Source organism: Rutidosis leptorrhynchoides, chromosome 5, assembly GCF_046630445.1.
Source record: "Rutidosis leptorrhynchoides isolate AG116_Rl617_1_P2 chromosome 5, CSIRO_AGI_Rlap_v1, whole genome shotgun sequence".
NCBI lineage: Eukaryota > Viridiplantae > Streptophyta > Magnoliopsida > Asterales > Asteraceae > Rutidosis > Rutidosis leptorrhynchoides.
This window is the reverse complement of record NC_092337.1, coordinates 430,166,780-430,310,958: the sequence shown is the minus strand read 5'-3', so window position 1 is coordinate 430,310,958 and position 144,179 is coordinate 430,166,780. Positions and strand designations below refer to the sequence as shown.

Sequence of the window (144,179 nt, the reverse complement as noted above, 5' to 3'; positions counted from 1 at the left end):
ATAAGTTTGATATAAATTGGACGTGTCATTGTAATTATTTTGATTGATGATTTTGCTGACACTAATGCATATTTGGATGCACAAAAATTGTGTTTGATGTGTTTTGCAGACTGAAAGGGGTGAATCTTCATCCCAAGCTCGCAATGCTCCTCCTGAGAATGCGGAACAACAGGATGTTGATAGCTATTACAAACAAGATATACCTCACCCAGTTATGACATTTTCAGATATGCACGTGGAAAATTTGCACCCAAACTTGAGAATAGACAGACGTTGGATAGATTATCCAAAATACCAAAGGGCCTTGCATTCTCTTCATTCTTAAGCTGTTGAAGTACCTAGGGTAATAGAATGGGCACCGTTAGAAGCTGTAGAATTGGCCGAGCCAATTAGGAAATTATTTGCACAGAGGTATGATAATTCTACTTTTAACGATTGGGTACGATTATTCAACATGCGTAGACCTATATATAAAGTATGGTGTGAAGAATTATTGTGTAGTATAGAAATAAATGATCGGGTAGCTAGTTTAACCGATCGATCTTTTATTAAATTTTTGTTAGGAGGTTCGATGCGCCACATGTCTCTACTAGACATGGCTCAGGCCTTACGTATATATACGCCTGAGGAGCTAGCATCTGCCGATTGTCGAGGGTTAATATTGAACGGTAGAAAGATTGATGAAAATTTTGATACACATGGTGTATGGAGTCAAATGACTAGCCATCACCGATTTAAAGGGGGAAATTACTCTTATTTGAATATAGATAGAGCTGAGTTAAGAGTAATTCATAGGTTTTTAGCCAATTCGATTACACAACGAGGTAAGAATAAGGAAAAGGTAAATGAACAGGATTTGTTTTACCACATGTGTATTCGAGACCCACAAAGCGCTGTAAGTATACCTTATTGTGTGGGTTATTATTTATCAGCTATGGTTAGAGGGATGAGACCGCACAGTATAATAGGAGGTGGTATATTTATTACTTTGATTGCTGAATATCTCAATGTGGATATAAGTCGGGGGGGATTATTAATCGAAGAACCAGAATCGCACGATATAATTGGTTTAAATGTATATCATGGTGCAAAGGTTTTGAAAAGGCGAAATAACGCCGCAGTAAGATATAATGGAAGACATCAACAGGTTGAGAGAAATCAACAGCCAGGTAATGTGGGAGGAGGAAATGAAATGACAGAAATGCAAAGGTTTATAACTTCACAAGAGTATAAAAATGCTAGACATCGAGCATTTGAAGATTGGCAAGTTCATCAAAACCAAATCATAGCTCATTGCCAACATGTAGGTAGAAACTATATTCCTACTCCTTCGCCCATATTTCCTCCCTGGTCTATAGAGATGCAACCACCGTATCCTACTTATAACCCAGCTGAAGCATTTTATAACACATACGGTTATGCATGGAACCCCTACTGGTATCAGTAACAACCCTAGTCTACTTAGTTTTATTTATTTTATTATTTGTAATGTTGATACATTTAATACTTATGTTAATATTGTAATAGTTTTTATAATTTTCTAACTTTTATTATTAGATTTTAATAATTTTTGAATGTGGGGTAATATACCAAACTTCAAAAATATGTATATATGTTTGCAGTTTATCTTATGTACACAACAGGGTAAAACAACGCATTTTCAAAGACTGACATTAAGTTCAGCAAAAGCAACTAATTTTGACGACAAGATGAAAAATAAATGTGATGTAACAACAAGACGGAATGAACAAATGATATGCACCATTTATCATTCAGCAAACAAACGCCAATATGTTTGGAAACTTTGGTAAAATTTAATCATTTTTCTACGCTAATCACCCTCAATAATTTAAATTGTTACTGATTTCTTGCAAATGAGGGCATTGCAAGATCTTAAGTGTGGGAAGAGATAAAATTCTTTCGAAATTTTAAATTTTTTTACTTTATACACTTGGTTACCATTAGAAATACTAGTAAAGCAGTAGTTGTATTAGAATCTAGTGCTCTCTGATAATAAAGAACAGCCCTAGTCTTATATACTGACTACCCAATTCTAGTAAAATTTTTCAAAATTTTCAATTAAATGAACTCAAAATCATGTTTATACATATTTATGAACGATAAAACTAGGTGTTAACACCGAAATTATTGTTACCTCGGAAAGGACATAAATTGAGAAACAAACCAAAATGTTAGAATTCATTTAAGAATGGAATAGAGGAAAATAAAAAGGCAAAGAAAAGAAAATAAAGGCCAAGTGTGGGAAATTTTTACCAAGTTATTCAAAATATATATCACATATTTCTGTAACAAATAATTGAAAATACTTTTGTTTTGAACGATAATTAACTATTTTACCCGATTTACTGTAAGAAAGATGGATCTACACGATGAATCAATTCCATCATTAAAAGGAAGTAAAGTCTTCCGAAAAAGACACGCGCTTCTTGATTTAGGTCAAGAAGTTGTCGTCCAGACCAGCTGTAGGTTGACGAAAAATCTAGAAAAGTCATCACTAAAATCAGCAGGAAATCCACGGACCTCAGCATCAAATAAGGTCGCCAAGTGGTCAGATTTATCCTAACCATGAGAAGGATTTATCTCGTAAAATGGGGAGGACACCGTGCAAATTAGCTGGATAAGACTAATGAATCAGATCCCCAGAAAGGATAATCTCCTTAAAGATTAAAAATCAGCTTTTAAGACTGATATTACTCAATCCTTGAGATTGACCTTAAAGATTGAGAATTCAAACTCATGAAATTCAATGATATCTAAACTCGAGCTTGAACAAGAAAATATTTTGATCAAAAATTACAAACCGATTTGTTTTCTGAAAACCTATTTTTAATGCGTTCATTACCATTGAACGTAAAATCCTAGGAATTCACCTGGAATTCATTAGGTCACCTGAACCAAATCGGGTGTCAACCGTAAGAACGGTGGTTACATAGCATGGTCAAAGACAGGACCTTGTGCCAGACCGACAAATTATAAGGGTGAGCTTTACTATTGCTCCTACAAAGGATAGTAATTGCGTCCGACACGTTATAGACCATAATCAAAAGCATGTCAGGGGACATTGCCTTAACAGTTGCTTGTTCAACGCTTTCCTTTACAACCGAACGGTAGTTTACCGAAAGGTAATATACGGAGCAAGTATACTGGACGTGTTGCTTTCCTAATACAAGGTTAGCAAGTGGGTGACACAAAATCATAAGTTTTGAGCCAAAATTTTCAAATCTAAAACCCACCAAACCCACAAAAAGAATTTGCAAACACCGTGAAGGATTATTCCGGAAAACTTATCTAGGGTAAAAGCTAGATTTAATTTTCAAAAGATCAAATGTTTTCATAAAGATCCAATTTCTTAATGGATCTAAATTTTTATAGTCATGTGAGACTGTAAACCACATCGTTACTACCATTGTTTATACCACCGTAAAGAAATCACTGATGTACAAAGTGTGAAAAATAAAGAAGTGATTCTAATATTTCAAGACTATATTGCTTGAGGACAAGCAACGCTTAAGTGTGAGAATATTTGATAATGCTAAAAACGAACATATATTTCATAGAATTATTCCTCAAGAAAGACAAGCTTGTAGTTGCAATTGTTCTATTTACAAGTGATATTCGTTTAAATAATAAAAGGTGAAGACAAAAGACAGATTCGACGAATTGAAGACGCAAATGACCAAAAAGCTCAAAAGTACAAAATACAATCAAAGAGGTTCCAATTATTGATAAGAAACATCTCGAAATTACAAGAGTATAAGATTCGAAACGCAAAATACAAGATATTAATTTGTACGCAAGGACGTTCGAAAATCCGGAACCGGGACCAGAGTCAACTCTCAACGCTCGACGCAACGGACTAAAAATTACAAGTCAACTATGCACATGAATATAATATAATATATAATTAATTCTTAAAATTAATATATATATATTATAATATATTTAAAAATCATCGGCAAGAAAGGTTCCAAATTAGTGTGAGCTGGAAAAACGAACTCCGCGAGTTGCGGAGTTTACAGTGCAAAAATTACGCGAGTCGCGGAGCTTCCCTGGACTCAAATCCCTATAAAAGGCAACGCAGTTTGATCGTTTTAAATATTCTATAATCTATCTCTCTCTCAATATATACGTAAATATATATATATATATATATATATATATATATATATATATATAATTTATATTTTAATTTTAATTTTAATTTTAAATCCTAATAATAAGGGTATGTTAGCGAATGTTGTAAGGGTGTAAGTCGAAATTCTGTCCGTGTAACGCTACGCTATTTTTAATCATTGTAAGTTATGTTTATATTATTTTCATTAATGTCTCGTAGCTAAGTTATTATTATGCTTATTTAAGACGAAGTAATCATGATGTTGGGCTAATTACTAAAATTGGGTAATTGGGCTTTGTACCATAATTGGGGTTTGGATAAAAGAACGACACTTGTGGAAATTAGACTATGGGCTATTAATGGGTTTTATATTAACTAAACAATACCTTGTTAATTTAATATACAAACTTATAATTCGACGTATTTATATATAACCACGTACGCTTGACTGGGTACGGTGGGCGGGTTATCTATAAATACCAATAATTATTCATTTTACCGGACACGGAACTGGATTAATAGTTAATAGACTTGTTGAAATAGGGGTGAATTACATTCAAGGGTAATTGGTGTAATTGTTAACAAAGTAGTAAAACCTTGGTTTACACGCAGTCAATAACCTGGTGTATTCATTAAACAAAGTATTAAAACCTTGTTACAATTCGAATCCCCAATTAGTTGGAATATTTGACTTCGGGAATAAGAATAATTTGACGAAGGCTTTCGCTCTTTATATTTATGACTGATGGACTATTATGGACAAATCCGTATGGACATATTAAATAATCCAGGACAAAGAACAATTAACCCATGGGCATAAAAATAAAATCAACACGTCAAACATCATGATTACGGAAGTTTAAATAAGCATAATTCTTTTACTTCATATTTAATTTCCTTTATTTTATATTTAATTGCACTTCTAATTATCGCACTTTTATTTATTGTTATTGTATTTAATTGCACTTTTAATTATCGTACTTTTTAATTATCGCAATTTTATTTTATCGCACTTTTATTTATCGCAATTTCTTTATCGTTATTTATTTTACGCTTTAAATTAAGTCTTTTATTTATTTAATATTTTACATTAGGTTTTAACTGCGACTAAAGTTTTAAAAATCGACAAACCGGTCATTAAACGGTAAAAACCCCCTTTATAATAATAATATTACTTATATATATTTGTATTTTTATAAAATAAAACTAATATAGCGTTAAGCTTTGTTTAAAATATTCCCTGTGGACGAACCGGACTTACTAAAAACTACACTACTGTACGATTAGGTACACTGCCTATAAGTGTTGTAGCAAGGTTTAAGTATATCCATTCTATAAATAAATAAATATCTTGTGTAAAAATTGTATCATATTTAATAGTATTTCGTTGTAAAAATAAAGCTATTTTATATACACCTCGCAGAACGTCAGTACCTTTTAAGTACCTAAAAATTCTTTTCACAGCTTTATAATGAGACTCCCTAGGATCAGATTGGTAACGTGCACAAAGACATGTAGCAAACATTATATCAGGTCTACTTGCAGTTAAATATAGCAAAGATCCAATCATACCTCTATAGGTTGATTGACAAGTGAGTTTTCCAGATTCATCTTTATCAAGCTTTTCAGAAATACTCATTGGAGTTCTTAAAGAAGAACATTTTTTAAAACCATATTTAGTTAACATGTCAGAAATGTAGTTACTTTGGTTAATAAAAATGCCCTCAGAACTCTGTTTTATTTGCAACCCAAGAAAATAGTTTAAAGTACATAAATTACTCATTCTATACTCTTCAGACATAATGTCAGAAAACCATTTTCTTAAGTCTGGATTTGTAGACCCAAAAATAATGTCATCAACATAACTTTGAACAAGTAACACATCACCTTTGTCCTTTTTGATAAACAAAGTCTTGTCAATGGCTCCTCTTGAAAAATTCTTTTCTAGAAGAAATGTTGACAAAGTATCATACCAGGCTCTGGGAGCTTGCTTCAGACCATACAATGCTTTCTTCAGTTTGTAGACATGCTTAGAAAATTTCTTATTTACAAAACTAGGAGGTTGTTTCACATAAACCTCTTCTTGCAATTTACCATTCAGGAAAGCACTCTTCACATCCATTTGAAATACCTTGAAATCTTTGTGAGCAGCATATGCCAGAAACAGTCTAATAGCTTCAATTCTAGCAACAGGAGCAAAAGTCTCATCATAGTCTATTCCTTCTTCTTGTCTGTACCCTTGAGCAACCAATCTTGCTTTATTTCTGATGACAATACCATCTTTATCAACCTTGTTTCTAAAAACCCATTTTGTGCCTATTGCAGTTTTATCAGCAGGCTTTGGAACCAAATCTCAAACATCATTCCTTTCAAATTCTGTCAATTCTTCAGTCATAGCCTCAACCCAATCATTGTCAGCCAATGCTTCATCTAATTCTTTAGGCTCAATTAGTGAAAGAAAACAAGAAAAGAAGCAGTAATTTGCTATAGCAAAATCAGACACAGGTGTCTGAGAAGAAGAACTAGGTTTAGGCAGACCTGTAGGATCTACAACATAATCCTCAAGATGCTTTGGAGGAACTATGTTTCTAGATGATTTTCTAGTAGGAACAATGAGATCCAAAGTGGTATTTGATGACTGATCACCACTTTCTTGATTGACAACAGATTCTTCTTCCTGTGAAGGTTCTTCTGTGTGAGTATTATCTGCAACTTCATTTCTCAATCCAGACAAATTTGGTTCATCTGACTCAGAATCTGAATCCAGAGTCTAAACACTATTCTCTGAAATTAAATTAGATAATTCACTAAGTGCAGATAGCTCAGTACTACATGACTGATCCATTTCTAAAGAACTTTCATCAAAGAAAACATTAATGGATTCTTCAATCTTCATTCTCCTCTGATTATATGCTCTATAAGCTTTGGATACAGAAGAATATCCCATAAATATACCTTCATCAGACTTTGGCCTCATCTTATCAAGCTGATCTCTTTGATTTAAAATATAGCATTTACACCTAAATACATGGAAGTAATGAATAGTAGGCACCTTTTTATGATATAACTCATAAGGAGTTTTACAATGTTTCTTCACAATCAAGGACCTATTTTGAGTGTAACATGCTGTATTGACAGCTTCAGCCCAGAACCTTAGGGCAACATTTGATTGGCATAGCATGGTTCTGGCTGCTTCAATGAGTGTCCTATTTCTTCTTTCAGCAACTCCATTTTGTTGTGGAGTTCTAACAGCAGAGAAATTTTGACCAACTCCAGACTCTACACAAAAATCAATTAATGTGATATTTTTGAACTCAGTACCATGATCACTTCTCAACTGTTTGACAAGAACACCCTTCTGCACCTGCTCTTTCTTGATTTAGTTAATGATTTCTTCAGGAGCATCACTCTTTGCAGCTAAAAAAATAACCCATGTAAATCTGGAATACTCATCAACAATTACCAAAGTATATCTTTTTCCACTCAGACTACTAGTGTTCATTGGACCAAACAGATCCATGTGAAGCATGTGAAGTGGAACACTAATGGTAGCTAGGGTTTTTGAGGGAAACTTTGTTTTGGTCTGTTTACCCATAATACAAGCAGAACAAGGTTTATCTTTCTTGAAAGGTTGTTGTGGAAGACCTCTTACAAGCTTCTTTTTGAAAAGCTCATTTATATTTTTGAAATTAAGATGAGAAAGCCTTTTGTGCCAAAGCCAATTGAGTTCTGGGACAGTCTGAGAGTACAGACATGTCTCAATTCCAGCATCAACAGATTCTAGATCCAACATATACACATTTTGAAATCTCCAGGCCACAAGTGTTGGCCTTCCTTTAGGATCATAAATAATACCAGCTTTCTCCATAATTCTGATTTCACAGTCTTCATCAGCAATTTGGCTCACACTCAGCAGATTATGTTTCAGCCCTTCAACTTAGGGATGGCAATGGATACTCGATCCAGTGGATATCCATCCGATTCACCCGATTATTCGTGGATATGGATGATCTAAATTGTAACGACCCGACCAAACCGTTATTGACGGCGCCGTTAACTTAGGTCCCGTTGCGTGGTCGTAGTCCCTATATGAGACTCGTTTGACCAAAATTATGTCGCATTCATTTGAAAGGTACAAGACTTGCAAAGTTTAGTTTACAAACAATTCGACAACAAGTTTAAGATTACAAAAATTGTAAAGTATAAACGAAATAACTTGCGACATAATATAAGTTGAAAATCACAGTTGCTATAAATAGCGTAAGTATGTAAACAAAAGTTTGAATCCGAAAGTGCTATCCCTAGCGTATGTATGTATGCTTGACCTCAAGCAAGTAATCAAAGTGTGCGGAAGCATGTATCAAGTAGCCGAGTATGAACCTGAGAAACATATAGAAAACTGTCAACGAAAAACGTTGGTGAAATCATAGGTGTATTTGTAAACGTTGTTTTTGAACCACAAGATTTAGTATTCCCATAGTTGATTATCAAAATCGTTTGCATTCCAAAAGTATTGTTCGCGAGCACCCAATTATCAAGACTTAACGTTTCCTTCCATAGAACCCCATCACAATAGTGTTAGAACATACACTGTTTCTCGAAAATATATTTCATCCGTAGACGGTAGCGAACCGTCCGTAATGAGGGTTTGTCAAACCCGTATGGCCACACAATATAAGTTCTCGCTTACACCCTGCAAGTGTAACTAATGATAATCGAATTGAGGATTTTTGTTCTAACTCGCTGTGGAATGTTTGTTTTCCTTGTACTTGTGTTCAAAGTATAAAAGTAAGTAGTACAAAATGTAACAAAGTATATTTCTCAGCCCACAATTTAAAAGTATAAAAAGTTGTTGAAAAGGTGGGACTATGATCTCACCTCGAGTGCACGAGTATAAATGTACTTCACAAAGTAAACGTGTGCATGAAAGTTGCTTAGCCTTGACCTAAACAAATAAGTTATATCAATTAACCGGTTACGACACAAGGTCGGGTGAAATGTGTTCAATTAGTCCTATGGCTCGTTACGACTCGAATAGTATAGCATGTGAATCACGTTGTCAAGTTTCATGCAAGAAACAAGTATAAAAGCATGTTAGAACGATTGTATAAAAGTTTGGTTAAGTTTGACTAAAAGTCAAACTTGGTCAAAGTCAACGAAAAAGTCAACACGTTCGGGTTCGGTCCCGAACTATTTTTCTGAGGTTTTTATTCATATATAAGCATATTAGAACAAGTTTCATGTGAATCGAAGGTCGATAGCTAGTCAAACATTTCGCGTGAAATGGGACAAAGTGGGCAGAATCTGGCCAGGCGATTCTGCGCGCCGCGCGGGGATGTGGCGCGCCGCGCCACTACCTGGCCAGAGAATTCTGGTCAGTTTTCAAAGTATGCACGAACCAAAACACAAACAATCACATTTTATGATCCGCAAACAATTAGAACATGTATTTTATATCATCGGAAAGCTATTTCGACAAGGAATACAACTAACCACATATCATTAATCAAAAACATCATTTACAATAACCGAAAACTCGTCAATTGATCAAGAAGGGTTTATTTTCAAAGTTTCAAGTTCGTAAAACGTATTTTATGATTCGTGAATCCAATTTACACATACGATATGCCGTTTTGAAGGTAATGAAGCATACATTACAACTAAACACTTACTAATAACATTTCATGGCATTCGAAACATCAAAAGCTCGTTTTAAGTCTATCAAACCCTAACCAAAATCCGCCAAAATCAATATTCATGTTTTTGAAGTTTCCTTAATCAACCTACGCATCAAAACAAAGCTAGTGATACAAGTAACACAATTAAAACATGCACTTTAACAATCTAACAACATTAACTCATCCAAAATCAAGGATTAAGCTAACCCATTTCAAATGTTCAAACTAGTTACTCAAAACAACGAATCGAGCAAACAAAACATATATTCATGTTATACACGAGCCATAGACACTAACTAACACAATTTCAAGTCAAAAACACGAATTTAGAGAAATCTAGAGTTTTAGAAATGTTACCCAAAATGGATGAAATTGGTACCAAATCGAAGAGGATGATGAGAGGATCACGAATATGTAATTTGTTTTGAAGTTTGCTTCCCGATCCGAATTTAGATGATGAATTATGTTTGTGTTCTTGAGAGAAAAAGAAAGAAAGAGAGAGAGAGAGGGAGGGATTGAATGGTGGAAAAATGGGTTGACTAGTTGACCTAGTCAACTAGTTTGCCCATTTGGCAACTCCGGTCCCTCGAGTTTAGAAGCGGGTGCGGGATTTAGCCAAACGAATATTTTTAAAACGCTCGAGTAAACGGGTGATGTCAAAATTAAATAGCGGGAATATAATGAACGTTACTCACGGAAACTATTAATTTAAATACGAAAAATATTATTTTAAAAAAAAAAGACGGTGTTAAAAATAAATTTAACGGAAAAACGCGGGATGTTACATTATCCACACCTCAAAAGAAATTTCGTCCCGAAATTTAGTTGGAAGTAGTAGTTGTTGAATCTTACTCGAGACCTTGCGTTGTAAATTCTACGAATAAGTGAAGGTACGTCCTTGAGTATTTCAACGAATTTTGACGGTCGGGATCATATGTTGTTTTAAGGTTTGGCTTCACGATTTATGGTTTCAACCGGTCCTCCTAGGAAGTGAGGGTTATCGTCGATAGTGAGTTCATCAAAGGAGATAACAAGTTCTCGTTTCGTAAAACACGTCTTTGAGTTGATACATCGAATGTAGGATAACGGAGACCCAAAATGAGTCGGAAAAGTCTAAACGGCTAGCGACGGGTCCAAAACACCCCAAGAATTTAAAGGATCAAAATATCGCGGATTTAGCTTCCTACGTTTCCCGAAACGGATTGCACCTTTCCAAGGTGCGACTCTTAACGTGACGCGGTTTCCCACGTGGAATTTGAAATGTTTACGTCTAACATCGGCGTAGCTCTTGGTGATTACGAGTCGCGTAGGGTTTTACCTGAATATGAATAAATTTTCTCGGTTGCTCATGAATAACCTCGGCCCCGGTGAATTGATCATCGTTTACTTGGTTCGACAAAGGAGAATGACGTTTCCGGTCACATGTGGTTTCAAAAGGAGTGACGTTAAAACTCGAATGAAAATCATTGTAGTACGAGGATCCGGTTAAAGGAAAATACTTTTCTCAAGTAAATTTAAAGTTGGTAATACAAACTTGTATTATGGTTTCCAAGGTTTAAATCGCATGTTTGTTCGGTCCGTCGGGTTGTGGATGGTACGCGGTACTCATGTCTAAACGCGGTCTCGAGACTTTTTGTAAGGTACTCCAAAATCTAGAAGTGAAACGAGGATCTCGATCCGAAACGGGGTACATTTCCCTAAGGCATATTGAACAAGTTTGCTAGGAATTGAAAACGTTAGCTAGGACAAGTTTCTCAAGAAAATTCGCGTCGCGGAAGATTTATCGGTTTTCAAATACGTTCGTCGAGACTATTCACCCTCGAGGCGAATACTAGTATAACGTGGAGAGTCTCTCCCCCCATTGAGAGTTTAGAGTAAAGATTTCCTGAACCGGAAGTACGAGTGTGATGAGAGGGAAGTTTCCGCCTCGGTGCGAGCATAATGAGTAAATCGTAATTAGTCAATAAGACTGTGCGAGGACGAGATGGTATACACGTGTAACATACGGTTGAAGTCGAGAGGAATCGGTAATTCATTCGGAAGCATAAGTATAGTTCGACAAAAATCGAAGGGGTGTCCCCGGTATGGTTGTTATCAATATTCTCGGAGTTTTCGGATGTCCAAACATGAAAGGATGAAGTCATGTACATGGCACATGGTGGTGTTTAGGTTGATCGAGTCTAACCACCATCACGCGTCACTAGAACTTTGGTATGTCTTACCGTAATATAACTACGTTGATCGAGTGTCGTTATATTACGCTAACTCATACCTCCATTCCCACATCACTCCATAGATTCAAGTTCGTGTCATCGTGAAGACCTAAAATGAACAAAATGTAACGACGTCTCAAACGTGACTCATATTAAATCGAAAGAATTTCTGCAAATCTAAGGAAGCGTTCCCCGAGGGAAGTGTATAAATGATTGTTCACGTCAATGTGGTTCGAGTCAGACAATAAGGTATTCAGGTATGAAAAGAGTAACGAGTCATGATAACGAGTAGCACGCAACCGTAGTGATAAATGTTGATGACGATACTCACCTAGAGTAGTGATGGTAGTAACACCAAAAAGTAGATAGTAAGAAACACCAGTGGGAAACCGATAGTAAGTTGAAACGGTGGCAAATAACAATCCGGGAGACAGAGTTCCCGAACAAGTGTGACTAATGAAGTCGTCGTCATCCATACGTGTATGAATCATGAATTTACGTGTGTTACCAAAAAGTGGCGGAATACGAGTTCGTATGATGAAGGTTGGGTACCATTAAAAAGTTTGCCTAAGAATGACTCAAGTATAATGCACAGTAGTCAAGTAAGTGCTATCTATAGCAAATGTATGTCAGAATGCAATGGCTAACTATCCGGTTGTAGTCTAGATTCACTAATGCGTCCCAACGACTCTGTCAGACACACTAATGCACATCATACTTCCCTACAACCAACGCTCTGATACCACTTGTAACGACCCGACCAAACCGTTATTGACGGCGCCGTTAACTTAGGTCCCGTTGCGTGGTCGTAGTCCCTATATGAGACTCGTTTGACCAAAATTATGTCGCATTCATTTGAAAGGTACAAGACTTGCAAAGTTTAGTTTACAAACAATTCGACAACAAGTTTAAGATTACAAAAATTGTAAAGTATAAACGAAATAACTTGCGACATAATATAAGTTGAAAATCACAGTTGCTATAAATAGCGTAAGTATGTAAACAAAAGTTTGAATCCGAAAGTGCTATCCCTAGCGTATGTATGTATGCTTGACCTCAAGCAAGTAATCAAAGTGTGCGGAAGCATGTATCAAGTAGCCGAGTATGAACCTGAGAAACATATAGAAAACTGTCAACGAAAAACGTTGGTGAAATCATAGGTGTATTTGTAAACGTTGTTTTTGAACCACAAGATTTAGTATTCCCATAGTTGATTATCAAAATCGTTTGCATTCCAAAAGTATTGTTCGCGAGCACCCAATTATCAAGACTTAACGTTTCCTTCCATAGAACCCCATCACAATAGTGTTAGAACATACACTGTTTCTCGAAAATATATTTCATCCGTAGACGGTAGCGAACCGTCCGTAATGAGGGTTTGTCAAACCCGTATGGCCACACAATATAAGTTCTCGCTTACACCCTGCAAGTGTAACTAATGATAATCGAATTGAGGATTTTTGTTCTAACTCGCTGTGGAATGTTTGTTTTCCTTGTACTTGTGTTCAAAGTATAAAAGTAAGTAGTACAAAATGTAACAAAGTATATTTCTCAGCCCACAATTTAAAAGTATAAAAAGTTGTTGAAAAGGTGGGACTATGATCTCACCTCGAGTGCACGAGTATAAATGTACTTCACAAAGTAAACGTGTGCATGAAAGTTGCTTAGCCTTGACCTAAACAAATAAGTTATATCAATTAACCGGTTACGACACAAGGTCGGGTGAAATGTGTTCAATTAGTCCTATGGCTCGTTACGACTCGAATAGTATAGCATGTGAATCACGTTGTCAAGTTTCATGCAAGAAACAAGTATAAAAGCATGTTAGAACGATTGTATAAAAGTTTGGTTAAGTTTGACTAAAAGTCAAACTTGGTCAAAGTCAACGAAAAAGTCAACACGTTCGGGTTCGGTCCCGAACTATTTTTCTGAGGTTTTTATTCATATATAAGCATATTAGAACAAGTTTCATGTGAATCGAAGGTCGATAGCTAGTCAAACATTTCGCGTGAAATGGGACAAAGTGGGCAGAATCTGGCCAGGCGATTCTGCGCGCCGCGCGGGGATGTGGCGCGCCGCGCCACTACCTGGCCAGAGAATTCTGGTCAGTTTTCAAAGTATGCACGAACCAAAACACAAACAATCACATTTTATGATCCGCAAACAATTAGAACATGTATTTTATATCATCGGAAAGCTATTTCGACAAGGAATACAACTAACCACATATCATTAATCAAAAACATCATTTACAATAACCGAAAACTCGTCAATTGATCAAGAAGGGTTTATTTTCAAAGTTTCAAGTTCGTAAAACGTATTTTATGATTCGTGAATCCAATTTACACATACGATATGCCGTTTTGAAGGTAATGAAGCATACATTACAACTAAACACTTACTAATAACATTTCATGGCATTCGAAACATCAAAAGCTCGTTTTAAGTCTATCAAACCCTAACCAAAATCCGCCAAAATCAATATTCATGTTTTTGAAGTTTCCTTAATCAACCTACGCATCAAAACAAAGCTAGTGATACAAGTAACACAATTAAAACATGCACTTTAACAATCTAACAACATTAACTCATCCAAAATCAAGGATTAAGCTAACCCATTTCAAATGTTCAAACTAGTTACTCAAAACAACGAATCGAGCAAACAAAACATATATTCATGTTATACACGAGCCATAGACACTAACTAACACAATTTCAAGTCAAAAACACGAATTTAGAGAAATCTAGAGTTTTAGAAATGTTACCCAAAATGGATGAAATTGGTACCAAATCGAAGAGGATGATGAGAGGATCACGAATATGTAATTTGTTTTGAAGTTTGCTTCTCGATCCGAATTTAGATGATGAATTATGTTTGTGTTCTTGAGAGAAAAAGAAAGAAAGAGAGAGAGAGAGGGAGGGATTGAATGGTGGAAAAATGGGTTGACTAGTTGACCTAGTCAACTAGTTTGCCCATTTGGCAACTCCGGTCCCTCGAGTTTAGAAGCGGGTGCGGGATTTAGCCAAACGAATATTTTTAAAACGCTCGAGTAAACGGGTGATGTCAAAATTAAATAGCGGGAATATAATGAACGTTACTCACGGAAACTATTAATTTAAATACGAAAAATATTATTTTAAAAAAAAAAGACGGTGTTAAAAATAAATTTAACGGAAAAACGCGGGATGTTACATAAATGGATATGGATATGGATGTGGATGAACAAATTTCATCCATGGATGAACCCGCTTTCACCCGAAATAACTAAATATATAAATTTATCACTCAAATTAGTATCATTTATGTAGTGATATTTCATTAATTATATTCATATTCATCTTTCTTTATATTTTCTCTAAAAATATAACTTTCTTCTTATATTTTGTTTTGTTTAAATAATCAAATGTATTTATCATACTTTGGTGGTTCAAATGTGATTCCATGTAACTAAAAGTAAGTAACTTACATGTCGATATCTTTACACGTTTAATAGGTTATCTATTGAATATTTGTTATATAGATTAGTTAAATGTGACTTTCGGTCGCATAAACTATTAAAAATATTACTTTTGATCGTATATAGTGAACCACCGCTTATAATTATTAAAAATAAAATAAATTTAAATGGATATGGATAATTATCCATTAACCCGCTTCACCCGACGGATATGGATATGGATGGATGAAAAGTAAAATAAATAAATGGATATGGATATGGATACGGCCTCACCCGATCCATATCCGATCCATTGCCATCCCTACTTCAACTAAAGCAACTTTCTTAAATGTAACACTTCCAGCTTTAACAGTACCATAACCAATAGTCTTTGCAACAGAATTATCTCCATATCTTACAGAGGGACCCTTTTCTTCAACAAACCCTACTAGATGCTCTTTGCATCCAGTCATGTGTCTTGAGCAACCACTATCCAGATACCACATATTACCCTGCTACAGAAGACACAAACAAAAGAGAATGATTAGTTTTTAAGGGGAACCCACTTTTCAGTGGGTTCAATTGGAGTGCTCTTCACTCTCCAAACAAAAGCATTGTTTCCAATCCAGATCAACTTGTCCTTAACAGATTTTAAGACACTTTTATTTTCACAAACTTTGAGTTTCCATACCTTCTTAATTTCCTTAGGAAAACAAGATGTTCTTTTAACTGAAGGTTTTTCTTGACTCTTATTTTTTCATTGAGCTTAGAAATTTCTTTTTTGAGTTTTTGAATAGTCTTAACTTGTTTTGACTTTGACCTTCTTTTAGTTAACCATTTTGGATCTGGACAAGTGTCAGTGTCAGAGGATGATTCAGAGTTGTTCTTGCAACTTGACTCTTGGGTGTCAGACTCTAGGTCAGAACATACACTATTATTTTGAGAGACTAAAATGCTAGAGTCTGAAGGTTTCAAAAGTTCAGACTCTAATGGATTTTTACTTTCAAGTATTATAGTCTCAAAAGGTTCAACAGGATCTAATGACCTTACAAAAGCATTGGTTAAAATCTTTTTGTCACCATCAAATTTTACAAATGTGTTTGGTAGAATGTCAGGTTTGAATACACTTGGATCAACTTCCATATTATTATTTAATATGTAGTTTTTACCTAGTATAGCTTTGACATCATTTGAAATTTATTTGGCAATAACATCAGAATTCTTTTTGGAAGATACACACCAAGATTTACAAATTGATCATAATGTTTTGACCTTTTAATTGATCTTTCTAATTCAATATTTAACCTTTTAGTTTCTTCTGTGTATGTCATTTTATATGTGTCAAGTTCTACCTCACATTTTTTCAAGACTTTAATTTCAGCATCTTTGTCTTTGATAGTGTTTTTAAGATCAAAAATTTGTGTTCTTAACCTATCAATATCATCTAAACACCATTGAAAGTCAAGCAGCAAGTACTGAAACATTATCACTTTTTCATTATCAAGATAGTTCACAAAGTTTTGTACCTTATAAGTAGAAACTTTATTACAAGTAGAGTCTTTATCCATCTTCTCAATAGCTTTCAGATCTTCCTCAAACTTGCTAGAACCACCATCAATTATAGCCATAAGACACTTATCCTCCTCCTCATCAGATGATGAGTCTTCATCTTCCCATGCTTCTGTGTACAAAGCTTTCTCTTGTTCTTTGTTCTTAGATCTTTCTGCTTCACTCTTTAACTTCATGTACTTAAGTTTGTACTTTCTTGCTTTGTCAACAGACTTGTTGGAGTTAGCACCTCCTTCACCCTTAGACCAGCAGTCAGCAGCTATGTGTCCTAACTTGCCATACTTAAAGCATTTAGCTTTCTTTGGATCAAAAGTACCCTTGCCTTTACCCTTCTTATAATCAAACTTTTTCTGCTCAATCCTTTGAGTCAAAAGAGCCATCTGGACTTCCAGATCTTTAATCTCCTCATCGTCATCAGATTCACTATCATTATCAGAAGTTTCATCACTCTCAGATTCAACCTTGCTAGAGTAACTTGAGAATAACTGCTTATTCTTCTTTGTGGTAGCTACCAATGCAGCTTATGGATCTTTAGCAGTTTTCTTAGCATCGATCTTGTTCTTCAGTTGTGTTTCCTCAAAGTTTGATAGTATACCAAACAATTCACTCAACTCATAGTCATCTATCTTTTCACTAATTATCATAGAGGTAATTACAGATTCAAAATTTGAAGGTAGTAGTTCAATGAACTTTTGACACAACACTTGTCGTGTTTTCTCTACACCAACACTTTCAAGATCATTTATCAGAACCTGAAATCTTGAATGAAGATCACTTAAAGATTCTTTAGGCTCAGCAGCAAAATTTTCATAGCATCTAATCAGATTCTTCTTCTTCTGAGTCTTAACAACAGTGACTCCTTCATAGTCATTAAGCAGCAGATCCCACATAGCTTTAGCAGTCTTGGCATGACTGATCTTTCTGAGAATTGGAACAGTAACAGCATTTTCAATAATACTCCTTATCTTGCTATCCATTTTGAACTTTATGGATTCTGCTTCGGTCCACCTTTCTCTTGGTGTTTCACGAAAATAGGCAGGTTGTGCAACAACAGTATCTGTGGCAGGAACAACAGCTATCATTGAACCAGGAATAATGGGTCCTGTTGTAAGAACATGCTCAGCTTCTTCATGAATAGATCCTAAAAACCATAGGACTTTCAATTTCCAAGTTGCAAAGTCCGTGCCATCGAATATTGGCACACCTTTTCCAGCCATAACTGGGGTAGGAATGGTACTGGTAGACATTTTGATAAAAATATGGATCGTTTGTAAAGATCACCGTAATAGGATTTACACCTTACCCGCTCTGATACCAGTTTTTAGTTCACAGTAATTGAACTATGAACACCAGACTCTCACTTAAACAATAAATAAGAATTATTAGTGCAGAAATTGTGAGAACACGATAATAGAATAGAAGACTAATGATATTGATCGTGTGAAAGTACATCTTCAAACTGAACCATACGTCCCTATTTATACAGATAAACACCAAATCTGGAGATTTGGTTTCCAAAACTACTTCGCTATAAATAAGGAAAAGATAAACTAAAAATCAAACAAATTAGCTATTAATTCAAAAGTCAATTCTGGAGATAAAACTGAATCTTCAAAACATATCTTCTTAAACTTTAAGCATATTTTCAGAATAATCTTTAGCTTTGGCTTAAAGAAAACTTCAACCGTTGACTTCAGCAAATTCTAGAGTCTGCAACTTCAGACTTTAAACCTCAAGATTCTAAAATCTGCAAAATACTTTTGACTCATCAGATTATTATTCGCAACAGAGGTAAATGAGGAGGATATGGCTTTGGTAACTTTGGCCGTTGTTAAATCGTATGATGATCTGATTGCTGGTAGTCTGGGGAATAGTCATCTCACCGCTGAAGACTATGATAAGATACACAAGGATAAGCATAATCGTCATAGTACTTTGAGAAAAAGAGTAGTTTATATAATTTATTCCTCAAAAATAAAATTCATGAAAATAAAAATGAAAATGAAAATGAAAATAAACATCAAAATCCTCCCACAATTACCAGCCATAAACAAAAACCAACAACAATGTCTCTCATCTTCTCTTCTCACAACCCGTCACTCCTCTACGACACCCCCACCACCACCACCGCCGCCGCCTCCTCCGCCGTATTCCGCCACCCTATATCATCTCTATCATTCCCTCTTAATCCCAAACCAATCAAAAAATCAAGTCTCACATCCATTATTCGTTTCTGTTCAAACAAACCCCCATCTTCCTCATCCGATTGGAACCCATCTGACCAAACCCTAAACGACGACGAAGAATCCGACGGATCTCAACCGCCCACAGTCACCGACGAATGGGGAGAAAAAGCCGAACCGGAAAACGAACCGTTAACCAAATTGTCTACCTCAGATCCCCCAAAAGATGATGACGAGTGGGGTCCACCTGAACCGAAAATTGAGTACTCCGGTAACGGAACTCCGGTTATTAAGGATGTTAGTGTGGAGGGTGATGATAAAGTTGAAGACTTGAAGAGGTGTTTGGTTGATAGTGTTTATGGAACTGGGCTCGGATTCAGTGCTTCGCAAGAAGAAAGGGCTGAAATCTTGGAGCTTGTGAATCAGTTAGAAGCCGTTAATCCGACAAATGCGCCAACGGACTCTGTTGAGCTTCTTGATGGGAATTGGGTCCTTTTGTAAGTACACACATTTGATGTTTATTTCAGCCCTTTTGAGATATTGTGTTTTTTATATAAAGTTATGCAAGTAATGTTGTTATGTAGGTAGTTGAAATGTGTATCAGTTGGGTTTTGAGTGTCGTTTTGAGCGTTGGTGCGTTGGTTCTGGGCAGGCTCGGGTTTAGTTAGCTTTAGTTCAGGTTGAATTGTAAGGTTTAGTTTTCTAGTTTTCGAGCCATGTCTGCGTTTGCTTCGTGTCTCTTGTTTTTCTTTTATCTTTTCTAGAAAAACGATGTGTTATAAAGTTTTTGTTTTTCGCCAAAAAAAAAAAAAAAAAGTTGGGTTTTAAGTGATTTTTAGTGGAATTTGATGCAAGGGGTGTTTGGTTTAGTTTAGTTTTAGGCTTTACGGGCTTATTTGGTTATCGAAAGGTTAATAAAATCGTTGTAAGCTCATAAGCTCAATTTGATAAGCTTGAAATGAAATGTCCCGTTCTTATTGATTAAAAACGTTCCATATTAATTGATTTCGTTGCGAGGTTTTGACCTCTATATGAGACGTTTTTCAAAGACTGCATTCATTTTAAAACAAACCATAACCTTTATTTCATCAATAAAGGTTTAAAAAGCTTTACGTAGATTATCAAATAATGATAATCTAAAATATCATGTTTACACACGACCATTACATAATGGTTTACAATACAAATATGTTACAACAAAATAAGTTTCTTGAATGCAGTTTTTACACAATATCATAAAAGCATGGACTCCAAATCTCGTCCTTATTTAAGTATGCGACAGCGGAAGCTCTTAATAATCACCTGAGAATAAACATGCTTAAAACGTCAACAAAAATGTTGGTGAGTTATAGGTTTAACCTATATATATCAAATCATAATAATAGACCACAAGATTTCATATTTCAATACATATCCCATACATAGAGATAAAAATCATTCATATGGTGAACACCTGGTAACCGACATTAACAAGATGCATATATAAGAATATCCCCATCATTCCGGGACACCCTTCGGATATGATATAAATTTCGAAGTACTAAAGCATCCGGTACTTTGGACGGGGTTTGTTAAGCCCAATAGATCTATCTTTAGGATTCGCGTCAATTAGGGTGTCTGTTCCCTAATTCTTAGATTACCAGACTTAATAAAAAGGGGCATATTCGATTTCGATAATTCAACCATAGAATGTAGTTTCACGTACTTGTGTCTATTTTGTAAATCATTTATAAAACCTGCATGTATTCTCATCCCAAAAATATTAGATTTTAAAAGTGGGACTATAACTCACTTTCACAGATTTTTACTTCGTCGAGAAGTAAGACTTGGCCACTGTTGATTCACGAACCTATAACAATATATACATATATATTAAAGTATGTTCAAAATATATTTACAACACTTTTAATATATTTTGATGTTTTAAGTTTATTAAGTCAGCTGTCCTCGTTAGTAACCTACAACTAGTTGTCCACAGTTAGATGTACAGAAATAAATCGATAAATATTATCTTGAATCAATCCACGACCCAGTGTATACGTATCTCAGTATTGATCACAACTCAAACTACATATATTTTGGAATCAACCTCAACCCTGTATAGCTAACTCCAACATTCACATATAGAGTGTCTATGGTTGTTCCGAAATATATATAGATGTGTCGACATGATAGGTCGAAACATTGTATACGTGTCTATGGTATCTCAAGATTACATAATATACAATACAAGTTGATTAAGTTATGGTTGGAATGGATTTGTTACCAATTTTCACGTAGCTAAAATGAGAAAAATTATCCAATCTTGTTTTACCCATAACTTCTTCATTTTAAATCCGTTTTGAGTGAATCAAATTGCTATGGTTTCATATTGAACTGTATTTTATGAATCTAAACAGAAAAAGTATAGGTTTATAGTCGGAAAAATAAGTTACAAGTCGTTTTTGTAAAGGTAGTCATTTCAGTCGAAAGAACGACGTCTAGATGACCATTTTAGAAAACATACTTCCACTTTGAGTTTAACCATAATTTTTGGATATAGTTTCATGTTCATAATAAAAATCATTTTCTCAGAATAACAACTTTTAAATCAAAGTTTATCATAGTTTTTAATTAACTAACCCAAAACAGCCCGCGGTGTTACTACGACGGCGTAAATCCGGTTTTACGGTGTTTTTCGTGTTTCCAGGTTTTAAATCATTAAGTTAGCATATCATATAGATATAGAACATGTGTTTAGTTAATTTTAAAAGTCAAGTTAGAAGGATTAACTTTTGTTTGCGAACAAGTTTAGAATTAACTAAACTATGTTCTAGTGATTACGAGTTTAAACCTTCGAATAAGATAGTTTTATATATATGAATCGAATGATGTTATGAACATCATTACTACCTCAAGTTTAGTAGGTAAACCTACTGGAAGTGACAAGAAATGATCTAGCTTCAAAGGATCTTGGATGGCTTGAAAGTTCTTGAAGTAGGATCATGACACAAAAACAAGTTCAAGTAAGATTTTTGCTCGAATTAAGATAGTTTATAGTTATAGAAATTGAATCAAAGTTTGAATATGAATATTACCTTGAATAAGAAAGATAACCTACTGTATATAACAAAGGTTTCTTGATCTTAGATGATTACTTGGAATGGATTAGAAAGCTTGGAAGTAAATTAGTAAACTTGAAGGGATTTTTGAAGTATTCTTGAAGTGTTCTTCCTATGATGATTATAGCTTGATTCTTGAAGTGATTTTTGATGAAGATGATGATTAACTACTGGAAAAATACGTTCATAATAGTGTGGGTGTGTTGAGAGAGAATTAGAAAGAGATTTGGAAGTGAAATGGAGTGAATGATGAGTGTTAATTGGTGAGTGGTGAGTGGGGTTAAAAGGAGTTCTAGTTAGTTGACTAGCTCATGGTAGAAGTTAAAATTGATTATTCATACATGACATAATCAAGAGTGGAAATCCCATGCTAGTTCCTATTGGTATATACCCATAGTAAGTACGTTTTGAAGCTGTGTATAATACGGGTAAGAATACGACTAGAATTCTTGATGAAAGAAAAGAATGGGAAAGTAACTGTAACCATTTTCGTTAAGTATGAGTGTTTTGATATATGTCTTTAAGTCTTCCAAAAGTATTTTAATACATCTAAATACACTACATGTATATACATTTTAACGGAGTCGTTAAGTCATCGTTAGTCGTTACATGTAAGTGTTGTTTTGAAACCTTTAAGTTAACGATCTCAATTAATGTTGTTAACCCATTGTTTATTATATCTAATGAGATGTTAAATTATTATATTATCATGATATTATGATATATTAATATATCTTAATATGATATATATACATTTAAATGTCGTTACAACGATAATCGTTACATATATGTCTCGTTTCGAAATCCTTAAGTTAGTAGTCTTGTTTATATGTATATAACTCATTGTTAATATACTTATGGAGATACTTACTTATCATAATCTCATGTTAACCATATGTATATCCATATATATATCGTCATGTCGTTTTTACAATTTTTAACGTTCGTGAATCGCCGGTCAACTTGGGTGGTCAATTGTCTATATGAAACATATTTCAATTAATCAAGTCTTAACAAGTTTGATTGCTTAACATGTTGGAAACATTTAATCATGTAAATATCAATCTCAATTAATATATATAAACATGGAAAAGTTCGGGTCACTACAGTACCTACCCGTTAAATAAATTTCGTCCCGAAATTTTAAGCTGTTGAAGGTGTTGACGAATCTTCTGGAAATAGATGCGGGTATTTCTTCTTCATCTGATCTTCACGCTCCCAGGTGAACTCGGGTCCTCTACGAGCGTTCCATCGAACCTTAACAATTGGTATCTTGTTTTGCTTAAGTCTTTTAACCTCACGATCCATTATTTCGACGGGTTCTTCGATGAATTGAAGTTTTTCGTTGATTTGGATTTCATCTAACGGAATAGTGAGATCTTCTTTAGCAAAACATTTCTTCAAATTCGAGACGTGGAAAGTGTTATGTACAGCCGCGAGTTGTTGAGGTAACTCAAGTCGGTAAGCTACTGGTCCGACACGATCAATAATCTTGAATGGTCCAATATACCTTGGATTTAATTTCCCTCGTTTACCAAATCGAACAACGCCTTTCCAAGGTGCAACTTTAAGCATGACCATCTCTCCAATTTCAAATTCTATATCTTTTCTTTTAATGTCAGCGTAGCTCTTTTGTCGACTTTGGGCGGTTTTCAACCGTTGTTGAATTTGGATGATCTTCTCGGTAGTTTCTTGTATAATCTCCGGACCCGTAATCTGTCTATCCCCCACTTCACTCCAACAAATCGGAGACCTGCACTTTCTACCATAAAGTGCTTCAAACGGCGCCATCTCAATGCTTGAATGGTAGCTGTTGTTGTAGGAAAATTCTGCTAACGGTAGATGTCGATCCCAACTGTTTCCGAAATCAATAACACATGCTCGTAGCATGTCTTCAAGCGTTTGTATCGTCCTTTCGCTCTGCCCATCAGTTTGTGGATGATAGGCAGTACTCATGTCTAGACGAGTTCCTAATGCTTGCTGTAATGTCTGCCAGAATCTTGAAATAAATCTGCCATCCCTATCAGAGATAATAGAGATTGGTATTCCATGTCTGGAGACGACTTCCTTCAAATACAGTCGTGCTAACTTCTCCATCTTGTCATCTTCTCTTATTGGCAGAAAGTGTGCTGATTTGGTGAGACGATCAACTATTACCCAAATAGTATCAAAACCACTTGCAGTCCTTGGCAATTTAGTGATGAAATCCATGGTAATGCTTTCCCATTTCCATTCTGGGATTTCGGATTGTTGAAGTAGACCTGATGGTTTCTGATGCTCAGCTTTGACCTTAGAACACGTCAAACATTCTCCTACATATTTAGCAACATCGGCTTTCATACCCGGCCACCAAAAATGTTTCTTGAGATCCTTGTACATCTTCCCCGTTCCAGGATGTATTGAGTATCTGGTTTTATGAGCTTCTCTAAGTACCATTTCTCTCATATCTCCAAATCTTGGTACCCAAATCCTTTCAGCCCTATACCGGGTTCCGTCTTCCCGAATATTAAGATGCTTCTCCGATCCTTTGGGTATTTCATCCTTTAAATTTCCTTCTTTTAAAACTCCTTGTTGCGCCTCCTTTATTTGAGTAGTAAGGTTATTATGAATCATTATATTCATAGATTTTACTCGAATGGGTTCTCTGTCCTTCCTGCTCAAGGCATCGGCTACCACATTTGCCTTTCCCGGGTGGTAACGAATCTCAAAGTCGTAATCATTCAATAATTCAATCCACCTACGCTGCCTCATATTCAGTTGTTTCTGATTAAATATGTGTTGAAGACTTTTGTGGTCGGTATATATAATACTTTTGACCCCATATAAGTAGTGCCTCCAAGTCTTTAATGCAAAAACAACCGCGCCTAATTCCAAATCATGCGTCGTATAATTTTGTTCGTGAATCTTCAATTGTCTAGACGCATAAGCAATCACCTTCGTTCGTTGCATTAATACACAACCGAGACCTTGCTTTGATGCGTCACAATAAATCACAAAATCATCATTCCCTTCAGGCAATGACAATATAGGTGCCGTAGTTAGCTTTTTCTTCAATAACTGAAACGCTTTCTCTTGTTCATCATTCCATTCAAATTTCTTCCCTTTATGCGTTAATGCAGTCAAGGGTTTTGCTATTCTGGAAAAGTCTTGGATGAACCTTCTGTAGTAACCAGCTAGTCCTAAAAACTGGCGTATGTGTTTCGGAGTTTTCGGGGTTTCCCACTTTTCAACAGTTTCTATCTTTGCCGGATCCACCTTAATACCTTCTTTGTTCACTATGTGACCGAGGAATTGAACTTCTTCCAACCAAAATGCACACTTTGAAAACTTAGCGTACAATTCTTCCTTCCTCAATACTTCTAACACCTTTCTCAAATGTTCACCGTGTTCTTGGTCATTCTTTGAGTAAATAAGTATGTCATCAATGAAAACAATGACAAACTTGTCAAGGTATGGTCCACACACTCGGTTCATAAGGTCCATGAATACAGCTGGTGCATTAGTTAAACCAAATGGCATGACCATAAACTCGTAATGACCGTAACGTGTTCTGAAAGCAGTCTTTGGAATATCATCTTCTTTCACCCGCATTTGATGATACCCGGAACGTAAGTCAATCTTTGAATAAACAGACGAGCCTTGTAGTTGATCAAATAAGTCGTCGATTCTCGGTAGTGGGTAGCGGTTCTTGATGGTAAGTTTGTTCAACTCTCGGTAGTCGATACACAACCTGAATGTACCATCTTTCTTCTTGACAAACAAAACAGGAGCTCCCCACGGTGATGTGCTTGGTCGAATGAAACCACGCTCTAAAAGTTCTTGTAATTGGCTTTGCAGTTCTTTCATCTCACTGGGTGCGAGTCTATAAGGAGCACGAGCTATTGGTGCAGCTCCTGGTACAAGATCTATTTGAAATTCAACGGATCGATGTGGGGGTAATCCCGGTAATTCTTTCGGAAATACATCGGGAAATTCTTTTGCGACGGGAACATCATTGATGCTCTTTTCTTCAGTTTGTACTTTCTCGACGTGTGCTAGAACAGCATAGCAACCTTTTCTTATTAGTTTTTGTGCCTTCAAATTACTAATAAGATGTAGCTTCGTGTTGCCCTTTTCTCCGTACACCATTAAGGGTTTTCCCTTTTCTCGTATAATGCGAATTGCATTTTTGTAACAAACGATCTCTGCTTTCACTTCTTTCAACCAGTCCATACCGATTATCACATCAAAACTCCCTAACTCTACTGGTATCAAATCAATCTTAAATGTTTCGCTAACCAGTTTAATTTCTCGATTCCGACATATATTATCTGCTGAAATTAATTTACCATTTGCTAATTCGAGTAAAAATTTACTATCCAAAGGTGTCAATGGACAACTTAATTTAGCACAAAAATCTCTACTCATATAGCTTCTATCCGCACCCGAATCAAATAAAACGTAAGCAGATTTATTGTCAATAAGAAACGTACCCGTAACAAGCTCCGGGTCTTCTTGTGCCTCTGCCGCATTAATATTGAAAACTCTTCCGCGGCCTTGTCCATTCGTGTTCTCCTGGTTCGGGCAATTTCTAATAATGTGGCCCGGTTTTCCACATTTATAACAAACTACATTGGCATAACTTGCTCCGACACTACTTGCTCCGCCATTACTCGTTCCGACACCATTTGTTCCTTTCGTTCTATTAACCCCTGGTCCGTAGACCTCACACTTCGCTGCGCTATGACCATTTCTTTTACACTTGTTGCAAAATTTGGTGCAGAACCCCGAGTGATACTTTTCACACCTTTGGCATAGCTGCTTCTGATTGTTGTTGTTGTTGCGGTTATTATTGTTGTTTGGATGATTGTTGTAGTTGCTATTGTTGTTGTTGTTGTTGTTGTTGTTGTTGTTGTTGGGCCGTTTGTTGTAGTTGCGATTGATGTTGCGATTGTTGGGATAATTGTTGCGATTATTGTTGTTGTTGTATTGGTGATTCTTATCACCGTTTTCCTCCCACTTTCTTTTGACTTGCTTCACATTGGCCTCTTCAGCAGTCTGTTCTTTAATTCTTTCTTCAATCTGGTTCACTAGTTTGTGAGCCATTCTACATGCCTGTTGTATGGAGGCGGGCTCGTGTGAACTTATATCTTCTTGGATTCTTTCCGGTAATCCTTTCACAAACGCGTCGATCTTCTCTTCCTCATCTTCGAATGCTCCCGGACACAATAGGCACAATTCTGTGAATCGTCTTTCATACGTGGTAATATCAAATCCTTGGGTTCGTAACCCTCTAACTTCTGTCTTGAGCTTATTGACCTCGGTTCTGGGACGGTACTTCTCGTTCATCAAGTGCTTGAATGCTGACCACGGTAGTGCGTACGCATCATCTTGTCCCACTTGCTCTAGATAGGTATTCCACCATGTTAACGCAGAACCTGTAAAGGTATGCGTAGCGTACTTCACTTTGTCCTCTTCAGTACACTTACTTATGGCAAACACCGATTCGACCTTCTCGGTCCATCGTTTCAATCCGATCGGTCCTTCGGTTCCATCAAATTCCAAAGGTTTGCAGGCAGTGAATTCTTTGTAGGTGCATCCTACACGATTTCCTGTACTGCCAGATCCAAGGTTATTGTTGGTATATAGCGCAGCCTGTACTGCGGCTATGTTTGAAGCTAGAAAAGTACGGAATTCCTCTTCATTCATATTCACGGTGTGTCGAGTAGTCGGTGCCATTTCCTTCAAAATAGTTAAATGTAACAAGTTAATCATACAGAATATTAAGAGTAGTTAATAGTATTTCGTAGCATAATATGAACTCATTTATAAAAGCTTTTTCTTCATATCAGCGTTTTATAAGTTTAAATTCGGGTAGTACCTACCCGTTAAGTTCATACTTAGTAGCTAATATACAATTCAACTACTACAATTCTATATGAAAAACTGATTATAATAATATTTCGCGTTCAAACTTTTACACAATATTTTACAAACTTACAATACCGCTTATTTTACATATAGCATGAAATATAGCACACAATAAATTTGATACAAGATGGTTGTGAAGATAATTCTAGCTAGTACACAAGTCGTTCAGCAAAGGCAATAAAGACACGTAATTCATACGTCCAGAAACAAGTCATGCATTCTGGTTTTACTAGGATTACTTCCCATCCTTGGTCTTGTGGAACATAACCGTTATGGCCGTTGATAAGACAGCGTGTTGTAACGTCGTCAAAGGGACGAGGGTTACGTAATGACCAACAGTCTCGTAATAACCTAAAAACCTCATTTCTTACCCCAATTACCGACTCCGTCACTTGAGGGAACGTTTTGTTTAATAGTTGTAGCCCGATGTTCTTGTTCTCACTTTGGTGAGAAGCGAACATTACTAACCCGTAAGCATAACATGCTTCTTTATGTTGCATGTTAGCCGCTTTTTCTAAATCACGAAGTCCTATATTTGGATATACTGAGTCAAAATAATTTCTTAACCCGTTGCGTAAAATAGCATTTGGGTTCCCCGCAATATATGCGTCAAAGTAAACACATCGTAACTTATGGATTTCCCAATGTGATATCCCCCATCTTCCGAACGAAAGCCTTTTATAAACCAAATCATTCTTGGAACGTTCTTCGAATGTCTTACAAACTGATCTCGCCTTAAATAGTTGTGCCGAGGAATTCTGACCGACTCTAGACAAGATTTCATCAATCATGTCTCCGGGTAGGTCTCTTAAAATATTGGGTTGTCTATCCATTTTGTGTTTTTATACTGTAAAATAGACAAGAGTTAGATTCATAAAAAAAAATACTTATTAATACAAGCAATTTTTACATATATCATAAAGCATAAGCACACTATATTACATATATTACACCACACGAATACAACTATCTTATTCTGACTCGCTTGTTTCTTCTTCTTTGGTTTTGGTTCGTTTTGCCAAGTTTCTAGGGATATATGATGTTCCCCTAATACGAGCCGTAATTTTCCACATTGGTTTAGAAAAACCTGGTGGTTTAGAGGTTCCCGGGTCATTGTTACAACTTAAGGACTTCGGGGGTTGACGATACATATAAAGTTCATCGGGGTTGGAATTAGATTTCTCTATTTTTATGCCCTTTCTCTTATTATTTTCTTTTGCCTTTTTAAATTCAGTTGGGGTAATTTCTATAACATCATCGGAATTCTCGTCGGAATCCGATTCATCGGAGAATTGGTAATCCTCCCAATATTTTGCTTCCTTGGCGGAAACACCATTGACCATAATTAACCTTGGTCGGTTGGTTGAGGATTTTCTTTTACTTAACCGTTTTATTATTTCCCCCACCGGTTCTATTTCTTCATCCGGTTCCTCATCTTCCGGTTCTGATTCTTCTTCCGGTTCCTCTTCGGGAACTTGTGAATCAGTCCACGAATCATTCCAATTTACATTTGACTCTTCATTATTATTAGGTGAGTCAATGGGACTTGTTCTAGAGGTAGACATCTATCACATAATATCAAACGCGTTAAGAGATTAATATATCACATAATATTCACATGTTAAAAATATATAGTTTCCAACAAAATTTGTTAAGCAATCATTTTTCAAGTAAACACGGTCGAAGTCCAGACTCACTAATGCATCCTAACAAACTCGATAAGACACACTAATGCAAAATTCTGGTTCTCTAAGACCAACGCTCTGATACCAACTGAAATGTCCCGTTCTTATTGATTAAAAACGTTCCATATTAATTGATTTCGTTGCGAGGTTTTGACCTCTATATGAGACGTTTTTCAAAGACTGCATTCATTTTAAAACAAACCATAACCTTTATTTCATCAATAAAGGTTTAAAAAGCTTTACGTAGATTATCAAATAATGATAATCTAAAATATCATGTTTACACACGACCATTACATAATGGTTTACAATACAAATATGTTACAACAAAATAAGTTTCTTGAATGCAGTTTTTACACAATATCATAAAAGCATGGACTCCAAATCTCGTCCTTATTTAAGTATGCGACAGCGGAAGCTCTTAATAATCACCTGAGAATAAACATGCTTAAAACGTCAACAAAAATGTTGGTGAGTTATAGGTTTAACCTATATATATCAAATCATAATAATAGACCACAAGATTTCATATTTCAATACATATCCCATACATAGAGATAAAAATCATTCATATGGTGAACACCTGGTATCCGACATTAACAAGATGCATATATAAGAATATCCCCATCATTCCGGGACACCCTTCGGATATGATATAAATTTCGAAGTACTAAAGCATCCGGTACTTTGGACGGGGTTTGTTAAGCCCAATAGATCTATCTTTAGGATTCGCGTCAATTAGGGTGTCTGTTCCCTAATTCTTAGATTACCAGACTTAATAAAAAGGGGCATATTCGATTTCGATAATTCAACCATAGAATGTAGTTTCACGTACTTGTGTCTATTTTGTAAATCATTTATAAAACCTGCATGTATTCTCATCCCAAAAATATTAGATTTTAAAAGTGGGACTATAACTCACTTTCACAGATTTTTACTTCGTCGAGAAGTAAGACTTGGCCACTGTTGATTCACGAACCTATAACAATATATACATATATATTAAAGTATGTTCAAAATATATTTACAACACTTTTAATATATTTTGATGTTTTAAGTTTATTAAGTCAGCTGTCCTCGTTAGTAACCTACAACTAGTTGTCCACAGTTAGATGTACAGAAATAAATCGATAAATATTATCTTGAATCAATCCACGACCCAGTGTATACGTATCTCAGTATTGATCACAACTCAAACTACATATATTTTGGAATCAACCTCAACCCTGTATAGCTAACTCCAACATTCACATATAGAGTGTCTATGGTTGTTCCGAAATATATATAGATGTGTCGACATGATAGGTCGAAACATTGTATACGTGTCTATGGTATCTCAAGATTACATAATATACAATACAAGTTGATTAAGTTATGGTTGGAATGGATTTGTTACCAATTTTCACGTAGCTAAAATGAGAAAAATTATCCAATCTTGTTTTACCCATAACTTCTTCATTTTAAATCCGTTTTGAGTGAATCAAATTGCTATGGTTTCATATTGAACTGTATTTTATGAATCTAAACAGAAAAAGTATAGGTTTATAGTCGGAAAAATAAGTTACAAGTCGTTTTTGTAAAGGTAGTCATTTCAGTCGAAAGAACGACGTCTAGATGACCATTTTAGAAAACATACTTCCACTTTGAGTTTAACCATAATTTTTGGATATAGTTTCATGTTCATAATAAAAATCATTTTCTCAGAATAACAACTTTTAAATCAAAGTTTATCATAGTTTTTAATTAACTAACCCAAAACAGCCCGCGGTGTTACTACGACGGCGTAAATCCGGTTTTACGGTGTTTTTCGTGTTTCCAGGTTTTAAATCATTAAGTTAGCATATCATATAGATATAGAACATGTGTTTAGTTAATTTTAAAAGTCAAGTTAGAAGGATTAACTTTTGTTTGCGAACAAGTTTAGAATTAACTAAACTATGTTCTAGTGATTACGAGTTTAAACCTTCGAATAAGATAGTTTTATATATATGAATCGAATGATGTTATGAACATCATTACTACCTCAAGTTTAGTAGGTAAACCTACTGGAAGTGACAAGAAATGATCTAGCTTCAAAGGATCTTGGATGGCTTGAAAGTTCTTGAAGTAGGATCATGACACAAAAACAAGTTCAAGTAAGATTTTTGCTCGAATTAAGATAGTTTATAGTTATAGAAATTGAATCAAAGTTTGAATATGAATATTACCTTGAATAAGAAAGATAACCTACTGTATATAACAAAGGTTTCTTGATCTTAGATGATTACTTGGAATGGATTAGAAAGCTTGGAAGTAAATTAGTAAACTTGAAGGGATTTTTGAAGTATTCTTGAAGTGTTCTTCCTATGATGATTATAGCTTGATTCTTGAAGTGATTTTTGATGAAGATGATGATTAACTACTGGAAAAATACGTTCATAATAGTGTGGGTGTGTTGAGAGAGAATTAGAAAGAGATTTGGAAGTGAAATGGAGTGAATGATGAGTGTTAATTGGTGAGTGGTGAGTGGGGTTAAAAGGAGTTCTAGTTAGTTGACTAGCTCATGGTAGAAGTTAAAATTGATTATTCATACATGACATAATCAAGAGTGGAATCCCATGCTAGTTCCTATTGGTATATACCCATAGTAAGTACGTTTTGAAGCTGTGTATAATACGGGTAAGAATACGACTAGAATTCTTGATGAAAGAAAAGAATGGGAAAGTAACTGTAACCATTTTCGTTAAGTATGAGTGTTTTGATATATGTCTTTAAGTCTTCCAAAAGTATTTTAATACATCTAAATACACTACATGTATATACATTTTAACGGAGTCGTTAAGTCATCGTTAGTCGTTACATGTAAGTGTTGTTTTGAAACCTTTAAGTTAACGATCTCAATTAATGTTGTTAACCCATTGTTTATTATATCTAATGAGATGTTAAATTATTATATTATCATGATATTATGATATATTAATATATCTTAATATGATATATATACATTTAAATGTCGTTACAACGATAATCGTTACATATATGTCTCGTTTCGAAATCCTTAAGTTAGTAGTCTTGTTTATATGTATATAACTCATTGTTAATATACTTATGGAGATACTTACTTATCATAATCTCATGTTAACCATATGTATATCCATATATATATCGTCATGTCGTTTTTACAATTTTTAACGTTCGTGAATCGCCGGTCAACTTGGGTGGTCAATTGTCTATATGAAACATATTTCAATTAATCAAGTCTTAACAAGTTTGATTGCTTAACATGTTGGAAACATTTAATCATGTAAATATCAATCTCAATTAATATATATAAACATGGAAAAGTTCGGGTCACTACATGAAAGCTGATAAAATGAGTTTATTGGTTTATCAAAGTTCTATAAGCAAATAAGCACAAAAACTAAGAAATCTATAGGGTCGGATTTGTAATGCGCTTTCGGTTGTAATTTACTTGTTGCTATACGTGATGAGTTTGTTCCAACTTTTACTTTACAAAGAATGATTGAGGATTGAGATGTTGGTATATATGGAGATACTTGTAAAGTCTCGATTTTCGCTTGTTATTTGTTTATGTAGTTTTTCGTATTTGCTCCATATGGCCTATATTGGTGGATGGGTTCAATGAAACACGGACTTCATAAGGGACCAAGTTAATGTCGTTAATCTTCAAAATGTTACCAATTGGCAAATTAGTAATTTCGTGAGAAATTAGCCCTCAACGTAACCGGAAAATATAACATGTTCCATATGTATTAGGAGTTGTGATAGAGGGTGTATAAAGCTAATTAGTAACACCTTTTCTCAGAAGGCTCAACGTACGTAAATTTCCAGAGACAACTCTTTTTTTGAATCACTTTGAAGCACTTTTTACATTCTTTTATTTTTCCATTAGTCTTTTGTAAGGAATACTAAGAGTAATGATATACGTTAATATGAGTGGTAGATGTAGAAAGATGTATCACGTTTTACTGAACATAATTCTATCTCTAGATTACAAATGGATTTTAAGTGAATACTTTGCATTAGAGGTGGCAATTTTGTTCTGTGGTTCGCTGTGGCCAGTGGTTTAGGTTTCCCTAACAGGTCAAATGGGTCAAATCAGAAAATCTTAAAGGGAACAGGTCAACTTGCTAAATGAGTGGTTAGATGCTGATCATAATAACATAGTTTTCGTAATCCCATTCAATCCATTAATTTCAGTAAAAAATGAACAAAGGTTTGTAGGTCAACCTGACCCATTTATCCACGTTCTGAAAACAACCGCACCTCAACCCATCTAACCCACCCACATTGCCACATGTACTTTGTGTGATTGGTCAACAGCAAACCATGTTTTATATGTAACAAGGTGTTTGGTTTGTCACTGATAAAACATCTCAAATTGGTTTTCAGATATTGAATATTCTTAACTTTTTCAGTTTCTCGTACATTTCCTTTTCTGAAATATGTATTACTAACTCAATAACGCGCTAACTAGGAGTGTGAATATATCAGGTACACTGCATTTTCGGAGCTATTACCACTTCTAGCAGTGGGCACAACTCCATTGTTGAAGGTTGACAAGATTTCACAAAATATATTTACTAGCAGCCTAACGATTGATAATTCCATTACCTTTTCTACTCCTTTTGCTACTTTCACGTCCACTGCATCTGCAAGCTTTGAAGTGCGAAGTCCTTCAAGGATACAGGTACCCTTTTTTCTATGGTGATTAATAACTACTCGTTGCATATAAAAAGAAGTTCAATACTAAACAGCATAGGTGACCTTTATATTTTTTTTTTTTGAACTTGTTGACCTTGAACCTTTAAGATATTCCACGGATGACCCTGGATTTAACGAGTGTTAAATTTAGTCCGTTAAGTGAGGTCACGTGAACAACACCTGAGGGTATCTTGGTCAGCTTCTGTTTGTTGTGTTCCCTAATAAACGAACACGTGAGGGTTTTTTTGTTAACAAACTTTGTTAAGAAAAAGCATTCGCTAGTGCTAATTTTTTATTTTTCCCATTTCTTCTGTTTTTAATCAAGCTGATCTGGACAAGGATATATTTAATTATTACCAGAGTACAATTGTTATTCATATATGAAGACACAATTAAGTATGGAGTACCTAATAGGATGATAATATTCCAACCATATAAAGCTGTATACATACAACACATTATACCCAAATAAAGAAGAAAAAAAGTTTAAACAGTTTGAGATTTACGTTGCAAGTTGCTGGAATAGATAATGTAAACCCAATTTATATATGTATCACATTCGAATAGGCTGTGCTGGATTGTGTCTGATTTACCATAAACAATAAACGAACACGTGAAAGTTAAAGAAATTGACCAAAATACCCTCACGTGTTGTTCACGTGGCCTTATTTAATGGACTAAATATTTGCCTACCCAAGCAAATCTAAGAAGGTTTACTGCAGCCATTTATCCGATTCTAATGAATAAATATAACATTAAATTTCTTTAGACTTTGCTATTATCATGAAGTTTTATTTCTACGTTTGCTAATTTGGCGTGCGTATCAGGTGCAATTTAAGGAAGGGAGTTTTCAGCCTCCAAAGATCAAGTCAAATGTAAGCCTTCCAGAGAATGTTGACCTTTTTGGTCAAAATATAAATTTGTCAGTTGTACAGCAGTCTCTCAACCCGGTGCAAGAGGCTGTGGCTAATCTCGCCGGTGTGATCTCGGGTCAACCTCCTCTTAAGGTTCCGATTCCGGGTGAACGGTCAAGTTCTTGGCTTTTAATCACATACCTTGATAAGGATTTGAGGATATCAAGAGGTGATGGTGGTCTCTTTGTTCTCGCTAAGGAAGGCAGTCCGTTTTTGGATCAATGATCAGGTAATAATGTATATCAATTTTGTTACATGAAATTAGAGTTCTTATAAAGGGACTGTTCCAAAAGTCGGCCGACGTGTTGGATCAGGGACTAACCTAACCTGTCCCATTTTGCCCAAAAATGCCTAAAAGTCGTCAAAATTTTTTAATATTTTTAAAATTAGATTTTGTGCCCTATGTCTGTATTAAAAATACTTATGTTTTACGTTTGATATATTTATGTGTGACACACACACACACACACACACTTTATTGATTACTGCAAGTCAATGTTGGTCAACGCCCGACTTGTCTCCTACTCGACCTTCCAAGTTCCCGACCAACTCATCCCGATGCACGACTTTTACAACCTTGCATAAGGGTCAACTGTATAAAATATAAACTTAAAACTTCGGCTAAAATGAAGATGTGTTGGTGAGTCTAAAAGCTCTCATTGGTGATGCATGGGTCATTATGGAAATCTTTTATTGACCTTTATAGAGCTAACCGGTTGAATGTCACATACTGAGTAGTACTTTCAAAAATATATACAAGACCTAATAAATTTTTTTTTTTTTCATGTATAACATTTGTTATTAATTAGTTCCGTCAAGCTGTTCAAAAAACTTAATTAGTTCCGTCATGATAATCAGCATTTTAATTATTATTATTAGTATAGTATAAAGAGAAAAAAGAGTGGTGAAAAGCCTCAGTTGGTTCTGGGCCCGTATCCTCGAAAAAATCGGTGCGAGTTCGAATCCTGGGGGAGGTTTTCTCCAAGGTTGTGCTTCTGGTATCCTTCACATGGCCATGCAGTTAATCTAAAGCACACCGGGTACCCTTTGGGCGATGATTGCGATGAGTTTTCTTCTAACGTGTGGCAAATGAGAGTGCCAAAAAAACTGTTTTTTTTTAAAAAAAAAGAAAAAGAGTGGTTGTGGGTCATCCAATCCAACATGGCCCATTTCAACCGGTAAGAAAATATCCTTTTACATACTGTCCTTGGGGTAGTGTGTGTGTGGAGTCTAATAATTAAGCCCATATAACTTGTGCCGCGAAGTGTGCAATGTTACTGTTTTGGAAATAAACTAAGTTCATATTATTTGTTGTTAGTTTGTTGATAACATATGATAATGTTGTTTGCTGTGAACAGATTCATGTGTCATTGATGCAGGATAGCGGATTCAAGGAGATATCCAGGCTTATAAATGCATATTATACACACATTATTGGATAGAGGTTGAAAATAATAAAGCAGTTGGTGAGAGATTCAATTTCTCTCATAGAAAGGAAAGGTCTGCTAATATTTTTAAGGGCTTAATTATGTAAATTCTATTCTATGTTACTGATATTGCTATTCACAAACTCATTGTTTACTTTTTTATGTATCAAGTCCTGTTTTCATTTGCCTTTTAAGTCTCCTAGAAACAAATTAATTCCAAGATTAAGTTGACAAAGATACAAATAATTTTAGTTACTGAATTAAATTAAGAGCTACACATAATCAGGTTATTAAGTGGAAAGTAAACAAACTAAACATGTTACTATTAAAGAGGCTATTTTTTTAAATGTAACAGTCGGCATCGAATGCTCTCATTTGCTACAAGTGCACGCACTTTCGTGGAGACACTCGAATCGCATTGAAGGAATCTGATTCTTAAATCATCCCGAAGGGCAGACATGATGGGTTTGAATCCTGAATGGATCCGGGAGAAAACCCCCTGAGGTCAATCTGAAGCTTCATATTTCAGGCAGATTGATTAATAGGATGGGCCAAGCGAGACTTGAACCCATGACCTAACCCTCACCCAAACACACAAAGTGTTGAAGATATCCTTTAAGCGAAACGTCGTTGGTGTTAAAGAGGCCATTACTGGACGTACTCAGATATAAGTTAAAGAAAGTGATAATTTTGGACTACTTTCATTCAACCTTATCTAATAACAAGTTCAACAGATTTATACGAAATTTATGTTAGATCACTAATACGATTTTCTTCTCTCATTTAATACTAGAGGTGAGTTGATAAATACAACATTAAAATTGATTTTTACACCGCAATGTACAACAAATAAAGCTCACAGTACAAATCTATAATACAGTAACATAACTTTTGGTGCATAAATCAAATTATTTGTTGTATATGTCACCCGCTTTGATATTCGTTAATTTTTTTTTTTTTTTTTTTTTTTTTTTTTTTTACAAAAATAATGATTTCTATTAAAATTAAGAAATTTTGATTAATAAATGAATTATCCACAAAACCAGTACATTCAAAACCATCTAAATGGCTCGCTAAAAGCAAACTTGCTAAAACAATCAACATAAAGACCTAACTAACTCTAACCGAGCTACAACTGAATCACAAAACCTTAACCCAAAAGGTAAACTAAACGATCGTGACCCTAAAGGGACACGAACAATAAATGCACAAACTAAACAAACACCAACACGTAAACAAACAAAGAAGCCGGATTAACCTGCTTTGCAGGCCCCTTTGTAATTCATTTCATCCGAACGTGACGTTATCTAGTCAATCTTATCAATACGACCACCTTTACCAAATTCGATATGTGTCAATCTTATCAATACGTACTCAGAGTATTATTTATTACTATATTAAACATCAAACTCGATTATGTGTCATAAAAACCCGTCAACGGTCCTCTCCTCAATTTGATCGATCCAATAACTGTGGAGAGTGTTACCCACCTCTTCCAAAATCCACATTTCAGACTAACAATTTCATTTTCATCTATCTATATTTCTCACTAATTTAAATAAATCAATTTCATCTTATTCATCTCTGTCTCTTAACATATTGATCGAACCCACTATGAGCCGAGACAAACAACCAACAACCGTCAAACTCGACGACGAACACCTCTCCGAACTCCGAGAAATCGTCCGATCATTCGACCGAAACAACGACGGCAGCCTAACACAGCTCGAACTCGGGTCCTTATTACGATCATTAGGTCTTATCCCAAGCCCTGATCAACTTGATGCATTAATGCAAAAGGCTGATACAAATAATAATGGTCTGATTGAATTTTCAGAGTTTGTTGCACTCGTTGCACCTGAACTTTTACCTGCGAAATCACCGTATACAGATGATCAAATGGAACAGTTGTTTAAGATGTTTGATAGAGATGGGAATGGGTATATAACTGCTGCTGAGCTGGCACATTCTATGGCTAAACTTGGTCATGCATTGACTGCTGAAGAGCTGACTGGTATGATCAAGGAAGCTGATACTGATGGTGACGGTCGGATTAATTTTCAGGAGTTTTGTTGCGCGATTACTTCGGCTGCTTTTGATAATTCTTTTTCTTAAATTCAATCCTTTTTTGTTTTTGTTTTGTTTTTAGGTATATGTTTTGATCTTATTGCAACTGTTTCGAAGTTGTGAGTTAACTGTTTGTAAAACGATATAAACTTTATCTGTAACTTGAATGGCATATGTTAACAATCTTATTAAATCTTCTATGAATGAAAGATGCTAATCTTGTAAAAAGATGTAAACTTTATGTATTTTTATGCAAAATAGTATTATTAGTTAGTACAACTAACTAAACTACTTGAAATGGAAGGTGTATAATTTGGTTAAGTAACATAAGTATGTCTTTCATGGTGTTGATTGAACCAGATGTATTTTGTATCTTGCAATGGTTTGATGTATTTTATATCAAATTTATCTGATTTTCACTTGAAGATTTATCTTGTTTGTTCTGAATCTTGAAAAATACACTAGTTAAGTTAGTTAAACAAGCTATGATTCCTTTTGTCTCATATGCTCTTTGTGTGCGATAAATATTGTTATTTGAATGGTACTTTTACTTGATAAGATCATCTTTTTGTGTAACAAAATTGTAAGACCACAAAGAGTTTTCTAGGTTCACATATGTTCCTGTTAGGTGGTCTTGTCGATATAGAGGCCAGCTTGAATGTGCCCAAAACTAGCTTGCACAACTGAAGGCTCGTCGAACGTTTATACATGAAAAAAGGCCGTTTGTTTCATTAGGTAACCATTTGGGGATAAATTTGCCAAGAGGTAATGATATATATGGTGAAATTGATGATGGAATTCAGATAATTTGTGTTACTTAGGCTCACATTTTGTGCCTAATAAGCACATTCATGAAACCAAATGATTTGATACAGAATTTCCCCATTCCTGATTTTTCTTTAAAGTCTTGTCTGTTTTGATTTAGAAAACTCATATATTTGTTTACTATGATGTTCACTTTTCTAGTAATGATTCACAAGTGTAATTAAAACATGCAATTATGATCCAACCAGTAGTAGTCAAAGTATCAAGAAAAGAGTTAATAGACTATTTACTTCTTATAAATGAGATGTTGATAAGTGCTGTTATGGTTTAGGTTAGGTGAGGCTCGGTAGATAGTTCGTTGGTAGCCGCTTTATAGTTTCGAGCCTCGCCGAGGTTCCTCTTTTGTAGTTCTCGTTGAATTCGTTTTCTTTTCGAATACGTTTTCTGTTTTAAAAGTTCTCGTTATTTTCGCTAAAAAAAGTGCCTGTTATTGATAATTTGAGAATTGCAAGTGATCTAAGGCTGTATTAATGAATAAAGGTTGTCAATCCATATCAAGTATACATAATATGGACATATGACAATATCAGTAGTGCCAACACCACAAGCCTAAATTCATTAACATACAAATCTATCCAAAGTGGTTCTTGATCCGAAACCATTAAATGGGTCAAGAAACCAATAAATGGGTCAACAATAGACCCCTACAGTTAAACAAATGGGTCGAGAAACCATAAGGGAAACTCTTGTGCTAAATAATGTTGTTTTGAAGAGATAATTAACACATTGATTATAAACAGTGTTGTGATTTCGATTCAGTCTGAAACTCAGTTGCTTTTGGTGGTTTAAATTTGCTTTCACAATTCAGGTCATATTTGATTTCGTATATTCCTTTTTACCCATCCGTGTCTTAGTTAAACCACAAAAGTATATTATTGTCCACGTTTGAAGCAATTTTTTTTCCATACGCCATATCTTTGCATCTGCATTTCACATAAATGCTAAAAACTGGTAGGTATATAGTAATCAGAAGGACTAAAAGCCATAAACAATCATAAAACTGACACCCTGCAAAATAAAACAAGTAAACAAAACTACAAAAAAGCAAGTGTCGACCCCTTTTCTTGATTAAATCAAATTTATGTTTATATCTACGCTCAAAAGAAAGTATTTATATAGTATTGCATAAGTATAACGGACTGGCAAAGCTGTATATTGGAACATCTAATACAAGACTATCAGATCAAAACTTGTTACTTAATAACATGACTATTTTTTTTTTTTTTTTTTTCACCAGGAGGCTAAGAGAACAATTTGTAAGGGGACTAGTCTACAAGACATACATATACGATACTCAAACCAACAACTTCCAACTTAACCTGTTACGTTTCGACCAAATAACTCAAGTTCACATATGTATCATAATAGGTCAGTTGCAACTTGTTTTGCTCAATAATACATTGTCCAAGTTTATAAAGGCAGTTCTCTTAGTGTAGCCTTTGTAGAATGATTTGGAGATGATGCTTATAATGTAATGCAGATGATATGCAAGTAGAATTGTATAACAATGGCCAAACATGCTGCTAACTCTTTCAGAATTCAAAAGTAATGAAATTACACCATAAACGTAGATGCCAAAGATAATTGTTAAAGCGCATAACACTAGTTGATACAATTAGGTTTCTAAACACAAGACGCCTAAAAATTTGAAAATTGAAACGAATGAGAAAGATATCCTAAGATACCTAAAAAAATGCAGTGCATATCTTGATTTAAGCTTTCTTCTTCTTCTTGGATTTAAGCATCACATATCCAATAAAGACCGATAAGAAGCTAATGAGAGAGACGCCTGCGTAAACAGGAAGCAGGATTGCATATTCTTGGGGTAAAAAATAATTGTGTACAAAATGTTCCTTGTCAACAAAGGGCTGAAAAAAAGAATCATAAAACTTAATGAACAAGTAGCTTAACTTCGAAGATAAAAATGAAGTGAAAAAAAATTGAAAAATGGGATATCAATGAATAAACACAACTAACCAATATAATAACCCAAAAGGTGTAATATGTGAAAACGATCACACTGATACTTGCTAAAACGAATCCAATCGCTCTGTCTGCCAATTCCATTGCTTTTAGTTAACTCTGTAAATGTTTCGAAACGAAAACATTAATGATTCCTAGAAGAAGAAGAATGTAAAATGGTGTGCAGGTCAAACGCACAGTCATCCACCAGATTAGTACAAGTTCTAAGCGGAAATCATCAAATTTACGCTGATATATGTTTCTATTTATTTGTATCTGCGATCAGTGATCGGAACCTAAATTGTAAACTCAAAGATAAATCCCCAAATATACATCATCAATTCAAATTCGAGAAACAGAAATATGTCGACGGTAGAAATTCAATTATAAAACCCTAATTTGGAAGTCATTAGATAGGATAGTAAGCTATCGCATATGCCAAATTCGATCCTACATATATAAAAAGATCGAGACAATATGACACTGGAAATTAACGAGATCGCAAAAAAAAAAAAAAAAAAAAAAAAAAAAAAAAAAAAACTTACTCGATTGCTGATAAATTGGATTGGGGTTTTTGTTGCAGGCTCAGATCACAGCCTTCTCTTGTATTTTTGAAAAGTTAGTCAATAAATTTGACCCGACCCGTATTCACAGCGACGTTGGAAAGAAAATACACAATTCAAAACAATATTCCAACACTAATTTTACTATCTCCATTTAAATTTACTATACTGCCCTTAAATTATGTGTACACAAATTTCTTATTTGATTTTTTTGAAAGACATGTTTGGAAACGAGCATGAAATGATTGTGCATTTATCAAATTGAGTGTTGAAAGTATCATCTCCTAAGTTACACATATCTTTATGACGTTCAACACATAAAAAACATGCAAGCAAAAATTTACAAATAATCAAAACAAATTATTTCATAATATAAAATATTATAATAAAATGACTAACAACATGACAATGAGGTGGGATCTTTCAAAGCGGCCCTCACGACTCGACTTAACCAACAACACGTGCCTTTGGGAACTCGTGCTTTCCGTTTTAGCACACAAGGAGTTTTGTAATATTTAAGATAAATAGATATGAAGAATTTCTAGCATTTGGTTTGGTTGTCACTTAATTGAATGGTTCAAAATTGAATGTTGAATTATTAATTGTTCGGTGCGCATGTTTGTGATATTTGAATGACTAATGATATTGAATCGTTTAACAATATGTATTGAACCATTCATAGTCGAGATAATCCTTTTAACTATTCAACACATCCATTTTCTTTAATATCTTCTTTAAATTATACGGAGTGGTATTTTATTTATTCATGTATAAAGTTAATACACATTAATTTTACATTATTCATAAAGTTCATTTAAAATAATTATCACACAAACGATTGTCATTCCAAAATCAAGTTCAATCAAAACTTTTGATTTATTCAACGCTTAGTCATTCAGTTTGATCAAACGCTCCCAACTTTGTTTACTGTTAGCTTCGGAAAAAAAAATTGAACCGTCTTAAAGCTACACAACTTATGTCCGTGAAAGCCCAAAAAGTCTAATGATCAAACATATTCGTGCTGTCAGGGCAAAGATATGTTTAAGTGTCAAAGAGGGGTTCTAAAGATCAACAACGTTAACTCTCCGGTCCGATTACCGTGATGAACCTTAGTCGAGATGATCTCGATAGATAGGGTGGTTATGGTTGATGGCCCTAGTCCGATCTTCGACGAGGGAAAAACTCTACACGAAGTGTAATTAAAACCCTAGATGATAGTGATGGGAGGCTAAGGCCGTATCTCATAATCCGTAGAAGGATATCCCGTTCGTAGGGTTTACCCCTCTTTAAATAAGAGAGTATTAGAGTTTAGGAGGAAAGAGTATAGACGCCCACAGGCCAGGTCCAAGTGTGAGCCCGATGAATTTGGCACGTAACCTTTAGGTAATTCCCAAACAAAACGTTTGATCTTTATCGAACAGGTTTTGATATTTGGCCTTGTATCTAAATGAAATCCGATATATGTATACATTCCTACAAGTACTACTTCAACTCAACCAACTAGATTGAAATACTTAAAAAAAGATACGGAGTATCAAGTATACATTCCAGCAACATCACTTGATATAAATTAATAAGATATAGAATCAATAGTTGCACATACCCCAAATTCATCACAATGTAGACCGAAAAAACAAGTCGCAATACAAAAGTGCTATAATCACCACTTCTTGAATGGTTTACAAAATCCAACTTTTCAATAAAATGTATATATAGAATATATAGACTTGTGAATTGTGATCTAAAGAACTAAACCTGTCACTGGAGCAGGTTTCGAAGGATGACGCTGATCATTCGATTCATGATCAGTAGGAGACTCAGACAAATGAACTTCAGCAAAATCGGCAACCATTTTTCGTCTTTTCTCATCTTCCGCCTTTTCTACTTTCTCTTTCGTTTGTTGCCCAACTTCACCAGCTGCTTTCGCCACTTTATTAAACGCGCCCGTTACCCACGACGCACTCGTAAACACATACCTATTCTTCATGATAGCGTACCCCGCACTAGCAACAGTATTCTCAGCAGCTGTGAACGCAGATTTGGCTTTCTCGGAAACCTGAAGTTTCTGGTCAACTTCTTTGACTTTGTCACTCACGATTGATGTACCAACGTTGACTTTTTCCGTGAACCCAATCTTCTTGTCTATTGAAGCAACTTTAGCTGATGCTGTGGAAGTCAAACCATGCTTTTCGTCAAAGGTTTTTGCTTTGCTAACGGCATCTTTACCCAAAACGAAACCTTTAGCGAACATGCTGGTTACGACGTCCTCGGCTTTACGCAGAGCGGAGTCGTTTCCAGCAGGAACATTGCTTCCATAAGGCTACAAAATAATACATGAACTTCTAAGGGAAAGATTATTAGAGAGTAAAGAAAGATATTTATTAGAAATATCTTACGAGAGAGGCAGCTATTGCAGCTGGTGGAAGGTGGTAATCTGGGTCTAGGGTTACTGTGACAGTCGTATCAACTATCGTTGCACCCTGATATAACACAAAATTGTGAGAAATCCATCTAGAAATTTTATTTTTCAATAAAAAACTTATCAATTTCTAGAAAGTATAAAAACTGAAAACTATAAAACGTGTTCTTCAAAAGTGCAGTAACAAATTAAAAAGGTTGAATTTTCCCCTTTCATTGATTATTTTCTATAGAATTCATATTTGAGCACCTGTTTTTATTTTACTAAAGACGTCCTTAATATTTGGTGTATAACAGAAAATTTTAGATACATTCTGGATTTATCTTATGAATCAAAATATACCTTCAAGGACCAACAAATTTAAAGCCATAAAGTATCATTTATGAATCAAAATAGCAAATTATACCTTCAATAGAAAAGAACAACTTTTATTCAGTTAGGCTAAAAGTACCATCACTTTCCTTTGTCGATTTATTTTGAACTAATAAAATTCATTCACCCTGTACCTTTACATAATTCACCTAAATCACATGGCTTCACACTTTCATGTAATACATGTGACAACATCACCATCCATACTTAACTTTAGATCCATAAAGATAAATAAAAATTACCGAAAGAAGAACAGCAGTCTCAGCTCCTTGACAATCTGTGAACGTAACAAAAGCAATTTGGCTACGCTCATTATAACTGCAATCATAGCATTACATACAGTGTTATATTACTAAACCTAATAAACAACAAAATGTAAAAAAAAAAAAAAACAATCTATCATCAATTATAAATATTTACTGCGAAGTACAAACCTTTGTGTTTCAACGTACACAATATCTCCAGAAAACGAAAAAAACTCCCTTACATCTCGCTCAGATGCTCCTAGCGATACATTACTAACTTTAACAGTTTTAGCCTGCATAATTTTACCGGTTATAATTAACTAATCTTTTAATTAATTTTTCAAGAGCCGTGCACAGCACGGGCTAAAAACCTAATAGTACTATATATTTTCAACAAGTATATACTTACAAAGCTATAAAAAATATATAAATTAGATCATAAAATCAGATCTACAATATCTTATTAAATAAGTAATAATCAAAGCTTAATTATCATCGATAAAGACAAGGAATAAATAAAAACTTACCGACATTGTAAACTTTATTATATATGTAGATCAAAGATAGGACAAAATAATTGAATGTTTTAATCTGGATGTAGAGATTGATCGTCTGAGGACGGCGGAGGGTGGCCGGAAAAGTTGACGGTGAATGGGGGGAGGGTTTTGAAAATTTGGAAATGGGAAGGGGTTTGCGTTGACGAGTAAATCGCGTTTAAAATTTTGGTATATATATTTACAAAAGGTACAAGTAATGCAGCGAAAGGTACGAGTGATGAAGCATCTGTACGCTTTGATGTATTTATACGTAGAGCGCGTCGTGGAGGCAAGTTCTGTCGAGGTTCTTGTAAGACGTCGTGGGATTTGGTATCGTACGGTGGATCTTAACTGCCATTTGGACAAAAATCAGAATTTTAATTTTAATTAGTTTATAGTTTATTACTCTCGTGAAAGCACAAATTTTATAAAAGATCTAATCTAATTCAATATTGTTATAAAGTAGAAAAAAATTCGACTACGCGTTGCTGCGATTGCATTCAACGCGCGGTCGAATTTGGATATATGTTGTTTGGTACATAATATATCTAATAGGTTGAGTTATTTGTTGTACGTGTATGTATATGTATGAAATATAGCTCGAAATATTTAGTGTTTTTTAACGATGACCGTTTCGCGCGTAGTTAGTTCTGTTCGTTAGATTTTTTCGAGTTGAACGGTGATTTCAGAAAAAATTTAACTTGCACCGAGCGAGAAGATAGGGCCCGTTAAAAATTCGGATGGAATTAGATTCTTTTATTTTAATAAAATTATATATTTACGCTTTCTACCCCTGAAAAAGAGTTGAGGGACCGTTGTGTAAATTGAGCCGAATTTGAGGAGCCATTTGTAGTGTAAACGCAAACTCAAAACGACGAGCCGAAGTAACTAAAACGACGAAAGTCGCCACGCATTTTAGTATATATAAATATAAATATAAATATAATATAATATAATATAATATAATATAATATAATATAAATATAAATATAAATATAAATATAAATATAAATATAAATATAAATATAATATAATATAATATAATATAATATAATATAATATAATATATAATATATATAATATAATATATAATAGACAAAGTTACCTTATTAGTCCTTAATGTTGGATTAAAGTTTCATAGATGGACTTGAAATATTGTTTTGATGAATGACACTAATGTTTATGAATGCAATGGCGGAGTTAGGGCCTAGGGGGATATTTAGGGTGTTGAGCATCCCCCAACCATCCAATAGAAGCTAGTTTAGTACATGCTGATATCCGAATATTTGATTTCTAAGGCCCCAATCTAATCTATCTAATATCTAATACATAATGGTAAGTTGGTAACAATTAATGTTACTTAATGTTTAATCTAATTGTCACACCATTTGTTGGTATATACTCGTATATTTTAATATTTTATTACTAATAATTTTATTTTCTATTTTTCACTTTAATTAGTTTTTTGCTTGTTGCTATTAACAGTGAGACTTGAATATTACCTTCTTCTTTTTTCTTTTCTTTTTTTTTTCCTTTTTGTTAAAAAACAAATAAACTTTTATAACTAAAAGAGTTTATCGAAAAGATGAAACCCCTAATATTTAATGTGCGTTACTATGAGACCTACAAAGAATAAAACAACATATGTTTTAGTCATAATACGGCAAAGAAAACCCGTGACTTTTAGTATATACGGTAAATATAGACTCCTTAATTATAAGTTAGGTAACAAAGTTACCCCTATCGTTAAATTATGGCTCCGCCTTTGCATGAATGTAACACACATTATTTTTTTTCATCGTTAGTGTGCATCGTGAGATGCACATGAGGACTTTATAGAATTTTACGTATGTAACAAACTTATTTTCTCATCGTTAGCTTGCATCACGTGAGTGTGCATCATTATTTTCTCATCGTTATTTTGCATCACGTGAGTGTGCATCGTTATTTCTCCATCGTTAATGACAAGGCCTCGTGTACATCTCGTGTGATGCACTAACAATGAAGAAATAACGGTTGTAACATTTAGGGACCAACAATGCAAAATTTTTAAACAATAGGGTCATTCACATTTAAAAATACTTTTGATTCACCCATAAAACTTTGGACAAATATTAGTGACCATTGGCATAGTTTCTGTTATAAAGTATTTTGGAAGTAAGTTGTGTTAACAATTCAATCAAGAACAACTTTATCAATGACTCCTTCTGTAGCTTAACCTCAATAGGTCAATTTGGTAATTAGCTTCTGGTATTCTCAAACAAAGTTAGAATTTGAAGAAAATGTCGAAGCTTGTTTAAACATTGTGCATTTGTGCTTTGAAAATTGAAGGATTGCTCATAAAAGGCCACACATTATCTTAAAGGTTTTTTTTAGACAAAATTACTCCCGTCGTCCTTGAACTTGTATCCAAATCACTGACGTCGTCCTTAAACTTTTTTTTTTTTTTTTTTTTTGCTTGGGTCGTCACTGTACTTTCAAAAAATAACGCTCGTCGTCCTTCTGTTTAGTTGCCGTCTCTTTTTATGTTAACCTGAAACATGTGCAAGACATGTGAGGGTATTTCAGTCCTTTCCCCTTTTTTACTCCTTTTAAATATCTCCCTTCTCCACCAAAATTAAATAAAATTAATAACAATTAATTTATAAAAATAAATACTGTAAATACATTTAAATTCAATTTGACCTTTGTTCTTGTTTCTTTGTGACGCATCGAATACGTACAAACAATCGACTAATATTTTCAGACACTCATTAATTTTTACATAGATACGAATAATATAAAAACACAGATGCATCAAAGATCTACGGAGTAATTTTTGTCATCAAAATCTACGGAGTAAAAATAAAAATAAAACCCAGATGCATCAAGATCTATAGAGTAAAATAAAGATAAAGAATCACGTACTTGAAGTTAGGCATCAAGATCTATGGAGTAATTTTCTCAGGCTATGAACAAAGCCCACCATATCAGATACAGTACCATATTTGATTTTATTTCTAAAACCCCTAAACTTACAAACCCAATTTGTCAAGCTACGACACCTAAATATTACAAAACTTCATATGGTAGTGAATTCATGGTTCGTATTCCAGGGTCGACTAAACCGAAAATCTAAGGCCCCAATCTTCAATTCAACTCACAGCAGTTCGAATAAACGTATCGACGACCACCAACGGTCCGATTAGTAGTTGTAACCGCCGGATCCATGGTGGTTAGCAGCGTTTTTTTTAATTCGATGGCATATAAGTAGTAGTCTTCGTGGTAGATCTCGATGATTGCAATGACTTTTTGATTGTAGTAGTCTTTGTGGTGCTGAGCCATTTGTACGCGATGACTTTTTGATATTAAGGTTATGATTTGAGATGAATTTAGTTAGATATTAGAGTATATGAATTCTGTTAGATATTAGGGTATATGAATTTAGGATGAATGAAGGAGAAGGTGAGATGAAGAAGTGGAAAGGAAAAATAAGATTAAAGTGACAAAACTACTCTCACATGTCTTGCACATGTTTCAAGTTAACAGAAAAAAGAGACGGCAACTAAACAGAAGGACGGCGAGCGTTATTTTCTGAAAGTACAGAGACGACCCAAGCAAAAAAAAAGTTTAAGGACGATGTCAGTGATTTGGATACAAGTTCAAGGACGACGGGAATAATTTTGTCGTTTTTTTACCTTAACTTGGAGTTAAAAATTGCACTTTTGAAAGAAAAAAGAAATTTAACTGTGATATGATAGTATTAAATTTGAAAGGTGTGTCAAATTAATTTATTCAATTAAAGTAGTTAAAGTTTTAGGTGATATGATAAAATTTGAGTGTTAAATAAATAAATTAACTAATAATATAAAAATGGAAGTGTCAAATTCTAACTCACGTTCTTTATAACTAAAGCTTTCAAAGCGTTATTTCAATAGTAATCGTTATTTTACCTCTAAAAAAAAAAAAAAAAAAAAAAAAAAAAAAAAAAAAAAAAAGCCTTGAAGGCTTCAAATTTCAAGCCCATAAGAGGCGTTAAAAATGTCAAAATTTTGCCACATGGATTTAACGAGCAAATCCAACGCCCGTAAGTCATGGTCTAAAAACCACACGCTAGTAACGCTACCATGTGCAGTACCTCCGAAAGCCACAAAAAAATAAAATTGGACTGCAAGTCATGGTCTAAAAACCACACGCTAGTAACGCTACCATGTGCAGTACCTCCGAAAGCCACAAAAAAATAAAATCGGACTGCAAGTTTTCGCAATCAATGAGACAAAGTTAACTTTAGTCCTACAACATACTCGTAAGTGACTTGCAACAGGAGTGATAATGGCTGTTGAATTAACTGATAACTAAAACATCATACAAGGAAGGTATCTACATAATCTAACAACACTTGAATACAAACCTTTTAACTTTTTAAAAATTGGTATCTAGATTCCATATAATTTTCTGCATCCCACAAAAACGATCCAAAAGCAACCGCTTCAAGGACCAGCATTGTCAATCCAGAAAAAGTCAAATTAACCACTTCATCGTTTGACGCACCCAAAGAACCGTCATCCGAAATCTTAATATCAGGCCTTCCAAACAAAGCTTGAGTTTGCTTTTCAATCAAAGAAATTGCTTCTTTGGATCTTATTGTTGCATATCGTTGAAGTGTCTCTGCATCCAAGTACATCACATACGATCTTAATTGATATGCTTTATCATCCTTACCGGAATGATCCATTAAACTATCATCATCATCATAATCGGGTTGGATCCGTATCAATGAATCCGGATCCCAAAATGGGCTTTGTGGGACCGATGGTTCAGCATAACTTGACTGCTGCTCCTTGAATCCTTCAGGAAGTGTGTTCATTGATCGCTCCAGCTGAAACCTCTCATCGACCCGTTTCAAGAAGTATCCATACATGATCGATGCAGCATACAATTTTCCAAGTTTGATTTTGCTGATCTGAACAATGGACTCTAAGGGGCCCACGAGACGGTCCCCTATGACAAGGGCTACATGATTCTGTATCATCTCGAGTGCTTCGGCTGAGTGTACTGCTTCTAGTTTCATTTCTTGGTTAGGCCAGAAATCGACCCGTCCGGTTGGGTCGGACGTTGATGATAATTTTGGGATCATTGAAATTTCTTTGTCGATGAACTTCTGAACGATCCAGCAATACATTATTTCTTCCAATACCTTCTGTCTATCCTTTTGTTTCACTTCAGCTATTCTCCTGAAATTAATGGTTGCCAAGTATTAGATAAAATTACGCGAATAGTCCATGTGGTTTAACCAAATTTTCACGCGTAGTCCCTGATTTTTTTTTACATTGGCAGTCCTTTAAATTGTAATTTTTTCATAGACCATCCCTCCGTCAGTTGACCGTTAGATTTCTCCGTGAAATTCAGTCATGTGCAAGGCATGTGAGGGTATTTTTGTCCTCTTTTTAAGTATCTCAGATACAATTTTGTTTTAAACATCATAAAAGTAAAATTATGGTTTATAATTTTGTGTTGAAGAAGAAGGTGAAAAAGATGAAATACTCGAAAAAAGCATAAAAAACGAAAATACCCTCACATGTTTGGCACGTGACTGGACTTAACGAAAAATATTGATGGTCAACTGACGGAGGGACGATCCACGCAAAAATTTACAATCAAAGGACTACCATCAAGGACTGTGTGAAAATTTGGGTAAGCCACAGGGACTATCCACGTAATATTGTCTAAATTTATTTTAAAGTTATGAGATACACATATAGCAGTAATCGAAACTTTTGAAGTTGAATAATTCTAATAGAACTTTGGATAAAATTCGATATACACTTTCAAAAACTTAACACTTTCACATGCATATGAGAAGTACATAGAAACGGGTTCAATCATGATGATGGTTTAGCTAGTTGAAAGATTGTAACAGTAGTACTTACTTGTAAAGGCTATCTGTAGATGAATGAGCAGGTTCTTCTTTTAGAGAATCTCTCTCGTTTTGAAGGTTCTCGAGCTGCTGATCTAGGGCTGCAGGGAGTAGATGAGGATGGGTTTGCAATATCTGTTCCAAAAGCTGACCGACAGGGGACTCAAGCTGAAGCGGTGCTACTGGAACTAGATCATGACTTGAACCATCCGATGCTTTTGCCACACAGCTCCTTGCCCTGGATGAGTCAGCTCCACATCTCGTCAAGGAGAATGGAGATCCCTATAAAGATATAAGAAACATAAAGACAATTAAGTGCAAATAGAATAAAAAGGTTAAAACAATATAAGATGTTAACAACACATCATTTCACACCAGATATGCAGAAAAGAGTGGGGCATTGTCTGCTGATTGGACAACCGAATGGTAACATTAGCCACAACATTCACAATACAAGGAAAGACTCAGTTCAAGCATATATGATGTTGTGAACATGAAAGTGTATAGCGTCGCTTTGAAAGTAGCTAACGTATTAGGGGTGTCCATATAATGTCAAGTATACCCCTAGTCTCCTCAAAGCTAAAAACGAAGAAGATAATAACCAGATTCAAATTACAGAGCAGAGATCCACTCAACCATAGAAGAAAAAGCCAGGGAAGAAAGGCGAGAAATAATTAAAATGTGCAGATGGAGGTCTGGAGAACGCGTTATGTGATGTGGTACGTCCTCAACCCACTTCCATAATTAAACAAAAACACTTCAATTCAACAATTTCAATCTGTAAGTTTATTAATAGCTACAAAAACTCTTCATATCAAATGTTTGAAACAGCCAAATAGTCATGAATCGGTTTCTATCATCATGTCATTGAAAAATCAACATTACTCCAGGCCCAATTGATAAACAACATTACCATAGATTAGTACATTTTTAACATAACATGATAGATTGATAACTGTTACCCTTTGCCATAACTAGATCTTCCGATTCAGGCACATAAAACACTCTCCCAAGACTAACTATTGCAAGTAAATGAGCTAAAACTGTTTTCTAATTCAACAGATAACAAACTCCGTTCTTTGTAAAAGAAGCCGTTAAAATTTGGACAAGTAACCGCCAACTGTATTTTAGCTACTACTGTATATGCTAATAAACCTAATCCGAAATTTAGCCAAAGAGATATGTGACAGTATAAAACTTGCATTCGTCTTTTAAACGAACTTCAATTCTTCAAAAACTTTAAACCTAATCCTGACTACAAATTTGAAATAGATGTCGAATGCTCAACTATTTGTGCATTAGGGTTTGAATTTTCGTAATGCTATACTTGAGACATCTAATTTACATCAATCAATTCTAATCTCCATAACAAAAACCTAATTCTGACAACAAATATGAACTACTGAAGTATATAGCATTACAACTCCATTATACAATTTCTATAACTTCAATTAAGTTAATCTATTCTTATGCTCCCAAACACTAATGTCCAAAAACTATATTCTATTGAACATAACTAGTTAACATGATGCATAATCTATAGTTACAGACCATACGAAATATATGAAAGTATAAGTAAATGAAATGGAGGACATAACTTACTTTAAGGAAGCCGATAGCAGAAAAGGATTTGAAGTCAGAAAAGGCATGCGACCTACTACTACTAGCACATGAAGCAGGAGACGGAGATGGATAGAATACGGCGGTGACGTCGGTGAATACTCCGCCGGAGATTTGCATAGTCGGTGGTTCCGGTGAATGAATATATGATATTGTTTAGTAGTTAAAATCAAATTAAATTATTAAATTCTAATTTTAAAATTAAATGTAAATGTATAAATGAATGAATATTCTAGAGAAGAAGAGTTCCACACGTCCAGATCTTGGTTCTACACCACGCTTTATAAATATAGCGAAGACAAAAAATCACGGGGTTCACAAAATTAGGCGTAATTACTTCAAAATTAGCATGGACTTTAAGCCCAAATTTCATCACAGGCCCAAAATTTACACATTTATTAAGCCCAAATAACTGTAGCAATTTATTAAAATTTAGAATATGAACTAGTGTTCGAGCCCTCGCTTCGCGCCGGGAATGTATTTTATTGCGTTTAGTTTGTAAAATTATTTCGTGGCGAACGATGATGTTGTTGAAGCGCAACTCGAGTCGAACTAAAAGGTATAACCCGTGAAAAATTTAAATGTTATTTTAAATTAACAATATATGTGCATCTCCGCGTTTCGCTATGAAATTGTCGATTTTTAAAAATATAACGCAAAATAAACGTGTATGAAAAGTATCCCAAATATTTAGTGTTTTTTAAAAAGCGTCCGTTTTGCGTATAGCTAGTGACATAGTGTTCCTAAAATTATTTCGAGTTTAACGATGGTGTCGGAAAAATTTGACTCGATGCGAGCGAGAAGATATGGCCCGTTGAATATTTGAGTGGAGTTTATTTAAGATTTTTTATGAAAATGATAATTTGACACTTTACCCTGTATGGGGGGTCGATCTGATTTTTTGGAAAAAGTGTTGGGAGCTTTGTTGTGCAAATGAAAAAAAAATATATTGAAAAGGGAAAAATGCCGTTACTATTCTTTTTCACTATCTTTTTTAGAATATAGATATAGATATAATATAATATAATATAATATAATATAATATAATATAATAATTGATTTTCCCAACTAATTAATATATTATCTAATAGACAAAAATGATAATAGTAACTAGGAGCAACTTCGTCATTTCACCTTTTTTTTAAATTTTAATTAAATTTCACTACACCAACAAAGACCTTCACACTTTTTTCAAATATTCAAATCGACCCCTCAAACAGGGGAGTAAAGTGTCAAATAACCATTTTCATAAAAAATCTTAAATAAATTTCACCCAAATATTCAACGGGTCATATCCTCTCGCTCGCATCGAGTTAAATTTTTCCGACACCATCGTTAAACTCTAAATAATTTTAGGAACACAATGTCACTAACTATACGCAAAACGGACGCTTTTTAAAAAACGCTAAATATTTGGGGTACTTTTCATACACGTTGATTTTGCGTTAAATTTTTAAAAGTCGATAATTCCATAGCTAAACGTGGAGATGGACATATATTATTAATTTAAAATAACATTTAAATCTTTCACGGGTTATACCTTTTAGTTCGACTCGAGTTACGCTTCAACGACATCATTCTTTAGCCACGAAATAATTTAACAAACTAAACACAATAAAATACATTGAAAACCGAACCCCCGACGCGAAGCGAGGGTTCAACGACTAGTTGTAGCAATTTATTAAAATTTAGAATATGAAAATTTGATTTTGCTAACGACACTCGTTAACACGCTTTAATGTGTTCTACTATTTGATAACTGTTATGTTGAAAGTGACAATTAACTGATGTATACAATAAATTAAAGCGTGTTAACGACAACCGATTGTCGTTAGCAAAATCTATAAGTTTATTAGTTTTTTTTTTTTTTTATTATTTGGAAACTACATTTATTAAAAAAGGAAACATGTATGAGTATGACTGACATAGAATCACAATTGCATCCTAATTTACTTGTCAATCAACTCTATTATAATTAATTAAATTACTTAATATCCAAGTTTCATTAAATCATATAATTCATCACGTTCGTCTTACTAAACCATTTATCCAAATTAGTTGCTCAAAACAGATTGATGGATGATGCTCGTATGCCCGATGACATTCTTCGATACATACTTGCTAAACTTCCTAGTAAACCTTTATCACGATCCAGATGTGTATCACCCCGTTGGAATCACATGATTTCAGATCTCTGTTTTTCGATGATTAATTCAAGATCACAAAGAAAGATCTTCGTTACGGGCCACAATAGTCGTTGTCCCACTCAAAAAATAGTCGGAACATTCAGTGGAATTTTCATCTACATCCAACTGGATTATAGTGATAATGATAATTCTAATACTAATACTAAAAGAATGTTGCGTACGATCCTATATAATCCGCTTACGTGTACATCCAAGATACTCCCTGATGCTAATAATATTGCAGATGAAGATGATTATGATGGCTCGTCTTTTGTGTATGGATTTGCGTATGGTACAACGATAATGGATCGTGATTTGAAGATGATTCGGTTTAGAGCATCTAACTCTTGTAATTATGATTACTATTTGAACACATGTGATGTTTTTGATTTTAAAACGAGTTCATGGACCACGTCGAAAGTAGCCACACGATATAGTAAATACGAGTTTGATGATGTAGTTACGTTCGCGAATGGATATTTGTATTGGATTGGTTCTTATCGTAGGAAGATAATGGCACTTAATGTTAAGGAGATGGTAATTTCAGAGGTAGAATTACCTAATCCAAATTGTTTTACGGAAACTCGCTTAGGTACGTTTCATGGACGCCTTTGTATGATCACTGATACTAGCAACCTTGTTGAAAGTGGGTACGATATATGGGTGATGAAAGGCGATGAAAATTTATGGTCGAAACAGATTAGTTTTGTAGTGACCCGAACTTTTCCATGTTTTTATATATTAAATGAAATTGATATTTACATGATTAAATGTTTCCAACATGCTAAGCAATCAAACTTGTTAAGACTTGATTAATTGAAATAGGTTTCATATAGACAATTGACCACCCAAGTTGACCGGCGATTCACGAACGTTAAAACTTGTAAAAACTATATGATGACATATATATGGATATATATATATAGTTAACATGATATTATGATAAGTAAACATATCATTAAGTATATTAACAATGAACTACATATGTAAAAACAAGACTACTAACTTAATGATTTTGAAACGAGACATATATGTAACGATTATCGTTGTAACGACATTTAATGTATATATATCATATTAAGATATATTAATACATCATGATATCATAATGTAATAATTTAACATCTCATTTGATTTAATAAACAATGGGTTAACAACATTTAACAAGATCGTTAACCTAAAGGTTTCAAAACAACACTTACATGTAACGACTAACGATGACTTAACGACTCAGTTAAAATGTATATACATGTAGTGTTTTAATATGTATTCATACACTTTTGAAAGACTTCAAGACACTTATCAAAATACTTCTACTTAACAAAAATGTTTACAATTACATCCTCGTTCAGTTTCATCAACAATTCTACTCGTATGCACCCGTATTCGTACTCGTACAATACACAGCTTTTAGATGTATGTACTATTGGTATATACACTTCAATGATCAGCTCTTAGCAGTCCATGTGAGTCACCTAACACATGTGGGAACCATCATTTGGCAACTAGCATGAAATATCTCATAAAATTACAAAAATATGAGTAATCATTCATGACTTATTTACATGTAAACAAAATTACACATCCTTTATATCTAATCCATATACCAACGACCAAAAACACCTTCAAAAACTTTCATTCTTCAATTTTCTTCATCTAATTAATCTCTCTCAAGTTCTATCTTCAAGTTCTAAGTGTTCTTCATAAATTCTACAAGTTCTAGTTTCATAAAATCAAGAATACTTCCAAGTTTGCTAGCTTACTTTCAATCTTGTAGAGTGATCATCCAACCTCAAGAAATCTTTATTATTTACAGTAAGATATCTTTCTAATACAAGGTAATACTCATATTCAAACTTTGATTCAATTTCTATAACTATAACAATCTTATTTCGAGTGGAAATGTTACTTGAACTTGTTCTCGTGTCATGATTCTGCTTCAAGAACTTTCAAGCCATCCAAGGATCCTTTGAAGATAGATCCATTTTTCTCATTTCCAGTAGCTTTATCCAGAAAACTTGAGGTATTAATGATGTTCATAACATCATTCGATTCATACATATAAAGCTATCTTATTCGAAGGTTTAAACTTGTAATCACTAGAATATAGTTTAGTTAATTCTAAACTTGTTCGCAAACAAAAGTTAATCCTTCTAACTTGACTTTTAAAATCAACTAAACACATGTTCTATATCTATATGATATGCTAACTTAATGATTTAAAACCTGAAAACACGAAGAACACTGTAAAACCGGACATACGCCGTCTTAGTAACACCGCGGGCTGTTTTGGGTTAGTTAATTAAAAACTATGATAAACTTTGATTTAAAAGTTGTTCTTCTGGGAAAATGATTTTTCTTATGAACATGAAACTATATCCAAAAATCATGGTTAAACTCAAAGTGGAAGTATGTTTTCTAAAATGGTCATCTAGACGTCGTTCTTTCAACTGAAATGACTACCTTTACAAAAACGACTTGTAACTTATATTTCCTACTATAAACCTATAATTTTTCTGTTTAGATTCATAAAATAGAGTTCAATATGAAACCATAGCAATTTGATTCACTCAAAAGGGATTTAAAATGAAGAAGGTATGGCTAAAACAAGATTAGATAATTTTTCTTGTTGTAGCAACGTGAAAATTGGTAACAAATCTATATTAATCATATCCTAGCTAACTTATATTATATTATACATATATTCTAATATATTATGTAATCTTGGGATACCATAGACACGTATGCAAATGTTTTAACATATCATATCGACCCATGTGTATATATTATTTGGAACAACCATAGACACTCTATATGCAGTAATGTGAGAGTTAGCTATACAGGGTTGAAACATCAAAATGTATTAAAAGTGTTGTAAATATATTTTGAATATACTTTGATATATATGTACATATTTGTTATAGGTTCGTGAATCGACCAGTGGCCAAGTCTTACTTCCCGACGAAGTAAAAATCTGTGAAAGTGAGTTATAGTCTTACTTTTAAAATCTAATAATTTTGGGATGAGAATACATGCAGGTTTTATAAATGATTTACAAAATAGACACAACTACGTGAAACTACATTCTATGGTTGAATTATCGAAATCGAATATGCCCCTTTTTATTAAGTCTGGTAATCTAAGAATTAGGGAATAGACACCCTAATTGACGCGAATCCTAAAGATAGATCTATTGGGCCTAACAAACCCCATCCAAAGTACCGGATGCTTTAGTACTTCGAAATTTATATCATATCCGAAGGGTGTCCCGGAATGATGGGGATATTCTTATATATGCATCTTGTTAATGTCGGTTACCAGGTGTTCACCATATGAATGATTTTTATCTCTATGTATGGGATGTATATTGAAATATGAAATCTTGTGGTCTATTGTTACGATTTGATATATATAGGTTAAACCTATAACTCACCAACATTTTTGTTGACTTTTAAAGCATGTTTATTCTCAGGTGAATATTAAGAGCTTCCGTTGTTGCATACTAAAATAAGGACAAGATTTGGAGTCCATGTTTGTATGATATTATGTAAAAACTGCATTCAAGAAACATATGTCGATGTAATATATTTCTATTGTAAACCATTATGTAATGGTGTGTGTAAACAGTATATTTTAGATTATCATTATTTGATAATCTACGTAATGCTTTTGAAACCTTTATTGATAAAATAAAGGTTATGGTTGTTTTAAAAATGAATGCAGTCTTTGAAAAATGTCTCATATAGAGGTCAAAACCTCGCAACGAAATCAATTAATATGGAACGTTTATAATCAGTATGAACGGGACATTTCAGTTGGTATCCGAGCGTTGGTCTTAGAGAACCAGAATTTTGCATTAGTGTGTCTTATCGAGTTTGTTAGGATGCATTAGTGAGTCTGGGCTTCGACCGTGTTTACTTGAAAAATGATTGCTTAACAAATTTTGTTGGAAACTATATATTTTTAACATGTGAATATTATGTGATATATTAATCTCTTAATTTGTTTGATATTATGTGATAGATGTCTACCTCTAGAACAAGTCCCATTGACTCACCTAATAATAATGAAGAGTCAAATGTAAATTGGAATGATTCGTGGACTGATTCACAAGTTCCCGAAGAGGAACTGGAAGAAGAGTCGGAACCGGAAGAAGAATCGGAACCGGAAGAAGAAATAGAACCAGTGGGGGAAATAATAAAATGGTTAAGTAGAAGAAAATCCTCAACCAACCGACCAAAGTTAATTATGGTCAATGGTGTTTCCGCCAAGGAAGTAAAGTATTGGAAGGATTACAAATTCTCCGATGAATCGAATCCCGACAAGGATTCCGATGATGTTATAGAAATTACCCCAACACAATTTAATAAGGCAAAAGAGAACAATAAGGGAAATGGCATAAAAATAGAGAAATTTGATTCCAAACACGATGAACTTTATATGTATCGTCAACACCCGTATTTCTTAAGTTGTGACAATAACCCGGGAACCTCTAAACCACCAGGTTTTTCTAAACCAATGTGAAAAACGACGACTCGTATTAGGGGAACATCATATATCCCTAGAAACTTGGCAAAACGAACCAAAACCGAATAAGAAGAAACGAGCGAGTCGAAATAAGATAGTTGTATTTGTGTGGTGTAATATATGTAATATAGTGTGCTTATGCTTTATGATATATGTAAAAATTGCTTGTATTAATAAGTATTTTTTTATGAATCTAACTCTTGTCTATTTTACAGTATAAAAACACCAAATGGATAGACAATCCAATATTTTAAGAGACCTACCCGGAGACATGATTGATGAAATCTTGTCTAGAGTCGGTCAGAATTCCTCGGCACAACTATTTAAGGCGAGATCAGTTTGTAAGACATTCGAAGAACGTTCCAAGAATGCCTTGATTTATAAAAAGCTTTCGTTAAAAAGATGGGGGATATCACATGGGAAATCCATAAGTTACGATGTGTTTACTTTGACGCATATATTGCGGGGAACCCAAATGCTATTTTACGCAACGAGTTAAGAAATTATTTTGACTCAATATATCCGAATATAGGACTTCGTGATTTAGAAAAAGCGGCTAACATGCAACATAAAAAAGCATGTTATGCTTACGGGTTAGTATTGTTCGCTTCTCACCAAAGTGAGAACAAGAACATCGGGCTACAACTATTAAACAAAACGTTCCCACAAGTGACGGAGTCGGTAATTGGGGTAAGAAATGAGGTTTTTAGGTTATTACGAGACTGTTGGTCATTACGCAACCTTCATCCTTTTGACGATGTTACAACACATTGTCTTACTATCGGTCACAACGGTTATGTTCCACAAAACCAAGGATGGGAAGTGGTATTAGTAAAACCAGAATGCATGACTTGTTTCTGGACGTATGAATTACGTGTCTTTATTGCCTTTGCTGAACGCCTTATTTATTAACTAGAATTATCTTCGCAACTACTTTGTATCAAAGTTTTATGTGCTATATTTCATGCTATATGTAAAAAAAAGCGGTATTGTAAGTTTGCAAGCTATTGTATAAAGGTTTGAATATGATATATTTTTTTTTTTTTTGTGATTAGTTTTTCATATAGAATTGTAGTAGTTGAAATGGTATGTTAGCTACTAAGTATGAACTTAACGGGTAGGTACTACCCGAATTAAAGAGTATAAAACTCTAATATGAAGAAAGAGCTTTTATAAATAAGTTCATATTACGCTACGAAATACTATTGACTACTCTTGATATTCTATATGATTAACTCGTTTCATTTGACTATTTTGAAGGAAATGGCACCGACTACTCGACACACCTTGAATATGAGCGAAGAGGAATTTTGTGCCTTTCTTGCTTCAAACATAGCCGCAGTACAGGCTGCGCTACATACCAACAATAACTCCGAATCTAGTAATGCAGCTAACGGCGCAAGAAATCGTGTAGGATGCACCTACAAAGAATTCACTGCCTGCAAACCTTTGGAATTTGATGGAACCGAAGGACCGATCGGATTGAAACGGTGGACCGAGAAGGTCGAATCGGTGTTTTCCATAAGTAAGTGTACTGAAGAGGACAAAGTGAAGTACGCTACGCATACCTTCACAGGTACTGCGTTAACATGGTGGAATACCTATCTAGAGCAAGTGGGACAAGATGATGCTTACGCACTACCGTGGTCAGCATTCAAGCACTTGATGAACGAGAAGTACCGTCCCAGAACCGAGGTCAATAAGCTCAAGACAGAACTTAGAGGGTTACGAACCCAAGGATTTGATATTACCACGTACGAAAGACGATTCACAGAATTGTACCTATTGTGTCCGAGAGCGTTCGATGATGAGGAAGAGAAGATCGACGCGTTTGTAAAAGGATTACCGAAAAGAATCCAAGAAGATATAAGTTCACACGAGCCCGCCTCCATACAACAGGCATGTAAAATGGCTCACAAACTAGTGAACCAGATTGAGGAAAGAATTAAAGAACAGGCGGCTGAAGAGGCCAATGTGAAACAAGTCAAAAGAAAGTGGAAGGAAAACGGTGATAAGAATCACCAATACAACAACAACAGCAATTACAACAATAATCGCAACAACTATCCCAACAATCGCAACATCAATCGCAACTACAACAAACGGCCCAACAACAACAACAACAACAACATCAACTACAACAATCATCCCAACAACAATAACAACCGCAATAACAACAACAATCAGAAGCAGCTATGCCAAAGGTGTGAAAAGTATCACTAGGGGTTCTGCACCAAATTTTACAACAAGTGTAAAAGAAATGGTCATAGCGCGGCGAAGTGTGAGGTCTACGGACCAGGGGTTAACAGAACGAAAGGAACAAATAGTGTCGAAACGAGTAATGGCAGAGCAAGTAGTGTCGGAGCAAGTTATGCCAATGTAGTTTGTTATAAATGTGGAAAACCGGGCCACATTATTAGAAATTTCCCGAACCAGGAGAACACGAATGGACAAGGCCGTGGAAGAGTTTTCAATATTAATGCGGCAGAGGCACAGGAAGACCCGGAGCTTGTTACGGATACGTTTCTTATTGACAATAAATCTGCTTACGTTTTATTTGATTCGGGTGCGAATAGAAGCTATATGAGTAGAGATTTTTGTGCTAAATTAAGTTGTCCATTGATGCCATTGGATAGTAAATTTTTACTCGAATTAGCAAACGGTAAATTAATTTCAGCAGATTATATATGCCGGAATCGAGAAATTAAACTGGGTAGCGAAATATTTAAGATTGATTTGATACCCGTAGAGTTAGGGAGTTTTGATGTAATAGTTGGCATGGACTGGCTGAAGAAGGTGAAAGCAGAGATCGTATGTTATAAAAATGCAATTTGCATTGTACGAGAAGAAGGAGAACCCTTAATGGTGTACGGAGAAAAGGGCAACACGAAGCTACATCTTATTAGTAATTTGAAGGCACAAAAACTAATAAGAAAAGGTTGCTATGCTATTCTAGCACACGTCGAGAAAGTACAAACTGAAGAAAAGAGCATCAATGATGTTCCCGTCGCAAAAGAATTTCCCGATGTATTTCCGAAAGAATTACCGGGACTACCTCCACATCGATCTGTTGAATTTCAAATAGATCTTGTACCAGGAGCTGCACCAATAGCTCGTGCTCCTTATAGACTCGCACCCAGCGAGATGAAAGAACTGCAAAGCCAACTGCAAGAACTATTAGAACGTGGTTTCATTCGACCAAGCACATCACTATGGGGAGCTCCTGTTTTGTTTGTCAAGAAGAAGGATGGTACATTTAGGTTGTGTATTGACTACAGAGAGTTGAACAAACTTACCATCAAAAACCGTTATCCACTGCCGAGAATTGACGACTTATTTGATCAACTACAAGGCTCGTCGGTTTATTCGAAGATCGATTTACGTTCTGGATATCATCAAATGCTAGTAAAGGAGGATGATATTCCAAAAACTGCTTTTAGGACGTGTTATGGTCATTACAAGTTTATGGTTATGCCGTTTGGATTGACTAACGCACCAGCTGTGTTCATGGACCTTATGAACCGAGTGTGTAGGCCATATCTTGACAAGTTTGTCATTGTTTTCATTGATGACATGCTTATTTACTCAAAGAATGATCAAGAGCACGAAGAACATTTGAGAAAAGTGCTAGAAGTATTTAGGAAAGAAAAACTGTACGCTAAGTTTTCAAAGTGTGCATTTTGGTTGGAAGGAGTTCAACTCCTCGGTCACATAGTGAACAAAGAAAGTATCCAGGTGGACCCGGCAAAGATCGAAACCGTTGAAAAGTGGGAAACCCCAAAAACTCCGAAGCATATACGTCAATTTTTAGGATTGGCTGGTTACTACAGAAGATTCATCCAAGATTTCTCCAAAATAGCAAAACCCTTGACTGCATTAACGTATAAAGGGAAGAAATTTGAATGGAAGGATGAACAAGAGAAGGCGTTTTAATTATTGAAGAAAAAGCTAACTATGGCACCTATATTGTCATTGCCTGAAGGGAATGATGATTTTGTGATTTATTGTGACGCATCAAAGCAAGGTCTCGGTTGTGTATTAATGCAACGGACGAAGGTGATTGCTTATGCGTCTAGACAATTGAAGATTCACGAGCAAAATTATACGACTCATGATTTGGAATTAGGTGCGGTTGTGTTTGCATTAAAGACTTGGAGGCACTACTTATATGGGGTCAAAAGTATTATATATACCGACCACAAAAGTCTTCAACACATATTTAATCAGAAACAACTGAATATGAGGCAGCGTAGGTGGATTGAATTGTTGAATGATTATGACTTTGAGATTCATTACCACCCGGGGAAGGCAAATGTGGTAGCCGACGCCTTGAGCAGAAAGGACAGAGAACCCATTCAAGTAAAATCTATGAATATAATGATTCACACTAACCTTACTACTCAAATAAAGGAGGCGCAACAAGGAGTTTTAAAAGAGGGAAATTTAAAGTATGAAATACCCAAAGGATCGGAGAAGCATCTTAATATTCGGGAAGACGGAACCCGGTATAGGGCTGAAAGAATTTGGGTACCAAAATTTGGAGATATGAGAGAAATGGTACTTAGAGAAGCTCATAAAACCAGATACTCAATACATCCTGGAACGGGGAAGATGTACAAGGATCTTAAGAAACATTTTTGGTGGCCAGGTATGAAAGCCGATATTGCTAAATATGTAGGAGAATGTTTGGCGTGTTCTAAGGTCAAAGCTGAACATCAGAAACCATCAGGTCTACTACAACAACCTGAAATCCCAGAATGGAAATGGGAAAACATTACCATGGATTTCATCACTAAATTGCCAAGGACTGCAAGTGGTTTTGATACTATTTGGGTAATAGTTGGTCGTCTCACCAAATCAGCACACTTCCTGCCAATAAGAGAAGATGACAAGATGGAGAAGTTAGCACGACTGTATTTGAAGGAAGTCGTCTCTAGACATGGAATACCAATCTCTATTATCTCTGATAGGGATGGCAGATTTATTTCAAGATTCTGGCAGACATTACAGCAAGCATTAGGAACTCATCTAGACATGAGTACTGCCTATCATCCACAAACTGATGGGCAGAGCGAAAGGACGATACAAATGCTTGAAGACATGCTACGTGAAAGGACCCGTCCTAATCCATCTGGACGAAGTCACCAACAACTGGTTCCATTGCGATGATCGACTCCAAGTACTGTCTTTAAAATGAGCAAATGCACAGCGGAATGTTTCTTTTATACCTGAGAATAAACATGCTTTCAAGTGTCAACCAAAAGGTTGGTGAGTTCATTAGTTTAACATAAATAATCATTTTCAATAATATAATAGACCACAAGATTTCATATTTCCATTTCTCATAAACATACGTCCCATGCATAGAGACAAAATATCATTCATATGGATTGAACACCTGGTAACCGACATTCACAATATGCATATAAGAATATCTCCATCATTCCGGGATCCTCCTTCGGACATGATATAATTTCGAAGTACTAAAGCATCCGGTACTTTGGATGGGGCTTGTTGGGCCCGATAGATCTATCTTTAGAGTTCGCGTCAATTAGGGTGTCTGTTCCCTAATTCTTAGATTACCAGACTTAATAAAAAGGGGCATATTCGATTTCGATAATTCAACCATATAATGTAGTTTTGATTTACTCGTGTCTATTTCGTAAAACAGTTATAAAAGTAGCGCATGTATTCTCAGCCCAAAAATATAAAGGGTAAAAAGGCAAATGAAACTCACGCATATAAATATTGTAAAACAGTTAATAAAGCATTTGCATGTATTCTCAGCCCAAAAACATAAAGAGTAAAAGGGGCAAATGAAACTCACGTATATAATTATTGTAAAACAGTTAATAAAACATTTGCATATATTCTCAGCCCCAAAAATGTAAAGAGTAAAAGGGGAGCAAATGAAACTCACCTAATGTATTTTGTAGTAAAAATACATATGACTATATTGAACAATGCAGGGTTGGCCTCGGATTCACGAACCTATATCATTTGTGTATATATTAATACATATCCTTGTACTCGAACACATATATATAATTTTATTAGTTATATTCTTGTTATATTAATAATATATATTTTCACATATAAAATATTAATTTTTGTTATATTATATATATATATATATATATTAAATTTATTTGTATGTATATATATATATATATATATATCTATCATTGGTTTGTTAAAACTTTTCTTTTAGTATTGTTAGTGATAATATTTGGAATAATGCGAATGATAATACTAATATCAATGAAATGCTAATATTATCTAAAATTCTGTTAATAATGTTATTAATGATCGTTTTTAATAATAAAACTCATGATAATGATAATATCAATAGTTTTTAATAATTTAATAATAAAGACTATGAATATAATACATTTTGTTATTAATACTTAATAATAATAATTGTAACAATCTTATTACTAAAGGTAAACTAAATAATGATTCTTTATTTATTAATGATGATAAAATTTCTAAAATGATACTAATACGAACATTAATAAAAAATAATAGTAACTTTTATTGTCTTCATCATAATACTAATAATAGTAATAATACTAAATATTAATACTTGATAATAGTAATACTAATTATAACATTCCTAATATTTATCAATAATCGTACTAACAATCAATACTAATATTAATACATGATAATAACATTACTAATTACTAATATTAATAATAATAATAATAATAATAATAAATAAAAGTACATGAAACTACCTCATATCAAAAGGGTTCCAAAAAAAAAAAGCCCTCCCCTAGTCTCGAACTCGAGACCACATGCTACCTCGACACTCTCCCATACCATTGAACTGCTTTGATTTTTCTGTTTTAATTTCTCCCCAAATTTATATAAACCGAATTATGTATCCTCATACTTATCATCTTCTTCTTCCTCAAGCTTGTATCCATTCAACCAAATTTCAATCCCAAGTAACAATTAGTTTTAGAATTTATTAACTATCGTAGGAACTTTTATCTGGGTTAAATGGGATTGAAAAGAAGAAAAAATAAAAAAAATATATATATAAACAAGCAGCTGCTCGTCGCTGCAGTAAAAAAAAAAAAAATTATAAATCGAAAATCTAAACACTCTTACACTATGATTCCTATATGAAACTTGCTCCATATCATCCAACAAATACTCGTTGGTCAACAATTACAATTGAAACACCATCAAAATCACGAATTTGAATTCACAAGAACTGTTGACTTTTGTTTTAAAAAATTTGACTTCGAAAATTCGTGCTTGATATTAGAAATTGGAACGTGATATTTTGCAGCCATATTGAGTAAGAGATTCCTAACGAAACAGCATTTAAGGATTTTTCTATTTGGTGCGAAATTGAATTAAGAGGAAAAAAAAATTACGTGTACAGATGAACAAAAAAAAAAATATGATATGCTCCCAATTCCCACTACTTTCCGTTGTTGACTTGTAGAGTTGATAAATCCTCATGTGGACGTTCCAATAATAGAATTTAACTGATTGTTTGATGACAAAGGGTCACGAGCAGCACAGTTGGACAGTAACATATAACAAATTGATTTTGATATAACAATTACACATATTTATTTACATTAGTTATTTATATATATATCTATATATATGTTTAAACATTTATAATATATATACAGTTGTATTTTGTATATATATACATATTCATATAAACCTATATATATAATTCTGTTTATTTGTAAATAATTCATAATATGGTAATTACAAATATATTTATGCGTAATATTATTAATAATAGAATAGAATTATTAATAAAGTCTACTAATAATAGACAATAATAATATTAATATTAACAATAATGCAGATTTTAATAAATTTAATTAATGATAATAATAATCTTATTAATGATACAATTAATAATAATACTAGTTATAATAATATTAATAACATTAATATTGCAACTTAGATCTTATATATATTTTATTTTAGAAAAAAAAAATATACAAATCTTAATATTAGTACTAACAATAATTATCATGTTTATGTATCATATATATATATATATATATATATATATATATATATATATATATATATATATATATATATATATATATATATATATATTCAAATTACTATATATAATTATGTTTTACGTATCCAGATTCAATACTTTGATATATGTATTAATTATATACATCAAAGCAATTTACACTCAAAGTATAACATTATACAATTAATACATTATTAATCGTTGACTATTTATGTTCGAAATCATTTAGTAACAGATTTTAGTTATTTTAATTTATCTTCCATAATAAATAAACCACTTATTAGTTATCTGTTATATTTATTTTACAATATATGATTATTTATATATGTAGTTAATTATATGTACATTTCTATTTACGTTTATAGATTTGTGAATCGTCGGGAGTAGTCGAAGGTCAAATTGAATTAATAAAAATAATTCACAAGTTTTAAGACTCAACCTTACAGACTTTGCTTATCGTGTCGAGATTATATAAAGACTTAGTTTAAATTTGGTATAAAATTCCCGGGTCGTCACAGTACCTACCCGTTAAAGAAATTTCGTCCCGAAATTTGAGTGAGGTAATCATGGCTAACAATAAAAAAAATGTTTTTCATGACGAATATGAGTTGATAAATTGAGTTTTATCATTTTTGAGTAATATGGATTAAAATAATTCAATTATTTGAAGAGTACGAATGAAGCTATTCACAAAAGAATGAAATGAGAAACAAAGATTTGCTTTTAACTTTTGACGTAGTCAGGTTTGAATTTAGAAAATAAGGCGCGTCTTAACTTTTGACGTTGTCTTGTTTGAATTCCGGAATTCATGGGATTTAAAAGGAAATCTTCGGAATCTAAAAGATTTGATTCTTCGGGATTTATGGAAAATAAGATCTCTACAATTAAATGCTATGATCATCTGTCTTGATTGCTTCGTCTGGTATCTCCACTATAAATGAACTTCTTCCGTTCTATTACTTCCCACCACTTCCAATTTCTATATTTTAATTCATACTTTCAAATCATCAGTAAATATGCTTCATCCAGTTTTAATCCTTGTCCTTATCCTTATTATCGCAACAGTTATTCTCCTTTTCCAACTACCACCGGAGGAATTTGTTTTCTTCTACTTCGCCCTTGGGGTTATAATGTTTTTAATTCTCCCGTGTCTTTATGTTGCGATAAACATTGATATGCACGGTTTGTAATTCCTGTGTTTATGATCGACTTTCTATTTTCCTTTATTTTCCGGAGCTCCATGCTCTTGTTTTCTCTTCCCAACTCCAAGTCAAGCGAATAATGGTCCAGAATTCGTAGATATAGAGTTTCGAATGATTATAATGTTCTAAGCAGGGTGGAACGTGATAGCACGATTTGATTTTCAAATTTATCAACATTACAGAAGATAGAACCATCAAGAATACATTTTCTTGATATGTTCAGAAGTTAAGTAGAATAAAAGAGTTATGTAACATGGCACATGATGACGTTAAGATCTGTGAATCATCACGTTCCATTAGAAACTCAACATGACTTAATATAATATAATCACGTTGATCAAGTGTCATTATATTATACTAACTCATGCATCAATTTCCAACATTACTTCATTAACATTCATATTTTAAGCACGAAAGTTTACAGAATATAGAACCTAACAGTTTCTATATGATGTAACACTGATAGCACGAAGAGATTAATGATTTCAGATAAGAATAATTATGAAAATATCTTCAGAAATATCGAAGATATTTATGATGATATTTTGGAATTTCTAAGTTCGATGGTTGATGAGGAAGATTTTCCGCAAGATTTTAACATGAGTACGGAGCAAGATATTCGTTGAAGGTTTCATCGGATCCAGAATTACCTGGATTCTTTGAATATATGGTATGGTCCTTGTATTTGTCCTTGGTCTTCTTCGTGGTTAGCTCAATCCGTTTTCCAGTTCCAACTTTTCTGAGCTTTTCCAACATACTAATCTTTATCATCAAACTTTTGATGATTAAGGTCGTTTACAGTTGTCTATGGTTTCTGCTGTTTCATTCAACTTTTTTCAACATTCATAGTACCGATTTGTGACTGAGTGCTTTTCAGAATTTCAGAATGAGAGATCATAATTCTAAAAGATAAATGTCATACATATAATTGTTGATGTAGATATGATGTGAGTTTTCAAAGTACTGATTGCTGATTCCTGGTAATTGGTATGGCAGTTCTCGTTACAAGATATGGATGAGTATATGATAGGGTTTCAATGAATAAATATAATGATTTGTCAAAGAGATTTAAACCAAGGAGTAACGAGGTTGTTGGTACGTCTGCTGGTAATAAGATGGAATACAAAAGATTTCCCGGTAACAATAAAAGAGTACACATATAAATCAAGGTTATAATAAAGTTGTTTCGAATGAAAAGTCAAAGTTAACTTGCTGGAGCCGTGACAAAATTTGCTAATTTGGAAAGGGATTGCAAAGTTATTTTGGGTAATAATAACACTAAGAAATTAGCATAGCTACGTTTTAAACGTTTACTCAGGTTTCGAGTGATTGTAAGTGCATATCTATATGCATCAATCTTTTCTTCTGTAGATGAAGTGCGGCTCGTTCATCCTATCGATTGAGGTGTTTTCAAGAATCATGAAAGGTTTGAACGCAGATTGTAATCGTCAAGATACAAATGAGGTTTAAGATGAAATCAAGTGGCAAACTTGAAGAATTGTTTAGTTTCATATGTTATAGTCAATATTTTAATTCATTTTAATTGTCCAATGTTGGTAGTCCACAGTTGATAGTCCACAGTTAGCAATTCAATAATTCATATATAGTTTAATATATAATATTCGAATTAATTATTACGTATCGTGACCCGTATACGTCTCAGACTCGATCACAACTCAAAGTATATATATTATTTGAGAATCAACCTCAACCCTGTATAGAGAACTCGATCATTACTGCATATAGAGTGTCTATGGTGATTCCAAATAATATATATAGATGTGTCGATATGATATGTCAAAACCTTGGATACATGTCTCGATATTTAGAGTGTGTAAAAATAAATAACAAAAATTTAAATGACGATAAATAAAGTGCGTAAAGTAAATAACAAAAATTAAATGACGATAAATAAAATTGCGAGAATGTAAATTGCGATAATTAAATTGCGATAAATAAAATGTAATCAGTTAGCTAGGAAGAATTAGCTAGGAACAGTTAGCGTAGATTCTTAACAAAATTTCTCATAGTTAATTTGTTTGTTTCTAACAAATTTTATTTTGTCAAATGTTTCCTTCATTATGCCACTTGATTTTTGATAAATCGAAATATGAAATTGGATGAATATGGTTATTCTGGGGTGAACTGATTTGTATATCGGTGGATATAAGTAGGATAGTATATGGCTGTTGAAGCAGATTCGAAAAACGTACAATGTAACTTATTAATGTGAAATTTAAATAGTCCTCGGGTATTACCTACCCGTTAAAATATTTTCACCATTAACAGTTTGTACAAGAGAATTTTTAATTACAATCTTTATGAAAACATATATACATATATATTTTCTTCAGATGTATTCATGGATTTAATGAGTTAATATGATATTAAACTCATTTGCTTTTCGGTTAGAACTAGAATAAATAATCTCTAAAACTTTAGAGATTACATATTCGCCATGTCGAACGAAGATAAATGAGGTAGAACGATACGTAGAACGAAGATCATACTCAAAGTACATATGATGATATTGAAGCATGGATTGTTGATGGTACTGGTGCTGTTATTGATTGTACTATTGGTGCTGGTGATGTTGCTGAAGCTGGTACATTTTGCACCATATTCTTCGAATTTATTATTCAAGCGCGAAGTTCGTTGACTTGTTACTCCAGGATGATTGTCGGTCAGAACGAGCGGATGAATAAGGTTCAGAATTGTGGATAGAATATGATCTTATCGAGTTACCCTGGAAATGAGACTGAAAATGGTGTCTCGAACAGGTTCGCCAGTAAAAGCTTCAGGTTCATTGTCAAGAGGTGAATCCGGTTGGTGGAAGGGATTGCCTCCTGCGCGTTTCCATTAATTAAGTCGACTACGAATGCATCAGATGAATTGGAGATGGCTGATTGATTAAATCATTCTGGTGACATCGTTTTCGGAGCTTAGGTGAATATCCATGTCGGAATAGCTGTCGGAATAACTAACGGAATAGCTATCGAAATTTGAGGGACTCGAAATGGTTGAGGGATTCATCTTGTACAATCAGATGGAGGATTTTCGATAAGGAATATATTATAGGATGTAGATTAGTACCCTGCAATACATAATTTACATATGCATATATAATACTAAAATCCCATAAGTTACGGAGGAATCTACAGAAAATGTCAGGCAAAGTTTATAATAACATATACGCTAAGATATGAATTAGCAGATATGCTAAGATATGAATTTTGTCCATACACTAATCATGCAATCAATGCAGTAAAACGTGTCTAGACTAAGAATGATAAGCAAGTGATTCTCTAAGAATGATAAGCAGGTAATTTTTGACACGAAGTGATAAGCAAAACTTTTGACATGCAGACACGGTCGAAGTCCAGACTCACTAATGCATCCTAACGACTTATCAGTTAGACACACTAATGCAGACCCGGTTCACTAAGACCACCGCTCTGATACCAACTGAAAGGACCCGTCCTAATCCATCTGGACGAAGTCACCAACAACTGGTTCCATTGCGATGATCGACTCCAAGTACTGTCTTTAAAATGAGCAAATGCACAGCGGAATGTTTCTTTTATACCTGAGAATAAACATGCTTTCAAGTGTCAACCAAAAGGTTGGTGAGTTCATTAGTTTAACATAAATAATCATTTTCAATAATATAATAGACCACAAGATTTCATATTTCCATTTCTCATAAACATACGTCCCATGCATAGAGACAAAATATCATTCATATGGATTGAACACCTGGTAACCGACATTCACAATATGCATATAAGAATATCTCCATCATTCCGGGATCCTCCTTCGGACATGATATAATTTCGAAGTACTAAAGCATCCGGTACTTTGGATGGGGCTTGTTGGGCCCGATAGATCTATCTTTAGAGTTCGCGTCAATTAGGGTGTCTGTTCCCTAATTCTTAGATTACCAGACTTAATAAAAAGGGGCATATTCGATTTCGATAATTCAACCATATAATGTAGTTTTGATTTACTCGTGTCTATTTCGTAAAACAGTTATAAAAGTAGCGCATGTATTCTCAGCCCAAAAATATAAAGGGTAAAAAGGCAAATGAAACTCACGCATATAAATATTGTAAAACAGTTAATAAAGCATTTGCATGTATTCTCAGCCCAAAAACATAAAGAGTAAAAGGGGCAAATGAAACTCACGCATATAATTATTGTAAAACAGTTAATAAAACATTTGCATATATTCTCAGCCCCAAAAATGTAAAGAGTAAAAGGGGAGCAAATGAAACTCACCTAATGTATTTTGTAGTAAAAATACATATGACTATATTGAACAATGCAGGGTTGGCCTCGGATTCACGAACCTATATCATTTGTGTATATATTAATACATATCCTTGTACTCGAACACATATATATAATTTTATTAGTTATATTCTTGTTATATTAATAATATATATTTTCACATATAAAATATTAATTTTTGTTATATTATATATATATATATATATTAAATTTATTTGTATGTATATATATATATATATATATATATATATATCTATCATTGGTTTGTTAAAACTTTTCTTTTAGTATTGTTAGTGATAATATTTGGAATAATGCGAATGATAATACTAATATCAATGAAATGCTAATATTATCTAAAATTCTGTTAATAATGTTATTAATGATCGTTTTTAATAATAAAACTCATGATAATGATAATATCAATAGTTTTTAATAATTTAATAATAAAGACTATGAATATAATACATTTTGTTATTAATACTTAATAATAATAATTGTAACAATCTTATTACTAAAGGTAAACTAAATAATGATTCTTTATTTATTAATGATGATAAAATTTCTAAAATGATACTAATACGAACATTAATAAAAAATAATAGTAACTTTTATTGTCTTCATCATAATACTAATAATAGTAATAATACTAAATATTAATACTTGATAATAGTAATAGTAATACTAATTATAACATTCCTAATATTTATCAATAATCGTACTAACAATCAATACTAATATTAATACATGATAATAACATTACTAATTACTAATATTAATAATAATAATAATAATAATAATAATAAATAAAAGTACATGAAACTACCTCATATCAAAAGGGTTCCAAAAAAAAAACAGCCCTCCCCTAGTCTCGAACTCGAGACCACATGCTACCTCGACACTCTCCCATACCATTGAACTGCTTTGATTTTTCTGTTTTAATTTCTCCCCAAATTTATATAAACCGAATTATGTATCCTCATACTTATCATCTTCTTCTTCCTCAAGCTTGTATCCATTCAACCAAATTTCAATCCCAAGTAACAATTAGTTTTAGAATTTATTAACTATCGTAGGAACTTTTATCTGGGTTAAATGGGATTGAAAAGAAGAAAAAATAAAAAAAATATATATATAAACAAGCAGCTGCTCGTCGCTGCAGTAAAAAAAAAAAAAATTATAAATCGAAAATCTAAACACTCTTACACTATGATTCCTATATGAAACTTGCTCCATATCATCCAACAAATACTCGTTGGTCAACAATTACAATTGAAACACCATCAAAATCACGAATTTGAATTCACAAGAACTGTTGACTTTTGTTTTAAAAAATTTGACTTCGAAAATTCGTGCTTGATATTAGAAATTGGAACGTGATATTTTGCAGCCATATTGAGTAAGAGATTCCTAACGAAACAGCATTTAAGGATTTTTCTATTTGGTGCGAAATTGAATTAAGAGGAAAAAAAAATTACGTGTACAGATGAACAAAAAAAAATATGATATGCTCCCAATTCCCACTACTTTCCGTTGTTGACTTGTAGAGTTGATAAATCCTCATGTGGACGTTCCAATAATAGAATTTAACTGATTGTTTAATGACAAAGGGTCACGAGCAGCACAGTTGGACAGTAACATATAACAAATTGATTTTGATATAACAATTACACATATTTATTTACATTAGTTATTTATATATATATCTATATATATGTTTAAACATTTATAATATATATACAGTTGTATTTTGTATATATATACATATTCATATAAACCTATATATATAATTCTGTTTATTTGTAAATAATTCATAATATGGTAATTACAAATATATTTATGCGTAATATTATTAATAATAGAATAGAATTATTAATAAAGTCTACTAATAATAGACAATAATAATATTAATATTAACAATAATGCAGATTTTAATAAATTTAATTAATGATAATAATAATCTTATTAATGATACAATTAATAATAATACTAGTTATAATAATATTAATAACATTAATATTGCAACTTAGATCTTATATATATTTTATTTTAGAAAAAAAAAATATACAAATCTTAATATTAGTACTAACAATAATTATCATGTTTATGTATCATATATATATATATATATATATATATATATATATATATATATATATATATATATATATATATATATATATATATATATATATATATATATATATATATATATATATATATATATATATATATATATATATATATTCAAATTACTATATATAATTATGTTTTACGTATCCAGATTCAATACTTTGATATATGTATTAATTATATACATCAAAGCAATTTACACTCAAAGTATAACATTATACAATTAATACATTATTAATCATTGACTATTTATGTTCGAAATCATTTAGTAACAGATTTTAGTTATTTTAATTTATCTTCCATAATAAATAAACCACTTATTAGTTATCTGTTATATTTATTTTACAATATATGATTATTTATATATGTAGTTAATTATATGTACATTTCTATTTACGTTTATAGATTTGTGAATCGTCGGGAGTGGTCGAAGGTCAAATTGAATTAATAAAAATAATTCACAAGTTTTAAGACTCAACCTTACAGACTTTGCTTATCGTGTCGAGATTATATAAAGACTTAGTTTAAATTTGGTATAAAATTCCCGGGTCGTCACACTACGAGCATGTGTTATTGATTTTGGAAACAGTTGGGATCGACATCTACCGTTAGCAGAATTTTCCTACAACAACAGCTATCATTCAAGCATTGAGATGGTGCCGTTTGAAGCACTTTATGGTAGAAAGTGCAGGTCTCCGATTTGTTGGAGTGAAGTGGGGGATAGACAGATTACGGGTCCGGAGATAATACAAGAAACTACTGAGAAGATCATCCAAATTCAACAAAAGAGCTACGCCGACATTAAAAGAAAAGACATAGAATTTGAAATTGGAGAAATGGTCATGCTTAAGGTTGCATTTTGGAAAGGTGTTGTTCGATTTGGTAAATGGGGGAAATTAAATCCAAGGTATATTGGACCATTCAAGATTATTGATCGTGTCGGACCAGTAGCTTACCGACTTGAGTTACCTCAACAACTTGCGAATGTACATAATACTTTCCACGTCTCGAATTTGAAGAAATGTTTTACTAAAGAAGATCTCACTATTCCGTTGGACGAAATCCAAATCAATGAAAAAACTTCAATTCATTGAAGAACCCGTCGAAATAATGGATCGTGAGGTTAAGAGACTTAAACAAAACAAGATACCGATAGTTAAGGTTCGATGGAATGCTCGTAGAGGACCCGAGTTCACCTGGGAGCGTGAAGATCAGATGAAGAAGAAATACCCGCATCTATTTCTAGAAGATTCGTCAACACTTTCAACAACTTAAAATTTCGGGACGAAATTTATTTAACGGGTAGGTACTGTAGTGACCCGAACTTTTACATATTTTTATATATTAAATGAAATTGATATTTACATGATTAAATGTTTCCAACATGTTAAGCAATTAAACTTGTTAAGACTTGATTAATTGAAATAGGTTTCATATAGACAATTGACCACCCAAGTTAACCGGCGATTCACGAACGTTAAAACTTGTAAAAACTATATGATGACATATATATGGATATATATATAGTTAACATAATATTATGATAAGTAAACATATCATTAAGTATATTAACAATGAACTACATATGTAAAAACAAGACTACTAACTTAATGATTTTGAAACGAGACATATATGTAACGATTATCGTTGTAACGACATTTAATGTATATATATATCATATTAAGATATATTAATACATAATGATATAATGATAATATAATAATTTAACATCTCATTTGATTTAATAAACAATGGGTTAACAACATTTAACAAGATCGTTAACCTAAAGGTTTCAAAACAACACTTACATGTAACGACTAACGATGACTTAACGACTCAGTTAAAATGTATATACATGTAGTGTTTTAATATGTATTCATACACTTTTGAAAGACTTCAAGACACTTATCAAAATACTTCTACTTAACAAAAATGCTTACAATTACATCCTCGTTCAGTTTCATCAACAATTCTACTCGTATGCACCCGTATTTGTACTCGTACAATACACAGCTTTTAGATGTATGTACTATTGGTATATACACTCCAATGATCAGCTCTTAGCAGCCCATGTGAGTCACCTAACACATGTGGGAACCATCATTTGGCAACTAGCATGAAATATCTCATAAAATTACAAAAATATGAGTAATCATTCATGACTTATTAACATGTAAACAAAATTACACATCCTTTATATCTAATCCATATACCAACGACCAAAAACACCTTCAAAAACTTTCATTCTTCAATTTTCTTCATCTAATTAATCTCTCTCAAGTTCTATCTTCAAGTTCTAAGTGTTCTTCATAAATTCTGTAAGTTCTAGTTTCATAAAATCAAGAATACTTCCAAGTTTGTTAGCTTTCTTCCAATCTTGTAGAGTGATCATCCAACCTCGAGAAATCTTTATTATTTACAGTAAGATATCTTTCTAATACAAGGTAATACTCATATTCAAACTTTGATTCAATTTCTATAACTATAACAATCTTATTTCGAGTGAAAATCTTACTTGAACTAGTTCTCGTGTCATGATTCTGCTTCAAGAACTTTCAAGCCATCCAAGGATCCTTTGAAGATAGATCCATTTTTCTCATTTCCAATAGCTTTATCCAGAAAACTTGAGGTAGTAATGATGTTCATAACATCATTCGATTCATACATATAAAGCTATCTTATTCGAAGGTTTAAACTTGTAATCACTAGAATATAGTTTAGTTAATTCTAAACTTGTTCGCAAACAAAAGTTAATCCTTCTAAATTGACTTTTAAAATCAACTAAACACATGTTATATATCTATATTATATGCTAACTTAATGATTTAAAACCTGGAAACACGAAAAACACAGTAAAACTGGACATAGGCCGTCGTAGTAACACCGCGGGCTGTTTTGGGTTAGTTAATTAAAAACTATGATAAACTTTGATTTAAAAGTTGTTCTTCTGGGAAAATGATTTTTATTATGAACATGAAACTATATCCAAAAATCATGGTTAAACTCAAAGTGGAAGTATGTTTTCTAAAATGGTCATCTAGACGTCGTTCTTTCGACTGAAATGACTACCTTTACAAAAACGACTTGTAACTTATATTTCTGACTATAAACCTATACTTTTTCTGTTTAGATTCATAAAATAGAGTTCAATATGAAACCATAGCAATTTGATTCACTCAAAACGGATTTAAAATGAAGAAGGTATGGGTAAAACAAGATTGGATAATTTTTCTTGTTGTAGCAACGTGAAAATTGGTAACAAATCTATATTAATCATATCCTAGCTAACTTATATTGTATTATATATATATTCTAATATATTATGTAATCTTGGGATACCATAGACACGTATGCAAATGTTTTGAAATATCATATCGACCCATGTGTATATATTATTTGGAACAACCATAGACACTCTATATGCAGTAATGTGGGAGTTAGCTATACAGGGTTGAGGTTGATTCCAAAAATATATATACTTTGAGTTTTGATCTAGCCTGAGACGTGTATACACTGAGTCGTGGATTGATTCAAGATAATATATATCAATTTTTTTATGTACATCTAACGTTGGACAACTAGTTGTAGGTTACTAACGAGGACAGCTGACTTAATAAACTTAAAACATCAAAATGTATTAAAAGTGTTGTAAATATATTTTGAATATACTTTGATATATATGTACATATTTGTTATAGGTTCGTGAATCGACCAGTGGCCAAGTCTTACTTCCCGACGAAGTAAAAATCTGTGAAAGTGAGTTATAGTCCCACTTTTAAAATCTAATATTTTTGGGATGAGAATACATGCAGGTTTTATAAATGATTTACAAAATAGACACAAGTACGTGAAACTACATTCTATGGTTGAATTATCGAAATCGAATATGCCCATTTTTATTAAGTCTGGTAATCTAAGAATTAGGGAACAGACACCCTAATTGACGCGAATCCTAAAGATAGATCTATTGGGCCTAACAAACCCCATCCAAAGTACCGGATACTTTAGTACTTCGAAATTTATATCATATCCGAAGGGTGTCCCGGAATGATGGGGATATTCTTATATATGCATCTTGTTAATGTCGGTTACCAGGTGTTCACCATATGAATGATTTTTATCTCTATGTATGGGATGTATATTGAAATATGAAATCTTGTGGTCTATTGTTATGATTTGATATATATAGGTTAAACCTATAACTCACCAACATTTTTGTTGACGTTTAAAGCATGTTTATTCTCAGGTGAATATTAAGAGCTTCCGCTGTTGCATACTAAAATAAGGACAAGATTTGGAGTCCATGTTTGTATGATATTATGTAAAAACTGCATTCAAGAAACATATGTCGATGTAATATATTTCTATTGTAAACCATTATGTAATGGTCGTGTGTAAACAGTATATTTTAGATTATCATTATTTGATAATCTACGTAATGCTTTTGAAACCTTTATTGATAAAATAAAGGTTATGGTTGTTTTAAAAATGAATGTAGTCTTTGAAAAACGTCTCATATAGAGGTCAAAACCTCGCAACGAAATCAATTAATATGGAACGTTTATAATCAATATGAACGGGACATTTCAAGTTTCACGTTACGTATGGGATTTGTTAATGATCTTTACGAGTTTCGTGTTCTAAATATTATGGATGATGGAAGAGTTCTTATGGTGGATAGTTTAAACCGTTTTTTTGATTACGACACATCAAAGTGTTCGTATAAGTTTCTCAAAACTTATGCAAGTGTGGTAGATTTTACAACGGTTCATGGGATTGAGTATGTAGAGACTCTAGTTGCGCCTTCGGATATTTGCTGCTAAAAGTCTTTTGAAGGTATTTTTTTCAAGTTTTGTTTTGTGAATTTTGTATTTAATTTGGGATTATTCATGTAATTTGGGATTATTCATGGTTTTTCTCAATTGAGATTGAGATTTGGATATGTAGACCTTTGTCACGTTCACTTATTACTTGTAAGTTTTTTCCCCATAAAAATTCAATCCAGGTTTAAATGGTTTTCAAAGTTCTTTAAAAGGGAAATTGGTCGAAATGTCCATAATTCTCAAAGTGTTTCACAATATGTCCCCGAATTTTCGATATTACAGATATGCCATATGATCGTGTGCGTGATGGTCTGTGCGTAGTGTGTGTTTCCTAGGTCGATGGTTCATTTACCGGCTATGTTCATACTTATAAGCACCTCGTACCACGCACCAATCACTACATCCGGTGCTTGTTGGTCCGTGTGGTGCATGTTGTACCTGATAAAGTCATTAGGGGTTTTCATCGGTTCGATTTTCGGTTTGTTCGGTTTATTCGGTTCGGTGTATTCGGTTTTGAATTTTTTTTGGGCAAAACCGAAAATCGAACCGAAAACCGAATTCAAAGTTAAAACCGAACCGAACCGAAAACCAAATTTGAATTCGGATTCGGTTCGGTTTTCGGTTAAAACCGAATATTATGAAAAAACTAAGAATGATGGTAGTTTAATTGTGGCGTTACCGATGTCTTAGTTATTTATATCCTAAAACAATGACGTACTATTAAATTATCAAGAATTCGATGATTCATTAATATTTATAGCTTAATTATGACTTTTACAGCTTCTATTATTAAGAAGAAGAACATTATAATTTGAGTAACATAATTATAATTTGAGTTACCAAATCGTCATATGGGTGAGAATATGTTTTATTGATTGGATCCCAAATTATCATGACATTAAGACATAAATATACAAATTAAATATAAAAAAATTTTGAATTCGGTTTTGAATTCGGTTTTCGGTTAAACCGAATTCAGAATTTTCAAAACTGAAAACCGAACCGAAAACCGAATTCAAATTCGGTTTCGGTTTGGCTCGATCCGAAAATCATTTTTCAAATTCGGTTTGGTTTTTTTCCGGTTTGGTTTCGGTTTGATTTTCGGGTTCCACGGTTTCAAACCAAATACTGACCACCCCTAAAAGTCATAGAAACAAGCATCACACACGGAAATTCACATATTGTGTGTGGTGTGTGGGTTTAAATGACATATTTACAATTTTGAAAATTCAATGACAATGCTAAAAACATTAGGAATTGGAAATTAAGGACATTTGACCAATTTCCCTCTTTAAAATTGCTCAATATCTACATAGAGGTTATCCATATAGGGCTTTTAAAGCCCATTCACATCTATCTTTCAAAGTGGGCCTTTAAGATTCATTTAAATTTCAGTGTTACCATTTATCTATATACCTATCTCTAAAGTATAAACAATTGTGTTCCATATGTGAAACTTTTAAGGTTTTGCTTCTTCTTTTTTCCCCTAAATGATACTGAATTCAATTTAAATTAGATTCGAAGATTTAATGTGTAACAATTGATTTATACTTCAAGATCTAATTGGCATCTCAATTAAACTAAACATTGTTACAAACCAATTACATTGAACAAACAAATCACAAATACAACAATCGAATCTCTCAAATCACCAAACACAACCTAAAACCGACTAAGAAGAAATTCCGAAATCAACCATGAAAAAGTTAGAACTAGATACGATAATCAACACCGCAAATCACAACTAAACTCATACAATGAATCACCCAAACAATAGCTAGACACCACAAATCCCGGATATGAATCGCAATGCAAGATCAAGTTTTCTTTTTATTATTTTATTTTGTCTTCTTTGAATTCTATAATCATGATGTACTTCGTGATATACTTATTTGTATTCTGTTGATCCATGAATACATTTTAATGATCTAGCAATAAACCCTATTTATCTTACATGATCACTATACTTATTTTTTTAATTAGTACTAACATATAAAAAAGTTTCAAAAATTAGAAGTTTGTTCATTGCATTCTTGTGACATGGATGTTGTTAGTAGGTTTACTATTTTCCGTCATTTTTACGTACATTTCTTTGGTTAAGCTATTGATGATCATGTATTGTGTGTGTAACCGAGAGAATGTATTGAATTTAGTATCGAATAACTAACTACAGTTTGTTTTATTTTTCATAATTTCATAATTATAATTATAAACAATAATATATCAAAATATTGTTTCCTTTCAAAAATATTACTAACACTTTTTTAGACCCTTCCTGTGAGATTATTGTATTAATTCATCGACTATTTATATTTTGTATTTATAATGGTTAAATTAAATGAAACCCTGAAAACCTAAATAAACACGGATCTAAACTCGCAATCGGACTTGTGTCAACTAACCTATTTTATAGTCTAATACTCATCCACAGTCCAAAAGGCAAAATTGCGAAAATTCAGAACGAAAATAAATGCTAAATATTAAATTTAAATGAATAGATAAAAGAACAATTTTCCTGTAATTCGTTGCACGGATCAAACTCATATTTTCTAGATATGGTTGTGCGTTACTTGGCTGTAGGGCTCTAAATGAGCCGAACTACTTGCGAGCTACTCGAGCTCGACTAGTTAAAAATTCGATTCGAGCCGAGCTTAAACGAGCTCGAGCTCGAGCCCGAGCTTGAACATATTTTGAAGCTAGTTTAGTAAATGAGCCTAAGCTGTAGCTTCATATCTCGAGCTCGAACGAGTTAGCGAGCTTAAACGAGCTTTTTATTTATATATACTAAATTACCATTTTAGAAAAATATAATATATGATATAATTACATAACAATTATTATATTTTTTATAGTTAAATTTTTTAAAAGTAAACCTTATTATATGTGAATGTAAAAATCACACAAAAATAAATATGTAATACAATTAAATTAGAAAAATATTAACAAAAAATATTACGTAAAAAACGAGTCGATCTCAAGCTTCTATGATATCAAACGAGCCGAGTCCGAACTTAAAATATTAGGCTCGAATCGAGCTCGAGCTCTACGAATTCTAAACGAGCCGAGCTCGAGCCTAGTCGAGCTCATGCTCAGCATCGTTTACACCCTTATCTTATCTAACTGTGTGCTAACGTTTTTTTTTTACGTCATGCTTTGCTTTGTCTACTTCAGTTAAGTATGCTCACATTATGAAATTGATAGCCAATTGTGAATCGGTTTGAGTTGTGGGTTATCAGCCTTTTGTGACCAAAATACTAAGGTTATTCTTTATACTCTTACCTAAATCTTCTTTGATACAAGAACCTTACACTATATATACCTTTCAACCATGCCTCACGATACCCACAACACAATTATTTCACATTAGTACACATTATACATTACCCACATATAGATTTCATTATAATAAGCCATCTATGGCCTTTCATAATACGCTAAATCCCAACACTATACACATAACACTTCTCATCATTCTCTTTTCATGGCATATCATGACCATTTTCACCCAAAACACACCACCTTTCGCTTGCAACATCGACGAAAACCCAACCTTAAACGACTTCCCGTTCTGTGATACCACATTAGACATCCAAACCCGTGTCGAAGATTTAATCAACAGACTAACATTAGAAGAAAAAATAGACAGTTTAGTCAGCAATGCTACCAACATTGATCGTCTCGGTATACCAGCCTACTACTGGTGGTCCGAGGCGTTACATGGCGTTTCAAATGTGGGGCCCGCTACACATTTTTCAGAATCAGTCCCTGGGGCCACTAGCTTCCCACAAGTCATTCTAACTGCAGCGTCGTTTAATGAAAGTTTGTTTAGAGCAATTGGGAAGGTGGTTTCAACTGAAGCTAGAGCAATGTATAATGTCGGATTAGCAGGATTAACGTATTGGGCACCAAATGTTAATATTTTTCGGGATCCACGATGGGGAAGAGGGCAAGAAACACCAGGGGAAGACCCTGTTTTAACTAGTAAATATGCAGTGAATTATGTTCGTGGTTTGCAAGAACGAGATGATGGTGATGAAGAACGATTAAAAGTTGGAGCGTCTTGTAAACATTACACTGCGTATGATCTCGATAATTGGGAAGGCGTTGATCGATACCATTTTGATGCTACGGTAAATATTTCTTCTTGATAACAAATATAGAACTTTGATACTAGCACAAGTAAGATTCAAAAATCGTTAACTACTCGTATATTGTGTTCAACCGAAACACTTGAATTGACATTTTTACCATCAGACTATCCATGCACAATTTGCAAAGTAATTGACTATCCGCGTTAAAAGTTGGACTATCAACACAATTTATGACAAACCACGGGGCTATCCATGTACTTTTGTCAAAAAAAAAAAAAAAAAAAAAAAAATTCTTAGTATTTTAGATATAAGTTAGATGTAAATATAATTATTTGCCTCACGCTTCAAGCTTAACTACACATGAATTTTACATTTAACAAACCTTCAAGCTCTTAACCATTTTTTTTTTTTTTTTAAATATAACATATACCCTTCCCCTGTTTGTTTTGCAGTGTCTTTTTTTTTTAATTGGCAAACTTATGCATCATACATAATTCTACACGAATAATGTCCTAAACAAGACTCAAACCCATGACCTGAAGGTCAGAGGGGCTCCTCGATACCAATACGACAAAGGCCCTTTGGTTTGTTTTGCAAAGTAGTACTTTTATATACATTTTTTTTTTGTTAATTTTGAGTTTCTTTAGAAACTTGGGTGTAAGAAAGTTCTAATGCTAAACAAAAATTTCTAGTGATTTATGGTTACATGATGACACATTTAGAGGAATTTTGTTTATTTTTTTTAAGGTAACAAGGCAAGATATGGAGGATACATTTCAACCTCCATTCAAGAGTTGTGTTTTGGATGGAAATGTTGCAAGTGTTATGTGTTCTTATAACAAAGTTAATGGCAAACCAACTTGTGGTGATCCTGAGCTTTTAAAAGGCGTTATTCGCGGTGAATGGCATTTAAACGGGTAGATAAATCTTTCGATAATATCTTATAGTATTACTATAAAATTGGTATCAAGTTTCACATATATGATATGATGCAAGATAATTTAGTTCAATTGCGCTTTTGTAGATACATAGTTTCTGATTGTGATTCATTAGACGTCATGTATCGTAATCAACAATGGGAAGATACCCCTGCAGAAGTTGCAGCGGATGCATTGAACGCTGGTTTGGACCTCAATTGTGGAAACTCGTTACGTGTTAACACTCTAGCCGCTGTAAACGATGGGCTAGTTGAAGAATTTGTTGTTAATGAGGCTGCTTCGAACAATTTTGCAACACTCATGAGACTTGGGTTTTTTGACGGTGACCCAAGAAATCAACTTTATGGGAACTTAGGCCCAGAAGATGTGTGCGCCCTGGCTCATCAAAAGCTAGCCCGCGAAGCCGCTAGACAGGGAATTGTATTGCTTAAAAACCAGTTCGGGTCCTTGCCATTGTCTCCAAGTGACATCAGTTTATTAGCAGTTATTGGGCCCAATGCTGATGCAAACACCACCATGATTGGCAACTATGCAGGTACATCTACTAAGTAGAGGATGCAAGAAATGTATTTTTCTTAAACTATATGTTTTTTTAAACTGTACCCAGTTTTAACGTTTTGTATTTAATTTTTTTTTTGCTAAGATTGAAAATGGTGATCTATACAGGTATTCCATGCAAATATACAAGTCCTCTAAAAGGGCTATCAGCCTATGTGGAGACGGTTTACGATGCAGGCTGTAGAAACACGAGATGTGCTTATGCGCAACTTAACGAGGCAAGAAACATAGCATCGGAAGCTGATGCAGTTGTTCTAGTAATGGGTACGGATCTTGGTGTGGAAAACGAGGGTCGAGATAGAACTAGTTTAAGTCTTCCTGGGGAACAAACTCGTCTTATTTCAGAAGTTGCGTCCGTAGCGAAAGGACCCGTGATTCTTGTTATAATGTCGGGAAGTGGAATGGATATCCACTTCGCAAAGGAGAATCCGAAGATCAGTAGCATTTTATGGGTCGGGTTACCTGGTGAAGCTGGTGGAGCTGCGTTAGCTGATGTCATTTTCGGACGATATAATCCAAGTAAAAGCCTAAAAACTAATATATAAATAAATACTTATTTCATCTCATATTTATTGTCCACTATTCTTTTTTGAGTTATCTCAAATTAATTTCCACTTTCATAAATTTATTAGAATAATAAGGTAATTAAAGTTCTTTTATGCGCTTACTTTATGAATTCAAAACATAAAAGTAGATAAAAATAAAAAGTAAAACTGGAAAGTTAACAAAAAGTATATGTGACAGTCATATTTTCTTAAATTGTATGAATTTTATCGGGGGACAATAATATTGTGACGGAAGGAGTAAAAGCACACTTTATAGCCTTATTTTTTTATTTTCTTTTTTGATTTGGGATTGAATATTTTTGCAGGTGGAAGACTACCAATGACATGGTACCCACAATCGTTTGCTGAAACGGTGAATATGACCAACATGAACATGCGGTCAGACCTAACCACGGGCCACCCTGGTTACACATACCGGTTTTATAAAGGTGAAACTGTTTACCCATTTGGATTCGGGCTAAGCTACACTTCATTCACTCAATGGGTAGTTAAAGCACCAAAGCTCGTAAAAATGTCATTAAACGAAGATTACGTTTGTAGTTCCTCCGACTGCAGGATGATCGATATGTATGGTGTTGGTAATTGTAGGTATTTATTTGATGTAGTAATTGGGGTGAAAAATATTGGTGAAATGGAGGGAAGTTACAGTGTGTTGTTGTTTTCGATTCCTCCTCCAGTGATCAATAGCGTGCCTCAAATGCAATTACTCGATTTTAAGAAGGTGTGGTTGGCTCCAAAACAAGTTAGTTTGGTTAGATTTGAAATTGATGGTTGCAGACATTTTAGTATTGTTGATGAAGATGGAAATAGGAAGGTTGCTTTGGGTCAGCATGTTCTTCAAGTAGGAGATGTTGAACATTCTTTACTTCTCACTATTTGATATGCTACATGGTTTTTCACATAATAAGTTATCTGTTAGATATAGTAAACAAGAATAATTGTGTAATATAATAAGTTTCTTTAACACATGTAAAACTTGTTATCATGTTTAAACCTTCTTTGTTGTGCATTGCAATTAGTCTTTAATATAGTTATAATTTACAACACATATATGAATGAGACCATAACATCTTAATAGAATCAAGGAAATATCAATTTTACAACTCATATGAGCTTAATTCCACATAAAAGCACACTAAACTCTTTTACAAGAAAAACGAGCTAATCACGAGTCGCACTTTAGCATTTGACATGAATCACAAGCTGAGCTCAAGCTAAAAATCTAAGGCTAGAATCAAACTGAACTCAAGCTTTTAAATACTAAATAAGTCAAACTATAAAAAAAAAAAAAAGTTCGACTCGACTAGTTTAGACCTATAATAATCGAGTAAAAACATTTCCACATTTATTTTTTTATTTTTGGTTTAACGAATACTATAAAAGGAAGGTTAATTCATCAAAAGATAATCGAACCGAACAAACCGAACGAAGATGCAACATGATAACGAAAAACTCGAAATTAAAAAACGGAAATCTAACAGCTATTTACCATCGAGCTTACAGTAAAACTAACAACATCACCAGAATCGAACCCCAAACTAAATCAGCAGTCCAGCCCTGGTTTTAAACCCTGCAAGTCTGTAACCTTCTACAATCCACGGCGTTCAACACCAATCGGAAAAATGGCCAACACCGCCAACAACGAATTCGAAGAAGAAAGCATCAGCAAATGCGAATCCATCCGTCTCAAAGCCCTAGCCGAGCAGGCCTACACTTGCTCTGACCTCAAATTAGCTCTCAAATACACCAACCGGGCCCACCGCCTCTGCCCTACTCTCGACGGCGTTACTCAATTGCTAACCGCTTTCAAAATCATCACAGTCGCAAGCACCACAGATTCCATTCCTCACTGGTACGAGATCCTCGAGGTAGAACCTTTTTGTCATATTAATTTAATTAAGAAACAGTACAAAAAACTAGCCCTAATTTTACATCCTGATAAGAACACATCGCCCGCGTCTGAAGATGCTTTTAAGTTAGTTAATGAAGCATTTAGTGTTATGTCTGATAAGATTAGAAGAAAGGAGTATGATATGAAACTTAGAATAGCTATGCAGGAGGAGGTAGGAGCCGAGTGTGACGGTAGTAGTGCGGTTGTGTTGGATACGTTTTGGACGGCGTGTACGACGTGTAGGTTGTTACATCAGTTTGAGAGGAAGTATTTAGGGCATAATTTGATGTGTCCGAATTGTAGGAAGAGTTTTAAGGCTGTGGAGGTTGATAATGGTAAAACGGAGAATGTTGAACGCAACGTAAGTGAGGGAAACAGGACGAGAACGAGTTCTAAGAGGAAAATGAGTAGTGTCGGTGATATTATGAAGAGGTCTGAGAAATTAGAAAAGGTTAATGATGGTGTTAGGAAGTGTTCGGCTGGTAGTAGGGTTAGAAAAAGCGTGAGGTTGAAGGATAAAGGAAAGATAATCGATGATGATGAAGATGAAGATATGATGACGTTATCTGAAATGAAGAAGTTTGTGAATAATGAAGATGATGAAGAAATGATGACGTTAGCTCAAATGCAGAAGTTAGTAATAAATAATGATGAAGAGGAGGATGATTACGATGAAGAAACGATGACGTTAGCTGACATGTTGAAATTGGTGAAAATGGAGGTGAATGATGGTAAGAAAAAAGCGAGGATGAGAGTAAATGAGAAGGGTAAAAAGGTAAAAAGAAGTAGGAAGTCAAAGAATGAGATGGATGAAGAAGGAAATGATCAGGATGACGATGTCATGACTGTTGAGGATTCAGATTTTTATGATTTTGATAAACTAAGAGTTGAAAAGAGTTTTAAGAAAGGACAAATATGGGCTATATACGATGACGATGATGGTATGCCTAGAAATTATGGGCTGATTAACGAAGTGGTGTCAACGAATCCTTTTGAAGTCGACATGTCTTGGTTGGACCCACAGACTAATCCCGATGAAGAGTTAATTAGTTTAGAACGAACTGGATTTCATATATCTTGTGGGAGGTTTAAAGTAGCTAGTAAAACATCAGTTGGATCTCTTAATGTATTTTCACATATTGTCAACTGTGAACGAGCAGCTAGAGAGGTTTATCGAATTTTCCCTAAAAAGGGTTCTGTGTGGGCCCTTTACAGTGAAAACGGTGAAATAGGAAATCGGGATAATAGATGTTATGATATTGTTGTGTTTTTGACAAGTTATAGTGAGGTGCATGGATTAAGCATGGGTTACCTTGAAAAAGTCAACGGGTTTAAAACGATTTTTAGAAGACGAGAGATTGGTTGTCATGCTGTTAAGTGGCTTGAAAAACATGAAGCTCGGTTGTTTTCACATCAGATTCCGGCAAGGAAGGTTTCGGGAGACGAGGTTCCGGATGTTTCCGGAGATTGTTGGGAGCTCGATCCTGCATCGCTTCCTAAACAGCTACTTATTACTGGTTGAGATACTGCATGTATATATTTTGTCTCTCTTTGGTATTTTATGTTCTGTCTCCCATCGCTATCAATTATCATATAAATATAATGAACACGGGTTTTTTTTTTTTTTTTTTTTTTTTTATCAATGTCCTACCCTCAGTTTTATCTTTTGTGTATCATTTCATATAATAATCTCATATATTCAGTTCTGTGTGTGTTTAGTATGTGCTTTGAGTAACTGGAGTAAATAAGCTATTCACAACCTGCTGTGTCTGAGTTAACATGCTTCTGATATTGTTCGAAGTGTCAATATGGGTTGGTTGGGTGCCAATTGCTACACTGGACTCGGATCAGGCTGACCAAACACTTTCCACGTATTTATATACTTTTTTATTAGTATTTAATGTGGTAATTATGCTTAAGAAACCTTTGCTATTTCGATAATAATATTACTAGTTCAATAAAGTGAGTTAGCCCATTTGACGTGTTAGTAATAAAACATAATTGTAATTGACCTTACTAAAAAGTAACTGAGTCAAGATTACTTCCTTGGAGACTTGATAAATGATGCAAGACACACTAGTCTGATGTCTGTTGTTGCACAGAGTAAAAAAATCAAACAAAGAAGAGTAGGTTTCCTTGTGCTGCTCATATTAATAAATTTATTTCATTGGTTCTGTTGGTGCACTCGGATGTTATATGTTGAATGAGAACTATTATCTTTTACAAGTGTTCTTGTTGTCTGATGCTATATGTTTAATCTTTAATGCATATAGGTGTATTGATCAGAGGTTAAATTTTATGCATTTTTATTAGGTTTTAGTATCTCAGATTGGTTCATCACTCTCAGTTCTGGTGTAACATTTTATGGAATTGACAATGATGTAATTGCTGATGATTGTTGAGCCTCGGATTTGGACGTGTTGAAATCTATACTTGGGTCTTGGTTCGATTGACGTTTCTGGATTATATGTAATTTTTTGATTAGCTTCGTCCGTGTTTCAGATGTATGTCATTATTCGTTTTGGTTCTATGGTTGTTGACTCGGGTTTGAGAGATTATTAGAGAGTAGAGTGTAGTTCCGTTTAGTTTTCTCGTGGTCTTGGGCTAAGTCGAGTGTCTTTGTAAGTATATGTATAGTAGAAGTGGATTATTTAAATTTTGTGTTTACAGTCCGTAACTTTTGTATAAAGCTAGAACAAACCGGTCCACATGATTGCAAAACTCATTGGACTCTTTGTATCTTTGTATTTCCCTAGCGTCTTGCTAGTGGTTTAATAAAATCCTTCCGCCATTTCAAAAAAAGAAAAAAAAAAAAAATCTTTGTAAGTCATATTACATGTAAAGCTTCTTATACATGTATGTACAGATGATATCTTAAAAGTAAATTAAAAAAAAAAAAAAACAAAATTTGATTTAACGGAGCTTGACGAAAATGCCTCCGTGTGCTTCATTAAATGCCCACATCATAAACTTTTTAGTCTAACAACATAGCTGTTTACTTTCCACTTAATGATTTGTTTGTGTACAACTATTAATTCAGTAAATAACATTGTTCTTTCTTTGTCACTTTATCTGAAAATTGATCTGTTTATGGGAGACGTAGAATCAAACACCTTTCCAAACAAATGCAAATGGAAACATGACTTAAATTCTTTTCTTTTAGCTTCTTCCAGCTTATCATATCTTTTATTTTCTTTTCTTTCAATTTCTTCATCAATCTGTTTTCGGTTCAATTCATCTACATCTAACTTCTCAAATTCACAATTTTCCCCACAAAATGGGTTACGAAAACGATCCGTAAGTTTTTGTCCTCTCTAATCTAGGGTTTCATGTTCCGTAACCGACTTCAATCATGCATTTTTTTTCTAAAATTTCAGGCACCGGGATGAAGACGGCGAGCCACTGATGGATTACGATGATGGATTTCAATCCGACCACGGTGATGACAACAATAACGATGAACAACATCATCAGCATTTAGATGATAATCTCGAAGATGAAATTGAAGATACCGATTGGAAGAGTAATGGTGAATCGACGCCGGTGTTTAACGAATCGGATTCGAAATCGAAGCCGCGGAAACGGTTAATTAAGAAGAGTACGGCGGATGAACTGGTTGAGAATTTTCCGGTTGATGATGACGTGGAAGATGACATGGCGGCGTTTGTTGGAGATGATGAGTTTTCTGGTGGTGGAAAGAGGAAGAAGCTTTCTGGTGACGGCGGGGATGGGAGTAAGAGGAAGGAGAATAAGTCAAGCTTTTCGAAGTTTTCGGAGAAACCAGGGATGAAATTAAAGGGATATAGTAGTAGTGAAAGAAATGGGAGATCTGGTGGTGGTGGTGGTGATGATGCTGAAGTTAAAGAGATGTGGGATACAATTGCTGGTGGTGATTCAGAGGTATCTACTGTATATTATTTTGTTAACTTCTAAATCATGCTGATGCTGAAATGATTGTGTTGTTATTAGTGGGATAATATTTGTGTTTAATATTGTTTAGTTTTGAACTAATACTACAACAATGGCTTCGGTTTTGTGAAAATTACTTTTGAATCAAGAATAAATAAATGAATCTTGAATGGCTAAGCTTGTGTTGTTGAGACACGTGATTTGTTAGCTTTTTGGTAGTAGCAACATTATTTTAGATAGGGTAGCAATATTGAAAATAAGGAAGGTTTAGATAGGGTCAAGTTGCAACGTTGTTTGGATGATATAGGTCTTATGATTTCGTTCATCTTTAAGTTGAACATATTTGTGTTTTAGTATGCGTGGTGAAGACACTGATGCTGCAGTTTTGTTATTATGTGTCGTTTAGGTTATGTGGTTTACCAGTTTGTATGACACTGCTTCTAATATTCCCCTATAGTTACCGGGGAAGCTAACCACAACATTATTGTTTCCTTATTTTTAAGGACTTTCTTAAGGTGTAGTCATGTTTGTTGGTGCTATGAAGTCTGCCACCCCCTAAAATTGTACTTTTTCTGATGGAGCTTTGATTTACTGATGTAGGATGACAAAGAGGGTCCAAGGATGTTAGATGATGACAACTTCATAGATGATACTGGTGTTGATTCAGCAGATCGGTATGGAAGTGATCATGGAGGTTATTCTCCTAGTCGTGCTCCTCAGGTGAAAGATCGGTCATATACTCATATATATGAAACATGTTTTGTTGACATAGTAACTGCGTATATTTAAGTCAACCGAATAAATATCTTTTTTTATATTGAATAAATATCGTAGGACATGGGATGTATGGATGCTATACTGTTACCCTTTTCTTAGCTTAGTATTTTGATATTGTAGGCTGAGGAGGGTGAAGAAGATGATGAAGTCGACAACCTTTTCAAGGTGGGTAAGAAGAAGAAGAAGACCGAGAAAAGTTCTGCAGAGATTGCCTTACTTGTTGAACGTGTCGTGGCTGAACTTGAAGTTGCAGCAGAATCAGATGCAGAATTAAATAAAATATCGGAACCAGCTGTTAATAAACTAAAAAAACTGCCTCTTTTAATTGATGCATTATCCAAGTAAGTGCATCATTTGCAGTAATACACTACATCTGACTCTATAGTATGTTTAATTTGGTTGCCTTCACAACTTTTAATACAGGAAACAACTTCAGTTAGAGTTCCTGGATCATGGAGTTTTAACTCTTTTGAAAATATGGCTTGAACCCCTCCCGGATGGAAGCTTGCCTAATATAAATATTCGTGCAGCAATTTTGAAAATACTATCCGAGGTATAAACCTGGATTTTTTCTGAAGAAGATAGATTTTATGCTTTTAAGTTGTATATAATTAATTAATTAATTATTTCCGTTTCTTTTTTTTTTCTGTGCAGTTTCCAATTGATTTAGAGCAATATGATAGAAGTGAACAGTTGAAGAAGAGTGGACTTGGAAAGGTCGGGCCTGTTTTGTATGATAGTGCTGATTCTTCTTCTTTTAGGTGGTTTGAGTAGTGATTTTAAGCTATTATCTTGTTTTTCTTCAGGTCATTATGTTCTTGTCAAAGTCCGATGAAGAGACCACAGCCAACAGAAAGCTCGCTAAAGAGTTGGTTGACAAATGGGTACGTATGGAAATTTCTCTTTGACCTCATTTAGTCATTTTTATAAGGTTATGTGCATGTTAAGTGCCTTTGTCTGTGATCTGCAACCAATGGAATAAATTGTAGTCTATGAATTATGTCTCTGTTCTGAAGTACGAGTTTCTTCTCCCTTGTGAATTGACCGTTAGTCGCATACAATAAACTGCTATGTGAAATAAGTACTGTTATGATGCTATCAAACAACTGCAACACTATATGCCTAATCTTACATTATTGTTTTTTACTTGATGATTATGCAATTATGCAATAGTACATGGATTGCTATGCCAGTTTTTCAGTTTTTTTAGAGTGCTGATCTTGATTAGTATCGATGTTTTGCTTTTAATGCAGAGCCGGCCAATATTTAATAAAAGCACAAGGTTTGAGGACATGCGCAACTATGAGGATGAGAGGACCCCAATCCGTCGGCCATCAATGAAAAAGTATATTGCTTGTTTGTATTTAACTTCTTAACATAATGTTAACTACTTGTAAGTTGTGCTCTTCTGAGCTGTTGCTCTTCTTTAGCAGGCCTACGAATAAAGCTTCAAGTATGAACTCTAGAGATGATGATCTGGATTTGGCTGAATATTCCCAGTAAGTTGCTTCATTCATGTTTTTTTTCCTGGTCAAGCATCTTTTTGACTGCATATGTTGTGTATGTGTTTCGCGTTTGATGTTTTTGAGTGGTCAATGCAGGGAACCAAAGTCTGGAAGTGGAAAATCATTTTCTCGACTACATGCGTCTAGGCCTGAAGCAATGTGTCTTGATTTTGTGGTGCGTCCCCAATCTAAGATCGATCCAGATGAAATTAGAGCCCGAGCTAAACAAGTTGTGCACGATCAGCGTAGGCTTAAGGTCCGTTTCCTTGGCTATAGAAGTTACGGAGTATTTTTTAGTGTTAGTAGTAGTAAAGTAGTAATTAACTACCTTTTTTCATGTGATTGCAGATGAATAAGAGGTTACAACAGTTGAAAGCACCTAAAAAGAAGCAGCTTCAAGCCACTAAGCTTAGCATTGAGGGTCGAGGTATGGTCAAGTACTTGTAGACCAGAATCGAGGAGCCTGAATTTCTATTATGACAGCGAAGTTGATCACCCAGATGAATTATGGGTCGGGGCAGAACATTTTGATCTTTCTGATGTTGGAAACAATACCGAGTTATGTGCATTCATGCAGGCTGATTGTTAACAGATGGAATGTAAACCATGTGCAAGAAGAGACCACTTTCCCCTGTACGGGTTTACTTGATGGCTTATCTATCTCAGTCAAATTTTGTTCTGTTTAATACATCTAAGCGGCATCGCTTTTCTTGGCATCTGAATGATATTTTCATTATGTGCTGAAAAAAGTATGCTTCCAATGTTATATTTATTTATGTCTTTTATAAGTACAATTGCTGCCAATAAAATTTAATCCATATAGTCACTTTTGTAAAAGTCGGGCTGAGTCGGTTTGAGTATGTCTAAGTCGGGTCGTTTGGTGACTAGAACGTCTTGACTTGTCCAAAAATGCCTTAAAAATGGGTCAAACGCTAAAAATTCGTGTCAAAGTCGGCCTGAGCCTTTCTGAGTATGTCTAAATCGGTTGGTTTGGGGACTAGCATGTCTCGACTCGTCCAAAAACGACTTAAAAATTGTTTAACGCTAAAAGGTCGTGTCAAAGTCCGGCCAAATTGGTATGAGTATATCTAAGTCAATCAACGTCAAAGTTATGTCAAAGTCGAAGTTATAGATTTGGAACAAAACAAAGTATAAAACACTGATTGATCATTGCCTAACCCAATTCAAACATTTTTTTTTGAACTTGTTAATTTTTTTAATCGGCTGTTAGACCTCACCGATGAGGTCCGAACGTGATGCCGGAACCCCCATCTAGGGATGGCAATTGATGTTCCATCTATACATATCCATCTGATCCAATCCATTTATAATGAATATAGACGATGTAAATTGACGAACAGTGGATATGAATATGGATGATCTAAATATTTCGTGAATTGGATATGAATAACAATTTATCATCTATGTAAATATATCCGTTACAAAATACATTCATATGCATCTACATAGCGATCTACAATTCATATAACTTATAAAATTTTAAATTATAACAAAAAAAAAAAAAAGGTTATGAAAGTTACAATTATTGAATTGACACTAATAATATTAAAAGTTACACATTTAGATTAATTTAAACATATATTTACTTATTTACTTATATTGTAACGTATTTTGCTTAGTTAAAATCATAATATGGGATAAAATATAATCAAAACATGTTTAATAGAAAAAAACATAAAAATTATACATTTACATCATTAGAATCTATATTTAATTGTGAAAATCGTTGTTCGGTTAACATTTTGTTAAAATTCAACGGATATTGATTAACCCACTTAATCTAATAGATATAGACATGGACGGATGAACTTAAATTAAATGGATACGAATATGGATATGGATGTGGATATGGCATTAGCGATCCATGTCCGATCAATTGTCATCTTTACACCCACCCGATCATTTTCTTGGTCGAACATTATAATCCTACCGCCCTTAGGAAAAAATCTTCCCTCAGATGATGCTGGAACGCAAGACGTCCGCAAACTCCGAAACCCGACCCATAAAATGAGCGAGTAACTCCGAGAAAAATATTTTGCAAATCGAGCCCTTTGTCTCTTTATCGGAGTTCAGGTTGTCCAATACTTTTGTTTTAACTTGTTAATTAAAATTAAATATAATAATAATAATAATAATAATAATAATAATAATAATAATAATCAACTTAAAAGTATTAAAACTTACAAAAAATTAGTGGGGAGCCTAGAGACAATCTGGGCCCCCACACCTCTAGCAATAGCAAAACCTATCCTAGTAAAAATATGAGCAGCAGCACCGGCACCAATATCTTGCGCCATCGAACTCTTCTGAACCCGCTTTAGCAAAGAAACATCATCCTTTTCTAATTCACCAAGGGAAGAAAATGAGAAAGTAATGAAACCATAACCAATCGTCTGAATAATAATAATAATAATAATAATAATAATAATAATAATAATAATAATAATAATAATAATAATAATAATAATAATAATAAATTGGGAGTAATAAATCAACAGTTCTTTATAAATAGCTCTGAAATTAACAAATAGTCCTTGATATATTGTGTGAAAAAAATTAAAAGAGTGAAAAAGGTCTTGAAGTCCGACTTGAAAACACGTTTTCACAGTACCAATTTCACCTTGTTCTCTCGTATCGTTTCTGGAACAAACGAACCGCAGCCTAAAATAAAAACGACGACGATAAACACTTATTCACACCGCAATCTTGCTCGGATATCGATTCGTCTACTGATTGCCGGTAATTTTGTTATTTTATCCGATAATTTTATTAGAGTCTTCGTTTTTGTGCCCTAATTTCTTTCCGTATATATGTACAATCGTTTTCTTTTTTATTAGCAACTTATAAATTTAGGGCACAAGAAAATATCTGTTATTATAATTACAATCTAACGCCATTGAACTTAAAAGAACTCGATAGAATTTTCCTTCTTTTCTTGAAACGTATTAGTTATAATTTTCTTTTTAATTAGAGAACTAGGGTTTGGTTCTTATTTGCCAGCCATCCATATCCATTTAGTACGTAGTAATTATAGGATTTGAATGAATTAATTTAATATTTAATTTAATAAATAAAAAATATATACCTTTTCTATGATCATCTGTATAATGACTTTTAGCCAGTGAAAGTTAGTAATTTAGCTGATTATCAAGGTGCATTAGATTTTTGTAGTTATAGTTTACAGTATTATTTTTTTCTTAATTACAAACGGGTGAATGAGTTGGGGGTCCTGAATTGCTGCTAAATTTTTGTTTTTCGGGCCGAGTTTGATCGTAACCTGTTATTAGTTATATTGCATTACTCACAAGCTATATATGGGGATTAAGGTGGATTGTAAAAGGTTTGGTAAGGTGATTTTGTGGTAGAGGTTTATTGTTACTTTGTATGAAATAGCCTGTATATACTAAGTGTTACATTGTGCGATTTAGTTGAATGCATAATCACATATATAAAAACTAGCCTTTTGCTGGCACAATGCAGTTTTGGCAGCGGATGGTAGTTGGGGTTTGTGATGGTAGTTAGTAGAGGTGCTTGTTTTGGAGAGGGAGAAAAACATGCGGAGTGTGTTCTTTTAGGTGTGTAATATGTGTTTTGTGTTGATTTGCGTACGGTGGAAAAATATGAGTGTTTGCTTTCGAGGATATGAAATATAAGGTTAAGATCGGATTAAAGGATGGTTTAAGGGCTCAAATCCCTTTTCTTCAACTGTATGACCACTGTATTAGGTTGAACTAGACAACTAGTGCATATATTGTGTTTACTTTGTATCTCGTTTCATTTATTGGAGGCTGTAAGAAGTACCGGATGTGCATTTTGGATCTTTGAAGCTATTGTACCTGAATCTGTGGACTGTAGTTTATGTTTTACAGGCTTAGAACCCTCTCATGACTCTGCTTACTTAATCTGTAAAGTTCAAAAATACTTGATGGATCTGAAAACTAGTCTTGCATACCTTTTGGATCTTGCTTTCTTCTTTTCCTTACTTGGTTATGTTTCTATTCACACAGTGCAGGCAGTGTATGTTAGTTTAATACGATCTGTAAACTAGCGGGACTCTCCTTCATTTTTTGAATATATTGGTAGAGAGAGCAGAAGCCGGCAATGACTGCTTTGTTGTCCGGTGATCCTATGCATTTTAGCATGAATGAAGGTGGTCCATATAGGCATTCTGACGATAAGGTGGAAGAAAACGGGGGCCGCTGGTATTTTTCTCGGAAAGAAATTGAAGAAAACTCCCCATCGAGACCAGATGGAATTGATTTGAAAAAGGAGACTTATTTACGTAAATCATATTGCACATTCTTGCAAGACTTGGGAATGAGGCTGAAAGTGTAAGCACTTTTTCTTTGTTCTTTTTTCAAATCTGAATTAGCATTCTTAATAATGCTGGCTTTATTATTCTGTATTGAAAGTTGACATGCTACTGCTAGATAATCACATGAATAGCTTGCGTTCACCATTCAAAATCAAGAATGGTTTTTTTCTTGGTTGATCCTTATGGAATTCAGTGACATATAAAGAATTTTATCATTTATTTGACACCTGGACCATACATACATGTCACATAATTACTCTTCTTCTTCTCTGAAACATGCCCGTTTCCTTTGTTCTTCCTGCTTACATTTTAGTTATCAACCTCAATGTTTTAGATGCAAGGTTTTGATCTTTGACTGACAGTTTCCATTGTACCTTTTCCTGTTTATAATATATCAATTCGATCATCTTTACAAGTGCAAGTTAATAATTATTTGGGCAACTGTTTAGTTTGGATACTCATTGGGTATTTTAGCTGTCATGCTCACTTCTTTTTTGGGTAGTCATTACTTTTAAACCAAAAGAATGGTCTTTTCATAATAAAAATAGAGCAAACAGTGGGTTGATTATCACACACATACAAATATAGACATGCTTTTCTATTAGAAATTAATGCTTTGAGTCACAATGTTTAATTTGTATAGCTGAGTTGTAATCCCTTGAATCCAATAATTTGCTTCAAATCCAACGGACCAATCAGAGCGCGACATGTGGTGCGACAATCACATGTGACTGAAAAAAAAAAATTCAATTTTTTTTTCTAAACTTTTTTTTTTGAACTTTTTTTTTTTTTGAAAATTTTTTTTTTGTGATTTTTTTTTTAAAATTTAGCATGTCAAATCCAATCACATGTGATTGTAAAACCCAATCACATGTGATTTTGCATGTCAAATCCAATCACATGTGATTGAAAAAAAAATTCAAAAATTTTATTTTTAGTAAAAAAAAAAAAAAACTTTTTTTTCAATCACATGTGATTGTCGCGCCACATGTCGCACTCTGATTGGTCCCTTGGATCTCAACTTAAAAGTCGGATTCATTTGAATATAGAATCGATCATCTTTACAAGTTTAAAATTAATGAGTATCTGGGCCAGTAAGTTTGAGTAAACTGGGTCATGCTGTTTTTTTGGGTAATCATTAGTTTTGAACCAAATTTATAATTTTTCTCTTATAAAAATAGAGCGAACAGTGGGTTGACTATCGACACAGATACAAATATACACGTGATTATCTAGTAGAAGTTACTGCTTTGAGTCACAGTGTTTAATTTGTATTCATGGGGTGTGTTGTATATTTTTGTGCAGGCCCCAGGTAACCATTGCAACGGCTATAATATTTTGCCACCGTTTCTTCCTTCGTCAATCACATGCAAAGAATGATAGGAGGGTGAGTTAAGTATTAATTTTGTTTACTATACATTTGGGTCTATTTTAAATTTTAATGAATGTGTTTTTATATTGTCTATTACCAACTGAAGAAAATAGCCATGGTTTCCTAAATTTGACGATTAGTCAGTTTCAGCGGCCAAAAAATAAGTAGGCTTTTGGAGCATGAGGTGTATTAAGAAAAAGGCCTTTAGCTAAAACTTTTTTGGACAAAGAAATCACTTTTAGACACTAATTATTACTCCTAAATAATGAAAGTCCTTAGAATGCCAGATTCTTTAGACAAATAATGGTAACTGTATAATAGTCTTGGTGTCTTGCATTGCTAAAAATTTTTACCGTTGGGGCAATCCTTCTAGCGTAATAGACGTGCAATATATATGCGGGCCAAAGTACTTTTTTGAATGCTGAAACTTGAATAAAGGCGAAGTATTGAAATTGCAGCTCTTTAAACTTTTAGGTGTTAATGTTCATTTGACAACCCCTTAGGCCCTTGCATATTTTGAGAACAAAGGAACAGTTCTGTCCCACCTGTGTAGATTTCCATTCAAATGTGATTAAAAATCAGAAATACATGTGACATATGCAACATTATTCTATTTAAATCCTTTGATATTTTTAATCTAAAGCCCTAGAAGTTTGCTTTTGTTCTCAAGCTCATCTCTTAGTTTCACATGTGTTATGCACAGCTGTTAAACTTGCATGATTCTTGAGTCGAATCGTTCGAATTGAGTTAAACAATGGCTGAAATGAGGCAACTAAGACTCGTATATGCAGATGCATGTGCTCTTCCTTGACTTATTATCTTTTAGTGACTCAGACTGAGTTGACTTTACTGGTCAACTCGGAGGATATAGGAGAATGAAACAACATTCTCATCCATCTTCACCCATCAAATCATCAACACATGTTCATATACATCTACATCATCATCTTTATCTTCATCTACACACACACACACACACACACTCAAAGAATGTAATTATAATCATTGAGTAGCATGTTTGAATTGCAGACGGTTGCAACTGTCTGCATGTTTCTTGCAGGCAAGGTTGAAGAAACTCCCCGTCCATTGAAGGATGTTATCCTTGTTTCTTACGAAATCAATAACAAAAAGGATCCCGATGCAATACAAAGAATCAAACAGAAGGTATGTATGATTAGTTTTACCAAATTATTATGTTCTTGCTTTAATTTGTCAACTTTGTAGATTTAGATTTTAATCTTTATTGTTTATCTTTCAGGAAGTGTATGAACAACAAAAGGAATTAATTCTACTCGGAGAACGAGTAGTTCTTGCAACTCTTGGTTTTGATTTCAACGTGCATCATCCTTATAAACCGCTAGTAGAGGCAATAAAGAAGTTCAAGGTTGCCCAAAATGCCCTTGCTCAAGTTGCATGGAATTTTGTCAATGATGGGTACGTTTTGTGGTTTCTATGTAATGCCAGTGTGTGGTTGGTGTCGGGTCTTCCTTTTACCATTTTGACATGCGTAAGAGGCATGCAGGCTTCGGACTTCGCTCTGCTTGCAATTTAAACCCCATCATATTGCCGCCGGGGCCATTTTTCTTGCCGCTAAGTTCCTCAAGGTTAAGCTCCCTTCAGACGGTGAAAAAGTTTGGTGGCAGGAGTTTGATGTCACCCCGCGCCAATTGGAGGGTCCGTTATAATCTCGCTCGTCTGTTTTTTTTCTCTTTGAGTAAACTATACTTATAGCCCTTGTGGTTCACATGAAATTACACAAAACGTCCTTATCTTTTGAAAATTATAGTGGTCGTCCTTGTGTTTTTTTAAATGAAATTACACCAATCGTCTTTATCTTTCAAAAATTATATTGATTGTCCCTCACTTATACAAAATTTAACGTTGATGGTCCCTGACTTGCTCAAAATGTGCATTGATAGGAGGGACCATGAACGTGCACTTTTAGGTAACTTAGGAACGATCAGTGTAATTTTGAAATGATAAGAACGATCTGTGTAAATTTGTGAAAACCAGAGGGACTATCTCTGTAATTTTTAAAAGATAAGGACGATTAGTGTAACTTTATGTAAACCACAAGGACATTTCGTATAATTTATTTATTTTTAATATTAGTGTTTTATTTGGTAACTAAGTTATTTTCGTTATTATTTTGCAGTGGTCAGTAACCAGATGCTAGAACTGTATGAACAAAATAGAGCGGCACCTTCTCAAGCTAGTGAAGTCGTTGATGGTAGTACTGGTGGTGGGGCCGCTCCGAAGGTGGTCCCTACAAAACCTCTTTCAATCGGCGAAGACGGTACAAACAACAGTGGCCCACCAAGGTCGTATTCGGATAATCATAGTGGCCCACCAAGAGTGTCCCAAAACAAAGGTAATGATCGTGGTAGCGCAGACACCAAAGCTGACACTGAAATCGGTGAAAGTCAACAGCGTTATGGACCAGAAGATGGTAATGGTTCTGAAGGACACGTGGGCCCAGGAGAAGTAAAAGAGAAATACGTTACTTCTCGGAATCTGGATTACAAAGGACAGTCACCTCAAGATGCTATAAAAAAGATCGATAAAGATAAGGTTAAAGCGGCTCTCGAGAAACGAAAGAAGGCACGTGGTGGTGGTGATGTAACTCGACGAACAGATTTTATGGATGATGACGATTTAATCGAACGAGAGTTGGAAGATGGTATAGAGTTGGCTGCTGAATCAGAGAAAACCAAGCAAGATAGAAAACATAATTGGTCTAAGCCGTCGTTAAATCTGGTTAACGATGATGATGATGTTGAATATCGTCAATATCATACTTCAACAAAAGGACAGTCATCACAGAGTCAAGATTTGGGCCCCACGGAAGAAGGGGAGGTAGGATATAGGTCACCCAAGTCTAGTGACCGGAAAAGGAAAGGTGGTGGGACCCCACCTGAAAAACGGAGGAGAAACTAGAAGTCGGTCAATCTCATTTATTTTTGAACGTTTCCTGGATCATATAATCATGTGTCTGAGAAAACTGAACAATCTGGTATGTGTGGTTACTGAACTTGCTTGTAGTAAATTTTGGTTTCTTTATGCAGCATATTTGGCCATGAAACTAGACGATTTTCCAAAATTCGAAGAGCCTCATTAACCGCACACCCTTATATCTTCTCTTCTCTTCGTGTATAACTGTATATTGTGTCCTTGTTCGTCTTTCGAACTGTAAGTTTTGATAGCAATGAACATTGATATAACTCAGCATAATTTCTTTCCTAAATGGTGTACAACACAAGTATATTACTGTTTAATTAACTTAATACACCAGTGAGACAGTTGTTTCTTGTTTTTTTTTTTTTTTTTTTTTTTTTTTTTTTTTTTTTTTTTTTTTTTTTTTCTTTTTCTTCAGCGTTACAAACTATAAAATACGAGTGGTTTATAGCTATTTACTTTTGCAGTTATGTTTGTGTTTTAGGCTTTTGAACGAAATATAATTCGTAATTCATAAAAAAGGCATAATGCGAGCAATATCAGTTTTTCGGTTCGATGTTAATTGCATTTTTTCAATTTTGTAAAAGAGTCAACAATTCACAGACCCATGTAGTGTTGTACTTTGTTCACTTTTCAATTATGTTTATTGAAACAAATTTATTAAGAGGAATCATGGTCCTCATAAATCATAATACATGTTAATCTTTATGAATCTATAATTTGATACCCCCATATAAGATGCACCTCTACCATGAAAACAGCCCTCTACTTTACAGCTTATTTAGATCAATTATTGTATTAAATATCAACACTCTTTTATCTTCTCTAGTTCTGTCTAGTAAACCCGAGTGCAAGTAAATCTTGATTCGTCCCAATAAAGTCGTAGTTACCTCCCGTGTTCAAATCAAAACTGATGGAACCACCACCGCCACCGCCGCCACCACCTTCTGTTTTGATCTTTATATTTTCCATCATGTTTTTAATTTCCTTCTTACCATCGAGGCTAAATTTGTGAACATTGTCTTCCCTTTGTTCGCCATTTAGGTTTTCCATAAGATCCGAGAGTGCCAAGTTAAAGTTGGTTAGCTCATTTCTTGTTGCTTCAAGGTTGCCAGATGAGTTCATGTCGAGCGAAAGGCTTTTTTGAGCATTCTCTAATATTCCTTGCAAGTATTTCCCTTGTGTTTCTATTCTCATTTGTAGTTTCTTTTGTACCTGCAAGACATGCCAATTTACTAAAATACCCTCCTGATAGATTGTGAATAAATAGTTGTTGCTAACACAACAGGCAACTGGATAGCTTTAGAAGTTGGATTTCAAATTTTTAAAGCTTTAGCCATATAGAAGCAATCTTCTCTATGAAATTATTTCAATTTCAGTATTCCCATTATCTAACTTATAACCAGATAGGTGCTTCTATGGCATAGAAGAACAAAACTTGAAATAATAGGTATTGGCAAATAAAGAAGTAGTTTTAGCCCCAAATAATAATGTACTTTTCATCAAATAAACAATAAACAAAAACTAATAATAATAATATAAAAAGATATAGCTTTGATGTGATGGAGAGATCTTGACACAATTTGCAAGGCCAATGATCATGTAAGTAAACAGTAACTAAAAAGTTTGAATCTTTCCTAAAAAGGAAATGTTACAATTTTCATGTGACATACCAAAAAAAAAAAAAAAAAAAAAAAAAAAAAAAAACTGATGTACTTAGATGGAACTAAGGGATATGTACCTCAAAGTGCTCTTGTAATCTCTTTTGTGCTTCAATTTGGCACAGCAAAGCATCTGCAATAGGGATATCTCTGTATGCAAAAGAAAATAAAAAACGTTTCAGGGCGAGATTTTTTTTAAACTAAATTTTGATATTGAAGTAATTAAACAGATGAGTATGGACCGTACCCTGGTTCATGGTTTACTCTCATGGAATTAGAGCTCGTGCCAGTCGAATGCATATTGTAGGGTTCATACGAATCACCTAACAATTGAAAAATAATTCTAATTAAATTAGATTACAAAAAGAAAAAAAAAAAAACTTGGCAAAATTGTAGTGAAAGTGATGAAGATCTAAATGTGGTCAACTCTCACCACTGTTTTCGTTGTTGGGATCACCATTGTTTTGCTTCTTCGACTGCTGTCCGAGTCTATACTTCTACAAACATCAACAAGACTAAAAAGATTTAATCAACACTTAAACTTATATAGAAAATCATGTCATCATTCATTAGTGTTTGCATAAAATGAACTTGAAAGTAATACATAAAAGATAAAAATTTTAAAAAAATCTATGCTTAAAGATCAAAACTTGCTCTGCACCTGTAAATGGCTCTTCAGATGGTATAATGTCAACCCCTTTAAGCCCATCAATCGCAAAACTGATTTCGGGGTGGCCTCTGTAGACGAAATACCGAATTAGTCAACCAGATCAAGATAGTCAAGGTCAATACAATAGTCAAAACGCGATATTAAATTGATCAGAAATTATGATAATTTGAGGAAAATCAAAGAGTTGTAAACTTTTTGCAATCTGATTAAGACTTGGATGAAAAGATTCTTTGATAACATGAACATATGTAATCTGAAAGTTAAGTCTGAAACAAAAAAACAAAAAATGGAATCTAATTCTCTTCATTTTCATACTGATTCAAAAATTCCTAAACCATTCATCATCAAAAGATTAAACAAATGTTCATAAAGATCAAAACTTTCATCTGTTTATGCAATCACTTACTATTTCTTTAAAACAGAAAGATCAACATTAACATATAAATTATGATTTATGATCAAACATAAGATATGAAAAAGACTAACTGTCAGGGCCACCAAGTTTAGTAACAGCATCAACAAATCTTTCATGAAGATCAGCAGTCCATCTTAGCCTTGGTTTTGGGTCTCTTGTCATCACCACCCCACCACCCTCAAACTCATAACAACCACCACTACCGCCACCGGTGTACCGTCGATCCATAATAGTACAACTATCACTACACCACCACTTACTACCACCCACCCAAAACTACTACTTGATTATACTCTTTTCCAAATAAAACTTCAACTTCTCCCACTATCAACTTTCTTTATTTGTTTTTTGTTTGTCTTGTTTGAAAATTTTGTTTATTTATGGATGGGTTCTTTCTTTTGTACAACAAAGACAGAGAGAAAGAAGAAACCACAGAATGAATTCTCCACACTCAAAAAGGCAAAAGTGCTAAAAATTTCAAACTTATATATATACCATGTATCTTTTTAAAAAAAGTATTCCTTGAGAACCTATTCAACTTATATCATGTGAGAATTTGCTTTAGAAACAGGAATAAATTTAGGAACCAAAGAAATGGAGTTTTCTTATTTGATATTAGAATCTTAGAAAAAACATCATTTTGAAGTTACAAAAAATGAAATAAATTAAGAAGTTGTTACATGTGCAATGAAGGCAAGTTAAGATTAGTTAAATATATACAATAATTCATAAGGTTTAATGATTTTACTTAAACCACCCCCTAACTTCTAAAAAGAATGTAGGCATCCCCTATTCTTGTTACCTAGAAGGCTAGAAGTTAAAACTTCCACCGAAGAACCTTTGCTCATTTTGGTCATGCCAAAAGCCACTTGTGCTTTTTCCCACTCTAGTTACAAATGTTTTAATTTCTTTACATAAAGAATTACGACATCTGAAAATTACTAAAATCAGTCTGTTATGTTCATGAGTTCATTAGTTCGATTTTCGGCTTCCTCGATTTATTCGATTCGGTTTGTCCAGTTTTAAATTAAGAGAGCAAAACTCAAAAAACCTATTTCAAATTAAAACCATAATCGAAACAATAATCAAATTTGAATTTAGATCAGTTTCAGTTAAAACCGAAAAATGAAAAAAATCATAGTTTTTTTTTTTGAAAGGCAAATTTTATTGAAACACCACGAAATTTACAACAGAGAAAAGAGTCCTCGAAAGCACCTAAGCCAAAAACAGAACTACAAAAGACTCAAAGCAAGAGACATACAAGTTGCTAAGATAGTAACTTAAACTACTCTTGCACTAAAGGGAAAATGTGAGGGTTGTTGAACCAATTGTGCCAATCAATATTCTTCGTCTTGCAACGCTTCGCGACTCAATCATAAGCTACTGCAGGAGTCTAATACTTATTTTTAAAAATTTTCAGATTCCGATTCTTCCATATTAGATATATGCATACTCATTCAACCGGTTGCCATATCTTCGCACCCATTTCCGACATCGCCTTATTAGCATTACCACAAAAGACTTCGCTTATACTCAAATTTGTCACATTACCAAAACCCCACCAGTTGTAAACCTTTGACCAAATCTCGTGTACTTACGGGCATAAGACAAGCGAGTGTTCAACCGACTCAACCCCGCCGTCACATAAGGGGCAACGGACGGAGTGAAGGTCAATACCTCGCTTGTCTAATTCCTCTAAAACCGGGATACGACGACATCTCGCTCTCCACACAAAAACCTCCACTTTTTAGGCATAAAATTATTCCGGAAAGTCTCCATATAGTTATTGCTAGCATGCATAGTTTTGGAGTTAAGTTTCTTAGAAAAATAATAATAATAAATTCATCATAGTTGAACTGAAATAATCCTAAAAGTTGACTTTGCATTTGACTTTTGATTTTAAAATCCATTTGCGGTCTATATACTAATAACTGAAAATATAATTAGTAGAAAACGGTTTTTGGTTTAATTGGAAAAAGTAGAATCAAAGCCATACTAAAATCGATTTCAGATTTATATACTGAACCGAAAATCGAATTATATTATTGGCGTTGAGAATTTTTAAAACAAAGAAAAACTAAACAATAACATTGAAATAAAGGGACTAGTAATTTGTCTTTTTGCGTAGGATCAACAATTTTAAAACCATAAAAGGTGATAAGAAACATATAATTATGACAATGCGACAGAAGTTATCCATTAAAGCCAAATGGCTAAGACCCAATGACATTACCAGCTGACCATTTGATACTGATGCAACGATTTATGTTTTAATGTATTATTGTTCGTATAAGGAGTTCGTTATTAACCAAGTGACGTAAATGTTTTCAATTTAGCGGAAGAATTTTGGAGGAAGAAAACAAATACGAGCTCTTAGAAATCGCACGGATATTATTATAAATTATTTTACAAAAAAGCATTCTGCTAACGAAAATTCTAGGAGTTGTCGTTACATTTTAATTTATTGTACATTTTGAAAACTGTCATTAAATAAGTGACTAGTAACTGTCATGTACATCATTCTTAAATCGTGTTAATGACAACTCTTATTTTTAAGAACTATTTTTTTGAACTTAAGTATATTCGTCACGATTGAATTTCACTAATTTTATATAATATTATTTAAACATTTTAAAAGAATGTATTGAATGAAGGTTAACATTCATAGCATCGACTGTTTAACATTTATTAAACTTTTATTTTTTATATTCGTATTGACGACGTTAAGATTGTCCGTAATGAATGTTATCTACCCCTAAACAAATGTTTCCCTATAGATCATCTCGTTATATATATATTGTAAGGAATATATTCTATACCAAAGTGTCATGATCTAAATCATACGAAAGGAATCTTAACAAACAGAAAGAATCAAATGGTGATATTTATTAGATTGTTTGTTCTATTGTTGTTATCATATTTTAAATTTACAATTTTATAAAACTGAAAGAAAAAGAAATACTTTTGACTGTTGAAATTGTTTTATCATGTCATTATTACACTTGCACGTAAATTATAGTTAATATAGTTTAGTTATGTTTTTTTTAATATATAAATGGAAACTCTAAAAGAATGAATGCTTTTCAATGAGGTGACAACATAATTTAGACTGATATACATCATGCTTAAAACAAATTTATATTATGATATAATTATCATATACGGAGTAAGAATTGATACACACCTAAAATTTTATGTCTAAAATTACAGATTTAACAATATGAACATAGGATATTTCAAAACTATTGAGAAAATTCATAATAAGAACTAGATGAAAAAACATAATAATGATCCGCATACTCGATCAACCCGTATGGCATGTGCAAATATGTAGCGTGCAGGCAACGGCAGGCGTGTAACGACACAAAGCCTGCAAAAGGACCACGCTTTGTCGATGAATGACCTGTCAGAAGGCAAAATAGCTACGGTTTGGGTCACATCCTATCATATTTGGACTCACAGAAATGCCCGTACTTTTGGAGGTAATTGCCTTAGCTCCTCAAAGACCGTAGCAGAAATTCAAAGCAAATGTTTCGAGTGGATAAACGCCCGTTGGAAAAAAGGATCGCTAAATTGGTTAACGTGGATCACGAACCCCAAAAGTTTTGATGCATCACTCGCAAAAGTAGGTGTTGGTTAAGGTAGGTTTTTTATGCCGGATCCTGCTGAATTATTACTTAGAGGAGTCTAAGTGGTTTAGGCTCGATTGCTTTGTCGCTGCATTAGATCAGCACTGTATTTCGGGTCCTAATCCGGCTTGTTTTTATACAAGTTGATCCCTCTTAGTAGTAACTGAAATGTCCCGTTCTTATTGATTAAAAACGTTCCATATTGATTGATTTCGTTGCGAGGTTTTGACCTCTATATGAGACGTTTTTCAAAGACTGCATTCATTTTAAAACAAACCATAACCTTTATTTCATCAATAAAGGTTTAAAAAGCTTTTCGTAGATTATCAAATAATGATAATCTAAAATATCCTGTTTACACACGACCTTACATAATGGTTTACAATACAAATATGTTACAACAAAATAAGTTTCTTGAATGCAGTTTTTACACAATATCATACAAGCATGGACTCCAAATCTCGTCCTTATTTAAGTATGTGACAGCGGAAGCTTTTAATAATCACCTGAGAATAAACATTCTTAAAACGTCAACAAAAATGTTGGTGAGTTATAGGTTTAACCTATATATATCAAATCATAATAATAGACCACAAGATTTCATATTTCAATACACATCCCATACATAGAGATAAAAATCATTCATATGGTGAACACCTGGTAACCGACATTAACAAGATGCATATATAAGAATATCCCCATCATTCCGGGACACCCTTCGGATATGATATAAATTTCGAAGTACTAAAGCATCCGGTACTTTGGATGGGGTTTGTTAGGCCCAATAGATCTATCTTTAGGATTCGCGTCAATTAGGGTGTCTGTTCCCTAATTCTTAGATTACCAGACTTAATAAAAAGGGGCATATTCGATTTCGATAATTCAACCATAGAATGTAGTTTCACGTACTTGTGTCTATTTTGTAAATCATTTATAAAACCTGCATGTATTCTCATCCCAAAAATATTAGATTTTAAAAGTGGGACTATAACTCACTTTCACATATTTTTACTTCGTCGGGAAGTAAGACTTGGCCACTGGTTAATTCACGAACCTATAACAATATATACATATACATATATATCAAAGTATGTTCAAAATATATTTACAACACTTTTAATATATTTTGATGTTTTAAGTTTATTAAGTCAGCTGTCCTCGTTAGTAACCTACAACTAGTTGTCCACAGTTAGATGTACAGAAATAAATCGATAAATATTATCTTGAATCAATCTACGACCCAGTGTATACGTATCTCAGTATTGATCACAACTCAAACTATATATATTTTGGAATCAACCTCAACCCTGTATAGCTAACTCCAACATTCACATATAGAGTGTCTATGGTTGTTCCGAAATATATATAGATGTGTCGACATGATAGGTCGAAACATTGTATACGTGTCTATGGTATCTCAAGATTACATAATATACAATACAAGTTGATTAAGTTATGGTTGGAATAGATTTGTTACCAATTTTCACGTAGCTAAAATGAGAAAAATTATCCAATCTTGTTTTACCCATAACTTCTTCATTTTAAATCCGTTTTGAGTGAATAAAATTGCTATGGTTTCATATTGAACTCTATTTTATGAATCTAAACAGAAAAAGTATAGGTTTATAGTCGGAAAAATAAGTTACAAGTCATTTTTGTAAAGGTAGTCATTTCAGTCGAAAGAACGACGTCTAGATGACCATTTTAGAAAACATACTTCCACTTTGAGTTTAACCCTAATTTTTGGATATAGTTTCATGTTCATAATAACAATCATTTTCTCAGAATAACAACTTTTAAATCAAAGTTTATCATAGTTTTTAATTAACTAACCCAAAACAGCCCGCGGTGTTACTACGACGGCGTAAATCCGGTTTTACGGTGTTTTTCGTGTTTCCAGGTTTTAAATCATTAAGTTAGCATATCATATAGATATAGAACATGTGTTTAGTTGATTTTAAAAGTCAAGTTAGAAGGATTAACTTTTGTTTACGAACAAGTTTAGAATTAACTAAACTATGTTCTAGTGATTACAAGTTTAAACCTTCGAATAAGATAGCTTTATATGTATGAATCGAATGATGTTATGAACATCATTACTACCTTAAGTTCCTTGGATAAACCTACTGTAAAAGAGAAAAATGGATCTAGCTTCAACGGATCCTTGGATGGCTCGAAGTTCTTGAAGCAGAATCATGACACGAAAACAAGTTCAAGTAAGATCATCACTTGAAATAAGATTGTTATAGTTATAGAAATTGAACCAAAGTTTGAATATGATTATTACCTTGTATTAGAATGATAACCTACTGTAAGAAACAAAGATTTCTTGAGGTTGGATGATCACCTTACAAGATTGGAAGTGAGCTAGCAAACTTGAAAGTATTCTTGATTTTATGTAACTAGAACTTGTAGAATATATGAAGAACACTTAGAACTTGAAGATAGAACTTGAGAGAGATCAATTAGATGAATAAAATTAAAGAATGAAAGTGTTTTTAGGTGTTTTTGGTCGTTGGTGTATGGATTAGATATAAAGGATATGTAATTTTGTTTTCATGTAAATAAGTCATGAATGATTACTCATATTTTTGTAATTTTATGAGATATTTCATGCTAGTTGCCAAATGATGGTTCCCACATGTGTTAGGTGACTCACATGGGCTGCTAAGAGCTGATCATTGGAGTGTATATACCAATAGTACATACCTCTAAAAGCTGTGTATTGTACGAGTACGAATACGGGTGCATACGAGTAGAATTGTTGATGAAACTTAACGAGGATGTAATTGTAAGCATTTTTGTTAAGTAGAAGTATTTTGATAAGTGTATTGAAGTCTTTCAAAAGTGTATAAATACATATTAAAACACTACATGTATATACATTTTAACTGAGTCGTTAAGTCATCGTTAGTCGTTACATGTAAGTGTTGTTTTGAAACCTTTAGGTTAACGATCTTGTTAAATGTTGTTAACCCAATGTTTATAATATCAAATGAGATTTTAAATTATTATATTATCATGATATTATCATGTATGAATATCTCTTAATATGATATATATACATTAAATGTCTTTACAACGATAATCGTTACATATATGTCTCGTTTAAAAATCATTAAGTTAGTAGTCTTGTTTTTACATATGTAGTTCATTGTTAATATACTTAATGATATATTTACTTATCATAGTATCATGTTAACTATATATATATCCATATATATGTCATCATATAGTTTTTACAAGTTTTAACGTTCGTGAATCACCAGTCAACTTGGGTGGTCAATTGTCTATATGAAACATATTTCAATTAATCAAGTCTTAACAAGTTTGATTGCTTAACATGTTGGAAACATTTAATCATGTAAATATCAATCTCAATTAATATATATAAACATGGAAAAGTTCAGGTCACTACAGTACCTACCCGTTAAATAAATTTCGTCCCGAAATTTTAAGCTGTTGAAGGTGTTGATGAATATTCTGGAAATAGATGCGGGTATTTCTTCTTCATCTGATCTTCACGCTCCCAGGTGAACTCGGGTCCTCTACGAGCATTCCATCGAACCTTAACAATTGTTATCTTGTTTTGCTTAATTCTTTTAACCTCACGATCCATTATTTCGACGGGTTCTTCGATGAATTGAAGTTTTTCGTTGATTTGAATTTCATCTAACGGAATAGTGAGATCTTATTTAGCAAAACATTTCTTCAAATTCGAGACGTGGAAAGTGTTATGTACAGCCGCGAGTTGTTGAGGTAACTCAAGTCGGTAAGCTACTGGTCCGACACGATCAATAATCTTGAATGGTCCAATATACCTTGGATTTAATTTCCCTCGTTTACCAAATCGAACAACGCCTTTCCAAGGTGCAACTTTAAGCATGACCATCTCTCCAATTTCAAATTCTATATCTTTTCTTTTAATGTCAGCGTAGCTCTTTTGTCGACTTTGGGCGATTTTCAACCGTTGTTGAATTTGGATGATCTTCTCGGTAGTTTCGTGTATAATCTCCGAACCCGTAATCTGTCTATCCCCCACTTCACTCCAACAAATTGGAGACCTGCACTTTCTACCATAAAGTGCTTCAAACGGCGCCATCTCAATGCTTGAATGGTAGCTGTTGTTGTAGGAAAATTCTGCTAACGGTAGATGTCGATCCCAACTGTTTCCGAAATCAATAACACATGCTCGTAGCATGTCTTCAAGCGTTTGTATCGTCCTTTCAATCTGCCCATCATTTTGTGGATGATATGCAGTACTCATGTCTAGACGAGTTCCTAATGCTTGCTGTAATGTCTGTCAGAATCTTGAAATAAATCTGCCATCCCTATCAGAGATAATAGAGATTGGTATTCCATGTCTGGAGACGACTTCCTTCAAATAAAGTCGTGCTAACTTCTCCATCTTGTCATCTTCTCTTATTGGCAGGAAATGTGCTGATTTGGTGAGACGATCAACTATTACCCAAATAGTATCAAAACCACTTGCAGTCCTTGGCAATTTAGTGATGAAATCCATGGTAATGTTTTCCCATTTCCATTCCGGGATTTCGGGTTGTTGAAGTAGACCTGATGGTTTCTGATGCTCAGCTTTGACCTTAGAACACGTCAAACATTCTCCTACGTATTTAGCAACATCGGCTTTCATACCCGGCCACCAAAAATGTTTCTTGAGATCCTTGTACATCTTCCCCGTTCCAGGATGTATTGAGTATCTGGTTTTATGAGCTTCTCTAAGTACCATTTCTCTCATATCTCTAAATTTTGGTACCCAAATCCTTTCAGCCCTATACCGAGTTCCGTCTTCCCGAATATTAAGATGCTTCTCCGATCCTTTGGGTATTTCATCCTTTAAATTTCCCTCTTTTAAAACTCCTTGTTGCGCCTCCTTTATTTGAGTAGTAAGTGTGATGACCCGGGAATTTCCGACTAAATTTAAACTTAATTTTTATATGATTTCGATACGATAAGCAAAGTATGTAATGTTGAGTCTAGAAAATTTTGAAAACAATGTTCATATATTCAATTGACCTTCGACTGCTCTCGATGATTCACGAACAATTAATTGTAAATAGATATGTGTTTATATATGTAAATAATAATCTGAAATATAACTTGAAGTATTATATGATGTTATTATTAAAATTAAAAAATAAAAATAGGATATTATAATAATTATTATTTAAAATATATTTATATATATAAATAAAGTATATTAAAAATAAAAATTAAACGATTGTAATATTCGTTGATGTTCCGATTGATATTAAGCAAGTTAAATTCAAACTTATATAATTTTAAAATAAAAGGTGATTCGAAAATGGGTTTATTAAATTTTAGGCTTATTAATAATATATTTAGATGTTGTTTGTCAAATTTTAAAATTTTTTATTTTTGCTTGGGGGTTGGGAGTGAATAATTAATGGAATTTTTATTTAATAGTTAATAACTGAATTTTATACCATAATGACTAAAATAAATAAAGGAAGTTAATTTAAAAATATGGTATTTTTCTGAACACTTTTATTCGCCACTGATTTCGCATGATACACAGTCCGTAAAAACTGTCAGCATAAGATTACAATTATCACGATCTCTGATATTTTTAAAGTTATATTATTTAATGATTTAACTCTTCAACTTGTTAGTTTAATATGATATTAATTATAGATAGATGAAAGTGGGATATATGGATTGAATGGATGCATACTGTTTTCGTTCCTTTCTTATAATTTTAAACGGAGTATATAGATGATTGACTAATAGCACATCCCCACATCTCTCTCTTACATATATACAAACAAGATTCCAAATCTCATATATCATCTTTCTGTTTTAAATCACTATCTACTTAATCTAGTACTATATATCACTTTTGTAAATTGAGAATTCATCTTTATATCTATATATAAGTGTGTATGTAAATTATCCCATCCTTCATGAACTAGCAAATCAACCATCTCTTTTCCTGTTTCTATTTTTGGTTATCAAGACAAACATACACCCTCATTCGTCGACACCATACAACCACCGGGTGTCACCATAACTCAAACCATCATCGACCTCCACCACAACATCATCTCTACCAAGACCACCGTAAACCATCCAACAAAAAGCCACCAACTACTCGCTGCAATACTTGTTTCTGCTACGGCTGATTCATGTTTCTAGTTAGACGAGCAAATGCCATCCATAGCCACCACCATAACCTATGACCACCCCTAGTTATAATCGTAAGTATTTATCTTCTCCTTCGTTGTTATTAGAGCTACTGCAGCTGTTATACCATATGTTATTTTCCTATTCGATCACACACCACACGTATATACGCTTAATTACTAATTTCGTTCCTTGTTTAATCAACACCATCACTACCATAGAACAACCACCATAAAACTGTCAATCAAACTATTACTCTCCTTATCTGTTTTCGCGAATGCAGCCCACCACCACCTACAACTTGAAACCAGTTTAAAGTTGTTGCACTTGATAGTTTTGTTGCTATAACCATCACCATCGCCACCTTCACCTCACGACCAATAATTAATGATTTCTACTACATCAGTTTTCCTGTTTCTAATTGTAAATTACTACTACTGCAGCAGCTTTTGTTTTCTATTTTCTTTATAACCATAACCAACACCTTCCTATACCTCTTTTGCTCCGGACTGTATGGCAGCCAAGAACCTCCACCACCACCTCGATCATCTTCAAAAACCAACAACAAACGCCATCACCTTCTATCTTTGAACCCCATTTATGCTATTTTTATTTCTGGGTTCAGCTGTAAACCAAGACCATGAGCAATCATCGTGGCTACTACCTTTCTGTTCTATAACTGTGCGAAACAAACAAGAACCGTAAACATCAATCACCATTTTCATTTACTCCTGCTGAAACATTTTTCTCTTCCTTCCTATTTCGGTTCAATGAACTAAAAAGCCACTTTTTAATTAATTATCATTTAGTTGAGAAAGTGGCAGACAAAGAAAGTGGGTCTTTAAACTGTTGTGGCTCGATCCTAGACTATTAAAGCAGTAAACGTATTATATTTTTATATATGTCGATCAAACTGAAATCATTCAATTTCTATTTGGGCCGTATCCCTTTGTCTATAATTTGGGCTTAGACATTACTGTTGGGCCGAATTAATCCAAGAAACTGTTGGGCCGTGAACCAGTTTAGTTGTTTGTTGAGCTGAATGAAACGAGGGTAAGGAAACAGTGATGATGAGATTGATAAAGGTTCGATGATGATAATTATGATACAACCATAGGATGATGTATGATTTATGATTTTATGTGATACTTCATTATGGATGATGATGGTTATATTGTTAGGATAATGATGCGATTAAATAAAATTTGATGATGTCGTTATGATTTCATGTATGATAATGATAATTCGATGATCCAGTGAAGATGAACACTATCGATTCTGTGATTGATGATGATGAGATGTTTATGATTATGATAATAATTACGTTAGGAGTTGGATTCGTTTATTTTGGAGGAAGGAGGAGAATAGGGAACAAATGATATACGGGTTATAATTATTTTTGGGTCATATAATAACAGAAAGACAGCGTAGCTTGGATGGTTTGGGTGTTGAGTCGGTTAACGAGAGGTCTAGGGTTCGAGTCCCATCTGGAGCATTTCTTTTTACTCAAAGCTTCTAAGGGTATATACATTTATTATTATTTATCATTCATTATTATTATTATGATTATTGTTATGATTATTGTTATTAGTATTAAATATTATTGTTATTATTATTATTATTGTTATTGAAAGTATTATAAATGATATAAGTATAGTAATTATTATTATTAGTATTAATATCACAATCGTAATTATAAAGTATTATAACCGTTATTATTATTAATCGTATAAGTATTATTATTATTATTATTATTATTATTATTATTACTACTAGTGTTATAATTATTATTATCATTATTAACATATAACATTTTTATCCTTTTATTATTAATATTATCATTATTATTAAAAGTATTAACATTTTTATTATTATCATTACTATTATTATTTTTAGTATTATTATAATTATTATCTTTAACAAACAAAGGTTACCTATATAAAAATATATTACAAGACAACTAATATTACGTATTAATATGTTTTTAACTAATATATCACCATTTATATTGATAAAACTTTAATTAAATTATATAACATACATTTATTAAAGATACTAATTTTAGGAAATTATAAAATATATGTAAACTTATTTGATTGATTGGGATACGAGTTAATATATATATGCAACTGATATAGGTTCGTGAATCCGAGGAAAACCCTGAATTATTTAGTTGTTCAATGTTGTCATATGTATTTTTACTACAAAATACATTAGGTGAGTTTCATTTGCTCCTTTTTTTAAATGCTTTTGCAATATATATTTTTGGGACTGAGAATACATGCGCTGCTTTTATAAATGCTTTACGAAATAGACACAAGTAATTGAAACTACATTCTATGGTTGGATTATCTAATCGAATATGCCCTTTTTATTAAGTCTGGTAATCTAAGAATTAGGGAACAGACAACCTAATTGACGCGAACTCTAAAGATAGATCTATCGGGCTCAACAAGCCCCATCCAAAGTACCGGATGCTTTAGTACTTCGAAATTTATATCATGTTCGAAGGAGGATCCCGGAATGATGGGGATATTCTTATATGTATATTGTGAATGTCGGTTACCAGGTGTTCAATCCATATGAATGATATTTTTGTCTCTATGCATGGGACGTATGTTTATGAAAAATGGAAATATGAAATCTTGTGGTCTATTAAAATTATGAAATGATTATTTATGTTAAACTAATGAACTCACCAACCTTTTGGTTGACACTTTAAAGCATGTTTATTCTCAGGTACGAAAGAAATCTTCCGCTGTGCATTTGCTCATATTAGAGATATTACTTGGAGTCATTCATGACATATTTCAAAAGATGTTGCATTCGAGTCGTTGAGTTCATCAAGATTATTATTAAGTCAATTATATTTGGATATATTATGAAATGCTTTACATGCCTGTCAACTGTCGATGTAACGAAAGTTTGTCTTTTAAAAACGAATGCAATGTTTGTAAAATTTATCATATATAGGTCAATTACCTCGCGATGTAATCAACTGTTGTGAATCATTTGTAATCGATATGGACTTCGTCCGGATGGATTAGGACGGGTCTTCACAGTTGGTATCAGAGCAGAGGTCTTAGCGAACCAGGTCTGCATTAGTGTGTCTAACTGATAAGTCGTTAGGATGCATTAGTAAGTCTGGACTTCGACCGTGTCTGCATGTCAAAAAGTTTTGCTTATCATTTTGTGTCGAAAATTATCTGCTTATCATTCTTAGTGTAGACACGTCTTGCTGCATTGACTGCATGAATAGTGTATAGACAAAATTCATATCTTAGCGTATCTGTTACTGTAGACCTTGCCTGATATCTCTTGTAAATTTCTCCTTAATTTAAGGGATCCTGTTACTATATATATCTATGCAAATTATGCATTGAGAATACCATTCAACTATAAAATTGCTGTCACTAAACTCTTCATACCAAAAAAAATCTTTCCTGAGATCGCGTAAGATGGCCTCTACGAATCAACCAAGTTCCTCTGACTCCGAAGACAGCATGACAGGAGCACACCAACCAATTAACTACCGTGATTACTGGAGAAAATGGGGGTGGGTTCGCGACATACTCACCCTATGGAGAAGGGAAGAAGGTACTCCATATCATGAATCGAATCTACCACCTAACCTTGGAGTACTTGACCCGCTCACCGGCGAACCCGTTCGCAACACCGTTTATACCCTATTTGCAAGAATTTTTCGTCTTGAATCTACCATTAACGGAACTAGAGAAGATATCCGACCACTACCTCACGCTGATAATCAACCAGGGTTAGTAGAAGAAGTTAGAGAACTCCGAGCTCGAGTATTAACTTTAGAGAGCACGATATACAATTTGCAAGCACCAGCTGTATCACCAACACCGGTACCATCACCAGCCTCAGCACCAATGGGACCAGTACAACCAACAACCCAAGTTTCAACAATCCATGCCTCAACATCTCATTCTATACCTCGAGTATAATCATCGTTCTACGAATCGTTCTACATCATTTATCTTCGTTCGACATGGCGATTAGGTAATCTCTAATGTTTTAGAGATTATATATTCTAGTTCTAACGGTAAACCAAATGAGTTTAATATCATATTAACTCAATGAATCCATGATTACATCTGAAGAAAATATATATGTATATATGTTTTTATAAAGATTGTAAAAAAAAAAAAAAAAAAAAATTCTTTCGTACAAAGTGTTAATCGTGAAAAATATTTTAACGGGTAGGTAATACCCGAGGAATATTCAGATTTCACATTAATAAAGTACACTGTACATTCTTCGAAGCTGATTCAACAGTCGTTTACTATCCTACTTACATCCACCGATATGTGTATCCGTTCATCGCAGAATAACCATTTTTATTCAAATTCATATTTGGATTTTGATTTATCATAATCCAACAAGTGGCATAATGAAGAAAACATTGGACAAAAAAATAAAATTTGTTAGAAACAAACAAATTAATTATGAGAAATTTTGCTAAGAATCCACGCTAACTGTTCCAGCTAACTGTTCCTAGCTAAATGATTACATTTTATTTATCGCAGTTTATTTATCGCAATTTAATTATCGCAATTTTATTTATCGTCATTTAATTTCTGTTATTTACTTTACGCACTTTATTTATCGTCATTTAAATTCTGTTATTTATTTTACGCACTTTAAATATCGGGACACGTATACAAGGTTTTGACATATCATATCGACGCATCTATATATATTATTTAGAATCACCATAGACACTCTATATGCAGTAATGATCGAGTTCTCTATACAGGGTTGAAGTTGATTCTATAATAATATATATACTTTGAGTTGTGATTGAGTCTGAGACATGTACACGGGTCCCGATACGTATTAATTAATTCGGATATTATATATTAAGCTATATATGTATTATCGGACTGTTAATTGTGGACTATCAAATATGGACTGTCGACATTGGATAATTAAAATGAATTAAAATATTGATTATAACATATGAAACTAAACATATCTTCAAGTTTACCACTTGATTTCATCTTAAATCTCATCTGTATCCTGACAATTATAATCCGCATTCAAACCTTTCATGATCCTTAAAAATATCTCAACCGAGAAGATGAATCAACCGCACTTCATCTACGGGAGAAAAAGATTGATGCATTTAGTTATGCACTTGAAAAACACACGGAAACTGAGTAAACGTTTAACACATAACTGTGCTAATTTCTTTAGTGTTATTATTACCCAAAATAACCTTGCAGTTCTTCTTCGAAATAGCCAAATTTGTCACAGCTCCAGCAAGACAACTTCGACTTTTCGTACGAAACAACCTTATTATAACGTTGATATATACGCGTGCTCTTTTATCGTTACCAGGGAACTTTTCATATTCCACCATATTACCATCAGCGTTTAATCATCTAAAAACACAATTCTCTTGAAACCACCTCGGATTAATAACCGATGATTCAGATATCATAGCATTAAATGCAGAGGAAACAGAAAAATTGTAGATGGTCTAAACGGCCAAAAGTTTGATGATAAAGAAAGGAGTGTTAGGAACGCTCGATAGAAAATTGGGTATTGAAAAACAGATTAAGTTACCCATGAAGGAGACCAAGGACAAATACAAAAACCAAACTCTATATTCAAAGGATTCAGGTAATTCTGGATCCGTTGAAATCTTTAGAGAATATCTTGCTCCGAAGTCATGTTAAAATCTTGCGGAAAATCTTTCTCCATCAACCATCGAACTTAGAAATTCGAAAATATCATCATCAATATCTTCGATATTTCTGAGGATATTTTCATAAATATTCTCATCCGAAATTATATACCTCTTCGTGCTTCCTGTGTATCATTATATTGAAAACATTCAAGAGAAAATTTAGTATCGAAAAACAGATTATGCGAAACTATTAAGAAAGTCGTGGACAAATCACAAAGAATAAGCTTGACTTCAAAGAATCCAAGTGATTCAATGTCTGCTAAAGTCTTTAGTGAATATCTTGCTCCTTACTCTAAACCCTTGCTGACAATAATTTCTATCATCCATCGATATTAGAAATTCCAAGATATCATCATATCTTTCATTATAAATATCCTCCATATTTCTGAAGATATTTTCATAACTATTCGTATCTGAAATCAATAATCTATTCGTGCTATCAATGTTACATTATATAGAAACTGGTAGTTTCTATATTCTGTAAACTTTCGAGCTTAAAATATGAATGTTTTTGAAGTAGTGTTGGGAACTGATGCATGAGTTAGTATAATATAATGACACTTGATCAACGTAATTATATTACAGTAAGTCATGCTGAGTTTCTAATGAAACCTGATGATGGTTCACAGTAGATTATACCATCATCATGTGTCATGTTACATAACCCTTTTATTCTACATAACCTCCGAACATATCAAGAAGAATATATTCATGATAGTTCTATCGTCTGTATTTTTGATAAATTTGAAAATCAAATCGTGCTATCACGTTCCACCCTACTTAGAACATTATAATCATTCGAGACTCTATATCTACAAATTCTGGACCATTAATCGCTTGACTTGAAGTCGGGAAGAGAAAATAAAAGCATAGAGCTTTGAAATATAAGGGAGAATATAAAGCCGATAACAACACATAAATTACAAACCGTGTATATCAATGTTTATCGCAACATAAAGACACGTGAGAATTAAAAACATTATAATCCCGAGGGCGAAATAGAAGAAAACGGATTCCTCTGGTGGAAGTTGGAAAAGAAGAACGATCATTGCGATAGTTAGAATAAGAACAAGGATCAGAACAGGGTTAAGCATTTTCATAAATCTTTTGAATTTGGGAATTGAGTATAGAAGTGGTGAAAACAAATAGAACGGAAAAGGGTAAATTTATAAAGGGAATATCAGACGTAGTAATCGGGGCAGGTCACCGTATTTAATTAAAGAGATCTTAATTTTCATAAATCCCGAAGAATCAGATCTTATAGATCTTCAAGATTTTCTTTTAAATCCCTTGAATTTCGGAATTCAATCGCGACTACGTCAAAAGTTATAGAAAATCTCCATTTCTTCATCTCGATCTTTTGTGATAGCTTCATTCGTGCTCTTCGAATAATCGAATTATTTTATCTGTATTATTCAATAATGATAAAACTCTATTTATCAGCTCATATTCGTCAGGAAAACATATTTATTGTTAGCCATGACGACCTCACTCAAATTTTGGGACGAAATTTCTTTAACGGGTAGGTACTGTGATGACCCGGGAATTTCCGACTAAATTTAAACTTAATCTTTATATGATTTCGATACGATAAGCAAAGTATGTAATGTTGAGTCTAGAAAATTTTGAAAACAATGTTCATATATTCAATTGACCTTCGACTGCTCTCGATGATTCACGAACAATTAATTGTAAATAGATATGTGTTTATATATGTAAATAATAATCTGAAATATAACTTGAAGTATTATATGATGTTATTATTAAAATAAAAAAATAAAAATAGGATATTATAATAATTATTATTTAAAATATATTTATATATATATAAATAAAGTATATTAAAAATAAAAATTAAACGATTGTAATATTCGTTGATGTTCCGATTGATATTAAGCAAGTTAAATTCAAACTTATATAATTTTAAAATAAAAGGTGATTCGAAAATGGGTTTATTAAATTTTAGGCTTATTAATAATATATTTAGATGTTGTTTGTCAAATTTTAAAATTTTTTATTTTTGCTTGGGGGTTGGGAGTGAATAATTAATGGAATTTTTATTTAATAGTTAATAACTGAATTTTATACCATAATGACTAAAATAAATAAAGGAAGTTAATTTAAAAATATGGTATTTTTCTGAACACTTTTATTCGCCACTGATTTCGCATGATACACAGTCCGTAAAAACTGTCGGCATAAGATTACAATTATCACGATCTCTGATATTTTAAAATTATATTATTTAATGATTTAACTCTTCAACTTGTTAGTTTAATATGATATTAATTATAGATAGATGAAAGTGGGATATATGGATTGAATGGATGCATACTGTTTTCGTTCCTTTCTTATAATTTTAAACGGAGTATATAGATGATTGACTAATAGCACATCCCCACATCTCTCTCTTACATATATACAAACAAGATTCCAAATCTCATATATCATCTTTCTGTTTTAAATCACTATCTACTTAATCTAGTACTATATATCACTTTTGTAAATTGAGAATTCATCTTTATATCTATATATAAGTGTGTATGTAAATTATCCCATCCTTCATGAACTAGCAAATCAACCATCTCTTTTCCTGTTTCTATTTTTGGTTATCAAGACAAACATACACCCTCATTCGTCGACACCATACAACCACCGGGTGTCACCATAACTCAAACCATCATCGACCTCCACCACAACATCATCTCTACCAAGACCACCGTAAACCATCCAACAAAAAGCCACCAACTACTCGCTGCAATACTTGTTTCTGCTACGGCTGATTCATGTTTCTAGTTAGACGAGCAAACGCCATCCATAGCCACCACCATAACCTATCACCACCCCTAGTTATAATCGTAAGTATTTATCTTCTCCTTCGTTGTTATTAGAGCTACTGCAGCTGTTATACCATATGTTATTTTCCTATTCGATCACACACCACACGTATATACGCTTAATTACTAATTTCGTTCCTTGTTTAATCAACACCATCACTACCATAGAACAACCACCATAAAAACTGTCGATCAAACTATTACTCTCCTTATCTGTTTTCGCGAATGCAGCCCACCACCACCTACAACTTGAAACCAGTTTAAAGTTGTTTCACTTGATAGTTTTGTTGCTATAACCATCACCATCGCCACCTTCACCTCACGACCAATAATTAATGATTTCTACTACATCAGTTTTCCTGTTTCTAATTATAAATTCCTACTACTGCAGCAGCTTTTGTTTTCTATTTCCTTTATAACCATAACCAACACCTTCCTATACCTCTTTTGCTCCGAACTGTATGGCAGCCAAGAACCTCCACCACCACCTCGATCATCTTCAAAAACCAACAACAAACGCCATCACCTTCTATCTTTGAACCCCATTTATGCCGTTTTTATTTCTTTGTTCAGCTATAAACCGAGACCATGAGCAATCATCGTGGCTACTACCTTTCTGTTCTATAACTGTGCGAAACAAACAAGAACCGTAAACATCAATCACCATTTTCATTTACTCCTGCTGAAACATTTTTCTCTTCCTTTCTATTTCGGTTCAATGAACTAAAAAGCCACTTTTTAATTAATTGTCATTTAGTTGAGAAAGTGGCAGACAAAGAAAGTGGGTCTTTAAACTGTTGTGGCTCGATCCTAGACTATTAAAGAAGGAAACGTATTATATTTTTATATATGTCGATCAAACTGAAATCATTCAATTTCTATTTGGGCCGTATCCCTTTGTCTATTATTTGGGCTTAGACATTACTGTTGGGCCGAATTAATCCAAGAAACTGTTGGGACGTGAACCAGTTTAGTTGTTTGTTGAGCTGAATGAAACGAGGGTAAGGAAACAGTGATGATGAGATTGATAAAGGTTCGATGATGATAATTATGATACAACCATAGGATGATGTATGATTTATGATTTTATGTGATACTTCATTATGGATGATGATGGTTATATTGTTAGGATAATGATGCGATTAAATATAATTTGATGATGTCGTTATGATTTCATGTATGATAATGATAATTCGATGATCCAGTGAAGATGAACACTATCGATTCTGTGATTGATGATGATGAGATGTTTATGATTATGATAATAATTACGTTAGGAGTTGGATTCGTTTATTTTGGAGGAAGGAGGAGAATAGGGAACAAATGATATACGGGTTATAATTATTTTTGGGTCATATAATAACAGAAAGACAGCGTAGCTTGGATGGTTTGGGTGTTGAGTCGGTTAACGAGAGGTCTAGGGTTCGAGTCCCATCTGGAGCATTTCTTTTTACTCAAAGCTTCTAAGGGTATATACATTTATTATTATTTATCATTCATTATTATTATTATGATTATTGTTATGATTATTGTTATTAGTATTAAATATTATTGTTATTATTATTATTATTGTTATTGAAAGCATTATAAATGATATAAGTATAGTAATTATTATTATTAGTATTAATATCACAATCATAATTATAAAGTATTATAACCGTTATTATTATTAATCGTATAAGTATTATTATTATTATTATTACTACTAGTGTTATAATTATTATTATCATTATTAACATATAACATTTTTATCCTTTTATTATTAATATTATCATTATTATTAAAAGTATTAACATTTTTATTATTATCATTACTATTATTATTTTTAGTATTATTATAATTATTATCTTTAACAAACAAAGGTTACCTATATAAAAATATATTACAAGACAACTAATATTACGTATTAATATGTTTTTAACTAATATATCACCATTTATATTGATAAAACTTTAATTAAATTATATAACATACATTTATTAAAGATACTAATTTTAGGAAATTATAAAATATATGTAAACTTATTTGATTGATTGGGATACGAGTTAATATATATGCAACTGATATAGGTTCGTGAATTCGAGGAAAACCCTGCATTATTTAGTTGTTCAATGTCGTCATATGTATTTTTACTACAAAATACATTAGGTGAGTTTCATTTGCTCCTTTTTTTAAATGCTTTTGCAATATATATTTTTGGGACTGAGAATACATGCGCTGCTTTTATAAATGCTTTACGAAATAGACACAAGTAATTGAAACTACATTCTATGGTTGGATTATCTAATCGAATATGCCCTTTTTATTAAGTCTGGTAATCTAAGAATTAGGGAACAGACACCCTAATTGACGCGAACTCTAAAGATAGATCTATCGGGCCCAACAAGCCCCATCCAAAGTACCGGATGCTTTAGTACTTCGAAATTTATATCATGTCCGAAGGAGGATCCCGAAATGATGGGGATATTCTTATATGTATATTGTGAATGTCGGTTACCAGGTGTTCAATCCATATGAATGATATTTTTGTCTCTATGCATGGGACGTATGTTTATGAAAAATGGAAATATGAAATCTTGTGGTCTATTAAAATTATGAAATGATTATTTATGTTAAACTAATGAACTCACCAACCTTTTGGTTGACACTTTAAAGCATGTTTATTCTCAGGTACGAAAGAAATCTTCCGCTGTGCATTTGCTCATATTAGAGATATTACTTGGAGTCATTCATGACATATTTCAAAAGATGTTGCATTCGAGTCGTTGAGTTTATCAAGATTATTATTAAGTCAATTATATTTGGATATATTATGAAATGCTTTACATGCCTGTCAACTGTCGATGTAACGAAAGTTTGTCTTTTAAAAATGAATGCAATGTTTGTAAAATTTATCATATAGAGGTCAATTACCTCGCGATGTAATCAACTGTTGTGAATCGTTTGTAATCGATATGGACTTCGTCCGGATGGATTAGGACGGGTCTTCACAGTAAGGTTATTATGAATCATTATATTCATAGATTTTACTCGAATGGGTTCTTTGTCCTTCCTGCTCAAGGCATCGGCTACCACATTTGCCTTCCCCGGGTGGTAACGAATCTCAAAGTCGTAATCATTCAATAATTCAATCCACCTACGCTGCCTCATATTCAGTTGTTTCTGATTAAATATGTGTTGAAGACTTTTGTGGTCGGTATATATAATACTTTTGACCCCATATAAGTAGTGCCTCCAAGTCTTTAATGCAAAAACAACCGCGCCTAATTCCAAATCATGCGTCGTATAATTTTGTTCGTGAATCTTCAATTGTCTAGACGCATAAGCAATCACCTTCGTTCGTTGCATTAATACACAACCGAGACCTTGCTTTGATGCATCACAATAAATCACAAAATCATCATTCCCTTCAGGCAATGACAATATAGGTGCCGTAGTTAGCTTTTTCTTCAATAACTGAAATGCTTTCTCTTGTTCATCATTCCATTCAAATTTCTTCCCTTTATGCGTTAATGCAGTCAAGGGTTTTGCTATTCTGGAAAAGTCTTGGATGAACCTTCTGTAGTAACCAGCTAGTCCTAAAAACTGACGTATGTGTTTCGGAGTTTTTGGGGTTTCCCACTTTTTAACAGTTTCTATCTTTGCCGGATCCACCTTAATACCTTCTTTGTTCACTATGTGACCGAGGAATTGAACTTCTTCCAACCAAAATGCACACTTTGAAAACTTAGCGTACAATTATTCCTTCCTCAATACTTCTAACAGCTTTCTCAAATGTTCACCGTGTTCTTGGTCATTCTTTGAGTAAATAAGTATGTCATCAATGAAAACAATGACAAACTTGTCAAGGTATGGTCCACACACTCGGTTCATAAGGTCCATGAACACAGCTGGTGCATTAGTTAAACCAAACGGCATGACCATAAACTCGTAATGACCGTAACGTGTTCTGAAAGCAGTCTTTGGAATATCATCTTCTTTCACCCGCATTTGATGATACCCGGAACGTAAGTCAATCTTTGAATAAACAGACGAGCCTTGTAGTTGATCAAATAAGTCATCGATTCTCGGTAGTGGGTAGCGGTTCTTGATGGTAAGTTTGTTCAACTCTCGGTAGTCGATAAACAACCTGAATGTACCATCTTTCTTCTTGACAAACAAAACAGGAGCTCCCCACGGTGATGTGCTTGGTCGAATGAAACTACGCTCTAAAAGTTCTTGTAATTGGCTTTGCAGTTCTTTCATCTCGCTGGGTGCGAGTCTGTAAGGAGCACGAGCTATTGGTGCAGCTCCTGGTACAAGATCTATTTGAAATTCAACGGATCGATGTGGGGGTAATCCCGGTAATTCTTTCGGAAATACATTGGGAAATTCTTTTGCAATTGGAACATCATTGATGCTCTTTTCTTCAGTTTGTACTTTCTCGATGTGTGCTAGAACAGCATAGCAACCTTTTCTTATTAGTTTTTGTGCCTTCAAATTACTAATAAGATGTAGCTTCGTGTTGCCCTTTTCTCCGTACACCATTAAGGGTTTTCCTTTTTCTCGTATAATACGAATTGCATTTTTGTAACAAACGATCTCTGCTTTCACTTCTTTCAACCAGTCCATACCGATTATCACATCAAAACTCCCTAACTCTACTGGTATCAAATCAATCTTAAATGTTTCGCTAACCAGTTTAATTTCTCGATTCCAACATATATTATCTGCTGAAATTAATTTACCATTTGCTAATTCGAGTAAAAATTTACTATCCAAAGGCGTCAATGGACAACTTAATTTAGCACAAAAATCTCTACTCATATAGCTTCTATCCGCACCCGAATCAAATAAAACGTAAGCAGATTTATTGTCAATAAGAAACGTACCCGTAACAAGCTCCGGGTCTTCCTGTGCCTCTGCCGCATTAATATTGAAAACTCTTCCGCGGCCTTGTCCATTCATGTTCTCCTGGTTCGGGCAATTTCTAATAATGTGGCCCGGTTTTCCACATTTATAACAAACTACATTGGCATAACTTGCTCCGACACTACTTGCTCCGCCATTACTCGTTCCGACAGCATTTGTTCCTTTCGTTCTATTAACCCCTGGTCCGTAGACCTCACACTTCGCCGCGCTATGACCATTTCTTTTACACTTGTTTCAAAATTTGGTGCAGAACCCCGAGTGATACTTTTCACACTTTTGGCATAGCTGCTTCTGATTGTTGTTGTTGTTGCGGTTATTATTGTTGTTGGGATGATTGTTGTAGTTGCTGTTGTTGTTGTTGTTGTTGTTGGGCCGTTTGTTGTAGTTGCGATTGATGTTGCGATTGTTGGGATAATTGTTGCGATTATTGTTGTAATTGCTGTTGTTGTTGTATTGGTGATTCTTATCACTGTTTTCCTCCCACTTTCTTTTGACTTGCTTCACATTGGCCTCTTCAGCAGTCTGTTCTTTAATTCTTTCTTCAATCTGGTTCACTAGTTTGTGAGCCATTCTACATGCCTGTTGTAGCGACCCGACCAAAACCGTTATTGACGGCGCCGACTACTTAGGTCCCGTTACGTGGTCGTAGTCCCTATATGAGACTCGTTTGACCAAAATTATGTCGCATTCATTTGAAAAGTACAAGACTTACAAGTTTAGTTTACAAAACCGTTCGACAACAAGTCTAAGTTTACAAAAGTCATAAAGTATAAATGAAATAACTTGCGACATAATTAGTTTAAAAACACAGTTGCTATAAATAGCGTAAGTATGTAAACAAAAGTTTGAATCCAAAGGTGCTATCACTAGCGTATGTATGTATGTATCTTGACTCCAAGCAAATAATCAGAGTGTATGCATGTATGCTTGACCCCAAGCAAGTATGAGTGTACGCGGAAGCATGTATCAAATAGCCAAGTATGAACCTGAGAAACATATAGAAAACTGTCAACGAAAAACGTTGGTGAAATCATAGGTGTATTTGTAAACGTTATATTTTGAACCACAATAGTTTGTATAGATGATTATCCAAATCGTATTTATTCCGAAGAATGTAGTTTGTATTGCGAGCACCCAATTACCAAAGCTTAACTGAATCTTCCCTCTGAATTTTGAATATAGTGTTAGAACATACACTATGCACGTTGAAATTATATTTCATCCACTAACGGTAGCGAACCGTCTGAATGAGGGTTCGTTAAACCCGTATGGCCATACAACATAATCACTCGCTTACACTTACACCCTGCAAGTGGAACTAATGATAATTGGATTGAGGACTTTTGTTCTAACTCGTCTGTATCTTTGTATTCGTATTGTGTTCAAAGTATAAAAGTATGAAAAGTATATATACATGTGAAATGTATATAAGTATGTAATGTATATGTTTCTCAGCCCACGATTTAAAAGAATAAAAGTTGTTGAAAAGGTGGGACTATGATCTCACCTCGAGTGCACGAGTATAAAGGTACTTCAACAAGTAAACGTGTGCATGAAAGTTGCTTAGCCTTGACCTAAACAAGTAAGTTGTATCAATTAACCGGTTACGACACAAGGTCGGGTGAAATGTGTTCAATTAGTCCTATGGCTCGTTAAGACTCGAAAAGTATAGCATGTGAATCACGTTGTCAAGTTTCATGCGAGAATGAAGTATAAAAACATGTTAGAACGATTGCATAAACGTTTGGTTAAGTTTGGCTAAAAGTCAAACTTGGTCAGAGTCAAAGTCAACGATGTCGGGTCGGGTATCCGACAATTTTTCTAAGTTATATAATCATATATGAGCATGTTGGCCAAGTTTCATGTTAATCGGAGATCCGTAGCATATCAAACATTTTACGTCAAATGACCAAGCAAAACAGCCAGTTTTAGTACAATGGGACGGCGTCCCAAATGGCTAGACGGCGTCCCACATTGAAGGGTGGGACGGCGTCCTGATAACCTAGACGGCGTCTAGGTTCAAAAGGTGGGACGGCGTCTAGGAGGTTGGGACGGCGTCCCAAGAGGCTTACAGGTCCTGTTTGCAGAAAACACAAGGCACGAGCCAAACTTCAATCAATCTTAGTTTATGATCCGCAAACAATCAAGACATGTATTTTATATCACCGGAAAGCTCTTTCGACAAGGAACACAACTAGATACATTTCCTAAATCAAATTTATCATTTTAGACAACAAAAATCTCGTCGAAAGTTCGTTAAACGTTCCAAAACAAGGTTTCAAGTTCATCAATTGCAATTCAAGTTTCGGGAATCCGATTTATACATATGATATGCCGTTTTGAAGGTAATGAAACATGTAATACAACTAAACACTTATCAATAACATTAATAAGCATTCAACGCATCAAAAGTTCGTTTTAAGAGTTGTCAAACCCTAACCAAACCTCAAAATCACTAATCATGTTAATGTAAGGTTTTCATGTCAATCAACACACCAAAACGAAGCTATTGAAGTAACTAACACTTTGAACACACAAACATTAACATCTAAACACATTTCATCATCCAAAATCAAAGATTAAGCATACACTTTTCATTTTCAAGCTAGTTACACCAAAACATCAAGATCGAGCATACAAATCATATAATCATGCTAGACACGAGCCATAGACACTAACTAACAACATTTCAAGTCAAAAACACGAATTTAAAGAAATTTAGTGTTTTAGAAATGTTACCCAAAATGGATGAAATTGGTACCAAATCGAAGAGGATGATGAGAGGATCACGAATATGTAATTTGTTTTGAAGTTTGCTTCCCGATCCGAATTTAGATGATGAATTATGTTTGTGTTCTTGAGAGAAAAAGAAAGAAAGAGAGAGATGGAGGGATTGAATGGTGGTGATTGGGGTGGACTAGTTGACCTAGTCAACTAGTTTGCCCCGTGTCAATTTTAGTCCCTCGAGTTTAGAAGCGGGTGCGGGATTTAACCAAACGAATATTTTAAAAACGCTCGAGTAGACGAGTGATGTTATAATTAAATAACGGGAATATTATAAACGTTAGTCAACGGAAATTGGGAATTTAAATAGCGAAAGATATTATTTAAAAAAAAAGACGGTGTTAAAAATAAATTTAACGGAAAAACGCGGGATGTTACATTATCCACACCTCAAAAGAAATTTCGTCCCGAAATTTAGTTGGAAGTAGTAGTTGTTGAATCTTACTCGAGATCTTGCGTTGTAAATTCTACGAATAAGTGAAGGTACGTCCTTGAGTATTTCCACGAATTTTGACGGTCGGGATCATATGTTGTTTTAAGGTTTGGCTTCCATGATTCATGGTTTCAATCGGTCCTCCTAGGAAGTGAGGTTTATCGTCGATAGTGAGTTCATCAAAGGAGATAACAAGTTCTCGTTTCGCAAAACACGTCTTTGAGTTGATACATCGAATGTAGGATAAACGGAGACCCAAAATGAGTCGGAAAAGTCTAAACGGCTAGCGACGGGTCCAAAACACCCCAAGAATTTAAAGGATCAAAATATCGCGGATTTAGCTTCCTACGTTTCCCGAAACGGATTGCACTTTTCCAAGGTGCGACTCTTAACGTGACGCGGTTTATTTGAAATGTTTACGTCTAACATCGGCGTAGCTCTTGGTGACTACGAGTCGCGTAGGGTTTTACCTGAATATGACTAAATTTTCTCGGTTGCTCACGAATAACCTCGGCCCCGGTGAATTGATCATCGTTTACTTGGTTCGACAAAGGAGAATGACGTTTCCGGTCACATGTGGTTTCAAAAGGAGTGACGTTAAAACTCGAATGAAAATCATTGTAGTACGAGGATTCGGTTAAAGGAAAATACTTTTTTTTTTTTTTTTTTCAAGTAAATTTGAAGTTGGTAATACAAACTTGTATTATGGTTTCCAAGGTTTAAATCGCATGTTTGTTTGGTCCGTCGGGTTGTGGATGGTACGCGGTACTCATGTCTAAACGCGGTCCCGAGGCTTTTTGTAAGGTACTCCAAAATCTAGAAGTGAAACGAGGATCTCGATCCGAAACGGGGTACATTTCCCTAAGGCATATTGAACAAGTTTGCTAGGAATTGAAAACGTTAGCTAGGACAAGTTTCTCAAGAAAATTCGCGTCGCAGAAGATTTATCGGTTTCCAAAAACGTTCGTCGGGGCAAGTTCTTATCGGGTTTTGAAAACGATTGTTAGGACTATCCACCCTCGCGGCGAATATTTGTATGACGTGAAGAGTCGCTCTCCATTGAGAATTTAGAATAAGGACCTCCTGAACCGGAAGTACGAGGGTGATGCAAGAGAAGTTTCCGCCCCGATGTGAGCATAACGAGTAAATTGTAGTTAGTCAATAAGACTGCGCGAGGACGAGCTAGTATACCCGTGTGACATACGGTTGAAGTCGAATGGAATCGGTAATTCATTCGGAAGCATAAGTATAGTTCGACAAAAATCGAAGGTGTGTCCCCGGTATGGTTGTTATAAATATTCTCGGAGTTTTCGGATGTCCAAACCTGAAAGGATGAAGTCATGTACATGGCACATGGTGGTGTTTAGGTTGATCGAGTCTAACCACCATCACGCGTCACTAGAACTTTGGTATGTCTTACCGTAATATAACCACATTGATCGAGTGCCGTTATATTACGCTAACTCATACCTCCATTCCCACATCACTCTATAGATTCAAGTTCGTGTCATCGCGAAAATCTAAAATGAACAAAATGTAACGACGTCTCAAACGTGACTCGTATTAAATCGAAATAGTTTCTACAACTCTAAAGAAGCGTTTCCCCGCGGGAAATGTATAAACGATTGTTAACGTCAAATCGGTTCGATTCAAACAATAATGTATTTAGGTATGAAAAGAGTAACGAGTCATGATAACGAGTAGTACGCAACCGTAGTGATAAATGTTGATGACGATACTCACCTAGAGTAGTGATGGTAGTAACACTAAAAAGTAGATAGTAAGAAACACCAGTGGGAAACCGATAGTAAGTTGAAACGGTGGCAAATAACAATCTGGGAGACAGAGTTCCCGAACAAGTGTGACTAATGAATTCGTCGTCATCCATACGTGTATGAATCATGAATTTACGTGTGTTACCAAAAAGTGGCGGAATACGAGTTCGTATGATGAAGGTTGGGTACCATTAAAAAGTTTGCCTAAGAATGATTCAAGTATAATGCACAAGTAGTCAAGTAAGTGCTATCTATAGCAAATGTATGCCAGAATGCAAATGCTAACTATCCGGTTGTAGTCTAGACTCACTAATGCGTCCTAACGACTCTGTTAGACACACTAATGCACGTCCTAGTTCCCTACAACCAACGCTCTGATACCATCTGTAGCGACCCGACCAAAACCGTTATTGACGGCGCCGACTACTTAGGTCCCGTTACGTGGTCGTAGTCCCTATATGAGACTCGTTTGACCAAAATTATGTCGCATTCATTTGAAAAGTACAAGACTTACAAGTTTAGTTTACAAAACCGTTCGACAACAAGTCTAAGTTTACAAAAGTCATAAAGTATAAATGAAATAACTTGCGACATAATTAGTTTAAAAACACAGTTGCTATAAATAGCGTAAGTATGTAAACAAAAGTTTGAATCCAAAGGTGCTATCACTAGCGTATGTATGTATGTATCTTGACTCCAAGCAAATAATCAGAGTGTATGCATGTATGCTTGACCCCAAGCAAGTATGAGTGTACGCGGAAGCATTTATCAAATAGCCAAGTATGAACCTGAGAAACATATAGAAAACTGTCAACGAAAAACGTTGGTGAAATCATAGGTGTATTTGTAAACGTTATATTTTGAACCACAATAGTTTGTATAGATGATTATCCAAATCGTATTTATTCCGAAGAATGTAGTTTGTATTGCGAGCACCCAATTACCAAAGCTTAACTGAATCTTCCCTCTGAATTTTGAATATAGTGTTAGAACATACACTATGCACGTTGAAATTATATTTCATCCACTAACGGTAGCGAACCGTCTGAATGAGGGTTCGTTAAACCCGTATGGCCATACAACATAATCACTCGCTTACACTTACACCCTGCAAGTGGAACTAATGATAATTGGATTGAGGACTTTTGTTCTAACTCGTCTGTATCTTTGTATTCGTATTGTGTTCAAAGTATAAAAGTATGAAAAGTATATATACATGTGAAATGTATATAAGTATGTAATGTATATGTTTCTCAGCCCACGATTTAAAAGAATAAAAGTTGTTGAAAAGGTGGGACTATGATCTCACCTCGAGTGCACGAGTATAAAGGTACTTCAACAAGTAAACGTGTGCATGAAAGTTGCTTAGCCTTGACCTAAACAAGTAAGTTGTATCAATTAACCGGTTACGACACAAGGTCGGGTGAAATGTGTTCAATTAGTCCTATGGCTCGTTAAGACTCGAAAAGTATAGCATGTGAATCACGTTGTCAAGTTTCATGCGAGAATGAAGTATAAAAACATGTTAGAACGATTGCATAAACGTTTGGTTAAGTTTGGCTAAAAGTCAAACTTGGTCAGAGTCAAAGTCAACGATGTCGGGTCGGGTATCCGACAATTTTTCTAAGTTATATAATCATATATGAGCATGTTGGCCAAGTTTCATGTTAATCGGAGGTCCGTAGCATATCAAACATTTTACGTCAAATGACCAAGCAAAACAGCCAGTTTTAGTACAATGGGACGGCGTCCCAAATGGCTAGACGGCGTCCCACATTGAAGGGTGGGACGGCGTCCTGATAACCTAGACGGTGTCTAGGTTCAAAAGGTGGGACGGCGTCTAGGAGGTTGGGACGGCATCCCAAGAGGCTTACAGGTCCTGTTTGCAGAAAACACAAGGCACGAGCCAAACTTCAATCAATCTTAGTTTATGATCCGCAAACAATCAAGACATGTATTTTATATCACCGGAAAGCTCTTTCGACAAGGAACACAACTAGATACATTTCCTAAATCAAATTTATCATTTTAGACAACAAAAATCTCGTCGAAAGTTCGTTAAACGTTCCAAAACAAGGTTTCAAGTTCATCAATTGCAATTCAAGTTTCGGGAATCCGATTTATACATATGATATGCCGTTTTGAAGGTAATGAAACATGTAATACAACTAAACACTTATCAATAACATTAATAAGCATTCAACGCATCAAAAGTTCATTTTAAGAGTTGTCAAACCCTAACCAAACCTCAAAATCACTAATCATGTTAATGTAAGGTTTTCATGTCAATCAACACACCAAAACGAAGCTATTGAAGTAACTAACACTTTGAACACACAAACATTAACATCTAAACACATTTCATCATCCAAAATCAAAGATTAAGCATACACTTTTCATTTTCAAGCTAGTTACACCAAAACATCAAGATCGAGCATACAAATCATATAATCATGCTAGACACGAGCCATAGACACTAACTAACAACATTTCAAGTCAAAAACACGAATTTAAAGAAATTTAGTGTTTTAGAAATGTTACCCAAAATGGATGAAATTGGTACCAAATCGAAGAGGATGATGAGAGGATCACGAATATGTAATTTGTTTTGAAGTTTGCTTCCCGATCCGAATTTAGATGATGAATTATGTTTGTGTTCTTGAGAGAAAAAGAAAGAAAGAGAGAGATGGAGGGATTGAATGGTGGTGATTGGGGTGGACTAGTTGACCTAGTCAACTAGTTTGCCCCGTGTCAATTTTAGTCCCTCGAGTTTAGAAGCGGATGCGGGATTTAACCAAACGAATATTTTAAAAACGCTCGAGTAGACGAGTGATGTTATAATTAAATAACGAGAATATTATAAACGTTAGTCAACGGAAATTGGGAATTTAAATAGCGAAAGATATTATTTAAAAAAAAGACGGTGTTAAAAATAAATTTAACGGAAAAACGCGGGATGTTACACCTGTTGTATGGAGGCGGGCTCGTGTGAACTTATATCTTCTTGGATTCTTTCCGGTAATCCTTTCACAAACGCGTCGATCTTCTCTTCCTCATCTTCGAATGCTCCCGGACACAATAGGCACAACTCTGTGAATCGTCTTTCGTACGTGGTAATATCAAATCCTTGGGTTCGTAACCCTCTAAGTTCTGTCTTGAGCTTATTGACCTCGGTTCTGGGACGGTACTTCTCGTTCATCAAGTGCTTGAATGCTGACCACGGTAGTGCGTACGCATCGTCTTGTCCCACTTGCTCTAGATAGGTATTCCACCATGTTAACGCAGAACCTGTGAAGGTATGCGTAGCGTACTTCACTTTGTCCTCTTCAGTACACTTACTTATGGCAAACACCGATTCGACCTTCTCGGTCCACCGTTTCAATCCGATCGGTCCTTCGATTCCATCAAATTCCAAAGGTTTGCAGGCAGTGAATTCTTTGTAGGTGCATCCTACACGATTTCCTGTACTGCTAGATCCAAGGTTATTGTTGGTATGTAGCGCAGCCTGTACTGCGGCTATGTTTGAAGCTAGAAAAGTACGGAATTCCTCTTCATTCATATTCACGGTGTGTCGAGTAGTCGGTGCCATTTCCTTCAAAATAGTCAAATGGAACAAGTTAATCATACAGAATATTAAGAGTAGTTAATAGTATTTCGTAGCATAATATGAACTCATTTATAAAATCTTTTTCTTCATATTAGCGTTTTATAAGTTTAAATTCGGGTAGTACCTACCCGTTAAGTTCATACTTAGTAGCTAATATACAATTCAACTACTACAATTCTATATGAAAAACTGATTATAATAATATTTCGCGTTCAAACTTTTACACAATATTTTACAAACTTACAATACCGCTTATTTTACATATAGCATAAAATATAGCACACAATAAATTTGATACAAGATGGTTGTGAAGATAATTCTAGCTAGTACACAAGTCGTTCAGCAAAGGCAATAAAGACACGTAATTCATACGTCCAGAAACAAGTCATGCATTCTGGTTTTACTAGGATTACTTCCCATCCTTGGTCTTGTGAAACATAACCGTTATGGCCGTTGATAAGACTGCGTGTTGTAACGTCGTCAAAGGGACGAGGGTTACGTAATGTCCAACAGTCCCGTAACAATCTAAAAACCTCATTTCTTACCCCAATTACCGACTCCGTCACTTGTGGGAATGTTTTGTTTAATAGTTGTAGCCCGATGTTCTTGTTCTCACTTTGGTGAGAAGCGAACATTACTAATCCGTAAGCATAACATGCTTCTTTATGTTGCATGTTAGCCGCTTTTTCTAAATCACGAAGTCCAATATTCGGATATATTGAGTCAAAATAATTTCTTAACCCATTTCGTAAAATAGCATTTGGGTTCCCCGCAATATATGCGTCAAAGTAAACACATCGTAACTTATGGATTTCCCAATGTGATATCCCCAATCTTTCGAACGAAAGCCTTTTATAAACCAAGGCATTCTTGGAACGTTCTTCGAATGTCTTACAAACTGATCTCGCCTTAAATAGTTGTGCCGAAGAATTCTGACCGACTCTAGACAAGATTTCATCAATCATGTCTCCGGGTAGGTCTCTTAAAATATTGGGTTGTCTATCCATTTTGTGTTTTTATACTGTAAAATAGACAAGAGTTAGATTCATAAAAAAAAATACTTATTAATACAAGCAATTTTTACATATATCATAAAGCATAAGCACACTATATTACATATATTACACCACACGAATACAACTATCTTATTCCGACTCGCTTGTTTCTTCTTCTTCGGTTTTGGTTCGTTTTGCCAAGTTTCTAGGGATATATGATGTTCCCCTAATACGAGCCGTCGTTTTCCACATTGGTTTAGAAAAACCTGGTGGTTTAGAGGTTCCCGGGTCATTGTTACAACTTAAGGACTTCGGGGGTTGACGATACATATAAAGTTCATCGGGGTTGGAATTAGATTTCTCTATTTTTATGCCCTTTCCCTTATTATTTTCTTTTGCCTTTTTAAATTCAGTTGGGGTAATTTCTATAACATCATCGAAATTCTCGTCGGAATCCGATTCATCGGAGAATTGGTAATCCTCCCAATATTTTGCTTCCTTGGTGGAAACACCATTGACCATAATTAACCTTGGTCGGTTGGTTGAGGATTTTCTTTTACTTAACCGTTTTATTATTTCCCCCACCGGTTCTATTTCTTCATCCGGTTCCGATTCTTCTTCCGATTCCGATTCTTCTTCCGGTTCCGACTCTTCTTCCGGTTCCTCTTCGGGAACTTGTGAATCAGTCCACGAATCATTCCAATTTACATTTGACTCTTCATTATTATTAGGTGAGTCAATGGGACTTGTTCTAGAGGTAGACATCTATCACATAATATCAAACGCGTTAAGAGATTAATATATCACATAATATTCACATGTTAAAAATATATAGTTTCCAACAAAATTTGTTAAGCAATCATTTTTCAAGTAAACACGGTCGAAGTCCAGACTCACTAATGCATCCTAACAAACTCGATAAGACACACTAATGCAAAATTCTGGTTCTCTAAGACCAACGCTCTGATACCAACTGAAATGTCCCGTTCTTATTGATTAAAAACGTTCCATATTAATTGATTTCGTTGCGAGGTTTTGACCTCTATATGAGACGTTTTTCAAAGACTGCATTCATTTTAAAACAAACCATAACCTTTATTTCATCAATAAAGGTTTAAAAAGCTTTTCGTGGATTATCAAATAATGATAATCTAAAATATCCTGTTTACACACGACCATTACATAATGGTTTACAATACAAATATGTTACAACAAAATAAGTTTCTTGAATGCAGTTTTTACACAATATCATACAAGCATGGACTCCAAATCTCGTCCTTATTTAAGTATGTGATAGCGGAAGCTCTTAATAATCACCTGAGAATAAACATGCTTAAAACGTCAACAAAAATGTTGGTGAGTTATAGGTTTAACCTATATATATCAAATCATAATAATAGACCACAAGATTTCATATTTCAATACACATCCCATACATAGAGATAAAAATCATTCATATGGTGAACACCTGGTAACCGACATTAACAAGATGCATATATAAGAATATCCCCATCATTCCGGGACACCCTTCGGATATGATATAAATTTCGAAGTACTAAAGCATCCGGTACTTTGGATGGGGTTTGTTAGGCCCAATAGATCTATCTTTAGGATTCGCGTCAATTAGGGTGTCTGTTCCCTAATTCTTAGATTACTAGACTTAATAAAAAGGGGCATATTCGATTTCAATAATTCAACCATAGAATGTAGTTTCACGTACTTGTGTCTATTTTGTAAATCATTTATAAAACCTGCATGTATTCTCATCCCAAAAATATTAGATTTTAAAAGTGAGACTATAACTCACTTTCACATATTTTTACTTCGTCGGGAAGTAAGACTTGGCCACTGGTTAATTTACGAACCTATAACAATATATACATATATATCAAAGTATGTTCAAAATATATTTACAACACTTTTAATATATTTTGATGTTTTAAGTTTATTAAGTCAGCTGTCCTCGTTAGTAACCTACAACTAGTTGTCCACAGTTAGATGTACAGAAATAAATCGATAAATATTATCTTGAATCAATCCACGACCCAGTGTATACGTATCTCAGTATTGATCACAACTCAAACTATATATATTTTGGAATCAACCTCAACCTTGTATAGCTAACTCCAACATTCACATATAGAGTGTCTATGGTTGTTCCGAAATATATATAGATGTGTCGACATGATAGGTCGAAACATTGTATACGTGTCTATGGTATCTCAAGATTACATAATATACAATACAAGTTGATTAAGTTATGGTTGGAATAGATTTGTTACCAATTTTCACGTAGCTAAAATGAGAAAAATTATCCAATCTTGTTTTACCCATAACTTCTTCATTTTAAATCCGTTTTGAGTGAATCAAATTGCTATGGTTTCATATTGAACTCTATTTTAGAATCTAAATATAAAAAGTATAGGTTTATAGTCAGAAAAATAAGTTACAAGTCGTTTTTGTAAAGGTAGTCATTTCAGTCGAAAGAACGACGTCTAGATGACCATTTTAGAAAACATACTTCCACTTTGAGTTTAACCCTAATTTTTGGATATAGTTTCATGTTCATAATAACAATCATTTTCTCAGAATAACAAATTTTAAATCAAAGTTTATCATAGTTTTTAATTAACTAACCCAAAACAGCCCGCGGTGTTACTACGGCGGCGTAAATCCGGTTTTACGGTGTTTTTCGTGTTTTCAGGTTTTAAATCATTAAGTTAGCATATCATATAGATATAGAACATGTGTTTAGTTGATTTTAAAAGTCAAGTTAGAAGGATTAACTTTTGTTTACGAACAAGTTTAGAATTAACTAAACTATGTTCTAGTGATTACAAGTTTAAACCTTCGAATAAGATAGCTTTATATGTATGAATCGAATGATGTTATGAACATAATTACTACCTTAAGTTCCTTGGATAAACCTACTGTAAAAGAGAAAAATGGATCTAGCTTCAACGGATCCTTGGATGGCTCGAAGTTCTTGAAGCAGAATCATAACACGAAAACAAGTTCAAGTAAGATCATCACTTGAAATAAGATTGTTATAGTTATAGAAATTGAACCAAAGTTTGAATATGATTATTACCTTGTATTAGAATGATAACCTACTGTAAGAAACAAAGATTTCTTGAGGTTGGATGATCACCTTACAAGATTGGAAGTGAGCTAGCAAACTTGAAAGTATTCTTGATTTTATGTAACTAGAACTTGTAGAATATATGAAGAACACTTAGAACTTGAAGGTAGAACTTGAGAGAGATCAATTAGATGAATAAAATTAAAGAATGAAAGTGTTTGTAGGTGTTTTTGGTCGTTGGTGTATGGATTAGATATAAAGGATATGTAATTTTGTTTTCATGTAAATAAGTCATGAATGATTACTCATATTTTTGTAATTTTATGAGATATTTCATGCTAGTTGCCAAATGATGGTTCCTACATGTGTTAGGTGACTCACATGGGCTGCTAAGAGCTGATCATTGGAGTGTATATACCAATAGTACATACCTCTAAAAGCTGTGTATTGTACGAGTACGAATACGGGTGCATACGAGTAGAATTGTTGATGAAACTGAACGAGGATGTAATTGTAAGCATTTTTGTTAAGTAGAAGTATTTTGATAAGTGTATTGAAGTCTTTCAAAAGTGTATAAATACATATTAAAACACTACATGTATATACATTTTAACTGAGTCGTTAAGTCATCGTTAGTCGTTACATGTAAGTGTTGTTTTGAAACCTTTAGGTTAACGATCTTGTTAAATGTTGTTAACCCAATGTTTATAATATCAAATGAGATTTTAAATTATTATATTATCATGATATTATCATGTATAAATATCTCTTAATATGATATATATACATTAAATGTCTTTACAACGATAATCGTTACATATATGTCTCGTTTAAAAATCATTAAGTTAGTAGTCTTGTTTTTACATATGTAGTTCATTGTTAATATACTTAATGATATGTTTACTTATCATAGTATCATGTTAACTATATATATATATATCCATATATATGTCATCATATAGTTTTTACAAGTTTTAACGTTCGTGAATCACCGGTCAACTTGGGTGGTCAATTGTCTATATGAAACATATTTCAATTAATCAAGTCTTAACAAGTTTGATTGCTTAACATGTTGGAAACATTTAATCATGTAAATATCAATCTCAATTAATATATATAAACATGGAAAAGTTCGGGTCACTACAGTAACCGGCGGGTGAAGGCTTTTTCCTATCAACAATTAACCATACACACTGTCTATATTCTCGCGTTTGCTCTAATTTTTAAGCATTTTTTTCGTGTTTAGCTGATAGCTCTATGATTGTAGCATTATTTGTATATTGGCCTTAGGCCCTCCTGGTTGTATCTCTTTTTATTAATATAATTTGTTGGCTTTTCAAAAAAAAAAAAAAAAAAAAAAAAAAAATAGCTTGCAGGATGGATGTGGCAGACAAGAAGCAGGTCTAACAGGATGCTTTTTTACTTTTGTCGGCCCTTTAAGCAAATTGATACTGTTAGGACAGACCATGATCTCCTTGTCCTATAACGTGACACTAATGGTCAAAGCAATATTACACTATAAGTAGGAGGTCTGAATCACGATACAAAGGAGGAGGGATAAAGGGGATTCACCTCTACTTACACCTATACTATTATTAGTATGACATACGCCAATCTCACCACACGCACTATCGACATAGCGCAGCTCTTACCCGCGTAATCGGACTTACAGCCCATTACATGATCTCTTTACGGTTACAGGTAACATTTCATGAACATAAATCCTAACACCCATCCTGAGCCATCAACTCCAATACCTTGGGCCTCGGACTCCACTCATACAGGGTTCACGCCGACTTACCCGGTATCGAAATGCCCTCGTAAAAGTGTTAGTAACCACAGCAGTCCCATGCTTTCAGGGCGTGCGGCCTTCCCCAGCGCCCCTTCAAGATGCCCCTTCATCCGCGTCTAGGTTCAACCCAACGACCTTCATGCGGGGGACATCGTTCGCAA

General features: G+C 33.9%; 11 protein-coding genes and 1 long non-coding RNA gene across 13 annotated transcripts; 8 read left to right on the top strand and 4 right to left on the bottom strand.

Annotated features, from left to right (window-relative positions):
- The first annotated feature begins 19,098 nt into the window (after nucleotides 1-19,098).
- Nucleotides 19,099-19,883, top strand: LOC139850056 (plastoglobulin-1, chloroplastic-like). The gene is made up of 2 exons (XM_071839651.1): nucleotides 19,099-19,704; nucleotides 19,800-19,883. The coding sequence occupies exons 1-2, from the start codon at nucleotides 19,099-19,101 to the stop codon at nucleotides 19,881-19,883; spliced, it is 690 nt and encodes a 229-aa protein (XP_071695752.1).
- Nucleotides 19,884-34,387: 14,504 nt separating this feature from the next.
- Nucleotides 34,388-37,150, top strand: LOC139847116 (uncharacterized). The gene is made up of 3 exons (XR_011759329.1): nucleotides 34,388-34,601; nucleotides 35,443-35,758; nucleotides 36,888-37,150. It is a non-coding gene; the product is annotated as an uncharacterized lncRNA (long non-coding RNA).
- A 1,231-nt stretch (nucleotides 37,151-38,381) lies between these two features.
- On the top strand, nucleotides 38,382-39,215 carry LOC139850329 (probable calcium-binding protein CML18). The gene has a single exon (XM_071839911.1). It carries the CDS (start codon nucleotides 38,571-38,573, stop codon nucleotides 39,069-39,071), a length of 501 nt encoding a protein of 166 aa, XP_071696012.1. The 5' UTR covers nucleotides 38,382-38,570; the 3' UTR covers nucleotides 39,072-39,215.
- A 2,149-nt stretch (nucleotides 39,216-41,364) lies between these two features.
- On the bottom strand, nucleotides 41,365-42,443 carry LOC139850418 (dolichol-phosphate mannose synthase subunit 2-like). The gene is made up of 3 exons (XM_071839992.1): nucleotides 42,356-42,443; nucleotides 41,826-41,930; nucleotides 41,365-41,716 (listed from the first exon to the last, which is right to left on the bottom strand). Exons 2-3 carry the CDS (start codon nucleotides 41,913-41,915, stop codon nucleotides 41,561-41,563), a joined length of 246 nt encoding a protein of 81 aa, XP_071696093.1. The 5' UTR covers nucleotides 41,916-41,930; nucleotides 42,356-42,443; the 3' UTR covers nucleotides 41,365-41,560.
- Nucleotides 42,444-43,970: 1,527 nt separating this feature from the next.
- On the bottom strand, nucleotides 43,971-46,094 carry LOC139847232 (binding partner of ACD11 1-like). 2 transcript variants are annotated; one of them, XM_071836884.1, is made up of 5 exons: nucleotides 45,937-46,094; nucleotides 45,599-45,702; nucleotides 45,407-45,482; nucleotides 44,770-44,853; nucleotides 43,971-44,693 (listed from the first exon to the last, which is right to left on the bottom strand). In XM_071836884.1, the coding sequence occupies exons 1-5, from the start codon at nucleotides 45,940-45,942 to the stop codon at nucleotides 44,115-44,117; spliced, it is 849 nt and encodes a 282-aa protein (XP_071692985.1). In that variant the 5' UTR covers nucleotides 45,943-46,094; the 3' UTR covers nucleotides 43,971-44,114. The 2 variants fall into 2 exon arrangements, with proteins under 2 accessions (XP_071692985.1, XP_071692986.1); XM_071836885.1 differs by lacking the exon at nucleotides 45,937-46,094 and having other exon boundaries at nucleotides 45,599-45,708.
- Nucleotides 46,095-50,247: 4,153 nt separating this feature from the next.
- LOC139847924 (UV-B-induced protein At3g17800, chloroplastic) lies at nucleotides 50,248-53,703 on the bottom strand. Its single transcript, XM_071837654.1, has 3 exons — nucleotides 53,444-53,703; nucleotides 51,855-52,123; nucleotides 50,248-51,158 (listed from the first exon to the last, which is right to left on the bottom strand). Exons 1-3 carry the CDS (start codon nucleotides 53,579-53,581, stop codon nucleotides 50,339-50,341), a joined length of 1,227 nt encoding a protein of 408 aa, XP_071693755.1. The 5' UTR covers nucleotides 53,582-53,703; the 3' UTR covers nucleotides 50,248-50,338.
- Nucleotides 53,704-55,536: 1,833 nt separating this feature from the next.
- On the top strand, nucleotides 55,537-83,334 carry LOC139850055 (F-box protein At5g49610-like). Its single transcript, XM_071839650.1, has 2 exons — nucleotides 55,537-56,336; nucleotides 83,232-83,334. The coding sequence occupies exons 1-2, from the start codon at nucleotides 55,537-55,539 to the stop codon at nucleotides 83,332-83,334; spliced, it is 903 nt and encodes a 300-aa protein (XP_071695751.1).
- Nucleotides 83,335-84,127: 793 nt separating this feature from the next.
- Nucleotides 84,128-87,684, top strand: LOC139847918 (beta-xylosidase/alpha-L-arabinofuranosidase 2-like). The gene is made up of 5 exons (XM_071837646.1): nucleotides 84,128-84,781; nucleotides 85,490-85,659; nucleotides 85,767-86,215; nucleotides 86,347-86,757; nucleotides 87,110-87,684. Exons 1-5 carry the CDS (start codon nucleotides 84,143-84,145, stop codon nucleotides 87,682-87,684), a joined length of 2,244 nt encoding a protein of 747 aa, XP_071693747.1. The 5' UTR covers nucleotides 84,128-84,142.
- A 659-nt stretch (nucleotides 87,685-88,343) lies between these two features.
- Nucleotides 88,344-91,407, top strand: LOC139847612 (uncharacterized). The gene is made up of 2 exons (XM_071837315.1): nucleotides 88,344-90,227; nucleotides 91,009-91,407. The coding sequence occupies exon 1, from the start codon at nucleotides 88,427-88,429 to the stop codon at nucleotides 90,215-90,217; it is 1,791 nt and encodes a 596-aa protein (XP_071693416.1). The 5' UTR covers nucleotides 88,344-88,426; the 3' UTR covers nucleotides 90,218-90,227; nucleotides 91,009-91,407.
- A 432-nt stretch (nucleotides 91,408-91,839) lies between these two features.
- On the top strand, nucleotides 91,840-95,702 carry LOC139847284 (protein IWS1 homolog 1-like). Its single transcript, XM_071836961.1, has 11 exons — nucleotides 91,840-91,992; nucleotides 92,073-92,595; nucleotides 93,205-93,324; nucleotides 93,502-93,722; nucleotides 93,805-93,934; nucleotides 94,036-94,098; nucleotides 94,188-94,265; nucleotides 94,635-94,726; nucleotides 94,815-94,880; nucleotides 94,983-95,142; nucleotides 95,235-95,702. The coding sequence occupies exons 1-11, from the start codon at nucleotides 91,973-91,975 to the stop codon at nucleotides 95,331-95,333; spliced, it is 1,572 nt and encodes a 523-aa protein (XP_071693062.1). The 5' UTR covers nucleotides 91,840-91,972; the 3' UTR covers nucleotides 95,334-95,702.
- A 1,783-nt stretch (nucleotides 95,703-97,485) lies between these two features.
- LOC139846700 (cyclin-T1-3-like) lies at nucleotides 97,486-103,906 on the top strand. The gene is made up of 7 exons (XM_071836190.1): nucleotides 97,486-97,646; nucleotides 98,915-99,238; nucleotides 100,528-100,609; nucleotides 101,624-101,758; nucleotides 101,853-102,028; nucleotides 102,117-102,268; nucleotides 102,750-103,906. Exons 2-7 carry the CDS (start codon nucleotides 99,009-99,011, stop codon nucleotides 103,529-103,531), a joined length of 1,557 nt encoding a protein of 518 aa, XP_071692291.1. The 5' UTR covers nucleotides 97,486-97,646; nucleotides 98,915-99,008; the 3' UTR covers nucleotides 103,532-103,906.
- Nucleotides 103,907-104,334: 428 nt separating this feature from the next.
- On the bottom strand, nucleotides 104,335-106,632 carry LOC139850380 (myb family transcription factor PHL11-like). The gene is made up of 6 exons (XM_071839960.1): nucleotides 106,367-106,632; nucleotides 105,872-105,948; nucleotides 105,644-105,707; nucleotides 105,458-105,533; nucleotides 105,291-105,360; nucleotides 104,335-104,764 (listed from the first exon to the last, which is right to left on the bottom strand). The coding sequence occupies exons 1-6, from the start codon at nucleotides 106,521-106,523 to the stop codon at nucleotides 104,375-104,377; spliced, it is 834 nt and encodes a 277-aa protein (XP_071696061.1). The 5' UTR covers nucleotides 106,524-106,632; the 3' UTR covers nucleotides 104,335-104,374.
- Between the last annotated feature and the right edge of the window lie 37,547 nt (nucleotides 106,633-144,179).

Bases quoted from the DNA above. Each gene is read 5' to 3' on its own strand.
- LOC139850329 (XM_071839911.1), top strand. From the start codon at position 38,571: ATGAGCCGAGACAAACAACCAACAACCGTCAAACTCGACGACGAACAC.
- LOC139847284 (XM_071836961.1), top strand. From the start codon at position 91,973: ATGGGTTACGAAAACGATCC. The intron at 93,723-93,804 runs GTAAGTGCATCA...CTTTTAATACAG, and splicing joins TTAATTGATGCATTATCCAA to GAAACAACTTCAGTTAGAGT. The intron at 94,881-94,982 runs GTAAGTTGCTTC...TGGTCAATGCAG, and splicing joins GATTTGGCTGAATATTCCCA to GGAACCAAAGTCTGGAAGTG.
- LOC139846700 (XM_071836190.1), top strand. From the start codon at position 99,009: ATGACTGCTTTGTTGTCCGGTGATCCTATGCATTTTAGCATGAATGAA. The intron at 100,610-101,623 runs GTGAGTTAAGTA...TTTGAATTGCAG, and splicing joins ATGCAAAGAATGATAGGAGG to ACGGTTGCAACTGTCTGCAT. The intron at 102,269-102,749 runs GTCCGTTATAAT...ATTATTTTGCAG, and splicing joins CACCCCGCGCCAATTGGAGG to TGGTCAGTAACCAGATGCTA.
- LOC139847232 (XM_071836884.1), bottom strand. The intron at 45,483-45,598 runs GTTTGTACTTCG...CTATGATTGCAG, and splicing joins GTGTACGTTGAAACACAAAG to TTATAATGAGCGTAGCCAAA. The intron at 44,694-44,769 runs GTAAGATATTTC...ATTATTTTGTAG, and splicing joins CTGCAATAGCTGCCTCTCTC to CCTTATGGAAGCAATGTTCC.
- LOC139847924 (XM_071837654.1), bottom strand. From the start codon at position 53,581: ATGCAAATCTCCGGCGGAGTATTCACCGACGTCACCGCCGTATTCTAT. The intron at 52,124-53,443 runs GTAAGTTATGTC...ATATCTTTATAG, and splicing joins CTGCTATCGGCTTCCTTAAA to GGATCTCCATTCTCCTTGAC. The intron at 51,159-51,854 runs GTAAGTACTACT...CATTAATTTCAG, and splicing joins TCTACAGATAGCCTTTACAA to GAGAATAGCTGAAGTGAAAC.
- LOC139847918 (XM_071837646.1), top strand. From the start codon at position 84,143: ATGACCATTTTCACCCAAAACACACCACCTTTCGCTTGCAACATCGAC. The intron at 85,660-85,766 runs GTAGATAAATCT...GCGCTTTTGTAG, and splicing joins GGTGAATGGCATTTAAACGG to ATACATAGTTTCTGATTGTG. The intron at 86,216-86,346 runs GTACATCTACTA...TGATCTATACAG, and splicing joins CATGATTGGCAACTATGCAG to GTATTCCATGCAAATATACA.
- LOC139850418 (XM_071839992.1), bottom strand. From the start codon at position 41,915: ATGGAATTGGCAGACAGAGCGATTGGATTCGTTTTAGCAAGTATCAGT. The intron at 41,717-41,825 runs GTTAGTTGTGTT...TCTTTTTTTCAG, and splicing joins CCTTTTGGGTTATTATATTG to CCCTTTGTTGACAAGGAACA.
- LOC139850055 (XM_071839650.1), top strand. From the start codon at position 55,537: ATGGATGATGCTCGTATGCCCGATGACATTCTTCGATACATACTTGCT. The intron at 56,337-83,231 runs GTCGAAACAGAT...ACTTGGCTGTAG, and splicing joins AAAGGCGATGAAAATTTATG to GGCTCTAAATGAGCCGAACT.
- LOC139850056 (XM_071839651.1), top strand. From the start codon at position 19,099: ATGTCTCTCATCTTCTCTTCTCACAACCCGTCACTCCTCTACGACACC. The intron at 19,705-19,799 runs GTCCTTTTGTAA...GTTGTTATGTAG, and splicing joins AGCTTCTTGATGGGAATTGG to GTAGTTGAAATGTGTATCAG.
- LOC139847612 (XM_071837315.1), top strand. From the start codon at position 88,427: ATGGCCAACACCGCCAACAACGAATTCGAAGAAGAAAGCATCAGCAAA.
- LOC139850380 (XM_071839960.1), bottom strand. From the start codon at position 106,523: ATGGATCGACGGTACACCGGTGGCGGTAGTGGTGGTTGTTATGAGTTT. The intron at 105,949-106,366 runs GTTAGTCTTTTT...TTTCGTCTACAG, and splicing joins TAAACTTGGTGGCCCTGACA to AGGCCACCCCGAAATCAGTT. The intron at 105,708-105,871 runs GTGCAGAGCAAG...TGATGTTTGTAG, and splicing joins ATCTGAAGAGCCATTTACAG to AAGTATAGACTCGGACAGCA.